The 103351-nt window shown below is 49.6% G+C and overlaps 3 protein-coding genes and 1 long non-coding RNA gene across 11 annotated transcripts; 3 read left to right on the forward strand and 1 right to left on the reverse strand.

Annotated features, from left to right (window-relative positions):
• Positions 1-1758: 1758 nt before the first annotated feature.
• LOC118972124 (SLAM family member 9-like) lies at positions 1759-13588 on the reverse strand. The gene is made up of 4 exons (XM_037016814.2): positions 13490-13588; positions 4950-5300; positions 3133-3429; positions 1759-1894 (listed from the first exon to the last, which is right to left on the reverse strand). The coding sequence occupies exons 1-4, from the start codon at positions 13560-13562 to the stop codon at positions 1779-1781; spliced, it is 837 nt and encodes a 278-aa protein (XP_036872709.2). The 5' UTR covers positions 13563-13588; the 3' UTR covers positions 1759-1778.
• An 11183-nt stretch (positions 13589-24771) lies between these two features.
• Positions 24772-34998, forward strand: LOC140846292 (uncharacterized). The gene is made up of 2 exons (XR_012125310.1): positions 24772-24923; positions 32110-34998. It is a non-coding gene; the product is annotated as an uncharacterized lncRNA (long non-coding RNA).
• Positions 34999-42123: 7125 nt separating this feature from the next.
• Positions 42124-55922, forward strand: ETV3 (ETS variant transcription factor 3). 8 transcript variants are annotated; one of them, XM_073222117.1, is made up of 6 exons: positions 42124-42349; positions 43456-43613; positions 44281-44336; positions 44928-45165; positions 46435-46550; positions 46715-49798. In XM_073222117.1, coding segments are annotated over exons 2-6 (522 nt in total). In that variant the 5' UTR covers positions 42124-42349; positions 43456-43611; the 3' UTR covers positions 46825-49798. The 8 variants fall into 8 exon arrangements, with proteins under 8 accessions (XP_073078218.1, XP_073078219.1, XP_036872628.2 ...); XM_073222118.1 differs by lacking the exon at positions 46715-49798 and adding an exon at positions 49805-51190 and having other exon boundaries at positions 42132-42349; XM_037016735.2 differs by lacking the exon at positions 46715-49798 and adding an exon at positions 51627-51781 and having other exon boundaries at positions 42135-42349.
• Positions 55923-74513: 18591 nt separating this feature from the next.
• On the forward strand, positions 74514-80067 carry ETV3L (ETS variant transcription factor 3 like). Its single transcript, XM_037016631.2, has 5 exons — positions 74514-74574; positions 74667-74904; positions 75146-75335; positions 75740-75860; positions 78879-80067. The coding sequence occupies exons 1-5, from the start codon at positions 74514-74516 to the stop codon at positions 79355-79357; spliced, it is 1089 nt and encodes a 362-aa protein (XP_036872526.1). The 3' UTR covers positions 79358-80067.
• Positions 80068-103351: the final 23284 nt, after the last annotated feature.

Genomic DNA, 103351 nt, shown 5'->3' on the forward strand with positions numbered 1-103351 from the left:
TCCAGGCCAGACTGTGGCCTCAGTTATGTCCCAGATGCTTGACCCACTCCAATGTGGGAGAGACCAGTTCCAAACCCTTGGGAACTAGACAGCATCCCTGGAATGCAGCGCTTGGAAGAGGATTTGGGCAGGATGGTAGGATTCCAACAGAAAAGGGTGGGAGCAGAGTATACGGAGAGGGAACCTTCACTCCAGGCGGAGGGATGCGAGCGAGCAAAGAGGAGGCTGACTGAGGGTCTGAAGCCAGCAGGGCTATGGGGGCCAAGGGTCAGCAGAAGGGCTGGTGAGGGCTGGCTCAACCCCTCCCCAGGCTCACCCTCACCCCCACAGCAGAGGCAGGAGGAAACCCCACATCCATCCCCACCACCAGTGTCCATCCCAACAGGGAACATCTGAGGCTCTTTTCCTACAGCTACTACGGACTCTGAGCTCCTGGGCTCATTCTCTGAGAAGGCTCAGCAGACCCTGAGAGCAGACACATCCCCCGCGCACTCCGCAGGAAGGCGGGCTGCGGCTGAGGCCCAGAAGGAAGGCCGTGGCCTGTGTACAGTGTGCACTGGACACTCCTCCCAATGCACACACTGCCCCCCACCCCGGGAGCTGTGCACAAGGGGCAGAGCGACCCCAGGCCAGTCCCTCTGGGGGCCCCACCCTCCCCCACCCTCCCATGCTGCCTCCACGGACCCCCAACTCTGCATCCTGAAGCCAGGTCCCACCTCCCTCCTCTGTGGACAGTCAACATCTCTACAGTGCCCGTGCCTGGGCTCATGTTCTCAGAAAGACACGCAGCAGAGGCCGTGGGGGCCATGTGCAGTCAGGAGGGTCCGCATAGGGAGCTGCAGGAAGACAGGGGCCAGGAGCCGAGTCCACAACAGGAAGAGCCCTCATCCTGCAGGGCTGAGGACGCTGAGGGGAGGGCAGCTTGGGGAGGGTCAGAGGAAATGGCCAGGCCACATGCACGTAGGGATCTGAGGGCTCCAGGGTCACAGCACACAGACCAGGGGCAGCTGGAGCTGGACCAGAGCTGGGAGAGGCCGCGTCTGCAGGGATCAGCTCAGGGTGGAGGTGTCCCGGGAGGACTGGATTCTCCTGCATCCTCCCCTTAACTCATCTTCATGGCCTGGCCTGGCTTATGGACCACACTGTAGATAGGAGTGAGAGGACCATTTTCTTCCAGTTGTTGTTCACCAATAGCCTGGGAGTGCGAGTGTTCCCAGAACAGCTGCATGGTGCAGGGGCTGCACAGGGGCCCACCTGGAGCCTGGGCTGCTGACCGCACTGCATTCATTCCCCCGGAGCACCCAGCACTCCACCAGCCCCAGATGTGAATTGTCATGGTTCTACTGTGTTGTCCAGAAACAGTTCAGTGCAGTGGGGACAGAAACAGCAGGTGGCTGGCTTTGACAAGCCCAGGCCCACTCAGTGAGAGGCGGGGAAGCCCCAGCGGGGCACCACTCCAGCTCTCACCTTCTCCCTGCCCTCTTGAGACTGCTGCTGGCTCAGCGCTGCCCAATGGATGCCACCACCATGGTCCATGTGGTCCTCCTGCAGTCCTGCACCTGCATCACACACGGAGTGGAAGGTAACCTGGGCCTTGGAGATCTGTGATCTCCCCCATGGCACTGAACCCCAAGACCATGGCCAAGCCTGCCCTCCCCACTGCAGGGACAGTCCCTGAGCAGCAAAATGCAGGAGAAGGGGAGGTGGGAGCCTAGTGGGGTGGAGGAGGCATCTGGCTGCACCGAAAAATCCCACTTGCCTGTTGCAGGCTCCATCTTCTACTTCTTAACCCACATGCGGCAAAGGTACAGTCCAACTCCGAGGACCAGCAGGACAATCACGGCGGCCCCCAGGAGGCCTCGCAGCGGGGTGTCAATGGTCTTTCCACTTGAATCTGCTTCCCTCACAAAGAGAGAAGAAAGCTCACACAGGAGAATTCACATACCCGCTGCCAAGGGGAGAGAGAGAGCAGAGAGGTCTAAAGGGTCCTCCTGTGTCTTCACCAGCCCTGGGAGCAGCTGCACGCACAGTGGCCAGCAGGAGAGGACAGGCAGGCAGGAGCTGGGTGACAAAGGTCAGAGGGGGTCAGAGTCTGTTTCCAGAGGGGCTTGTGGGTCAGGCTCAGTTTTAAATGTTATGTGAGACTCGGGATGCGGCTGAGGGGAGGGGGACAGCGGCTTCATGGGATGCTCACATCAGATCCCCCAGCAGCTGGAGGACCGTGGGTCAGAGGAGGGGAGCTGCACGCAGGAACCAGGTCATTCATTCATTCAGTGAACATGGTGAGCAAACACTGCCAGCAGCTGTGCTTGGACACGGACTCAAAGGAGAACAAGACATGGCCATTGTGTTCTAGGTGATGTAGGGGACACATCCGTAAACAGAGCATTGCTACTCAGCGAGCCAGGACCCCGGGCAGCTCCTGAACGGAGCTGATACCTGAGGGAAAGGTGGTGAGAGCACCTGCAGGGCTCTGTGCCAAGTGAGGATGCGAAGACCCCTGTTCAAAAAGTAGTGAACTTCACGATGACAATTATAGGGCCTCCTAAGCACAGGGCCCCAGGTGTCAGTGTGGGCCACACGGCCATGAGGTCAACACTTCCTGATGAGGACCTTACAGGAGGAATAAGGTGGGAAGTGGAGGCCAAGGGCAGAAAGGGCAAGAAAGGAAGGTAGAGGAAACAGCGTGTCCTGAGGCTCAACACTTTCAGGGGCAGGTCACCTCCAGGAGCTCCAAGCAAGCAGCCCGGTGCGCAGTGTGGAGGTGAGGCCAGAGACACGGGCAGAGCACCTGAGCCCTGAATGCACCAGGGAGTCCCTGGAGGCCAAATCCAGCAGACAGCACAGGACAATGACACGATCCGACTTACTCTCTGAAAGTCCAGTGATGATGGATGGGGGTACAGAGAGAGACGGAAGGTCCTATCAAGGCCAGGGTCAGGGAGGGGAGGTAGACATGGGTGTGACAGGCATTTAGAAGCAGCAGCCATGTGGATGTGCCCCCCAGACCCTGTGTGGGGTGACCAGGTGGAAGGGGAGGCTATCACGCATGGCAGGGAGAAGAGCCCAGAGCCTCACCCCAGGGCTACCTGTGCTCCGAGAGTGCCCTCCCTGCTGGCAGGCGGCACTCACCAGGGACACAGATGGCCCCAAGGTCTCTGGTGGCAGTTTTCTGGTCAAGCGGGTTGCTGAGCACACAGGTGAGCCTGGGGTTGGGCTGGCTCAGTGGCAGGCTCAGATCCAGGGTCCACGAGTTGGGGGCTGGTCCCGGGATCCCTCTCTGCTCCAGCTCCTCGGGGAGGCCTTTGCTCTCCCAGGTCACCTTCAGGTCCTCCATGGCCCCCTGGGCCCTGCACTCCAAGGTGACGTTGCACCAGCCTGGTGTGATGGATGAGGAAGTGACCCAGATCTGGGGAAGGGGCACGGGTGCTGGGCGGGAAGGACAAAGGAACGGAGGCTCACGTGAGTGGCAGACATGACAGTTCACACTTTCCTGTCCAGGATCTCCCTGGGCTCTGACCCCTACCCTCTAAGGATGGCGAGTACATTTTAGATAAAACCCAGTTTGCCCCAGAGCCAAATATACAACAGGGACAAGGAAGGTGCCCACTGAGTTAAGGCCTATGATTTCCCTAGTTTGAGCAAGACTTTAAAAATCTCCCACAAGAAAATAAATGCTGGGCCTCACCTTCCAGGACTAATTGTTACAAAGAAACTGGGTCTTTCCTGCAAGGGAGACGTCTGGCTCTGAAGGCCCTGTGCTGGGGCAGGGCCCTGCCTGTCCTCCTGGGATGATGCCCGTGGCTGCACAGCCCCCAGGCAGGGGGCATCAGCAGCTCTGAGAACCCAGAAGGGCCCTGGTGCCCAGCTGCTGTGGGAGGCATGGTGGCAGCGACCAGGAAGGACAGCCCCAAGTGCATGAGCACATGCCGCTGGGTGAGCCTCACACACAAGTGACAGACGGGCAAGTCGCTCTTAGACATCACTCGGGGACCTACAGCTGCAGCTGCCACTCCTCCAAACAGGAGGCCGCCCTGCGCAGAGAGGAACCTGAGGGACAAGGAGCCGCTCTCTGAGGCTGGGCAGGGCTGCAGGGTAACCTTTCCTGCGACTGAGGGGCTCAGAGCTGGGCTGGTGGGGTCCCAGGGAGTGAGGGGCTCAGAGCTGGGCTGGCGGGGTCCCCATGAGTGAGGCCGCCTCGGGCTGGTGCGGAGTCAGGGACAGGGAACGGAGGACCAGCTGCACGCAGGTCCCAGCTGGGGTGGGTGAACAGTGGCCCAGAGATGCCCACATCCTTGTCCTCAGAACCAATATCTTAGGTGACACACAAAGGGGAATTGAGGGCGCAGGCGGCGCTAAGGCTGCTGATCAGCCGACCTTAAAACAGAGACTCTCTGGATTATGAGGCTGGCACCCAGGGAACCACAAGGGTCCCTAACAGTGGGGACAGAGGGGAGGGGGGGAGGCTTGAAGACAGGGAGACAGCCCCCAGGTAAGGAGCACAGGCAGCCCCGAGAAGGTGGGCAGGACAGAAGCCGGTCCCTCCCCTGGAGCCTTAGCCCAGGGAGCCTGTCTGACCTCTGACCTACAGGAAGGAAGGATAAGAAGTGCTGTTTTATACCCCTAAGAACATGGTAATTTCTTATAAAAGCACTAAAAAATCATTAATCAAATTGAGTAAACTTAGTCCTATACACAAAATTAAATGTTATGGCAATAATTCCATTGCCCCCATTTTCCATTCTGCTCTCCCAAAGGACTGTGGTTTTCTCCCGTGTTGAATCTCATCTCTGCTCCCCATTGTGGTGACCCCACTCACCTTAACCTCAGGGGAGGGATAGAGTCTGAAGGCCTGTTCTGGAGGGAATCCCACAAAATGCGGCCTGAGTGACACTCCTGGGGACTAAAGCAGGACATCGCCCTGGGTGGGTTCAGGGGCTGTCACATACCACCGACAGTGAGGTGGAAATTCAGGTTAAATTCTCTTCCTCCAGTGAGGCTGCCCCGAGCCCGGTACTGTCCGCTGTCCTCGCACGTAAGGTTGTCGATCCTCAGGGACGTCATGTTGGGCACGTGGACCCTCTGCTCATACTTGTCCTGCAGGCTGACCCAGGTGGGGGGTTCTGTGCTAGAGCAGACTGTCAGGATGACTCTGTAGTCAGACTCAGGGCCGAAGCCCCATGAGATCTCCTTCAGCTCAGCTCCTGCCTCCCTGGCCGCGTGAAACAACACACAGCTTCCCTGGGTCCTGTTCAGAAACACGTGGGCTCCAGAGCTGTTGGCCACATTGCTGCAGGCACCTAGGGCATGAACAGGGGAAATGGGAGCTTTTTTTTTTTCAGAAAAAATTTGTTTTAAAAACCAGAGAACCCATCTTCTTCTGGTGAAATCCACCCAGCACATTTTCTTTCCATACCAAGTGCTTATCTTCAGGAGGCAGCTGCTAATGTGGCCCCAGAACCCCTCCCTCCCCAGGGCCACACCCTCCCCTGGGGAGTGGGCAGCACCTGGAGACTTGGCTCTAAGGAGCAGAACACAGCAAAGGCGAGGGGACGTCCCAGCCATACAGGTCATACAGGCCCGGGACTTCCGTCTTGTTCCCTTGCCCTCTCCTTTACTCTCTCTTGCTCACCCTGATGAAGCCAGCTGCCCGGGTGTCCGCTGCCCTAAGGAGAGGCCCAAGTGTCAGGCACTGTGGTCAGCCGCCTGCCCACAGCCAGGCGGGACCTGGGGCCCTCAGCCCAACAGCCACGGGCACCCCACCCCATAAGCCGTCCCACCAGGGGCTTGGAAGCAGACCCTTCCCACTGCCCCGGGAGCTGCCTGCTGCCCCAGACGAGACCCTGATTCAGGCTGAGAGACCCTGAGCCTGAGGCCCGGCTGAACTGCCCCGGAGTCCCGACCCACCGAGGCCGTGAGACTATGTGTGGTGTGGTTTGAAGGCACTAAGAACTAAGGCACCAGCAGCGTCCCCAGCAATAGGTAACTAACGCAGTGGTAAAGGGGGCCCTCCTTGCCTGGTGCCCGCAGGCTGGGCCGCTGTAATAACACTGCAGGGACTTAGAACAAGGGGGTGACCTCCCCTCCACATGGCCTATGATGGAGGGCAGGAGAGGTCCTGTCACCCATGGGGTTCCACCAACTTGGGGCCACACCACGTGGGCCCTCAGCCTCTTCACAGGCTCTCAGCCCCCACAGCAGGGAGGGAAGCAGGGGAATCCCACACGGGGGTCACCTCATCTATCCAGAGGTAGCTGATCTCTGCTCATGGCCAGAACTAGTCACAAGTCCCCAGCTCAACGCCAGAAACAGAGAATGCTGGGGAGCAACCGACCCTTTGTGAGCTCCACTGGGACCTCCACCCAGACAGCACTGTCCCCCTCCCAGGCCCTGAGAGGCCAGAAATGTCCTTCCTGGTCACTCTGCAGAACTGAGGCCATTGGGCTCTGCCCCTCAGGGACACCCCTCCAGAGCCCATCTCCTGATTCTGGTACAACATTGGAACTTGATACCCTTTGTCTCTCTAGGGACATGGTAGGACAGGACAGGACCAGGGATAGGGCCACAAAACAACTTTATCCTGAAAGAATAACAGCCTCTTTCCAGAAGGTCAGGGTCGGGTGGGCTTCCGTGGCTGCCAGGGCCGCAGGCCCCTCTCCACACCAGGAAGTCCTGCCCAGGCAGCCTGCCCCCCTCCTGCTGTGCGTATCCTGTTCCTGCCTTTCACCAAACACAGAGAACCAGCCACCCAGTGTGAGTGAGCAGAAGCGGGTTGCAATTTAAGCCACCCAGTCTGTGCCTTGTTTTTAGCAGCCTGAGCTAACTCACCACCACAGGTTTTAGAGGGATCAGAACATGATCTTGGCGACACCTATATTTTGGACCTACAACCTATAGAAATAGGAGACAATAGATTTCTGTTGTTTAACGCCACCCAGTTTTGAAGCCTGTTATGACAGCCTTAGGGGCCCAGGATGAGTGGCTCCCACAGCCACATGTTGACCCACGGGAGCTCCCTGATGTTCAGGGCTGGGCTTGCGGCCAACAGATCAATGAGATGTAAGCTCTGCAGTGGAGCAGACCTGGGTTCAAGTTCCACATCCACCCTTTACTGGCTGAGTGATCTTGGCAGGTCCCTAAACTGTCTGAGCCTCAGCTACCACGTATGAACAACTGGGATGGACTGTGTGTGTTCATGACTCCTGGGAGGATTAAGTGAGATGGTATAGACAAAGCCCCAACACTGAGCATTTAGCTGTTATTATCAGGGCTAGGGACTCTTATGAGGGCCCACCTGCTATGGAATTGCCAGTCCGCTGGCTTTCACCTGGTGTTTGCACTGCCAGGGGGAGAGGTGTGCCCAGCCCCCGTGAACGCACACCCAGTCCCTACATTTCAGCTGCTCGGGCAGGTACCCAGAGTGCGATGATCCTCAGGGCAGCCCATCGATGCTGGCAGCTTACAGAGTATTATCCCCATTCAAAGGACGAAGAGATTTCATTTCAGCTATATTCACTGGCTTTTAATTTTTTCAATTTTTAAACAGATTATAAATTCATATGGTTTAAATTGAGAGATGGAAGTAGAGCGGTCGCTCCCCTACTGCCTCCCACTTTCCCGGCCCTTTCCCACAGGCAGCATCATTACTAGGCTCATATATCCAACCAGAGATAATCTGGGCACAGAACAAGCCCGCACATGCGTCTCCACGTACGGGCACACACCCCGCACGCACGGCCTGCTCCTTGCCTTTTCTCATAACCACACATGCAGAGCCCACTCTGGGTCTGCCCACCCAGAAGGGTCTCACTTAAATACGATTTCATGTGGGGCTCTAATTCTGGCCCGCTTCTCACAGAGAGTTAATTTGCTTCCTGCCACTACAAACAGCGCTGCTATGAACAGCCTTGGATCTGAGTGTTTGCAGACAGGGAGGGGTGTGTGTATATTAGAATGAACCACGGGGTACATCTACTGGATCAAAGGCATGTACGTCTGAGATTTGATGTTATTGCTGAATTGTCCTCCTGAGAGCATTCCTAGTTATTCTTCTACCACAAATATTTAGATTTCCCACCGAAAGGCAATGTATAATGATCAAACATTTTGCCCCTCACCAAATTGTTAGGGGAAAATTATATTATTTTTTAATGAGCATTTCTTGTATCGATGAAGTTCATCCTCATTGCATACTATTGTTGTTGTGATGTCTTTTCTGTTAAGTGTGACCTACCTACTTATGTCCATAGCCCACACAGGGGTTTTTGCTATTTGTTTATAGGAGTTAGACATATTTTAAGAAAATTCGCTTGTTTCTTGTACAGTCTTCCAACACCAACCAAGGAAGAAACAGCAAATCTGAATAGACTAAATGCTAGTAACGAAATTGAATTGGTAATCAAAAAACTCCCCATGACCAAAACTACAGCACTACATGACTTCACAGGTGAATCCTACCAAACATTTAAAGAAGAGCTAATACCAATCCTTCTTGAAGTGTTACCAAAAATAGAAGAGGAAACAATACTTCCAAACTCATTCTATGAGGCCAGTGTCAGTCTAAAACCAAAAGAAACAAAGAACACACAAAAAAGGAAAATTACAGATCAATACCCCTGGTGAACATAGGTACAAAACTCCTCAATAGAATATTAGCAAGTCAAATTCAAAAATACATCAAAAGGATCATCCATCATGACCAAGCGGGATTTATTCCAGTGATGCAAGGCTGTTACAATATTTATAAGTCAATTTGATACATCACATTAACAAAAGGAAGGATAAAAACCATATGATCATCTCAATAGGTGCTGAAAAAGCATTTGACAAAATTTAGCATCTATTCATGACTTTAAAAAAAAAAGCTCTTAACAAAATGGGTGTAGAGGGAACATACCTAAACATAATAAAGGCCACATATGACAAACCCACAACTAACATCATATGCAACCAGGAAAGGCTGAAGGCTTTTCCTCTAAGACCAGGAACAGGACAAAGGTGTCCACTCTCATCACTTTTATTCAACATACTACTGGAAGTTCTAGCCATGGCAATAAGATAAGGAAAAGAAAGAAAAGGCATCCAAATTGGTAAAGAAGAAGTAAAACTGTAACTACTTGCAGATGACATTTTACCCTATATTGAAAACCCTAAAGAAACCACCAAAAAACTTTAAGAACTAATAAAAGAATTCAGTAAAGTCACAGAACACAAAATCAATATACGGAAATTCTGTTGCATTCCTGTATACTAACAATGAACTAGTAGAAACAGAGGTCAAGGAAACAATTCCATTTACAACTGCATCAAAAAAGAATTAAATACCTAGGAATAAGCCTAACCAAGTAGGTGAAAGACCTCTACTCTGAAAACTATAAGGCACTAATGAAAGAAATTGAAGAAGACGCAAATACATGGAAATCTATCCCATGCTCATGAAGAGGGTTCTCTTCCCAGGAACAGGATAGCTCCAGGGAGTCACAGCCCCGCGGGGGACGTCCCCCAAGAGGTGCAGGGAGTCGGGTGCCCTCCTGTTTCCCAGAGCCCTGACTGAGAGGAAGCTCAGTGCTGTGTCCACAGCTGCAGGTTTCCCCGGCCACTGTCCCCTCTCCTGTCACCAAGTCCCTGAGGCCATCTGTGCCACTGGGGAGAGTGGAAGGGATGGAGGGAAGGACAGGCTACAGGCTGTCCCAAGCTTGGGCTGGAAAAAAATATTATGGACTCTATTTGGTATGGGCATTTTCCCATTTCTTTAGTGGGTTGCTTTGTAATAATCAAAGTCTCCTGTGTTCATAAAAACTATTCTATGGTCATGGAGTTGATTCAAGTCAAAGGTCTAAGTGTGTCTCCTCCCAAAGGTAAACACTGTTAACCATGTGAATCCTTCCACACCTATTTCTGTGATTCCACAAACACCCTACACCCACATCAGCGCAGACTCCATTTGTAAATGCATTTCAGCATTCCTGATGAGCCATGAATGTGTGGACTTGGTTCTTTTGAAGTACTTGTAACATCTTACTGGTCCCCTCATTAATTTATGGGCAAAATAAAAGTATCCTTTAAGACCCAAACTCATCCTCAGAATCAACAGTCAGTGATAATCTAATGTTGAAATATGCAATTTTTGTACAACAAAGGACACTAACCGTTAAATAAAAGAAACAGCCCTTTGTCCCAACAGGCGGAAATGTGAGTCAACACCGACTGAGGGACAGACAGCATTCAGCCTGCAGCGCGGGGCCTCCCTAAGGGCTTTTCACCACTAATTCTGACCACTGTCTTATTTCTGCCCGGCGCTGGTCAGAGTGGCTCAGCACCAGGAAACAAGGAGAAGAAAACTGATATTTTCTGCTAAACAGACATGACCAGCAAAGCTCCGGCCAAGGCTGTTGGTTAGCACTTTTCAACAGCACAGCCAGGGCAGCTTTCTGAGCGCTCTGAAGACCCAGGTGCACACTGTGGGGAGGAGAGGACGGCCTTCAGCGGGTGGGCTGAGCGCTCCTCTCAGGAGCAGGGACAGAGGAAGCAGAGGGCCAGGTGGGGGAGGCTGGTGGGGCAGGAGTCCCCCCCCATGGAGGGCTGAGGAAGTGCCCGGGGGCTGCAGGGTTCTTCCCCTTCCAGGGGTCCCCAAGGCTCAGCAGCCAGCAGTCCCACCAGGACCCAGGAGTGGGACAGGACAGGGCGAAGACACAGAGAGCAGGCCTTGAAGTAGCCACAGGGAGTCCTGTCTGGGGAATCCCAGGATGTCACCCCAGGGAGGGTCTTAGAGGGGATCCCCCAGATCCCCTTTCACAGGGGAGGAGGCTCCCAAGGGAGAGCTTCTCCTGGGTCCCAGGCCAAAGTGTCCCCTGCAGGGAGCCCCCCACCAGCCTCCCCCATTCCCTGCCCCTCCCCCAGGAGCTGCCCCCTCCAGCGCTGCTGTCTGTCACCAGGACCTGAGAGGTTTCTGGACTCTCCACCTGCAGCTTACCTGCTGGGAAAGGGGACCAAGTTCTCAGAGGGCTCAGCAGGGCGGGGGCTCCCAGCTCACTGAGGGCCCCACCGCAGCCCAGCCAGACCCCCACCCACTGGGCAGGAGGGAAGCAGGCAAACAGGGGCTCAGCCCTCAGGCTGCAGGGAGGGTCCCCCAGGGGCTGGATGGGGAGCAGCAGCTGCGAGGAAGAGAAGAGCCAGAAAGAGGAGGAAGGCAGCAGGGGCTTCAGATCTGCACAGATACAAGCCCAGAGGAGAGAACAAAGCCAAGAGATGGTGTAGCTGTAAGCAAGGTGAGTTAAAAATACGTTTAAATAATATACAGTCTGACACTCAAACAAAATTTTGTGGATTTTTCTGACCTCTCTCACTTTCTTATATAATCTTCCACTCCTTGGGCATATGAAGAAAACTTTACATCATTTAGCATATTTCCCCAGTTACATAAAACTGAAGAGAAGAGGAGGCCCACACACCACTGTGACCCAGTCCCCAGGGCAAGGGGCCTCGTGCCTTGCAAAGCTCCTGGTCATTCAGGCCATCCTGTGCCCCAAGCCCTCGGCCCCATTCCATTTCATAATGATGGAGGGCAGAGACAGGACACAAGCATCATGGTTAATTTCTAAAAAAGCTGAGATATAAATAGTATAGTAAGAACAGGAAGGACTCCATCTTAAAGCTAAGATTCCATTTTAAAACCAGGAAGTTAGGAAGTAAGATTCCTAACATATTCTTTAGCCAACAGACAATAACTAGACCCACTCTGGGCGCAGGGCAGGCTGTCTTGATTGGTATGTTCCCAGACGGAAGCTGCTATCTTGGGAAGGAACCAGATCAGTAAATTTCTTGTGTTAATTTTGCAGAATTACCTGAAGGACTGATAATAGAAGAGAAGAGATTTACAGTCTCTCACTGGAGATAAGCATTTTAAGAGCGCTCTACAAGTTTATACCCCCTGGCCCTTTGGAAAATCCTTAAAAGAGGGAACCCCCAACCTTTTAGGGCCTCCTCTCTGAGGGCACCCACACTTTTTCTCTCTTTAAGTGCATAACTTTAAATAAAGCTTTCTCACTGCTCAACTTTAACTGCATTTTGTCTCTCTCAGCTTTTCCACTGGTAATATCTTTGCATCTTTGCTATTTCATTCTATTTCTAAGCCTTCACTTAGTCTCCGCTTTACTCCTGTTAAGTAAGGAGAGGCTGTTGAGAGCTCAGTTGTGGGCCTGCATGTTCCCCTCACCTGGGTGACCAGGACAGAACGGTAGCTGCAGGAGCCTGCCTGAACACCTCCCTTCTTTGGGAAGTTCTCAGAATATAATCTCACTCCTCTCCATGCTCCGCAGCTCCCCAAATCCTGGGGTGGTAGGGGCTAGCCCCCATGCAGTGCAGATCCAAGCAGACACGGGGTGCCAAGTGACCCTGGCTTTAAGAGATGGCAAGGGAATCTGCCCTATACCAAGAAAATGTTCAGCGAACTTTCTCTCTTTCCCTCTGCACTTTCCTGTTATCAGCTGCCTACAAGGCCGCTGCCACTCATTTCTACTCTGGCTCTAATGAATTCTTTCCTTACCCACAAGCATCAGACCTGCTCGACAATTCTTTCTCATTCTGAGTCAAGAACCCTCCCCTGTCCAAGTTAGGGTGTCACCTGGTGCACAGGGAGAGACATCCCAGACGCAGCTGCCCACAGGGGCGGGTGCACGAACACCACCATCCCCCAGTGAGGCTGTCCAGCTTCCCCAGAACCCATGATTTATGGGCCTTATTATTTTGTTATACATGAGCATCATCTCAGATGAAGTCATGGATTGAAATTCGCCTTCCTTAGCACAGCCTCTCTTTCCCTTGGTGCTCAACCCCCATCCCCTCCCCTCCCCTCCGCTCACCTCCCCAGGTCACCCTCTCCTGGGCCCCAGGAGGCAGTCCACCCCTTCCTTCCACTTTTCCCCATCTCTTACAACATGTGGGTGTAGGGACACCCTTACCTTTTGGAGCTGCTGTTCCTTTTACACATTTAGAATGTCATTTTACTAGGATCCTGCATCTTGCCAAAAAACAGGGACTAGAGTTGCTACTCCAGCTGGGACACAGGTGCTCGGTGGGATCCTCCACACCACAGCTGCAGGGCTGTCAGGACCCTCCAAGCTCAGGCCAGGGGTTTCCGTTCCCACCCTCTGTCCTCGGACCCGGCTTCTTTGTCCCTCTCCATCCCTCCCCCCAGGAGGCTCCAGGCTCTCTGGCTTCCCTGGTATTGCTACAGAAACTGCCTCACCCGCCCCCCAGCAATGGTCCCCTTAATGCAGCCAACGATGCCCACATCAAGGGTTCCATGTGTCCACAGCCAAAGACCATTTTGTTCTTCTGGCCATCCTGGGGCTCTAAACCAAATACACTACATTTGCTAAATAATAAGAGTTGTCTTCTCTTTGTATTCACCAAAGACATCAGAGGGGCAAGGAGACCCTGCCTCCCAGCTCCCCCAACAGCCCTCCTCCCGGCATCCCGGGCCACTCACTGAGGAGGAGGCTGGTGCATCGCAGGAGCCAGGTGACCCAGCAGAGGCAGGGTTCTCCTGAGCAGGACCCCATGGCAGGCTGCCTGCACGTGAGCTCGGCTGCAGAGGATAAGGAGAAGATTCACCCGAATGAGCTCAGGCTCTCCCCACCCCAAGGCGGGGTGAAGCTCTGCAGTGACAGCAGCTGGCCAGTCTAGATAAGCCATTCGGTCCCTCATATTATTCCAGCGCCTGCAGGAGGACCTCAAGGAGCAGATTCAAAGTAAACATACAAACAACCTCCCTCTGTGATAGGCCTAGCACTGTGCCAGGGAGACCCCGCCTCTCTGGACACAACCAGCCTGGGGGAGTCTCCCTCCCATCCCTCCACCCTCAGCCGGCTCCCTGGGTTTACAGCGCTGCCCCAGAAGCCCTCCTCACCAAGGCCAGTGGGTAACACCCAGGCGTGTGTGCCAGTCACACTATTACAGCCTGAGCAGGCGAGGTGCCCGCTTTGGGTGCTGTCCTCTCTCTTTACACCACTTAATGAATGAGTCAAATTTCCATTTTGATTTTCCATAAACATCAACTGTCATGTTCCTAACTAAGAAGCTATGAGCAAATAAACAAAGCTCTTTGCAGGAAGTGTCCACTCCCCACATGCCCAGTGCAAGTATGGGCACTGGCCTCTTGCTGGCCCTGCCATGGCTTTCTCAGCAGCCACTAGTGCTATTCATGCCCCCTGCACACAGGGCAAAGCCAGGCCCCACGGAAGCTGCATCACACCCAGCCTTCCCGTGGCGCCTCCACCAGCCACGCTCCTGCCACCACTGAGCAGCAGGGCTGGGCATGTGCCCACGCCTCCCACCCCAGCCTCAGCTGCCTCACACTCACCACCAGCTACTGAGGGTCAGGTCTGGCCTCTTCTCCCCCGACTGGGTATCCCACAGTATCTGAGAACTCTCACCTCCCAGCCCCTAGGGCAGCAGCACCATCTTGCTAACTCCCGGGTGGGCCCCCTTCCCCTGCCCACCAGGGCAGCCCCTCAGCTGCTCAGACCCCAAGGCGGGCTACCCAGGCTCACCCCAGGACCGAGCACGTAAGGCGGACAGGGCCCTGCGTATTAGATCCGTGTTACGGATGTGAACCCGATGTCCTAAAGGGCTGGATGACCTGCAGAAGGTCACACAGCAAACACAGAGTCAGGGTCTGGACACAAGAACAGCTCTGCAAAGCCGCCCAAAACCACAGCTGCCGTCCCATCCACTGTGTGGCCCCAGGAAGTCACCTAAGTCCAGTCTGTGTGCCCCGCCACAGCTCTGCGGCGTCCCGGGCAGGAGAACACTCAACACTGGCCTATTCTCTGGACCCAGTCTGGGCAGGGAAATCACCTCCAAAGGCCGTCCTGAGGCCTGGGGTCGGAACTTTGTGTATGGAGTCAAAATCTGGGAAGGTCCCCTGCTGCTCACGCTCAGGGGCACATCAGCTCTGCCCTCCCACGTCCCCCCACCCCTGGTGAGCACCTGTGTGGGACAGGGGTTTGCTTATGAAAACCATTGCCTAAGGGGGTGGGAGGAGGGGTCTGGAGAGGGAATGAGCACCACGGTGCCGGCAGGGACACAGGACAGAGCCAGCCCACGCGTGTCCCTGCTGGAAAACACCGGGGACTTCTTCAAATCCAGGACTCTACCTCATTTTCATCAGCCCACCATCCTCTGCAGGTACAGAGCTAAGTCATCTTCAGTCCCAAACTTGTCTCCATTTCAGTTTGCAAAGCATTCTTATTATAACTATCTTCCCATTTCTTAGATGGGGAAACTGAGGATTCTAAGCGGTTAATCAATGAGCCCCAGGTGGGGAAGCCAGCACGGGTCAGAGCGGGCTGAGGAGCAGCTCCCAGGCCCCTGACCATGGCCTCAGGCTCCCAGGCCCTCTCAGGCCAGTGACTCTCCCCCACTAAGTTGGCCTCAGACCCTGAGAAGCCACACTGAGGGGGGGTCCGACCTGTCAGGGCAGATGCTCGCCTCCCTCACACACCCCACGCAGAGGCCTGGGGCTGCTTCTCAGCACCTCTGAGCCCCAAGGTGGCCCTTGTCCAACCACAGCCGCCTCCCCTGCCCTCAGGGCCTCACACACGGGCCTGCGCCCCCAGCCAGGCCCAGACCTGCAGAGGCTGCTGCCTGAGAGCCTCAGCTGGGCTCCCAGTGGGGCCCGGGGACACTGCCATCTGTGAGGGAGGCTGGGGAGCCTGCCCCACTCCCTGGGCGGTGAGCGCTGACACCCCAGCAGTGTGTCCTGGTCCAGCTGTCCCAGGGCCGCTTCATCCTAGTCACCCACCGTCCGTCACTCATTCCAGCCACACTCCCTCTAACCCTGAGCAGCCCCACTGGTGGGGAGAGGGCTCCCCACGCCTGTGCCCAGCACCCGGCAGAGCTCCTGCCCCCTCAGCTCGGGGTGATGCTCACCCCCACAGCACCGCCCTTTCCCTGGGCTTCCGTCAGCACCAGGGTCCCTGTGGCTACTGGCTGGACAGGTGCTCAGCCTCTCCCTTCCGCCCCGTGGTGGGGACAGACCACAACACACAGCACGACTGTCTGCCCACCCCTGGGCCTCAGGACACACACTGCACCCCACAGTGGGGACGGTGGGCTCTGCAGCTCCCCCTGCAGCCCCTGGGAATAGCCCACAGGCCTTTAGGACCCTCCCCAGGGGGGCACCGAGGGCAGGGCGGGCCCCAGCAGGAGCAGGTACCTGGAAATAACTCCCCACTTACAGGCGTCAGTCCCCTCCCCTCACACACCCAAGGGCCCCCAGCCCCCAACCTGCACACCTGCTCCCAGCCCCGGAGTGAGACCCGCCCTCCCAGCCCCTGTCCCATGTCTGCTGAGCCCACACACACAGCCCCAGTGGCCCCAGAAACTCCCCCTGTCCTGCCCCAGACAGAATGAAGTGCTGTCTGTGCTGGCTCTACAGCCCCTCAGCAAGCTATGGGTCACTGAGGATGTCCCCAGGGTCACTGTTCTCATCCTGCCCCTTCTGGTGGGGCCCAGGCCCTGGGTGCAGGGGAAGGAGGAGCCCCCTGGCAGGCTGGTGCCAATGCAGGGCGGGCACCTGAGTTGGGGGCCTCCTATTGTCTCAGCCTGTCCCCAACAAGCCTGTGAGGACACTGGACTGTGTCATGTGCTCCAGAGCAAGACAGCAGCTGTCAGCTGCCCTGCACACGGCTGCCATTATGGGTCTCCATTTACTGAGCAGAAACTTACTGAGCAAGCCTGTACCCCGGCCCCACCAGGACCTTCCTACCTGGCCTGGGCACCATCTGCTGTGGTCACTGTGCCCCCAGGTGGCTTCACAGAGAGCAGGGCCTCACCAGCACCACATAGATTGAGGGGAAAGAATCCTGGAGGGGGTGGAGTGTGAATAAAATGAGAGTTCCTCTGGCCAGGATTCTCACCTGGCCCTGGTTGACTAGCTCACTGCACACCTGTGGGCAATACATGGCTGTTGACTCTATATAAAGAGCTCTGCCCAGTGCTCCGGGCACAGCACGGTGGCAGGACTGCAAGGCTGCAGGAGAGCAGAGCAGAGGCTGGAGTAGTGGCAGTGCCGAGGACAGAGGCCCAGAGAGTGGCTGTGCGGGACGACTGTGCGGACAGAGAGTCCCAGAGGATGGCTGTGCAGACAGAGGGGCCCAGAGGCAGAGACCGACTTGCTGCGTGCAGACTCGCTCTGAGTGAAGGGGATTTTAGTGACTGACCTGACACCTGGTATAAACCTTTCACCCCAAGAACGTTTTGCTGTCATTTTCTTTGGTCACACTGAATCCATAGCGAACTTGCCCGGGGCTGAAACCCATTGGCAAGACAGTGTCACGTCCACTTGCCTCCAGTCCTGGGCTGGGGCCCTTCAGTTTCTGGAAGGCAAATCTTCTAGGTGATCTTCAGGAAATGTGAGGAGTTGTTGCTAAGGAGGTTTCAATGATGCTTTTCAATATTCTGACCGCCTCGTCCAGGTCACTGTCTTCCAGCATCACGCCTAAGGAAAGGACCCAGGTCTCATGGCTCGGAAAATATCACCAGCTTGCAGAAATCGGTGTTTAAAATGAAATCTGGACAACTCTGGAGGCCTCCACCTGGCAGACCTCGGGCTCCCCTAATTCTAAATCCAGACCAGTCGGCTGGGCATGTCCCAGAAGGTCGCATGTGTTCCATGGCTGTGTTTGGCGTATATAGTTCTTCCTTCCAGGATATTTGCTTCAAGTATAATTTCCCAAGGTCATAGAGATGCTGCTGACCAGTATCCTCATCTATCCACACTTACAATAGTCCAACATTCCAGAAGAACAGGATTTAGAAACTTTGACATGATAACAGTCTATGAAGGCCATCTTTAGAGGCCACTTCAAAAGTATCACCCTTTCCTGTGAATGGAACCACTTATCGCCTGAAAAGACCCTGCCCTCCATGTATCTCTGCTGTCTTTGGTCTACTGGGGCTTCCCTGGATCTGGGCCAGCATATATTTTCACAATCGGAATCTTCAGTGAACATATTAAAGGGCCCCAGCGTACAGCTAACAGGTTGGTAGGAGGATGCTGGTGGCACGTGGGGCTGGCGTGGGGAAGAAGAGAGGGAAGGGCATGGGAAGACAGGACCTAAAGAAGCTTACTATGCCTCCACACAGATCTCCCCTGGTTTGCTGCAAACCACATCCAGGATGAACTCCCTTCGGACACTGAGTGGGTCCACTCCACAAGCCCATCCCTGGCCAGGCCAAGCCAAAGGGCATGAAATCTTTGCTGCCCAGTGTCCCAACCACAGACCACCTTTCTAGTGACTTTTTCTTTTTACAGAAGCATTTTTCAAGTTTGCCTTTTCAAACTTTCATTAATTTTTTTGAATAGATTTTCTTTTCTAGAACAGTTTTAGATGTGCAGGAAAACTGATAACACAGTCCCCATACACCCTACACCCAGTTCTCCCTATTTAAGCATCTTACATCAGTATGGTACATTTCCTAAGCTAATGAACCAAAATCAGTACATGGCTATTAACTAAAGTTCATTCTTCATTCAAATGTCCTTGGTTTCTACTAATGTCCTCTTTCCGCTACAGGATCCCATTCAGGATGCCACATTGCATTTGCCTTAGCTGTGACGGTTTCTCAGTGGTTCTTTGTTTTTAATGACACTGACAGTTGGAGGAGTATAGGGTAGGTGGTTTTTTACTGAAGTATGATTGACAGATAAAAATATGGGTATTTAAAGTGTACAAGGTGATGATTTGATAAATGTATACAATGTAAAATGATTATCACAAATTAATGAACATGTCCATAGTTTTTTGTTTATGTTAAATTATTTTTGTCACCTCCCCTGCCCGGGCAACCTGCCTTCATTCTCAGGGTCTGTCTCAAGGTGTGAAGGGCCCCTGTGAGGCGTTTCACGTCAGCTGTCTCTGATCTGGATCAAGAGCTGGGGTCTGAGACACAGGACCCCCTAACGCCCCCATTCCCAACGGTAACCGGCCCCACTCCCAGTTCAGTGCTGCCTCTCACCTCCAAATCCAGCCCAAAGGAATTCTCACCACCATGTCCGCCCCGCAACATGGAGCCCCACCCTGGCTTCTCATCCAGGATCATGCTGCCCAGGGACTTGGCCCCTAATCGCTGAATCACCGGTCTTGTGTTTACATCTGACACTCCACCAGGCAGCATGCAAACCCCTCCCAGTGTCTCTTGTTCTAACCACACCTATATGCTCGGGGCCAGTGTTAAGGGATAAATGTTGGTGTCCCCACAAAATTCATGTCGTAGCAGTATTAGGAGCTGGGACTTTGGGAGGGCATGAGGCAGGGCCCCATAGTGGGATTGGTGCCCCTGAAGGAGGGAAGAGATACCAGAGCAGCTCCTCTCCACCCAGGAAGGATACCGGAGACGACACTGTCTGCATGCCAGGAGGAGCGCCCTGGCTGGGAGGGAATCTTGATCTTACACTTCACAGCTTTTAAAACTATGGGAAAATTAATTTCTGTTGTTTTAGTTACCAGTGTAGGGTGTTTGGCAACAGCAGCCCAAGCAAAAGAAGACGGTTGGGCTGGAAGAGGAAGGATGTGAGTCCAAGACCCAGCGGCACCACCCGCGGCCCAGGCACATCCTCAGAGGCGCCGCGCGCCCCGCGTTGGCAGATCCTGGGCACTGGTGCCATCTGGCGGCTGAGGGACGAACTGCCGCTAGGGATTCCTGAAAGGACGTCATCCTACCGCAGGTCACCATTCAACAGACAGGTAATGAGCGTCTACAGTGTGTGGTTCTGCTGGAATATAATTCCCCATAGCAACCCACCCCTCTCCCAGATAATTCTCCCCCACGCAGTTGGAGACATGGATCTCGACATCCCCCGCCATAATCCCGAGCCTGCTCCTCTCTTGCATCAGGACCTCGTTCCGGATTCCTCACCGGCGCCCCACTCACTTGCCTGGAATTTGGCTCCTAATCGGTTATTCCCGGCTGCATGTTTACGCTGTACTGACGACCCGGCTATCGACCTGCCAACCCCTCCCAGTTTCTCTGGCTCTAACCACTTCGATCTGCCCCTGCGGTCAGTCTAGGGGTGAAAGGAAAATACGCGGCGACCCCCTAGCACAACCTGCCACCAGCGCATAGGCCTCTCCCAGAGCCACCGCCTGCCCCGCGCTGGCAGGGCCTGGGCACTAGTGCCACCTGGCGGCTGAAGACCGACCTGCCGCTAGTGATTCTTGAAAAGAGGCTTCCAACATCAGGCATGTAAGGAGCGCCTACTGTGTGCAGCACAATGGGAGCAAAGACAGGGACCAAGTCACTGTCCCAGAGAAGGCCGCAGTCCAGTGGGAAGCAGAAGCAGAAATTATTTCAGTGCCGGTTGTAAGTGCCCCAGTACAGAGGCTCTTAAGAAGCATCTTCTTTCATCAGGGAGACAAGAGCAGCACCTGTGGAAACTGAAATGAAGCAGGAAGGCTTCCTGGGGGAGGTGAGCAGGGTGACCTGCAGAGGGCAGGCGGAGCACACACAGCCACCAGGAGGGGAAGGGGCTGCAGGGTGGAAGACATGTAACTCAGGGCCCTGGGGCCTGGGGCTCTGTTCCTGATGGAGGCCAGGGCAGTTGTAAACTGGGTGGAGGGGGTGCATGCCCCCCCAGTCCACCTGAGAGTGCTAGGAGCTGCCCACGGCCATGGCCTTACAGTGAGGTTAACAAGGACACGTGAGCTCCTCGTGCAAGAGAACTTACCAGTACCTGCCAGTCTGCGGGGAAGGACCAACAGGCGGGAGGGGCCTGTTGCCTGCCTGGGTTGTCCCCACATCCTCTCACAGATCTCCCGGGACTCAGGTAAGGTTGGGGGTCTCAGCACAGGGGATGGAAGCAAACAAGACTCAGGAGGGAAGAATGCACTCCTCCCCGGCCCCCTTCCAGCCAGACCAGCCAGTGTCCAGGGGGTCGGCGTGAGTTGGGGGTTGCGTGGCCAGGCCTGAGAGGGGGGACTTGGACACCAGGAGCCTGAAGGTCCCTGACGGGCTGATTTCAGCAGCAGGGGCTCCTGATAAACCACCTGCTGAGCACAGGTCCCAGCCAGCCAAGAGGAGGGGTGCGGAGGGAGGAAAGCCCGCAGGCAGGGGGGCCGAGCCAGGCCAGCGGAATGGGGTGCAGGCGGGAGAGCAAGGCCAGCCGGCACCCAGGAGGAGGGCAGCGCCGGGTCCCAGGCCACGTCAGCGTGATGACATTACAGAGGAGCAGCAAGACCGATGCCTGCCCCGCACCCCACCCCGACTTCGGTCCTGTCCTGCCCTGGGCACGGGCGGGCTCCTGGCTCCACAGGAAGTGGAGGCCCCTGAGGCCAAGGACAGTCTTTTCCACCGTGTGTCCTCAGGCTTCGCACAGGCCCTGCAGCTAGTGTGTGTGAATAAACACTGCCTGGATGTGAGAAGGATTCAGCTCCAGAAGCTCTCAGGGTGGAGCTGAAATCCTCCTCCTCTGGAGGCCAAACTCAGATGCAGGTAACACTCCGCACCTAAAACGACCAGAGAATCCCCCAGACGGGTGTCTCGGAAGGTAAGGGGCCCGAGGCTCAGGGCTGACACCCCCTAGAAGGCTCCTGTCCTGGCAGCTCTGAGGCGCCAGCCTGCTTTGCACTCTGCTCCTTGGCCTTCCAACCACCCACTTTTCAGAGGTCCTCCTGGAGAAGGCGGCCTCCTCCCAGCACCCCTGGCCTGACCAGTGAGCCCCCTCATTCCCTGAGGTCATTAGCTTTCTTCCCTGGGGCAGGTCATGTATACATGTCCCACATCTCCCAAAGCCCCGGTGCTGGGCAGCCTGCACTCCCAGGAAAGCCCTACAAACTGCTGGCACCTAACCCGGACTCTGGGGTCAGAGGTCGGCCTGTCCCCCTGCCATCCAGGCTAGTCCCACCCCTTGGCCTGTAAGAGGAGGAAACCTGGGAGCAGGGTCCCGCTCTGGACGTAGCCCCACGCTGTGCGTCCAGCAGGGGATGAGGAGAGGACCAGGGTCCTGTTCCTCTCCTCTTCCTGCCAACTCCTTGGTAAGTCTCCCCAGGGAGGCCTGCTCCTTGACCCATATGAGCTCCCAGGAATTCTTCCCGAGATCCGGGATGAGATGGGCGCAATCACAAAAACACCCACCTTGCAAAATGGTACCAGATGCTGGAAGTTGAGCAGTGGGGCCCCAAAGGTGATGTTTTAAGGACAGAGCGTCCAAGGGAGGGGCGTTAAGGCACCAAAGCTGTTTCTCACCCCCCTACCCATCCCCAGGCAGCCTTCCCCACCCCCATGCCTCCCACCCTGCCCATCCCTCCGGCTCCACTTTCCAGATTTCATTCTATTTTGCCTCAACTTTGAAAAAATGTCCAAAAGGCCTGAGTATCCTTCTTCCTCTGACACCCAGAAGGGCTCTTCCATCTGCACATGAAGCGCCACCTGCGGAGATGTGAGGCCTCGTGGTCCTGTCCGCCAAGGGTCGGGTGACTGGGGAGGGCCGCGGTGACTGGGGAGGGCCGGAGATGGAGTCTGCGCTCGCCTGGGTGCCTGGAAGGAGATCCGAGGGCACCCTGCCAGGAGCAGGAGCCTCTTGGAGAGCAGGGGAGAGGAAATGCTGGGACGGCCCTGTCTGCGCAGCTGGCTGGGGAGGGGGTCCGTGGTCAGGGTGGCAGTGGGCAGGGGTGGAAGCAGGCCAGGGAGCAGTCAGCACTGGGGTGGGAACAGGGCCGGGCACTTGTCAGGGAGGGTGGGAGGTGAGCCTGTGTGCAGTGCCCACTGCGGGCAGGGCCCCCTGCCGGGGACTGGCACACCTCCTCCCGCGCCATCCCTCTGACTGCACGATGCTGCCCTTGACTACCTGGTCTGCAGAAATGCCCGCACCTGCACTCCCGGAGACCCATGGCGAAGGCTCCTGCACTGTTGGGTCCCTCTATGACTTCCTGGGGTGAGCCCCTGGGCAGGCAAACCAAACCCATCGTGCTCATGGGCACTGCCAAGGTGGCCAAGCTATGGAGGAAAGAGTACATGCTTATCTCTGGGAAGGGGGCCTTGTAGTTTGCAGGGGACATGCAGAGACTCTTGGGGGTTGGGGTGCCACCTCTTCTCCCCTGGGCTTATGCTGGGTGTTTCTTTATAAAAATGCATTTAGATATATGTTCATTGTTATGTTCTGCTGTGTACGTTTTTCACAATTAACAAGGTCTCTAACAAAAGAATATTGTGGACAACTTTTGAGCATAATGTGTTCCCATGATTTTGGAGGTTCATCATTTATTTGCAGAAATGAGTGGTGAGGCACGTGGTATGAACATTTGACAGTTCTTGATGCACATCACACTTGCACTTCTATGACTACTAGTAACTTCAAACTCATCCCAAATACCAGTGGAGAGGCAGAGATGAAGGACACCATGGGGCCTGCAGAAACGGGAGGCAGCCGCCAGGACCCTCCTCTTCTGGAACCTGTGACCAGCCGGCGTCCCTTCCCCAGGTGCAGATGCAGAGCTGGGTGAGGTCTTTCCATTCGGCTCATTCACCCTACGTCCCCTGAAGCAGCCCGAGGGCCTGGCCCTGGGGGTCAGAGTGAGCCGACTTCATATGTGCCCCAGAGGCACAGGTGCAGAGGGACAGCAGACCGAAAGCAGGGCGGAGTGAGCACAGTAATGGGTGTAGACAGCACATAGGCAGGTGTGGGAAAGGGGCCCGAGAGCTGGGCCAGGAAGGGACTTTGGAGAGGGGGCAGCGGCGGTGGGGGTGTGAAAGAGCCACGAGCAAACAGACCTGCAGGAATGGGTGACACGTTAGGCGTGTTTGAGACTTGCCTGCAGAGACAGGAAGAGACCACAGAGGCCTTGGACACTGTGCTCAGAGCTAAGCTTCGTCCTGTAAGTCGGCATTTCCCCAAGTATGGGATGATTCAGAACACGAACTTAGCAGGAACTCAGTAGGGCTTTTGTTTACAGAAGGAAGAGGGCGGTGAATCCCAAGGTCCAGTATGTTGTGAAACACCAAAGTGAAGAATTACTGAGGTCCCACTGGAGAGGGGATGTGAGGATGGAGAAGGGAGCAGGGCTGTAGCATTTCCCAAACTGCTCTGCCCTTGAGCCACACCCCCTTGTTTAAAGGCATCTCTCACGGATCACACCAAGAGTTTCTGCTGCAGGTAAACTGGGTGCCAGGCTGCGGACACGGTGAGTGCAGGGGCCAGGCCTCGCGGTGTCCCCCCACAGCCCTCAGCTTCTCGCTCTCCGCACCTGGGACAGATCCTCCACCGCGTGGTCCCTCAGTGAAACCCCATTTTGGTCTCAGGAGCACAACCACATCTCTGCGCTGAGCATGAGCTATTTAGGGCGGACCTGTCTGCCCAGCCCTGAGCCCTTTCAAGGATTTCCTCATTCCTTCCATAAAGAGCCGATGAGCACCTCCTGAGCGCCAGCCGCTGCGCCAGGAGCGTAGGACACGTCCATGAATCAATCCAAGCGTCTGCCCCCCGTCGTGCCATTAGAGGAAGGAAAGCACTACGCAGTGTAACAATACATAAGGCGTTTTGTAGTATATTAGAAGGTGCTAAGGGCTCTGCAAATAGCAGGGTAGGAGGGTCAGGACCTGGGGAGCGGTTTCAGTTTTACATCAAGAGGTCAGACAGGCTTCATGGAGGAGGTGAGTTTTGAGGAAAGGCTGGAAGGTGAGGAGGGAGTGACCAGGTGCACATGGGGGAACAGCTTGCCCTGCAGAGGTGACCAAGTGCTGCGGTGTTCCAGGTGCTGGAGGTCAGTGTGGCTGGAGCAGAGGTGAGTGCAGCTGAGAGAGAAGGAGACGCCGAGATCAGAGGGGTCATGGGGAGCCCGATCGTGTCCATCTTGACCAGGATCTCGGGATGCCAGACAAATGGGGCCTCGGAGCCTGTGTGATAACCAGGACTTGCTGGACAGGTGAGGAAACGAGGGGGCAGGGAAGGGAGGCGCTCCCCAAAGAGCACTGGAATGGAACTGGGCTCCTGAGGAGTCTTTCCCAAACCCAGCTCTGGCTGCAGCGGACCTTGCCTGGGCGCTGTGCAGGGCTGCGCTCTCCCCTCTTCCCCAGGACCCAGGAACGACTGCCCACGTGGCCACAGCAGCAGGCCCAGGGCTCAGGGCGGCGGCCGCGCAGCACTGCCCGCCAGGGGGCGCTGTCCCAGCGCAGCCTCTCTGCCCGGGAAGCCGCCTGTCCTGGCTCCCGGAGCGGCCCTCTCCCCACCTGCTCCTGCCTCCAGCCGGTCCAGGCTCCTGCCCACCCGCACCTGCCACTTGGTCTCAGCGTCCCTCTCTTGCCTCTGCCCCAGGCCATGGGGTGGAGGAGCCCAGCCGCAAGAAGAGCTGAAAAGCGGACCCCCATCCTGGTCTTCGGGGGCAGAGTGGGGGAGCCGAGGAAGGACGGCCTGAGGGCGGGTGTCGGTGCGTGGAATGTGCATAGTCACCAGTGTTGTCTCCTGACGCCCTGGGGCGGGTCTTGCTCTTTCCCTGTTGTTTGCTGCTGGAGGGTCCCCAGGGGCTCATTTGGAACTGGGGAGCAGGGCAACCGGGAAAGGAACAGAGGCCAACTCAGAAAGCAGAGAGGAGTCCCTCGTGACTGGAAGGCCTTTACCCCCGTGGCCACTGGACAAGGAGGCCAACCCCAGGCCCCACTCACGGAGTTCATCCCTTTCCAACAGCAACCACCCGGAGAGGGGAAACTGAGGCACCAGACATAAAAACCAGCTTTCAGGTGGGCTCCTGCCCAGCCCCTAAGTCCTGGCTGTCTCGGGATGGGGCCTGCGGGGACAAGGCCCACACCCTGCGGATCCCATGAGGGCAGGGGAGGGCAGGGCTGTCTCAGGCCCCTTATCAGCACCGTGCCCAGGCCACACCCACCTGGCACAGTCCCCCAGCTGGGAGAGGAGAGACAGTCCAGAGAGCCCCCACCGCACTGCCCTGCAGGCCGAGCTCGGGGAAGCCGGGACTGGGGTCAGCATGCAGTCTCCCTCGCCCACTGCCTCCAGTGCCTCCTGCTCCGTCTCGTCCCCAGCCCTGACCCTGCTCTCCGGGCCTCTGGGACCTAAACCCCCAAACCCGAGGAGCAGAGGTCAGCGGGAGTCCCCAGCTGACCAGGGAAACAGGCTCCTCCCCTGAACTTTGGTCTGGCTCCCGTACCTGGACTGAGGCCAAGAATAAGGTTTCCCTCTCCAAGCAGACTTCCTGCTGGCCGAAGCTGGGGAAATCCCAGCAGCTGCCCTGTCCCTGCCCCCCAGAGCCTCACAGCCAGGGCAGGGAGCCGCCTCTCCTGAGGGCAGAGGGGGCTCGCATGGGGTGGGCGAGGCTGGGCCACACCTAGGAGGAGGATGGGCTGGGAGAGGGGTCCAGGATATAGCAGGGGCTGGGGCCAGCCCCCAAGAGGGACAGAGATGAGCTCGTCCACCCCCTCACCCCTCACTTCTTGGGTGTCAGTTTAGCACCAACATCCAGCTCTGGGGACAGGGTGTGGGCAGGGGAGATGGGGGGGAGGGCGGGAGACCTGGAGGGATGCCGGATTTGCCAGCCCAGGAGGGAGGGAGTGGGGGGCTGAGAGGGGAGGAGACAGCTGGCAGGGCGCGCTCTCCCCACACGCTGGGACGGAGGGGGAGCCCCTCCTCCCCACAGTCTGCTGGGGTGGAAAGTTGGGAAGTGGAGGAATGAGTGGAGCGAGGGGTGTCCACATGGCAGAAAGCAAAGCCCCCGCAAGGAGAGAAGAAGACGCCTGAGCAGGCATGGTGCTGGGCCCTAGAATGGTTATTCTTATCCTGTTTCCCTAGAGATCTCACTCGGCGCCCCTCACAACAGCTGAGACATGTTCTCCCTCCAGCTCTCACACTGAGGGATTGGGGGCCACGCCCAGAACCCCAGCCCTGGGCAGGAGCCTCATCTTCCCTCAGTGAGTGCCTCCCCTGTTCTCTCCCTCCTTTGCAGCTAACTGCCCCCTTCTGGTCAAAGCTGAGCTTCCTCCTTTTCCTCCTCCTCCAAGAAGCCCTCCTAGACTAACCCCTCCCCACCCCACTCACTCCAGGGCTCCTCATCCTCCCCAGAATGACCAGACTCCTTTTTCTTGTCTGGACACTGATAGATGGCTGTGTAATGTTCTAAGCACTGTGGCTTCCTGGGTGTGTCTCGGGTCTCTCCCATTGGGAGCAACTCCTGGGCAGGACCTTGACATCGGGTCACAAGCCAGATGGCAGGGAGGGGGTGCGGGAGCTGGCAGTGGATTTTCACAGCACAGAATGCTAGTTAAACAGCCCCATCTCTCCATCACCACCTGTCTCAATCTGACCTTCACACCTCCACTCCCCCCGCCTTCTTCAAACCCAAGCCATCAGCTTCTCTCAGCTTCCTGCTCTGGCCAGCAGCTCCACCTTCTCCCATCTGCAACCACAAAGCCATCTTTGACTCTTGCCTCTGACCCCCTGGGTACAGGCTCACATGGATCCCTGCCTTCTCCAGGCTCCAACCCCAGTCACCTCAAGTCAACGAGTGTCAGGGGCTTTGCCCAAAGGATGAGTAAGGCGTGGCCTTGCCTCAAGGGAGTCAGCACGGGGCCCTGGCTTTCCTCAGCCTGCACTAAGCCTTCTCCCAGAAGCCCGGAGAGCTTTGGAAACAGAGGTGGATTTCCTCTCCGGCACGGGCTCAGCTGGAGGAAGGTGATCTGGGCCGTTCTGTTTTACCTTCATAGAAGGGACGAGGTTGTGGCTCACCAGTGACTGGCTGCCTGGCCTGGGGCAAGTTTCTCAACTTCTGAGTCTTTGTTTCCTCAACAATGTGGGGATGATAAAAACCGTTCCAGGATTGGGGTAGGATGAGCCATACTGTAGCTAGCATGTATTAGCTCCCGCTGTGCACCAAGCAGCTGTCCCAAGTGTTTTATGCGCATTGTGTTATTTTATCCTTGTGCCCCCTGTGAGGCAGGTGACATTACCATCTCTTTTTTCAGAAGAAGAAACTGAGGCTCAGGGAGATTGAATAAATGGTCCAAGTCAACCTAATTAAAAAGCACTGGAGTCAGGATTTCATGCAAGGCAGTGTTTCAGAATCCAATGCTACTCACCTGTGCACTCTATCTTTAAAATGATTGTAATAATATCCCAGGTTTTTTTTTTCAGTTCTACTCTTTGCCAGGCTCCATGTTGATTGCTTTATTTTCATCCTTAGAACAACCTTGAACGGCAGACATTATCATTTTATGAGAAAATCGAGGCTCAAAAAGGTTAAGTAATGCCCAAGGTCCCTGGGCTAGTTCCCTGTACATCCAGACTTAAACCCAAGTCTGTCCTACTCCAGTTTTCTCTTCTGCTCAGCACTGGGCTGTGGCTTAGCCTGTCTGCTCACCTCCCAGGCTCCCTCCGTCACGATGCTGCTTCTCCCATCTCTCATCGCTAACCTTTCCACCCACTCTCCACACCAGCTCTGTCTTGCTTCCTCCCCTTCTCAGATTCCTACCCACCCTCAAGGTCCACCCTTCAAGGCCCAACTCTCAGGAAGCCCTCCCTGCTGATTCATTCAAGCCTGACTTCTCCAAAGAGCGCATAACGGGTAACATTTGTGGCATATATTTTGGCACTTGCTCCTATTTGGTTGACAGTGTAATTATGTATGATCTGGTAGTTTTCTAATTATTAAATGTTTAAAAATCTTATACCCCCATTCAGAGAGCAAAAATTTCTTGAGGGCAAGAACTCTGATTTCCCCTTCTCTTATGCCATCTCCTGCTCTCATCTCATCACGTGGCAGCGGCTAGGCACAAGGCAAGAGCACCTTCAGTAAACAGGGACTAAAAGGGTATTGAAGCGGCAGAAAGTCCCAGAGAGCTAACCACCTTCAGATCTTATTATCTAGATAGGTATCTGCACAATGTGGTACTCTGGCTGTGTGCAGCATGAACCTCACCTGAAGGCGGCCTCCCCCGGGCTTCCGGGAGCAAGGGTTCCTTTCAGGACAGATCACCCAAAGGACAGCTTTCCCCTCCCTGCTCCAGCACCAATTTCTTGTCCTTCCCTCCCTCTGTGTCCTGCCTGAATGAGAGTGCTGAGAGATTCACCTCACCGCAGGTGGGAGACAGTAATGGTGGGGGTGGGAGGGCACACAGGGCTGGCTGACAGTTCTTAAGCCCAGTATGTCTGAACTGCCCGTGTCACTGCAATGACCCACACAATCAGGCTGTTTCACGAACGTACAGGGCCAGTGGCACAGGGTCCTACACTCAGCAGGACCCCACGCTTAATCATTTTTGAACGAGGGACCCTACATTTTCACTTTGCACTGGGCCCCCAAGTTATGCAGCCAGTCCTTTATGTCCCTTCCACGACACGCGATCCCTTCCACAGCGCCAGAACCCATGCAGATGGAAGGGAAAACACAGCCTGGGGTCCAGCAGCCTGGGACTTCCTGGCCCAGCCACTTATGAGCAACAAGGGACTCATGGGGCAAGTTGTCACACCTTAACCTGCTCCCAGCTCTGTCTCACAGTTCCACGGTCTCCTCATCTGCCCAGTGCAGATTTCCCTAGGTTTTCCAGGAGGGTCCCAGGAGAAAATGCCTGACACACAGTAAACACTCAACAAGCAGCAGCTCTTAGGAGCTCTGTTGTGATTATTGCTGAGGCAGGGACACAGAAGGGAGTTGGGAATGTAGATGGAACTGGAAAGAGCTGGAGGTTTGGCCTTGGGGTCAGATGCCTCATGCTTCAGGTCCGGAGATCAGAGGAAGGCCTCCTCAGAGGCCAGGCCACCCTCCATGATTAGTAACCCTTCCCCCGCTCCACTTTTCTAATCCTCTCTCCCCAGCCTCCTCCACTTGCATCTGGGCTCTATCTCCAGCAATTTTCTTATCATGTCTTGAACATGAACACTTCTTGTCTCTGCTTCCAAAACTTTGTGCAATGCCCCTAAATATTCTCTCTCTCTTCTGCTTCTCAACTCATGCCTATCACCTCCTCCAGGAGGCCTTCTCTGACTAGTAGCTCTCTCCCCTCCTCTCCTTGATTCCAGGAGTAGCATTACATTGCAGCTGCTCAGACTTCGCTTAGTCATGGCTTCCTGCCTTCCCCACCAACTTGGAGGAAGCAGATACCATATCCCCATCTAGAATGTAACGCCTGAGGACAGACACCTGGCCCCTTTGAAATTCTCCCCACCACAGCAGAATGCCCCTTACTGAGCGAGGAGTTCTGTGCAAGCCAACTTCCCTGGGTCCATTTTTCCACGTTTGGCAGACATGGTGGGCCATTCCTGCCCCTTCTCAGAGTGACGGTAGGAACCACTCAGTAAAGGAGACTGAGCCTCTGGGAATCTGGGCACATGAGTACTGCATGAACATCACTATTTCAGGGTGCCCCTGTCCTCAGCAACAAGAGCGAAGGAGACGCCACGGTGAGCAGGAAAACCCCTTGGGAGAAGTTAGCCCCGGAGAGCCCGGATCTGATGTCCAGCTCTACCACCGCCCTGTTGGGTGACCTGAGCAAGGAATTTCCTGAGTTTTTGAGTGTCAGGGACAAATTTCAGGCTGGGTATATGACTGGCTACTCCAAGAGACCATGGGCGGAACTTTTATTTGTTCACTTACGATTGCTGGGTGAGGAAAGCAGAGCTGGCCCTAAACAAAACTGTTGAGTTCTAGAAATTTGTTTTGTGGTCCTCCTTCCTGTTCTTTCAGCCCAGATCCCTTCCACCATCTTCCAAGACTCAATGGGAGGAGAGGAGAGAGCCTCCTCTCCCAGATAGTTCCCTAAATGGTTCCACCTACAGAGGAACCCTCACACCTGTAGGAGTGAGGTCCCAGTCAACTGCCTTTCCCAGGTCAATTGAACTTGAGGTTCTCCATCGGTAACAATGGCATGATTGACTGTGTTGCATATTCCAATAACAATCTCTAAGAATATTTTGATGGCGAGATCATGGGGGGAGGGAGCTTCTTATCCCTGAAATCCCTCGCACCCACTGAGAATATTGCAAACAAACCTATTTTGCTCTTATTTGGTTCTGTTACCTATATATGCTATATAATAAGCCTGTTTCCTTCTTATTCAGTTCTGTTATGCTTTATAATAAACTATCCCAAAATTTAGCTGCCCACCATGGGAGCCATTTTATCTCACGATTTTGTGGGTCAGGAATTTGGACAGGACTCATTGGGGGATTCTTCCACTGAATTCGGCACTGACTGGAGTCACCCAAGGGTGTTCAGCTGGTGGCTCAGCAAGGCTGGATGGTGCGGGGTGACTCTCCTCCTGTGGGTGGCACGTTGCCTGAGGTGGTGGGAAGGCTGGGCTCTGCTGGGTGCCTCTCCCCCTCCCTGTAGTCCCAGGGTGTTTGTGCATGCATCCTCTAGTTGGGCTGGCTCAGGGTTATAGGAGGAAAAAGGTAGAAGCTGCAAATCCTCTCAAAGGCGAGGCCCAGTGTCACTTCCGCTGTCCTCTGTTGGTCAGAGTAGTCAAAGGCCAGCCAAGATTCAGGAGAAGGGTTTAGGTCCCACCTCTCCAGGGAGGAGTATCATAGAATTTGTGGCCATCTTACGATTGCTGGGTGAGGAAAGCAGAGCTGGCCCTCAACAAAACTGTTGAGTTCTGGAAACTTGTTTTGTGGTCCTCCTTCCTGTTCTTTCAGCCCAGAATCCTTCCACCATCTTCCAGGACTCAGTGGGAGGAGAGGGGAGAGCCTCCTCTCCCAGATAGTTCCCTAAATGGTTCCATCTACGGAGGAACTAATTTAAGTAGAGTCCATGCCTGTAGGAATGAAGTGAGTCTCAGTCAACTGCCTTTCTCCTGGTCCAGAAAAGATACGTGGACCAGGAGACCTGGGAGGGAAAAAGCTAGTAGAGTTTCTTGATAAGAAAATTAAAGTTTCAGACATGGCTGAAGTTCCAGCGTAAGGTAAGAAACAGCTCAGCCTCCTGGATATCTCCCCTCTTCATGCCCCACACCTAGCCTCACCTGGTCAGATCCCAGGAGTCACCCTCCCTGGATGACTCAAAATGCAGCCTGTGGTCTAGAACCCACTCTACCCAAACACCTAACCCTCTTCTGGGATCCTCTGCTCCATCTCCTAACAGCTCTATTTTTTCCCCTTTTATCCTTCTTCAGACCCTGGGCCCCTCAGCCTTACCTGCTGCCAGGACTGGTTTCTCTAGCCAGCATCGCCACCTTCTGTCTCATGGGCACTGATGCGTACCAGGGTCTGTGCAAACACCTCATCGGCATTATTACAATGACTCCTGGCAACAAGGCATTACTCGCATTTTATAGATGAAGAATTGGAGACTCAGAGACATTAGGCACCACACCTAAGTTCAAGCGCTCCAACTCAAAAGTCCAGGCTTTAAGCACTGTGCTATCTACCTACTCATCTAATTACCTACTGTTCAAATGAACTCCCATATCCAAATGCCTGGGCCTTATATCCCAGGCTCCCACAGTCATTGTGAAAGGCTGGCAGTCTCTCAACGTGCTAATCAAAGACCCATTTAGATGACAAGAGAAGGGAGGAACTCAGGGACCCTGAATCCTTAAAGGAAGGAATGCAAGAAATATCTCTGTTGAAGGTACAGTCAAGGTTTTTGTCTTATTTTAAGTCACAGTGTGTGGGTCAGTGGTGAAGATAAATCTCTACATGATATCGTAGAAATCTAGTTACAGGGAGATAAAAGAGAACTAACTAAGCAGGAAGAAAAAAAACTGAACAGTTCATTTGGCAGTATGAGCACTGTAGTCACACCTCGTTTAACTGGAAGTCAGACTCCCACAATCCCAGTTCTGTGGAACGCAGCACCAAATCCGGAAGTGAAAGAGGCCTTTGAGCACCCAACTTAGCTAACATTGATCTCTTGAATCCAAGCCAGATCCTTAGGCCTCCACGCAGAGCTTTACTGAGTGACAGTGAACAAAGGACTTAAGAGGCTGACCTCTGGCTTCCCAGCCCATGGCCCTTGGGGGACAAGGCTGGGTGTGGGCAAGTCCTGCCACACAGGGAAGGTTCTGAGAGCAGAGGCAGCAGACCACCTACCCGAACAGGACAATAGGGCTCAAAGGTGGACACAGCATTGTGCTGCAGGGTGCTTCGCTTTAGAAAAAGATTTATAATGCCTCACTACAGGGTGCCTGCTGGCTTAACAAGCCCTTTCACTAAGATTATCTCATGTCATCTCCACAGCAAGCCTAAGAAGCAGGCAGCCAAGGAGAAAACAAATACTCAGAGAGGCTGAGTGACTTTTCCATGATCACACAGATCAGAGAGTGGTGGCCCTGGGCCTAAGCCCAAACCTCACCTGGCTGGCACAGGCCCTTTCTTCTGCATATGACTTGGCCCTGGCCTCTACACCATGACGCCTCCTTTTTCATAGTGATGACCATGAGTCATCAAGAAAAGGTTAGTGTACAACTAGTCAACTCTGTTAGAGAAGATAGGGAAGTAGCTAATACATTTTTTTAATTTTTCATAAAAAATGATACAAAGGATAAAGTTCAGCTTTCTGTTCTGAGCTACATTAACAATTATAACCATTCACCTTCTACGCCTAATCGCCACACGGCACCCTGACACTGATGTGCCTCCTCGTCCAGCTCCTGTCTCCCGACTCCAATCTGGCATGAGTCCTGCCCTCCACCTCTATGCCACCACTTGATCCTCTCCCCTCTCTCCTGAGTGCTTCTAAAATTCCTCAGTGGGATCCCGGCCTCCAGTTCTGACCCCTCAGATTTATCCTCCATTCACATCATTCTGACCACATTCCTGGTGGATTCTGCTCTTGTTCTGATCCTCTTTCTGAAATGCCCTTTGTCCACCCACTTACTTGATTGATTTCCGCGTATCTTTAAAGAACCCAGCTGAGCTGTCACCCCCACACACCTCTTCTTGGTGTCCCCACAATACCCTATCTGCATACCACAATGCCTCTTTCCTTGCGTCTATCAGTCAGGATGCTTGTGGTTTGGGGTAACAGAACTCCCACACCTCAAGCAGCTTAAGTGAAAGGGGCTTGATGTCTCTTTACAAGAGGTCCAGAGGTAGGTGGTTCCAGAGTGGGGTCAGTAATGTCAGGGTTCTAAATTAGCATCTCTGCAATTCTCTCGGCCCCTCTGTGAGATGGCTTCAGCACCTCCAAACTGTAGGACAGCATCCAAAGTCAGAGAAAATAGGTAAGTTCACTAGGACTGCAGCAATAAAATACCATAGACAGTGTGGCTTAAACAACAGGGCTTCATGGCTTCATTTTCTCACAATTCTAGAGGCTAGAAGGGCAAGATCAAAGCACGGGCAGGTTTGGTTTCTCCGAGGCCTCTCCTCTTGGGTAAGGTGGTCATCTTCTCCCTGTGTCCTCACATCATCTTTCCTCTATGTGTGTCTGTGTCCAAATTTCTTCTTCTTTACAAGAGTGCCAATTGTATTGGATTAAGGTCCACCTTAATGGTCTCATTTTAATCACCTCATTAAAGATCCTATCTCCAAATACAGTCACATTCTGAGGTCCTGGGAGTGAGGACTTTAACATACAAATTTGAGGAAGGGGCCACAATTCAGTCATAACAGAAGGAGATGCAGGTATAGGAGTTTCCCTTTGAGAATCTCTCTTTTCGGGTGAGAAATCTTTCCCAGAGTCCTTCCAGTAAGCTCACAGAGCAGTTGGTAATGTGCCCTTTTCCTGGGTACAAGGGAGGCTAGGAAAGTATTTTTTGCCTTTATAATGATTAGAAGGCTCTGCCAGCCAGAAAGGGCTGGACATCATTCACGGGTAGGTTAGCAAACTGTTGCACTGCGCTCCCACACTGTGTCACAGTTGTCTGCTTATTACAGTTTCAGCTCTTTGGAGCAGAGACCAGTGATTCAGTCATCTGTGTACCCTTAGTGACCGGAACAGTGCCTGGCTCATAGTAGGTGCTCAGCCAAAATCTACTGACGGAATGAACAAATAGAATTTAACGAACAAGATGAACTCATTTATGTTTTGCGTGATCACATTAAACTCTGCCCATATGTTTGGCTTGTATAGTCTGTGGCTCACATCACACCTTTAAATAATCGTAGAGAGCATTGCTAATGGAACTGTTATTGTAACAAAGGAGACCAAGCTCAAAGTCTGGCATAGTGCGTGGTACATAGTATCTGCTGCATGGATTGTTCTGGAATGAATAATGGATGAATACTTCAAATATTTAAAATGCTGTGAAAAAATACTGTATATCACCTATTTCCATTCTACTCTAATAAAATATGATCCTGATGAACTTTGCCAATAGGCTAATAATGCTCAGAGCAATTGCCTCTGAGAAGTAAAGATACACTAATAACTGTAAGATGAGCTGCTAAAAAGTGTTTGATTTGGATTCTGTGGAGTTGCAGGAAGCTTATCACAAATCCACACAAAGCACAGCTGGGCTCTAGAATTATCACTTTTGCTCCACAAACCCCCACATATCTGGCCTTTTCATGTTCTACATAATAGGGAAGAGCCAAGTGCCTAACTAATGAACGGCATTAGTTGTGGGAGTGACAGATTTGGTAGGAGTTCCCCAAATTCTGGCCTCCCTCAATGTTAGAGATTCCCATGATTTCCACCTAATTCCTGCTTTCCCCTCTGCATCAAGGTGAAAGGACTCAGGCGGTTAAGGTGTGAATCACACAGAGTAAATGAGAAGCAGTAGAGGTAAAAAAAAAAAATCAAAGTTGCCACGAGTAACTGGATTCCCAGAGGCAGCGTATTTCGGCAGCATGAGGCAAACGGTGTAACCGGGAGCTCAGTCTCCTCTCGCCCTATTTCAGACCCAAGGGACCCACATCTCCCTTACACAGTTCAAGTAATGAGGTTCAATTAAAACGTTCAGGTTCAATTACTGTTTCAGGGCTTCAGGGGCAGTCTCAGGACAAAAATATTTTCCACAAGGAACTGAAGAGAAACTGGCTCTGTTCTGGACCAGTCAGCATGTAGGGGCAGGAGAGGACTTGGCCTGCAACCCACACCTGCATAATGCAGAGGCTGGACAAGATGGCACTTGTATGGGTATTTGTGCTTCTGCAGTGTCTGTGCCCTAGGTACTTTCCTAGCAGCAGGGAGGAGGTGCATGCTAGGGTATTTTACTTCCATGTTGTGAATTTTTCTTCTTTCCTTAAAGTCTTAGCAGTCCAGATTTTTGCTGCAGAATCAAGACCTGTTATTATAATGATGGTGATTTTTTTAAATCGTGCCAATGAACCTGGTCTTAACACATTATTGCAACCACGTTACCCAAGCCCATTACAACAATCTATTGTTAGAGAAAAATATCCTGGCAGTACTTGTATCTAGAAGTTCCGCCTTCTGATTTGATGCCAAAATATGACAGATTCACAGTTCCTTATGATGTCCAACTACTGTACATGAACTCCCACTCCCCTCTCCCTGCTGCCAACATAATGACTAGCTTTACTTTGATGTTCTCTGCTTTCCACAGTGGTTTTAACTCTTTGCCAGAGTCTTATGTGCTAAGCACTCTGATGTTTGGAATCCCATTACCTGCAACTCTACTAACTGGCATCCCACAGATCAAAAGTACAATAAGTAAAGAGATACTGTGAGATCCTACAGTGACTTCTGAACCATTTAGAAAATATTTTATTGTGTTTATCATAGTTTAACATTGGTGTTTCCATGTATTCAGAAATTTTTTTTCATGCCTGCTCCAAATAGAGTCTATCAATAAATTACACAATAAAGCATTCTAATAAACCAAGATGATATAGACAGACTGGAATGAGTAACAGGCCAAAATTAACCAAGTGAAATTGACAAGACTTAATGTAATTAACATGAAGTCTAGCATGTAGATTTCAAAACTACCTAATAGAAGAGACCTGGTTAACAGTCCTCATAAAAAAGTCATGGGGATTTTGCCTATCTATTCAGTAGTGTAGTATGGCCTTGAAACAGTCAATCCTATCCAAGGCCATCTTAAAAAAGAGTGTGTATGTCCAAATCAAGGAGAGAAAGTTTCATTCCATACTTGGCTGGTCAAGATCAGGTCTTTGGAGGACTGTAAAGTTTGAAGCCATATTTGAAGACAAAGGAAGAATGTTTCTTCCAGCAACTTCTTACAGAAAGCATAATGCCTGTCTTCAAAGTGCTGACAGACTGTCACATGAAACATTAAATTTAATCTACTAACTCAGGTGCCCAGAGGTCATGGGTGGTCATGTCAGTGGAACACGTTTCAGCTCCATATAAGGAAGAGCTTCCTACTAGGGTGACCTAAACATTGAACTTGGATGAAGTGTGGAGGGGCAAAGAAGATGATTTTCTTTTTCAGTAACTTCTATTCTTTGCCTGGGTGGTAGGTACTTAAGTACTTTATTGTTGTTCTTCAACCAATACATGTATTTTTTCAAGTACTTTTCTGTAGGTATGATGTATTTGAGAATGAAAAAACTAGGTTGACTAGGTGTTGGTCATAGTAAACTCCACATCATTGTGAGGATTCAAGGGGAGGCTGGCAGCACTTAGTGAGAGGATGGGATTATGACTTCCCACATTCATTCCATCTCTAAGATTCTGCACATCCAAAAATACATGTGCAATTATTAAAGAAAATCTTTTCTAAAATATTCTTAAGGTGATTGCCTCTTAATTACTTTGGTTTGAGGCTTCGTGCCATTGTTCACTACCACCATTACTGGTATTTGTTAGACTCTGATCCCCAAGTCTCTATTACAGTGATAATCATTTTTATTGGCCATTATATAATGAGAATTAGACACAATCTCTGCCCTCCCAGGATGACAAATGATGTGGACAGTCACAAGGAAAATACAGTGAGAGCCGGATATGAACAGTGAATAAATACAAAAGACAGCAAAAAGGTTTATGTGGTAAACAAACAGGTCAACGTTTCAGGTCTTGCAAGAGTGGGAAACAAATACACAAGGGCCTTGGAAAACACATCCTAAATAGGTTAAGACCAGGAGAAGCTAGCCTTCTGCTCCAAATAATTACAGCAGGATTCCTGGAAAAGAGCCTTCAGAAATACACAAATTCTGGCAATCTAACATTTGATTAGGGGAACCTTTCTCTTAGTCTATCAGGAAAGAAAAAAAAAGCCAAAATAGCTTAAATGGCCATTTCCTCATGTTAATCCTGCTCTCCCATTCTGTTCCTTTGTGATCTCTCACTACCCTCTCGGCTATGCTGATTTGAGATGGGGGAACCAAGACCTAAAAAAGGGAAATGAGAGGAAAGGGTATTTGTGGACTGTGATGGACGTGGAATCAGGGAGAGTCCTTGCATCCCCAAGTCACTACTAAATAAACAGCCAGGCTCTTTGCTCCTTCTGGCTGAGCCGTGACTTTGGGCAAAGTTACTTCTGCTTTGGACTCATTTAACCTTTAATCTGGGGATCCCCTCTCATATTACTGACATAAACTCCTCTATCCTCACAACAACTTGGGTTGATGGGAAAAATAAACCAAAACACAAAATCTTACGAGCTGCTTGAGTCAGTGTGGCAAAATGCAAATAATACTTACCAAATTTATCTTATTATCTTATACACACACACATATATTACATATAATAATATATCTTACAATCTATAATTTATCTTCACTTTGCTCAAGGGGAAATTGAGTCCCAAAGAGTGGAAATAAGTCAATTGGGGATACACCCTTCAGTCTTTGACTTCATCAATATGAATAGTGTTTTAATGTTAAACATTTTTCTTTCTGAAAGTTCTTATCATAGCCATTTTAGGGTTGGGGAAACTGAGGCACAGAGTAATTGAAATATATTGCGTCAGAGTAGGCCTCAGAAAATAGCGCTGAGATGAGAATCTCAAGAACCCGAATCCTCAAGACAAAATTGTTTTTCCATTAGACTCCTACCCAAGTTTGAAACAGTACATCCACTCAAAAGTTTGAGAAATAGGTGATAACTGGTATAAAATTTGAGTTCTTGATACCAAGAGAACAGTGTAGGGTCCAGGGTAGTAGCAACAGGAATCATGATTCTTGACCTTTGTAAAGGATGTCAGAGCTTACAAGCTCTCCACAGACGTTATTACACTCTGTCCTTATCAAGGGCATCAACAGAGCCCCCCTTTCACAGCTAAGCCAGAACTCAGAGACATTTAGCAGCCTGTCAGAGAACTCAGTTAGCAAAGGGCAGAACTGGGGCTGAACTTGAGGTCTTCTGACTCCCAACTTCAGTGGGAACACACTGGACAAAAGAGGCTACCCGAATTTCACTGGGAGACTAAGAGGAGACAGAGGGAGGTAGGAAGCAGCCAGTTTCGGCAGCAGCACAGAGCTTGCGTGTTAGCGGAAAAGGAAATTATCATCATTAGGCATTTGAAATGATGACACAGAACCGCTCTGGGCACTGTGGGGATCTACTACACCTCTAACCTCTGAGGGCCTGCAATATAAGACAAACACGCTAGGAACAAATGATATCCAGAGGTTATCTTCTGTAGTAGATCTACTACAAGAGCAGAGAGGAAAGCATTTATATCCTATACCTGGCCAGGGAAGTGGGGGATGTGGAGAATATAAGTGTAGAGATGAAAATGGGAGCAATAAAGAAGAGTGAGCCAGGAAAGGAAGAAACACACACACACCAATTCAGAAAGGGTTTGGAGGGAAGAAAAATAAACTTCAGCATAGTTTTTTCTTTTATCTTTTTTTAAGTTAAGAAATAATGGAGTAGCTGTGTTGTGACAAGAGCGGAGTTGAAAGGATAAGATTCAGAACAGAAACTTATCCTAGGCATATGGAACAATTATAAAGATGAGTGGGAAGAGGGACAAAGACAAGCATCAGTATGGACAAAGAAGGCTTTGAGCAAGATGGAAATTCAGGAGCAATTACAACCTGTCTTGACACCTAGACTGTTCCCAAGTGTTCCCACCCCCGTGCTTTCAGAAAGCTCATACTCTCCGTATTTCAGAACAAGAAGAATCTCCATAATGTGAAAGCCGGCCTGCAGCAGATAAAAGGCAGCAGCACATGGTGAAGGAGACAGTGGACAGGGACCTTGGGTATGCTGGGCAAGAAGTCCCTAGCCATCCCAATCTCCCCAGATTCTACCACCACAGGAGAGGCACCCAGTGCGAAACTCATTCATCCAGTAATTGTTAGCGAGTTCCCGGTCTGCTTTATCAAACCCAAATTCACCTGTTGAGTTTCAGGCCGGTGATCAGACTCTTAATGTGAAAATTCTGTTGAGCTCTTCTGGGCATAGGCATTTCTCCATGTATCTGTTTAGACTCAGGCCAGGAAGAGAGACCTGTTTTCTCTGTTAATTGTGTTTACTCAAGTCATCCTTTGTGACCCTAATTAGTCAAGAGAAGCAGCAGTAGACAACCACTAGGAGACTGGGGTGAATAAGAAAATACAGAAAGAATCCCTATACTCTGGTCGCTGGCCCTTTGTAGAACACAGGGTCCTTGGAGGTGAAGTACTGGGCCTGATTTTTACAACTTGAGCCATGAGCCAAAGGCCAGCAATACCAGACTTGGAAGAAGCTGTTCATTCCTGATCACGAGTTGGTTTCTGAGTTAACACAATTACTAAGATTTGCATGGGTGGGTGAGAGTTTAAGGATTTTTATCATAATGATTCTTATGATTATTTTTGCCAACATTTGTTCATTTGCCACATTTACATTGTGCCATTCTGTTCTAACCACTCTACGTATATTAACACATTTAATACAACCACATGAGTAGATACTATAGGTATTATGTTCATACAGATGAAGAACTGACAAGAGACTTAAGTAACTTACCCAAGGTCACACAGCCAGTAACTTAAGGCACTGGGACCTGACTATAATTTACATCTCCTAACTAAACCCCAATGTTTTAAAAAGAATGTTCAAGCAAACATCTGACGTTTATATATAAGACATTGTTCTTGGTACTATGCCAAAGATACAAAGGATATATGGACAGTTCCCACAAAGAGCTCACGCTATACTTGCAGATTAGTCCCTTTTATGACACTAAACGTTTGCTCATTTATCTACATAGTAGGATTTTTCTAATCTACCTTTTATCACAAGTGCTGTTATCCTTTCTTTTCAAACAGTAAAGATAACTTTGGGCCCAGAGGGGACTAACTGACTAGTTAATTTATCAACAGCTAAATAGCTAGTAGCAAATCCAAATCTGGAAGCCCAACTTTTCTGACAACTAATGAGTTATGTTTCCATGGTCTTTGAAGCATTTAAGACACGTAAAGGTGTTATCAGAACAACGGTACAAAGGATGTTTACTCCTTTATCCCAAATTGTTCTTCACTTCTCCTTCAGTTCTCTAACTTCCTTTCTGCCACACCCTTATTGTTTATTATTCTAACTTAATCTGTACTGATCGTCACTCTTCCCTTTTTTCTGCCTCTGGAGTGAAATTAGGCCTGGACACCACTGAGCCATATGCGGCTAGGGATAGAGGTTAAATTGAACTGCTTGAGATTCTATACCATTTCCAAACCTTAAAGGAAAAAGAAAAATACTTTGGACAAGATACTTGTAATTGCTTGAGAAGGGACCAAAGATAGAAGAAAAAGAAAAGAGAGATTTAAATGATTTAGGAAGAGGACTTGCAAGCTTAGATCTGGACAGGCTTAAGACTAAATGCAGAATGATGGGCACAAGCTGGGAAACGGAATACTCCCCTTAGGGGGAAGTGGGGGTGGAAGGGGTAAATACCTAAGCAAAGAGCTTCAGAGGAAGCTTCGCGGCTTCTTTACTAGTGTATGAAAGGGCCGTTTCTTAGAGCGGAGAGAACTCCTCTGAAGTCTGGGGGTTCCTCTCTCCCACTGTGCGGGCTCTGCTCTCCGGAAGGTCGCAGGGCCCTTCTCCGCGGTCTGGGGGCTGGCTTGGCCCCGGCCCCTTTCGGTGGGATCCCCTCCCAACAGGCAGGGTTCCAGGGCAGCGCGTCGCCCGCACCGCGGGCTGTGACGACGCGCGCGGCGGCCTAGCACCCCCGCCTCTGGCGTCACCCCGGCCGACCCCCGGCAGCACCCTACCGGCCGCCACCCCGACCGTGCGTTACGTGTCCCCGCAGCGTGACGCACGCGCCGCGCCGGGGCGGAGGCGCGGCGGGAGGAGCGCGCACTGTGGGTGGAGTGCGGGCGGAAGTCGGCGTCTGCGGAAAGGAGAAAGGGAAGGCGGACGCGGCTGGGTGCGGCGCGGCGGGGCTGGGGGGCCTGCGGCCGGGCACCGCCTCCTTCCCCGCCCTCCCCGCTGAGGATGGAAGTGACGAAGGCAGCCGAGGAGGTCACTTCCTGCTGGGGTGGATGAGGAGGAGCCCGAGACGCCGCGGAGGAGACCGGACCGAGGACTGGCCGTGCCGGGGAGCGGTGAGTCCCGGCCTCGCCGCCGGGCCCCTCCGGGCCAGCCCCCAGAACCTCGGCGGAACGGCGTCCCTGGGTCGGGGTCGCTCAGCGGGCCACGTGACCACCCAGCCGGGCCTCACCCAGCGCTGAGGGCGGGGGAGGGAGGGGGCCCCGTGTATGAGGGGCGACGGGAACCTAGGGCAGCGTTCGTGCGGTGGTTCCGTGGCGCCGCGAGGCCACGGGGCGAGCGAGCTCCGGCCGGGAGGCAGGTGTAAAAGAGGCTCCCGGGGCTGCGAGAGCCGGGACCGCGACCGGGAGCTGCAGCCGGGCTCCGCGGCGCCAGACGCGGCATGCCTTGTTCTTCAGGGAAGGGTCGCGATCCGCAGAGCAGAGAGGGGCCCCGTGGGGTTTACAGAGTTGAGATGAGTGGCCCTGCTTGGACACAGTGACCTCGGAGTGAATCTGTGAAAGGCTTAGAGAGGCACCTCCGGGCCTCTGGGAGGAGAGCCTTTATGGAGGGAAATTGGGGAGCTGGGGTGTCAGGAGAGAGCTTCCTGAGCAAGTCACTGTTGCAGCGGGGTTCGGACCCCAGAGTCGTGGTAGTTGAAGGGCATTCCTGGGTAAAGGCCCTGAGATCCTACGGAGCAGCCTAGGAGTTGCAGTCTAAGGCAGCTAGCTTCCTGGAGCGGTGGGGAAATTAGTGTTTTTCCTCCCTTATTGTCACGGAGATGGGAGCAGCCGGGAGAGGAAACTCCTGCCTCACCTCTGAGGCCTTGTTATTGTGTTTGTTGTGTATGTGGCTGTGTGGCTGTTTTCTCCTTCCTTTGGGTAATTTATCTCATCCTCCTTACCTGGTAGTTTTATAGACTTGCTGATCTTGTTAATGTGTATGGTGAGAAAAAAATTTAAAGGATCTGAAGGAATCCTAGCTTAGATGAAATTTCCAAGATGAGGAATTTGTCCCCACCCCACCCTGAGGCCACTGAGGCACTTACATTCCGTCCAGACTCTTCCTAATGTGGGTTCTGAGGACCTGTCATCATCCACCCTGGGGATCAGTGAGGGCAGATCTGCCCTCCTGCCTGCTTCTCCCTCCGGCAGTTTCACCCTTCCCTCCTTTTTTGCTAAAGGGTTGACTGACACAAAGCTGCTTGCTGCTCGGAACAGGATGAGGATATGTGAATCCGAACGGAATGGATTCAGAATGCAGCAAGACTCCCTCCACTTAATGAATAGAAGGTTCTCTGAAATGCCTGCTTTAATTCCTTCTTGTTAAAAGAGAGAAAATGTAAGAAAAAAGAGATTTCTCAGAAATACTTCGGGAATGTGTGTTTCTTGTACAGAGTAATTGTACATATGGTGTCTGTGCTTCCTGAATCCCGTAGTATTTTTCAAGGAGGGGGCTGTTTCTGACTGGGAGGAGTTTTCTTTCTCCCATCTCACGTAATTCAGGAAAACAAATCAATATCAGATGTTCTTTCTTCAGTGGCAATCAGATGGATTTGGAACTCTTTCCACTCTTCTTCAAACTGGTACATCTGGGTGAATTCAGGCGTGTGTATCTTGGCATCTGGGCCTGTCTAGTAATAGAAGACAAACTGTTTGGCTTGTTTTGGCTGCCTTTTTGGACCCGTTTCACTGTACCTTTCCTTTTTTTACATTTGAAGGGCTGGTCAGAAGGAAGAAAGTAAATATTAAAGACACTGTTTACACTTTGTGTTCTAAAGTCAGGTGAGAGATAATTATGGCCTTTGAACTGATGACCTGAGAACCATCATTTGATGACTTGAGGATTAGCAGTTTGGAGGAGGCGACATGTTTGAAAGAAAGAAGGTTACATAAGGAGGGAAAAACAGGGAAAAGGAAGTTTGGGAAAGGCTGTTCCAGAAAACTTTGGGAGAATAATAAGTAAATAGCACCTTAAAGTAATTGGTGTGGCTTATATCTCTCAGCAGGAGGGTGAAAATGAAAGCAGGCTGTAGCATCGTGGAAAAGCCAGAAGGAGGTGGAGGTGAGCAGAAATTAATCATCTCTGATTACCTAGTATGTCCCCCAGTTGTTCCTTTTCTCTCCATCTGGGCTCTATTCACAAACGCCAGGCCATGACTGACAGCCTCTTGTCTGGGTGGATACTGGTAGGACAGTTTCTTTCTGGTGGGTGTATATTTAATGTGTCTAGTCACCACGCCTTTGTCCCAAGCATTAGTCTCTTTACTGTTAGAAACACAATGCAACTTTAGAGGTGAGAGATTTTCAGCTGCACTTTCCTAAAACATCAGAATTTCTTTTCAGTTTGTTCCCTTTGGAACTCCCATGCCTTCATAGAAAATAGACGCGAGATTCAGTAATGTATGAAAGGGTAAGAGATTAGGACACCAGGGTGCTGGTCCTCAACTCTATCATATTTAATGATTGCCGCAAGAAAAGTAACCTCTGTGCTTTCCTCTCCCCTGTTGTGGTCAGCCCCAGCTGACTGAAAGGGTGTTTATGGCATGTTTGCACAGCACTCTAGAGATTCTGAGCATTGGAATGTGAAGTCAGGGATAATGGTGTGTACTATTTAGCTCCTAACTGCCTTGATCTTGCCCTTTTCACATTGAAGGGTATCAGTTTCCTGATTGGGCTTATAAAACAGAGTCGTCCCCCGGCTCCCGGCAGATCCAGCTGTGGCACTTCATCCTGGAGCTGCTGCAGAAGGAGGAGTTCCGCCATGTCATCGCCTGGCAGCAGGGAGAGTACGGGGAATTTGTCATCAAGGATCCAGATGAGGTGGCCCGCCTCTGGGGCCGCAGGAAGTGCAAACCACAGATGAATTATGACAAGCTCAGCCGGGCCCTCAGGTGAGGGAAAGGATTCCCAAATCCATGGTGTTAACAGATTAGAAAGAGACTAAGCAGTTTGGTGCATGTTAGATAAAAAGGGTATCAGGTGATAAGAGACTACACTATCTGAGTGAATAATGTGTAGCTTTAAAGTGGGAGTAGAAGAGCTGTTGAATCTGAGTAGTACAGGCATGGGAGGAGGAAAGGCATATCTTTGGTTATATGTAGGAGGGAATTCCAGCTTGGTTGGCACTGGGTCCTGACAGCCGATTCTGCTCTGTAGTGGGCGAGAGTATATGGTGAAACATGGATCGGAGCCCATTTAAAAATGCGAAAGATTAGTTTAAACCTCCCCGTTGGAAATCTATTATCATTTCTCTTCTCTAGCCACTCCTGGAAACTAGATAAAGGGAAGCAGGCACACAGGCAGAGGGCCCCCTGAATGGTACTGTCCTAGCCTTTCAGGAGCTGCATCTCTGAGCTCAGTTGTCAGTCCATAGGTTGCTTCAACATATCTAAAGATTGATCAGTGTAAGTTTTCTCAGGTTCTCTTTTCCCCTTGTCAGTCTTTACATTTCATAATCCTTCAGCCCTCAGGGCCAGAAGGCAGTTTGTAACCTACTACTGAACAGATGTGAAGGGTCTAAAGGTCCCAGGTACGCTGAAGTTCCCTTGCTTTTCTTCATTCTTAGTGACCCTGAAAGTAAATCTGTGCAACAGCTTTGCTGGTCTCTCACATCCTTTTGAAAGCAAAGCAGGCCAAGCTGGCTGCTGTTTTTTCAGATCAGGGTATACCATTGTTTGACCTGCCATCCTTAAACAATTGTACATTCCTTTGTCAATGCCTAGAGCTTAGGCCTCCAGACTAACCACATCAGATCTCCCAAGAGACTTGTCTGCCCCAACCTGGGCAAGGCAGAAAAGAGAAACTAGACGATGACATATAGTGGAACAGGAAGGAAATGGACTGTAGAATTGAAACTGTAGAGAGATGGAGAAGAAAGGTGGTTGGGCTAAGATAGGCATTCAGGATCTTGAAGTGAGATTGTCTTGGTAAAGCTCTAGCTAAGGACTGGAACTAGTTGAAAATTGAATTTCAACTAGAACTACTTGAAAATAAGCTCTTAGGCTTCTCATCCCTAATCTGAGGGTATGGCAGCGAAAGAATGGTAGTAGAGTTTACACATAATACTCAGAGCAAGAATTGTTGGACTTCATGGCTACCTAAGTGTATCAAAACTTTTCAGTAGCTGGAAGGTAAATCGACATGCATTCCTGCTTTTACAGATACTATTACAACAAGAGGATCCTTCATAAAACAAAAGGAAAAAGGTTTACTTATAAATTTAACTTCAGCAAGCTGGTGATGCCCAACTACCCGTTCATCAACATTCGGTCAAGTGGTAAGATGCAAACTTTCTTGGTGGGGGATGAATTTTGAGTTGAAAAATAATTTTTAAAAACTGAAGTCTAAGACCTGGCATGTTTAAGGGATCACACTAAAGCAACGTGGTCCTTCGGCTTGCCTCTGTATTCTTGCTCAAGTTCTCCCATTTGTCTCATACAGGGAGTGACAGGCTCTGCAGCATCAAGATTGATGTCTTTGGTCTGTTTATATGGTTCCGTTTTCTGCGTATAATTTGTAACCTCTTTATATTATTACACTGTCCTCTTTAGGAGTGATATTCCGTAGATTTATGTTGGTCTTTAAATTCAGGACTCAGAGTTTTAGCACCCTGCCCAGTAGCGTTTTCATAGAAGAGAACCTATTTCTACAAACACTTCCGATTTTCTGTGAAACTACCAGGCTCTCCCTTATCATGTGAATATCATCAAAAACCACAGCATCCTTGATCACAGAAGGGGAAGAAGGGGAGGTCGAGTGTTGGCAATGAAAGCAGTGTCTTTGATCTGTACCAGCCCCTCCTCAGAGAAGGGGTTACTTGACCTTCTCTCCTTTCAAGTGCAGCAAGGCTTCCCCTCCAGCCCTCCTTGGGACAGCTTTCCCTCACGGCTCTGGAGGCAGAAGGCAGTTTCTTTATAAGGGTGTTTGGGTGTTTCTGTTGTTTTTTAAGAGCCAAATCACACCTTTGCCCAATAAAATATATTGTATTTTTAACTACTCTGTCCACCAATACTCTGTCTTTGTGGCATTGTATGTTAAGGCAAAGAAATCTGATGGTGATTCTGCAGTATTACAGCTTCTCAGAGAAAAGTTGGAAGAAACCTGAAAAATTAGAGCGGGGGTGTGGCTGGGAGAATGTGGTGCTGAGATCCATTGTAGATATATAATTACTACACACAACAAGTTAGGGCAGTTTTAGCTTGATGCTGCTATCATTACAGTTCCATCTCTCCTTCTGTAGCCACTCCCTCCTGTCCCTGGGGCATACATTTAAAAAAAAAAGTGGTATTGGAATGCAGCTCTCTAATTACAACCTGTTTTCTTTCCTTGTGCCTGAGGGAGAGGTGTAAGGAAATCAAACCTGTTCTAGCCACTGGAATCTCATTTCCTCTACTTTTCACTCCTGCCCCCTCCCTGGGTACCTAGAGGAATTGGGACTCTAGATGGGCACACCAGCAGGTTCAAAGAATGTATTAGTGTTCCATACTCTTCCATACTACTGCCCACAAAAGAGGCCTCGTTGGTCTCATTCTCCTGTCTTTGACCCATTTTTGTCTAATGAAAACATACAAGTCCAGCCACTCGGACAGCCTGGAATGGGGCACCCATCAACCCTTGGGAGTAGTATTTTTTTCCAGGGCAAGGAAATCTGGACCCTCTGTGAAAACTGGTCTGGAAACCTAACTGTAGTTATCTAACACAACCTACTCTGCCCGAAGGCAATTGATTCATAACTAAGCTCAAGACCCTGATCAGAAAGTCACTGGGAGCAAAGCAGCGTTTCTTTCAGGCCTGCTGCTTGGTCCCAGATGCAGACAGCACCAGAGAGCTGACATCAGTTCATAAAGGACTTTTACCCAGATGGGCCAAGTGTTGTTTCAGGTTACCTGTCGTGATGACAAAGGTAATGTGACATCTTCTGAACATCTGCTTAGTGGAGGTGCTTTTGCTTAGTGCTTTCTACGAGTCACCTCCTGCAATTCTCCCAGCGCAGTGACGAATAGGTCTCTATATGCGCATTGTACAAATGGTGAAGTCAAGGATGGCAGCAAAGGCAAAGATTGATAAGGTGAGTTGAATACAGTTAGCCTGTTGAACAGTTTCTCAGGAAACAATTCCTGAGAAGTTGAGCTGCTAAAATCCACCTTTTACGGAATCCATCATACATTCCTCCCCTGGATTAGGATTCATTCATTCATTTATTCAACAGGCATTGTGTTAGGCCCTAAAAACCCCCACCAAAAAAAAATGGGAGAGTTCTTCCCTTCAAGGAACATACAGTTTAGCAGAAGAGATAAGATATATGAGGTTTAATACAAAAAAAAAAAAAATGATGGGAGAGTTCTTCCTTCAAGGAACTTAAAATTTAGCAGAAGAGGTAAAATACATGAGGTTTAATACATTTCAGAATATATTATAGTGCTACAATAAGCACCATAAGAAGCAGAGCTGTGTGGGTTTAGGTCCTGGAGTCCAGAGACTTCATGTCTCGGTGGTGCAGGCTGATACAGTTGGGCTATTCTGATCTGTGTTTTTTTAAAAACAGAAGCAATACATGTTGATTGTAGCATATCCAAATAATACAGAAGTTCACAAAATAAAAAATTAAAGTAAATGTTCTTTTTTCCCTTCCCCACCACCCTACTCACTGTTAACAGTTTAGAGCAGAGTACCTAGCGTTTGGGTAATGAAAGTAGTTCTACATACAGTATCTCATTTTTATCATTAAAATCGTTTATAAAATATGTTCTTAAATATACTTTTAAATATTTACTGTACTTGCACACAAAACATTGGAAAGTTACAGTAGACATTAGTAAAAATGGTTGCCTGTCAGGGTAGGAGCAGTACAGACCAGTTAAGGATGAACTTGAAACCTGTCACTGTATGCCTCCCCACCCATTTTTTACACTTTTATTTTGGACAACTTCCAACCTACAGAAAATGAAAAAATAGAACAGTGAACATCCGTATATTTCTTTCTGAAGTCACTGGTCATGAACATTGTTGCCACATTTGCTTTACATCTGTATATGCTTTTTAAGTCTTCTGAGATTAAGTTACAGATAGGACACTCCACCCCTCTATACTCCAGCATGTATCTCCCAGGGACATTCTCCTCCGTAACCACAGTGGCATTGCCACATTCAAGAAATGAAACAAAGCTCTAAAATCATTGTCTAATATATGGTCAATATGCAAATGATTTGTGTCTTTTAAAGATTTGGTCTTTAAGCCATGATTATTATCTAATAAAAAAGTTATTTATTTCAGCAAATACGTGCAGTTTGCTCTGTGCTAATGCTGTCCTAAGGACTTTATAAATAGTGACTTCTAGTACGTAACATGAGGATTTCAAACAAAATCCTAGTTTTGCTATCTCAGCATATAACACGATAAAAGCAGTGCTCCTGTGGTTGATTAGAGGTGAGGGGTCCAGAATGCTCCTTCCAACATTGCTCTTAGGTTTTGCCTTCTTTTGCTCTCTTCTAGATACTTGAGGAAAATGCTGTGTATTCTGTTTCCTTGCAGATGGACAGCATACCCAAGCCTGTGAAAAAGACTGAGATATTCCCTAGTTCAAGTAAATGAATAAGTAAATAAACCAAATTGTTAAGGAGACACGACCTTCTCTTCCCGGTCCCCCCACTCCACTGCCACTGTATTATACTTAATTCGGCCCTTCCAAACAAGTTAGAAGTGGTTTTTTTGCTTTTAAATAGATGTGCTCTTAATACAAAATCAAGATACAAAAGAATCAAAAGGAGTAGAAATTTAGTCCCTGTAATAGCAGAGAGAACAGGTACTTCTGGCCTGGGACCCTTTTGACTCTGCTTAAATTATGTACAAGGTCATCCATCTGTTTCCCCAACTGTAAGATTAAATCAGTGACTTTAGGGTGAAGAAGGTCCTGCAGAAGGGTGTTCTATGGAACATAGGTTGGGAAATGCTACTCTGGCACAGGATTAGTCAGTCTGTGTGCCTAGAAAGCCAGTCTTGCACAGACAAGCCAACTCCAGCATCCTATTTGAGGATGCCCCCATTATACCAAGAATAGAGGAAGGCAGTTGACTGGGGCGATTCCTAACCACATCGTATCTTTGTACCTTTTCTGTTTATTCTCCTAGATCACCATACTTTGACATACTTGAGTGTTAGTTATTTTTCTCCTTCTTTTCCTGCTCCCCTATCTCTGCCTCAGTCATCAGTGATAGAAGCCACTGAATCGTCCCAGGAACCCGAAGGGTCCCTGAGGCCTCAGGTGGCATACTTCTTTATGCCCCATTACATCAGAAGAACCTTTGGGGGAGTGAGAACTTGAAAGCCTCTGAAGTTGACTTGATCTGCACTGTGTTGGTTTCCACTTGGAGCTTCAATTTTAGCAAGAAGCGTGGGAGAGGGAGCAGTGGGTCCTGGGTTTTCTCCAGTCTCCTCAGTGCTTGAAAAGCACTGAAAGGATGTTCCAGAACGGAGATCATTATACATATTTTGTTAAGAGTAAAACAGATTTGGAGAGATTGAAAAATGACTGAATTTCTGTAAAGTAATGATTTTCTATCAGAAATGAGAAAAGATGCACCATAAAAAAGAACTTCCCTTAAATATATGATCTTTTTTTTTTTATCTATTTTTGTTTTACAGTGTGGTCTTGCAGGTGTCCGTATGTTAGGCACAGGGTCTGATCATTTAGATAATAAAGAGTACTGTGAAGATAAAGTGAGTGAGAGGCTAGAGAAAGATGACATCTAAATGGGGTGGATAAGCTGAGCAGTAGTTACTGGGAAGACAGAGCTGAGGGGTTCAGTCCAGCTGGAATGTTTCTTTCTTGTTGTTACTAAACATCTTGAACTTCAGCGTTGAGTGGAAGTACTGCTCCTGAGCTAGCAGACTCTAAAGTGGCCTCTGTCTCTTCTGCCATCGCAGGTGTGGTTCCCCAGAGCGCGCCGCCGGTACCGACAGCCTCCTCCCGGTTCCACTTCCCACCTCTGGACACCCGTTCCCCGACTAGTGACGTGCAGCCAGGGCGGTTCTCTGCTGTCTCCCTACCCGCTTCTGGCCAGGACTCAACTGATGGCTCTGACAGAAAGGCGGAGCTGTCGGAGCTGGAGGATGGCTCAGCTGCCGACTGGCGCCGGGGTGTGGATCTCATGTCCTCCCGGAATGCCGTCAGTGGAGGAGGGATTGGCCATCAGAAACGCAAGCCTGACATAATGCTTCCTCTGTTCACTAGGCCAGGGATGTACCCTGACCCCCACAGTCCCTTCGCTGTTTCTCCAGTCCCTGGCCGAGGGGGTGTCCTTAACGTCCCCATTTCACCAGCCCTCTCCCTGACTCCCACCATCTTCTCCTACAGCCCATCGCCAGGCCTGAGCCCCTTCACCAGCAGCAGTTGCTTCTCCTTCAACCCTGAGGAAATGAAACACTACCTTCATTCTCAAGCCTGTTCTGTGTTCAACTACCATCTGAGCCCGCGGACATTTCCCCGTTACCCAGGGCTCTTGGTTCCCCCACTGCAGTGCCAAATGCATCCTGAGGAGTCAACCCAGTTTTCTATCAAGCTGCAGCCCCCGCCAGTCGGGCGCAAGAACCGAGAGAGGGCAGAGAGCAATGAGGAGCCAGCCCCTGTCGCTGCCCCCACCGTGGCTCCTGTCCCCACAAGAATCAAGCTGGAGCCAGCCTCTGAGAAGGGTCCTGACAGTCTGAGGCTGTCGGCTCAGGAGAAGGAAGAGCGCTCGAAAGAAGAGGGCGCCATGCCCAGCAGGACCGTCACAGAGGAAAAAGGCACCGTCTTTGCCCGCCCAGCTGCCCCACCTGCCTGGGCCACTGTGCCCGTTAGCGCCCCAAGTGAAGAGCCCCTGGAGGTAACTGAAGACAGTGAGGACAGGCCTGGGAAAGAGCCCAGTGCGCCTGAGAAGAAGGAGGACGCCCTGATGCCACCCAAGCTTCGGTTGAAGCGGCGCTGGAATGATGACCCTGAAGCCCGGGAGCTGAGCAAGAACAGCAAGTCCCTCTGGGACGGGCCGGGACCCCGGGGCTTCGCAACGGCAGCTGCCGACGCATAGAACTGCAAGTGGCTGGGGAGCTGTTCGTACTATAATCAATGCATACGTGTATTTATGTAGCAAGATTTCAGGGTGGCGGGGTGGGAGGGAGGGGGGAAGGGAACTAGACTCTTTGATCATCTGGGACATAGACGTCTGTTTTTATGTTTTTGGGATGGGATGGGGTACCTTCTGTTGTAAATTAAGTGGGATGTGAACACACTCTCCTGATGAGTAGGACACAGGAAGGGTGTTGAACTGAAGGGAGAAAGAGCCTCTGTTTCCCATGGAGGCTTACGCTTTGTGACAAGCTCCCGAAGGGCCAAGATCCTGTTTGGTCCCATGATAGTTCAGGTTCCAGACTTCTTTCTTTTCTATTGTATTTATGTATGGAAAGCCATTAGCGAATTTATTTTGCTCTGAGAGAGATGCAAGTAAAAGGGAAAGAGCGTGGTGGGGAGGTTGAGCAGTGAGAGACCATTAATAGTACATATTTTGCCTGAAATGCTTCTTTATAATTATTTCAGGGGAGGAATAAAATAATCTCAGTCTTACTGGGGTGGGGAGATGGTCAGATGTTGCTCTTTTTCTTTTTTCCTTTGTTGTTGTTTGGCATTTTTTCTTTGCCTTTTTAAAAAAATATTTTCAGGAAACATGAAGAGTACTGCCAGTTAGAGTTGGCCAGGGAGGCAGGCCCGGGCACCGCGGTTGGGACCGGAAGCCCTGCTGTGAATTTCTTGGACTTTTTACCTACTTCACCTATTAAGAAGCCATGAGGAGTTGTAAACTCTTGTTCAGGGAAGGAAGAAGAGGGCGGGAGGATGTAACCCAATGCCTTTAAAAACAGAACAAACACAAAATGATCTTCATTTTTCCTTTTCCATTGAGGGTTTGGAGAGCCAAACCAAAGTGTGACTGTGAACAAGTTCACTAAGAGGCGTGACAGCGTCGGAGATGTCTTTCTGTTGTGTCTGGTTCCCTTATCATTTTCTGAAGTCAAGCCTTAACAATGAACATACTTTAACATGATACGGGTCTGTCAACATAAACCTGTAAAAGGGCATGGACAACTTTTCAGATAACCCAGATATGTCGAAACATTGTTAAATTTTGAGCTGGTATTTAGTTGTCCCCTCTTGATACTATCGGGATGGGTAGCAAAAAGGCAGGATTGTGGGAAATGAGGGCAAATGATACCTGGAGACACTGAAGGTAGCTGGGGAAGTACATGTGGACATCCACTGAGACTGAAGGAACCAGGTGGACAGGAGATGCAGAAGGCATCCAGGGGCCAGAGGGCCTCGTGTGAATGAAGGGGTGGGGGGTCTGTCCTGCCGGGGCCTTGCGTCCTTGCCATGCCCAGTTGCCTGGGTTGTGACAGTTCTCACCATCGATTGGCTGTCTTACCTGAGACTCCAGTTTACAGACAGGAGTTGTTTCTTCGTGGGAAGTTTCTTTCCATCAACGTAAAGGAATGGGAAAGTACTGATCTTATTTGAAGCAGAAGGGGCCTGGACTAGCGACAGAATCCACAGCCAGCTGTCTGCTTGTCACATGTAACTGTAGCATATGGAACTAATTGACCATGGCTCAGATCTGCTGGGCAGCAGGGAGGGGAGAAGCAACTCCCTCTCTGAGAGGGGCAAGGAGTGGGCACAGGGATGCTGCTAGGAGTTAGACTCCTCACTCCACTGTAGCCTGCGTGAGTCCCGTTGGAGGGCTGTCCTTTAATGGGAGCGGGGGAGTCTTTAAGCTGGAGTGCATGCATGAGAGAGGGGCTCAGGAAGGCCTAGAGCAGGTGAGTGAGCCACTAGGTGGCTGAGGAGGACTGGAGCCCATCATGCTGTTTTTTGGCAAGCGTCGTCCCCTTTGTTTGATTCATATTCCGTGAGTGACTTGTCTTTCCCTGGGAAAGGGGTTGGGAGAATGGTCCCTAGCAACTCAGGCTTTGATCGGGCTGCAAAGGACTCCCTGTTCAAGCTGCCTTTAGTTGGGTTGTGTTTTTGTCAGATTCTCTGCACCTCAATTTACCTTGAATTAGAAAGCAAGCCCGGGCAAGTGGAGGCGAGGTCTCTGCTTGGCATTGTCCTATCTAACCAGGGAGGCTGGCTGGCCACCCTCTCTGTCCAGTAGAGGGGAGGGCCAGTGGGTGTCGGTATGAACTCAGGAATAGAAACTCGAGGCCTTTAAAATAAGGAGAAAAATTCATGATGCATACCTGTAATCCCCTAGAACCCAAGTGCCAGAATTCATTCCTAGATGCTGCTTCTGTTGGAACAAAATGTCACTGCTTTTACACTTGAAAAAAAATACTAAAAAATGTTCAACTCCACGAAAATGTTTTTTGGCTTTAAGAAATTGTTGGTGTTTAACTGTTTCCTCTGCCTGCTCTTCCACCGGTGAGTTGTTGATTCATTTGCACTGCCCCCTGGGGTTGGGTTGGGGGAGGGTCCTCAAACAGAGCCGAACTTGGGCTTGCTCAGGAAGTGGACCCGACTGGGGAGCCTGGAAGTCGTTGATATTTCTTGGGCAAAAAGGATGGAGTATAGCTTTCCCCCCCACCCCCAGTCCACTCCTGGCAGCACCCGTCACCAGCCTGGCCCAAAGCCAGGCCTTTCTTTTCTCTTCCGTAAGCATCCCATCACTGTCCGACAGCTGACGGAAAAGGGGGGACACAACCAGACCTATTATTTCTCCCCCATTTTTTTTCCCCAAATTTTGCTGTGCCAAATATTTAAAACTTTGCAAATACAAATCTTGGAATCAAAAACTTGTTCACACAAACAGTTTGCTTTTTTGACTATAGAAAAAAAATAGTCAAGATCTCTTAAGGGCATCTAGCCTTGATTAGCTTTTTTTTGTTTTAAAAATGATTAAGAATGAAACATAAAAATTCACCAAGTCCCTTTACTCCCAGTTTTCAAGCTGCGCTGTTGAACCCAACCTGATAAGTAATGCAGGGAATTACTGCACCCTAGTCCTCTACGGGCCAAGAAACTTTCAGAAGCATTAAAAAATAATAATAATTAAGTATATCACTTCTCACCAAGCGGGTCAAGTCAGTTGGCTGTTGTCCCTTGTTTTTTTATTTATTCCATAATTATGTTTGTGCTTTTTGTTTTGTAAATGGTAGTGGAACATTTTAATTTTGTTTAAAGGAAAAAACACGATCCAGTCTTTCAAGAACTGTTCCACTGGGGCGGGGAGGGGGCCGCCAAGGGGAAGTTACCAGTCAATCTGTTTTGAATTATGTAGGCATTCTTTGAGTTACAGTTGTGATGCAGGGATTTGTGAGACACTCAAATGGGAAAGATGACTTCCCTAGTTACCCACTTATGCAGAATCAATTGTGTGTATGTACATAAAGTGTAAATAATCTGAACTCCATTGTGCAGTGCCTTTTAGATGTTCCACTTTCTATAAAGTCTTCAAATTTTTGCATATATATTATATATATATATATGATGTAATGTTATAGAAATATATGTATAATATACATATTTTTTCCAGGGGTATCTGATAGCTCTGTATTTTGTTATGGAAGTTGAAAGAAAAGTATTTTACCTCAGAAATTAAAGTTAAATAAAAAATAATAATTTTAAGTCATGGTCGCAGAGTGTTGGTGTGGTATGGATACAGCGAGCCGGGGGGTCATGCCTGGGAACTAGCGGAGCCCACGCTGGCGGGCCCCAGCCACAGGCCTGTTGCTCCTTTTAGGAGGTGCCCGCACGGTGAGGAGCAGGCTTGAGGCAGGCTTCCTCCAGTCAGGGGCTGCCGCTTGGTAAAGGACACCTGAAGCCAGGAACAGGTTAGTTGGGGGAAGTGCCACCGCTGGATTGTTCAGAAGATTCGTTAAGATGGCATGACAAAGCCAGACTCCATAGGCCACACTTCGTATGATTCTTTTTACATGAAATGTCCAGAACAGGTAAATCCACAGAGGCAGAGCTCAGATCGGTGGTTGCCCAGGTGAGCGGATGATGACTGCTAATTTGTCGCGTTTTCTTGGCAGACTGATGAAAATGTTCTGGGATTAATGGTGATCGATGTACAAGTTGAATATAAGAACCACTGAATTGCAGTCACTAAATGGGTGAATTTTACAGTATGTGAATCACATCTCTAAGGTGGCTTTCTGGGTGGTGACTCTCTAAGTACCTGGCAGATCAGTACTAGGGAAATAGTATTTCCCAGGAGAGGATAAGAACCCAAAGGGGTTTGGAGGGGATCTTGGTGGGGTATTGAATACACTATAACTCACCCTAAGAGAAACAGTGCCAGACTAAATAATCCCATTTTACCACTGGCAGATACACAAGGTGATCATCTAAAGGTCCCACATTTGTAGAATCACAGCCGGGTATTAAATCTGACCTCTCTTAAAGGGTCCTGTGAGTTGAGCAGAGTGGAATTGAGGAGTGAGGCTGGAGGCTAACCGAGATGGATTATGAAGGGTCTTCCCCGATGCCTGAGGGGGTACATTTTACTCTTCTAGCAATGGCCATCCGCATTATTTTGCAAAGGAGTTTGGGCTGTGCCAATGAGGATCAAAGACCATAGCCCTGAGAAACTGTAAGCAATCTATCAAATTGAACTCTGTTCAAGACTATTAGGTCATGTATGCAGGAAAAAGTGGTTGACTTTTGAAAAGTGACTGACCTCTCTGCAGCAATCCAAGTCAAGCTGGACATGGACTTGGATGTAGACCTTCCTACTTCTCTCCCTCATGCTGCTGAAAGTAAATGAGACAGGTTAGGAATGAAACTGAATATAGTTTTGAGATTAGGATCCCAAATATCTGGTCCTGTCACCCTACCTTGCATAGACCAATGCATAGAACTGTGTGGTGGTTCAAATTCTGAGCAAAGAAGAGTGAGTGTTGCTTGAGCAGCTGAAAAGAAGTGAGGAAAGAGATGGGGCAGGGAGAGGAAAGGGTACGTTGCAGAGCCCTTCGAGGTGAGGAGGAGGGAATAACCCTTCAGTGGCTCCCCATTTTCTTCCTGTTACAGTCCTCAGTTTAGCTGAGAAGGGCCCTCAGGATCAGGCCTGCTTAGCTTTCAGGCCTCATTCTTAACCACACATGCATGTGTGCACACACTCCCACCCTCACAAGCCTGTGCTGCCACTGACAGCTGGGGCAGAAAGAGCAGGGACTATGTGCTGGGCGCGTTGAAGGGCTGACTTGCAGTAACTTGCTTCATCCTCATGACAACCCTCTGAGGTGCGGGCTGTGCTTAATTCCCATTTTATTGAGGGGAACACTGAGTCAGAGACATTAACTGGTATGACCAGGGTTCAAACTTCAGTACCTGTGCTCACTGTGAAAGGCCTGGTGGCCCTGCTGAACTTCAGAACTGGTCTGTCTGACTGCCTGGAACACCCGTCTTCCTTCCACTTGGCCCAATTGCATCTTACTCAGAATGCAACCCAGATGTCCTTGCCTCCGGCGGCTTCTCCTGTGCACTCCCCTGTGCTTTACTACAGCCTGTTAACCTCTGTGCCAACTCCCTTCCACACTTGTCAGTGCTCCCTCCCAGGATGGGCAAGAAGCGGGGGGCTGGTGCGGGGTTCAGTTCATCTCCAGGGCCCAGCTCATCGCCTGAAGCCTAAAGATGCTTGGTGAGTGTTTGATAAAGCAAATAACAAGAACTATCTAGAAGCAGGTTTGTTGGAACAGAGGATGCTGGTTTGGACTATGAGGACAGGCAAAGGGACTAGGTGAGAGTGGCTCGCCAGTGTCACCGATGTGTGGGGTCAAACATCCAGGCTCCCTGCGGAAGGCGCTGAGCCTTGCGGCCCTGTTCGAGTGTCAGCAGCCTCCCACCCCCAGGCCACCACTCCTGCAGTCACCCTGTCCTCTCCTACGTACAGGCTCTCTCCCCCTCTTCTGCACCTGTACTCACTCCCTTCCTCCAAGCCTGCCTCCCCTCAGGGAACTCACAGACTATCTGCTTGGTAGTTACTCGCACAGAATGTGAGCAAGAAAAAATGAACTGAGACCCATCTCACTAAGATGCTCCACCTTGGGCCCCTTCCTGCCCCAGTTCTAGGATTCATTAGTTCCAGCTTCATTCACCTATCCCCAAACCTGCAAAAAAAAAAAAAAAAAAAAAGGGCAGGCAAGACAGCTGAAAAGCCCAAAAGGCCTGCTGCCTCAGACAGCCCCGGCCCCCCACCCTATGCCTCCTGTCTCTGCTCCTGCTCACCGCCTCGCTCAGAAGCTGGGTGTATTGACTCACTGAGGAAAGGGAGATAAATTGGAACTGACTTTAATCCCATAGTCCCATCCCAGCTATTTGACTGGTTATGAGAATTCAGGCAGATTACGGAAACTCTCTGTTCCTCAATTTCCCTATTTTACAGGATTGTTGTGGGAATTCAGTGATGCACATAAAGCACTTGGTATTCAAGGTCATTTTAGTGAAAAAGATGCCAGGATGTCTCTGCAAGGTCCCGCTATATTACCATCAGGGCTCCCGTACTCCCAGGCTCTGTGTCTCTGCAGCACACGCCCTGGCCCGTCTCAGGAGGAGGGGGATGCTATGCAGCCTGTATTACACTGAGAGAAAGGGGGCCCAGATGACCACCTGTCCTAAGGCCGCCTGTGATTCGGACAGATCTCCTGACCAAACCCCTTGCCATCCCAATTCATTGTCTGGGATCCCTGAGGCAAAGGTGAACACACTTCCTCCTCCCAGATATACAGAGCTAGGGCAGCGGGGTTCCCCAGCCTCAGTGTTTCCCCAGGTGTCAGGCCTCACGTCCTAATCTGGAGCACAGGAGGGGAAGCCAGCATCTGCAGCAGGCCCAGGGGAGGGGGCACTTAACTCTGGTCAAACAGGCTCCAGGGGTTGGCCAAGGAGGGAAAAGGATCAAGGATCAAAGCCTCCCCAGAAGCAGATGAGCTGCGCCTGACTGACAAGGCTCAAGTTGAAGGGAGGGAGAGCTTCCTCCCGTCTCTGACCCCTGGCTCCCGGATCCAGGCCCACAACGCGGAGGGTGCAGGCCAAACAGTGGGCTGAGGCTGGGGAGTGAAGTCTAGAGCAGAGAGGCAGCAGGCCTCTGCCCCAGGGTCCCTTCCCCTGCCTCTGCTGTCAGGCGCCGGCTCTGCCCCATCTTCAGCCCAAAGGCGAAGTCTTGGTGATCTAGGAGAAGTCTTGGAGTCTTACACACTGGGCCCCAGAGCTAAGGGCCAGTGAGGGAGGCAGGCTCTGGTCCAGCTGGAGTCCTGCAGGGACCTCACCAGGGAGGGGAGGGAAGGAGAGAAGGAGGGCAGAAGGACCCCTCTCTCCAGGAGGCAGAGGACAGACTCGATTGTATCTGCGGGGCAGGACTCTTTGTTCCAGGGTGTCAGTAATACTTCCTTCTGCTCTTTTCCCCAGATTCCTCAAAGAGTAACATAAATGGGTGGGGAACCAGCCATAATCTGGTGTTTTGAGGTTTGTCTTCTTTGTATAATTTTTGCTCTCCTGGCAATTAACCAGAAGGAAAGGGGAGGGGAAACTGAGGTTTGTCTGTCTTCAGAATATCACGGGTGAGAGAATTCATTTGCATTCTCCCACTCCTGGCCCAGTGGGAAAAACCTTTTCAGCACATGTAGGTGTGTAAATTTAGGTCTTCTGCTGATCAACTCCTCCTACCCCCATGTTGAAAATAACAAACATTTGTTCATTCTTGTCACTTACTTGAACTTGATGAACTGAACTTGATGCACGAGTTGATCTGCAAAACTGCCCTCTGCAGAAGGTGCTGTTGTGATCCTGACTTTGCAGAAAACAAAGGTCAACAAAGTGAATTACCAAAGGTCAACACAACTAGTGACTAATGACCCAGGACTCAACCAGAGTTTCCGGCTCCAAAATCCATATTTTTTCTCAAACACCTCCCTGCCTCTCAGTGGTGACACATAGAGCCTGGAAGGAGAGGGATGGGGGTTAAGTTGGTTGAAGGGCCCCTAATTTCTCTAAGGGAACCTCACAGAATCGTTACCAGTGTGGGCTCCCCTGGGCAACCCCTGGGCCAGAGAGGGAGGGGCGCACGTACATTCTCATTCATATGGGAAACACATGTGCCGGGAGACACAGGAGGTCCCTGCTCCCTGGGCACTTGGGTTCAGTGGGGGAAACAAGGCAATGTAATGAACTGAAATATAATGCAGACTGTGGCAAGGTGACAATAGTTGTTCATTTATTCAGCTATCATTTCCCGAGTGCTGCTGGATGCCAGACTCTGTCCTGGGATTTCAGAGTCAAAATAGAGACACTCCTTACTCACCAGGAGGTGCCAGTCCAGCAATTAGGAGCTCTGACTCCTGCTCCAGTGCTCTTCCCACAGTGCACCGCCTTTCTCTTCATCCCCTGGGGAGCTGTAACTTTCCCAGCTGCTGGAGAAGTTTCAATACTGCCTTGGGCAGGCAGGGACTCAGGGGCTCCCACAATGCTGGGGGAGTTCTCACTCTCGCCCAAGCCCCTGCGGGAACAAACCGGAGCCGGAGGCCTCCTCCTGAACACAGGCAGCCCCAGGCGGACTAGCGCCCTTCCCTCCGAGTACCCACACCCCCACACTGCCACCTTTGGAGCAGCAGGAGCTGGGTCCTCCTTCCAGCCCCGCCCCCAGAGCCCAGCTCAGCCAACGCTTAGCATATAAGGAGCGCTCAGTAAAAGGAGTAGTTGGGTTGTATCACTGAAGACAGGGAAACGAGGGGCACAGCTCATCTCCAGTGAGGTCTGGCTGCTGGGGAAGGTCCCTGCACACCTTCTTCTTGTCTTTAGAGAGCTCCTATCTGCTGGGGGTGAAGTGGGACCACCTCCCCACACCTGCCCCCAGGACTCAGATGTGGGCACCTGGCTACCCAGCTGGAGGATGGGGGCAGAGGGCTTGGAGGGACGGAGACAGAGAAAGGGCTCCATCAACAGCTTACCTACAAGGGCTGCTGGGAATGGGATCAGTTTGGGAAGGAAGAGCAGGGGAGTAGGTGAGGTGGGAGGGGGTGAGGTGGGAGGAGGTGAGGTGGGAGGAGGTGAGGTGGAAGGAGGTTCTGGAACGAGTGGCAGCCTGAGCACAGGTCGGGGACTGGGAGGCGCAGGGGGCAATACTTTGGGAGACCAGAGTGCAGCAGCTGAAATGGAAGGCAGACTTAGAGATGCATTCCCAAGGCGGTGGGGGACTGAAGTGGGGGTGGGGGTGGCGCTGTGGCGGGGGTGGGCAGGGCAGTGCAGGCTGAGAGCAGGGGGCTCCCCCCAGCCTCCTGCCCATGGTATTGATCTGCTAGATTACTCAATTTCACCCGTATTGATCAAGTAATTGCTTTATCTCGGGTCTCATTTGAGCTCTGCATTCTCCCGGCTTCCCCTTCTCTCTCCCTCTTGTTTTCTCCTATCTGCCTGACACAGGGCTCCTTAACACAGAATACATGGAGAGAAAAGTTTGGTTAGCCTGCCCTGGGAGGAGTGGAGAGAGAGGAGACGACCCCCCTCTCAGAGGCCCTGAGGCCTTCTCTTTCCAGAAACCCTTCCTGGCTCCAGTGAGTAGAAATGTCTGCTCATCGCAGGTTCCAAGGCTCAGGAAAGAGCTAGAAGAGATGGAGCCCCAGGGCCTTGGCCTCAGCCTGCCTCTTCTCACCACCCACCATCCTGCTTGCCTAACTGCAAAACCTGGAATCCCCCAATTCCACAGCCAGGCTTTCGGGGATCCCCCCACTGAGTCTTCAGAGTCTTGCCTCTGTCCCTTTCGCTGCTGTTTCAGACCTTCTTAAACTATGAACAATGCCCAGTGGGCCACTGCCCTGCACCCTCACACTCTCCCCTACCTGGCCCCTGCCCCTCCCTGGCCCCCAGCTCCTGCCCACCTGGCCTGCAGCCTGAAGGGGGAACTAGAGAAGGGGACTCGGCCCTCCCCACAGTCCAGAGACTGAGGGAGAAGATACCATCTCCCCAGAGAGACCCTTGCCTGAGGAGCTACAGCTCCTGACCTCCTGAGGCCCCGAGACTGAGGGAAGTGACCAGGCCCATCTGCAGACAAAAAGACCCACACAAAGACGAAGAGACCAGGCCCAGCGAGTAGGCAAACACTGTGGTAGGATCCTGGGCGAGATTCCATTCTCTCACAATCTTCCAGAGCTCAGCCCAGGACCAGCTCACAGACCAGCAGGGCAGGGAGGCAGTGGAGACAGAAACTGTAATTTGCAAATGGTACTGCCCGATCCCAGCGTGAAGTCTGTGGGGGCCCAGGGGACTCCCCCACCAGACCACCCAACGCAGCCATGCCACTCCTTCCAGCCCTCACTCTGGGCTCCTGGCCTCCCAGAATTCCCTGCCCAAAAGAGCGGCATCTGAGTGCACATGGGCCTCTGCCCCGGGCACACCCTCCTGAGCAGGAGGGGGGGAACAGTTGTCCATTGTACTCTTGTACAGGCACCCACAAATCAGGACTGGGCCAGGGCACAAAGATTCTTAGCACTGGAGCCCTATTTCCAAACCTACTGAGAACACGGTTTATAAACCAGATAGAGCCTGGGTGAAGGTGCCAAAGGGCCAATGTCAGGGCGTTTGCAATTCATTGCACTGAGACAGAACAATAGGGACAGCTTTGGGCAGTGACTGGAGGCCCCTCCCTGGGAACCCGCTCCTGACCGGCCAGAGGCTTCCACAGGAATGAAATTCGCCGGGCAGTGCCCACCTGTGCGGCCAGTGAGGGGACCCCCGGAGAAGGCAGGGGTGGGAGGGGTGGGAGGCTGGGGCCCAGAGGAGGAACAGTGGAAAACTTAAGGGCCCCTTGCTCGTCCACCCCGAGCAGGGGGCTCCCTCTCGGGAGCAGGGGCAAAGCAAGGGGTTTAGCACTGAGGTAGGGATCAGGACTTCCCTGGGGAATGTGATGGCTCAGACCCCCTGTGGAAGAGAGAGACTCTAGGACACGACAAACCCGCTCTCTCTCCGGAAGTCTCCTGACCACCCCCGACCCCTACACATCACCCAGGGCCTTCCAGCCTACTCTGTCCTCTTTGAGAAAAGGAGCCCACCAGGCAGGGCATCTGCACACTTGCCCTATGGGAGTCCCATCTCCAAGTCACGCACACTCATCCGCACCCTGTGCAGGAGGGTGGGAGTCCCCACAGGGTCCCATCTGGGTGCATCCTACCTGCCACGTGCAGGCACATCACCACTTTCTGCCAACGTCCCCCGCAAAGCCCAACACACCTCTTCTCTATCAAGTGTGCAGGGCAGAGGACAGCCCACCCTCTTCCCCTCCTACCTTAGTTTCCAGCGTGCCACTGTGCCCTGGGGAAGTTCCACCTGGAGTCTAACCAGCATTCCTCTCCCTGCTCCTTGTTTCTCCTTGCTCCTCTTCCATTCAAGCTCCTCGACCTCTCCAGCTCTTCCTTCAGCTCTCCACTCCCACTTGTCTCCCACCCTTCCTGCCCTGATACCTGCACAACCAATTCACTTTGTCCTCTTGTGCCCAGGCCTGGGAGGAGTGTGAACAACTGTCCTGGCTTGTCTGGGATTGTCCCAGCTTTGGTACTTGGAAGTCCCTGGCAGGGTGGGATGGTTGGGCCCCCTACCTGGAAGGGGCAGGGTTTGGGTACAAATACTAAGAGGCCAACAGGAGTTTCCCACATGCACAGGGAGGCAGACAGGCGCACACACACACACAGATACATATATACAGAGACACCTGTACAGTCTCCACAATAGAGCACAGCCCACACACCAGGAAGCAGACACCCACAGACACTCAGATTCACACACAGACAAGCCCTGGCTCACACACCCACGTTCCCAGAGACCAGTGTGCCTAGACACAGATAGACATACAAATACACTAAAACATACACCAGACCCCCAAAACCTCACACACACACCTACACCCAAAAACACGCAGTCTCAGACACAGACATCCACTCACTGCATGAATCCCCGTAGACACACTGACGCGCACTGACTAGCAGACAGACAGACACATATTCAGACGCCCACACAGAGGCACAAATGAGACCCTGGAGCACAAAGCCACCTTCACCTGCACCCACAGGGTGAGCAGATCAACACATTCCAGAACCATCCTCTGTTCTGCCTTGGAAATACCTACAGTGTTTGGGAGACAGGCCCAGCTCCTCCTTCCCGCGAGAGGAAGGCGGGCCCAGACGAGGGTGGGGGCTGCTCGACCCCCAGGCAGCAGCACCTGGGCCTGAGCCCCACAGGACGCAAGGGCACCACCCCCCACACACCCTGCTGATGACTCCTCCTAGGCTTGGGGCCCCTAAACCTGTGCTGGTGCCAGGGCTGGGGGCAGTTCTGAGAGCGGCCTCTCTGGAGAGGGGCTCAGGCATGAGAGGCCCTCGTCCCCTCTCATGGGGTTGGGCCAGTGGGGGTGGAGAAGTGTGAGTGAAATGGGTTTATTACTGGGAGTCTGTAGCCTCGATTGGTATCGATCTCTGCATGTCACCTTCCATTGCCGCTAATGGGACATGAAGAGTCCCCACCGACACCACAGCCACGGGCTCCGGGCCCTGGCCCCCGCCTCCCCTCCCCCAACCTGGTGGCTGCTGCAGCCCAGGGCTGCCTCAGCCTCGCCCTGGCACCTCCGTCCCCTCTGCTTTGTCTCCTTCAGCCCCATCTCTTCTTCCTTCCAAAAGCTTACCAGGCCCTCCTTTCCTTTTCCCCTTTCTGGCCACCTGGGGATCCTATCCCTCCATTCAAGGGTGTCCCCTCTCCCTGCGCCCTTCTCCTCTCTTTCCCCACACTCCTGTCCATCGTCAGTCTCCCCAACTCCCCCTCAATCCTCCAATGGGGGCGCACTGGACCTTGCCCCATCTTGAGGAGCAGACGGGAGATTCCAGGGAGTAAGCCAGTGAGAATGACCCTTTTTTCCCCAACAGTTGGCAAGGAGAGCTCATCAAGGTGTACTCCTCTCTGCCACCATGGGACTGGCCGGACACACCCTCCAGGAACCAGCCAAGTGCCCCCATACGGCGGCCGTGACCCCAGGCCAGGTCCCCACAGAGGGGCCAGGAGAGTGAGGACCCTCCGCCTTTCCTCCTTCCTGCCCCTCAGAGCAGAGGGTGACACCGCCAACTCGTCCCCGCTCACGATGCCGCATCCTGCACAGCCCCTTGGGCAGCCCCAGGGGTCCGATCCCATCCCTGTCCTTGGGGCTGCCCGTCTTAATGTCAGATGGTTACAGAGGCATGAGTGAGGCCTGAGAGGACCCATTCAGGGCGGTGCAGCCTTGACACAGTGTGTCAGACGGTCTCGATAGGCTCGGAATTCAGCCTATCGTGCTGGTTACTCGAATATGAAAAGGAGTCACTAACTAGAACAGGAAAATTCTACTAGAAGTTCAAGTAGACCATCTTTGGTTTGCCAGCAAGGAAGCTGAGGAGAGGGGTATGTTTGGGTTCATGCACTCAGTCGTCTTGGTAGAGCAGCCCCTGTGTCCAGGCACTAGGATGCACACAGAGATGCTCAGAAGAGCAAAGGAAAAGGCTGGGTTTGTTCAAGGCCCCTCCTCCCCAAAGGGCACTAAGCCACTTGACTGTCTCTGGAAAGAGACAGGAGCCCCAGTGTACCACCCCAGAAACCGATGTCTGGTAAGTGCCGGCTTCCTAATCCCTCACTGAGCCTTGTCCACATATGCGAATGGAATTGGGCAGAGAGCAGGATAGGGGGTGGGGGAAGACTGCCCTGGTCAGGTTTACGGGAATAGGAGAGGAAGTGGGTAGGGGCCCTGTGTGGAGCAGCAGAAGAGAGCAGGTGAAGCCCTAGCCATCTCAGAAGCAGCTGCTCTAGTTCTCAAAAGGCCTTGAACTCAGCAGCAGGAGGGACTTTCCTGGGAGCCGGGACAGCGGCTGGAGTGGGAAAGCAGAAGAACCCCGTTCACCCCCCTGGAGGCCTTGTGGATGCTGCCTGCCCCAGGCCAGCCTGTGGAGGCAGGAGCCAGGCTGGGCAGCCCCTGGGGTACGGGCGGGGCATCTAGGTAGGTCCCACTTCAGGAATGGGAAGGGCTTTCATGGAGACGAGGGGAGCAGCTCTTCCTCCCCCGAGTCCTCCTTGGCCTTGACATCTAATGGCTCATAACTCAGATGGTCCTGAATCTCTCAATGAAGCGTGTGGGTTATGGTAAAGGTGAGCAAGGGGCAGGACCAACTCTCTAGGTGAGGAAACCCCAGGGACACCTATCAGAAATGCCCAGGGCTCCACACCTTGGCACTAACCTTGGGCTTCCTGGCTGTAGCTCTCTGTCTCCCAAGGAGCTCAGGTTTGCCCAATCCTTGCCAATATTCCTCCCGTCTCCCTACACCCAGCTCCCTGGAAAGTTCTGGATCATCCCTCCCTTTGTAGCATCTTCCCCCTCCGCCCTTGTTGGGCTCAGAGCCCTGTCCTGCCTCCCCCCGACAAGGACCCTCTCTTTGTGACCCCCAGCTCCTGTCCCTTCCATCAATCAGCCTCTCTCTCACCTTTCCATCATGTTAGCTTCGGTTGATTTAACCAGAAAACAACCCCAGAATTTAATTCCATGGCCCTCCATTCCCATCTCGATCAGCTCGGGGCTGGGAGGGGCTGTGTAATGACGGGTGAGTACAGGGGGAAACTTGGCCTCTCCGAGTCAAGGGGAAAAAAAAGAAAATCATATTGATTCCCCAATGACAGCCATCAGTCTTTTCCTCCCCATCAGGGATTGGGGAGATTGGACACAGGCCCCACAGGCTCCAGGGTCACTTGGTCCCCAGGACTTTAAAGATAGAGGTTCTGGTCTTTGACATCCACCTTGAGAAGCCTCTCCTGAGGTCAGTTACCTAAATCCTCCATCCCCGTGCCCAGTGGATTCTGGAATCCTACCCATTATTCTGTTCCTATTATGTCCTTAGCAGGGTATCTGGTGTCCCTGAAGTTGTTTTCTCCTGCCCAGTTTATGGCTCAGTTGGAAGTTCTTCTTGCTGTCTAACTTTGAGTTGCATAAATAAAGAAAAGGAAAAATCATTTTCTAGAACTCCAAGAGGAAAGAGACATAGTGCTTCAAAATCCTTGGAGAAAAGGTGATTGGTTAAACTATTAGTATCATCCTGATACTTGAGACTAAGAGGAAAAGTTACAAATTGTAAAGATTTAGCACCAGTATGTGAGCAGAGGTGGGGCCTGGGACTCAGAAGGAAAATAGGGAATGAAGTGGTGTTAAGAGTCAGAAGTTGTGAAGGAGGGCTCTTGTCCAGGCCTGGACTCTATCTCCACGGAAAGTTCCATGAGAGAAGGGCTGACTCGTAGTGGGAAGGGTAGGAGGCTGGAAGGACCTCCCGGGAGTTGAGTGTCCCTTTTCCTAGAACTGAGGAAGGGGTGGCTTTCTCCCCAGTCTCTCTGCCCCAGATGCAAAGGACCCAGTGAGAGACACTCCCTCCCACCCCACCCTCCGCAGACGGGGAGGGGGTGCAGGGCCGTGGTGCCACTGGCCCCCAAAGGGTTAATGTTATTGTCTGAAAACCACATCAGCTCCCCTGGGAGCTTAGAGATCCCGCTCTCATTTTAAGTAACCCTAACTCAGCGTGTGATGAGCAAGGGCCGCTGGGCAAGGCGAGCGCCAGACAGAGCCGCTGGACAGAGCACGGAGGGCTGCTGCGTCCAGGTATGGCCGGGGCTGACCAGCAGGAGGGACAAGCCGGCCTCCATGCAGCTGTGGAGCCAGCTGTGGGGCAGTGGGGAGGGGAGCAGTGAGAAGACACAGGCACTGGGCGGAGATGAGGGCCCAGGGGCCACACCGAGGCCGCCTGACAGGTGGCAGCCTCAGAGCCAGGCGGGGCGCAGTCAGGGCAGAGGGGGGCACCTCATCAGTCAGCAGGTGTAGCGTGGCAGTAGGCTCTCTCCCCTGATGGGGCACAGCTGGGGGCAGATGGGGCTGGGATGAATGGGGTCCAGGTGGGCTCTGGGGCTGAACAGTCTCAGCCTATCCATGCCCTGAAGTCTGTACAGACAGGGAGTTCTGCGCCTCTGCGGGCTCGCTGCTGCCAGCCCTGTGGCCGGGGTTGAAGGGCAGTGAGTGAGGACTGACACAGAGGGTGTGGGCATCACAGTGCAGGGATGGGGAGGAGCCGGGGTGGGCAGAGGGGCCCAGGGGGTGGAGAGTGAAGCTTGTGCTGCCATCGTGCCAGGCTGGGTGAACTGAATTGGAACATCTGACAGGGTGGGGGATTCTGCTCCATCTGCCTGCTTCTCTCCCTTTCTCAGACTCCTAGCATCCTTCCCAAAGAACCGGGTCCAAGAAGCCTGAAGTCCGAGAGCTTGGACAGCCCCTGTAATGGGGGCCCAGCTGCAGGCTGTAGCCTGGCAAGGACAGGGGTGGTGCTCCCTGGGCAGAGAAGTCCCTGTCCTCTCCCAGCCCCTTCCCAATGGACAAGAAGAGACAGTGGGGGAAGGGTGTGCTGCCCCAGCCACTCCACCCCCAAACCCCTTCCTGGACCTGCTCATGGGCAGTGGGGCGCAGTGGGGAGTAGGGCCAGGGCACGTGGATGGGGCTTCAGGTTGGGCTTGGGGCTTAGTAGAAGTCAAAGTTGAGACTCACGTCAAGATTGGGATGAAGGCAAGGCTTGAGATGGAGGCAGGAAGCAGACTCAGGATTGAGGGCTGGGGACGAAGTCAGAAGGAGTAAGAAGCCCTCAGCTGCCTGCGGACCCTGCATTTCTGCTCCTGTCACTCAGCCCCTGGCCAGCCTGCCAGGTCACCCCAGCTCAGCATCTGGCTGGGAGCTTTCACTTCCCCTGGCCAGCCTGGCTCCCCAGCCACCTCAGCTCTTCTGGAGGGGATTTCTCGTCCCAGAGTCAGGATGAAGAGAAAGATGGGGGTGTCCAGGCAGGGGGATCCCCTGGGGCACAACTGATGGGAATGAGATGAAAGGAAACAGCAGTGAGGGTGCCCCGGTGGGAGGGGGGCAGAGGGTGCTGGAAGGCTTTGGGAAGAAAGCAGGGGGAGCAGCGAGGGGGCCATCAGAGTCAGGGTCAGGAGGCCTGGGGTCAGCTTCCAGCTCTGGAGCGTGGGTGAGAGACAGGGGACAGGAGAAAGAAAGGCAAGAAAACAGCAAGTGACAATGAGGGACAGTGACAGAGACGGCACAACAGAAGGCAGGCTGGCCGAGACTGGGGAGGCAGGGACAGGGTCTCGAGGAGGGAAACGGGGAGACAGAGAGACCATCTGATTTGTAGACACAGAAGTGAAGACAGAAATGGACAGACAGATGGAAACTGAGACCGAGAAGGATGGACAAGAGAGAGAAAAGAAAGTGATAGTGGCGGGGAAATGAGGCGAGAAGGTTGCTGCATGGGAAGTGGAAAGAAGGAAGAAGAATCGGGCTTAGAGGGAAGGGGGAAGACAGCAACGAAGGAGGAAATGAGTTGAAAATTAAAAGGTCAAACAAAGTGAAACAGAGACTTGGCAGGTGCAGAGGTGGAAGTCGGTCTCCTGACACCCCATTTCCCATCCCCCTAACCTTTGCGTCCCTGAGCAGGGCTGTGACTTTCCCCATGACTCTCAACTGCCCTTCAGGACAGGTCTGGGGGTGGGGCATAAGGTCTTTGGGTTCGGATTTCTATTACATGGAGTTAAACAAACCTTTTAAATCCCATGGCCCCCAGGGACGGCAGAGGCTAGAGTCAAAGGCATCTGCAAGGGGCGGGGCCGGGAGGAGAAGCTGGACAGAGATCTGAGACCCTGCGGAGGGGACCTGGCAATGGGAGCAGGTTGACACGCAGCCTGGGGAGGGTGCTCAGGGCTGCAAGGAGGACGGAGCGGCCTCAGGGAAGCAGGCAGCCCCCGGACCCTGCGGGGAGCAGCAGGGAGGGAAGGAGTGGCCTCTCCCAGGTGTGCAGCACGGGCAGGAAGGGCTGGGGCTGCAAGAGGGGGGTGTCTTCAGCCGACCAGACTCCAGAAGGGATAGTTGAGAAGGGCTCCTCTCTGCCCTGGGCATAGGCTTCCTGGGTTTGAGAGCTGTGGCAGGAGGGGACAAGAGGTGAAGAATGACATCTATCCCAGCCCTCCTCTAAATTCCCCAAGGGAAAAGGTGGCTGGCTTTGCCTTTCCCAGGCCCCCAGCCCCCTCTTTGCTCTCCCACCTAAGCAGCTTTAGCTAATAGCATTAAGGGAGGCCTTAGGACTAACCAGCCTCCTAAAGAGGCCAAGATCAAGGCAAGAGACCAGAGGCGTCTAATCAGATTGGGGATTCGGTGAAGTGGTGTGGGATGTACAGCTTGCCCAATGCTGACAAGGATAAAATGTCCCCCTGGAGACCACCATCAGTGTGTTTCCCACTGTCGCCCTTCTGGACTGGTTTCTCCACTCTGATCTTTCAGTCTCCCAGGGCCATATCTGAACCTTACCTGTGTCCACAGCTCCCGATTTCTGCCTGGCTGTTTCTGTTTCATTCTCTTGGATTCACTCTCTTGCTCTTTCTCTTTTGACCACCTCTGTGTATACAAACAGTCTCATTTTCCCCAGTGAATCAATCAAGCAGTCACTGAGAAGACTTGGTTGTGTCCAGTCAATCAGATCATACAGTCAATCCACTCCAGCCTCTTAGAAGGCCCATCAACCAAGTGACTGAATGCAAGCTTCGACTTTGCAGAGATGCACATGGGTCTTGAACTCCCAAACTTATTTTTTTTTTAATTCTGGGTGTGTGTTCCTGTCTTTCTCATCCTCTCTGTATTCCACTCTGCCCTTCTGACTGTCTGTCCTCTGGCTTCCTGGGACCTCCACTGACCATTTTTCTGGCAAGGAGCCCACCACCCCTTAGGTTTAGAATGGAGTGCCTCCTTCAGGGCACAGGGCCTCCTGCCAGCCCATCTTCTCCTGGAATTTTACCCTCAACCTTTCTGCCCGATTGACTGATTATAGCTCAAAGCATCAAGTCAGGCAGACCTGTTCCCATCTGACTCCACCATTTGCCCTGGGGAGCTTATGCAAGTCCTCAATTTCCTAGCTTGCAAAATGGAGATAATAATATTCACCTCAAAGGGTTATTGTGAACATCCAGTGAAGTAACATGAAAAAAAAATGTCAGGCCCAGTACTGGGACATGACAGGGACTCAACTGGTATTAGCTATTCATGTAAGTTCTTCTATGAATTTATAAGAAGTCTTAAAAAGGCAAAATCTGCTTTGGACATTTCCTTTGACTCCAAGCTTAAGGCTTCTTCGTTACTGTTATCACCATTATCCATTATTAAATAATGACCTCAAACCTCTGTGTGTTGTTATGAGCACTAGTAGTGGCCAAGGGGGATTAATCATATTATTAGTAATCAGAATGACAGTAATGATGACAATAATAATGGCTTGCTGCTATAACCCTTCAAGAAACACAAAATGCTTAAGAGCAGCCACTCCTGTCATTCCAGATTGGGTTATGATCCTTTTTGATTTATGGTTCTCAATACTTCCTCTTAGGTCGCAGCACTGATCTCACTGTAGGGGCACCAGGGGCTGGGCAGAGCCTGTTGGCGCCACCCCAAGCTTTGTGTGTGTGTCTCACAGCACAGAAGGGAGGGAACTGAGGGCCTGGGGTGAGGGGTTGGGGAGACAGACGGAGCCACCTCCCTCAGCCGTGGGAGTATCACCACCAGAGTGGGGGTTAAGATGAAGCACAAAGCATTGAGGTTAAACACCAACAGTTCTTGGCCGTAAAGGGAGAACTCATATCTGCTCATTTCTTTGGGTCCCCACGGGCAGCTCAGGGCTCCAGCAGAGCAAGGACTGCGGGGGAGGCGTTTGGCAGGACTTGCCAGCTGTGAGGATTCCCACATCTGGAACCAGCAAGCTCCTCAAAGACGTGAGGGTCCAGGAGGGACTCTCACAAACACTGGAGAGGCCAGGAAATGCACAGGGGACTGGGTGGGTTAGGGAAGCTTAACCTCCCTGACTGGTTTCTGTATTTTGGGGAGAAGGAGAGAGGGTGTTGATAGAATATTATAAATCTTGAATTGAGGTCTTACTTTCCACTCTTACTTCAGAGTTGTATGACCTTAGAGAGGTCATTCAGCACTCTGAGCTCCATCTCATCTGAGACTTCTGGGAGGTTCAGGGTATGGCAATTGCTTGGCACAGGGCGGGCTCGCTGAATGTCGGCTCCATGGTGGATTTAGCATTCTCTGCTGGCCAGATCTTAAATGTCCGTTCATCTGGTCTCAGATCTCCAGGAAACACCATCAGAACTCCTACCAGCTTCCTGGGCACCACAGTCTCCCTGCCATCTCGTGTGTCTGCACTCCACACCCCCATCTTCCAATCCGATTCCCTGAGGTGAGGTAGGAGAGACCCCATTCTGCTTGAGGCTAGACAAAAGAAGAAATTCCCAATGGACAGGGCAGGAAAGGTGGGTGGGAGAGGAGCGGGGGGCACCTACATCAGGGGAAGAAAAAGAGAAGATTCCAGAATGTCAGCTGCCAGTTTGGAGACAGAGGGATGAGTGGGAAAACCTACTCACCCAGACTCAGCGTAGGCATGGACCTGCCACTGCCCTGTCTACCTTAATTTCCAGAGGTGCTCTCCCCTCAGGCCAGACCGGGTACCCCAGGGAGCATCACCCTGGCCAGGATCTCTGTCAGTTGACCCCCCTGGAGCTGAATGTCCCTGGGAAAGGGAGGGCAAGAGACCCAGTGACCTCTTGGGGAGAGGGCGGCAAGGGCAGGGAGGGTTAGCCCGGGAGGGGTGCGGCATTGACACCCCGTTTTGCTGTATCCCATGCGTTCTTGCTCCTCCAAGCACGGTCCCTGGACCAGCACTGACATCACCTGGGAGCTTGTTAGAAATGCAGGATCTCAGTTTCCACCAAGTCCCCCTGAATCGAAACCTGCATTTTAAAGAGATCTTCAGGCAATTGTTCTGCACGTTAGAGTTTAAGAAGTGCTGCTATAGATCATCTTTTTTTAAGTCATAAAACAACACAGTGCATGAAAAGGGGCTTTGGACTAGGAGTCGGCATCTGACGGCCAGACACCATGTGTCAAGTCACTTTCCCTCTCTGAGCCTCTTCTGGAAAGAGTGACGAGGCTCCTCCAGACAAACCCTCATATGCCCTCCAGACCTGATGGCCTTAAGGTTCTGGTTGAGCAAAGTGCTCACCTTCACACCAGCTTCATCAGAGATGCAGCCCAGAGCCCGGTTTCTGCAAGCCAGTCCCTGTTTTCACGTAGTCCTAAACACGCAGGTCATTGCCCTGTATGCCAGCCCACCTGGGAGCAGGACCCACACCCCACATCCCCATCTGTCCCCCATCTCCTTGGCTCCTCTTGCCTGGCGTCCCAGCTCCCCAGTGACAGTGGAAGCAGCCTTTGCACCATCCTCAGTTCCATCCGGAAGGCTCTGGGTTCTTAAGCATTTTCTCTCCTCCTTTTACCTGCAGGCCAGATGACTCCACTGGGGCCCATTCCCCTGTCTTCTCTGCATCTCCACTCCCAGCACCCACACCCAATTGAGAATGGGCAAGATTCCATCTTCCTGGCCCCTGGTTCATTAATTCCACAAGTATTTACAGAGCACCTGTGGGCACAAGGCTGTGCCAGGATGGCATCCGGGGGGCCAACAGTGCACAAGACAGCCGGGGTTCCTGACCTCATACAGCTGCCACTCTGAGGGGAAAGACAGATATGAAACATTTACTGATGCCATTGATAAATCCATTACCACTCACTCAGTCTTTCAACGATCGTTTCGCAGGCACCTACAACTCTGCTAGGCACTCAGGAGGCATCAGTGAAAAAGCACACAAAACCCCGGCTCTTCTCAAACGTAAAATTGCTCCAGCTCTATAAACGCCTGGTTTGTGTATCTGCCACCCCATCCCACTCGAGGGTTAGAAAAAGCCAGCAATTAATTACATTTTCTCTTGTCTTCTCTTGGGAAAAACTCCAATCCTGCTAAGCCCTGAGAAATCTCATTCTCAGTCTAAATCCCCCAGCTGGGCCAGAGCACAGGCCCCTGTGCCTTCCTCAGGAGAGGCTGGCCTGCCCTTAGTATGGGGGTGCTTCCTGCCTCGGATGCCACTCCCTGGCCTCAGTCTCCCTTTTCTCTCTTCTCCCTCCTCTCTCCCTCCTTCCCGCTTGGCCTCCCTTCTTGCTTCTTTCACCGCCCTCCCTCTCCCCACACCCCACACCCCTGTCCACCATCTTTCCTTCCTCAGTGGTAACCGTTTCCCCTCCAGACGCAGCCCTCGCTCAGGGTGACTATGCACTGCAGCTGCCTGGCCAGTGGCGTCCCTGCCACCCCTGGCAACTCCTGGATCTCAGGTGAGCCCCTGCCGGCCTCCACCCAGCTCCAGAGGGGTGGCCTGGGGGTCTCCAGGGTGGCCAGGTGGCACTCACTCTCCCCTGCCCGCCAGGCGTGGCCTTCCCCGACTGGGCCTACAAAGCCGAGTCCTCCCCCGGCTCCCGGCAGATCCAGCTGTGGCACTTCATCCTGGAGCTGCTGCAGAAGGAGGAGTTCCGCCATGTCATCGCCTGGCAGCAGGGAGAGTACGGGGAATTTGTCATCAAGGATCCAGATGAGGTGGCCCGCCTCTGGGGCCGCAGAAAGTGCAAACCACAGATGAACTATGACAAGCTCAGCCGGGCCCTCAGGTGAGCAGAGGCCACCAAGGTGGCCAGAGAGGGCAGAGTTTAAAGACAAGGGCTCTGGTTTCTGGCTCCTCTGCCCCCCCAAAGCTGGGGGAATGCCTTTGAGCATGGCAGGGTGCCAAGTGGTTCTCCAGAAGCAGCTCAGGTTAGCCTTGCTGGCATGGGGAGGGGCTCGTGGCTGGGTCTCTGCCTCCATTCCCGGCCCACTGGGCCAACTCTCTATTCTCAACCTCGGAATCTCCAGATATTACTACAATAAGAGGATCCTGCACAAGACCAAAGGCAAAAGATTCACTTACAAGTTCAACTTCAGCAAGCTCATCGTAGTCAACTATCCTCTGTGGGAGGTGTGGACACCGCCATCTCCCCACTTGCTGCTGGGCACCCCTGCCCTGTTTTGGCCAGCGCTGGTGCCCATGGGCATGCGCAGTGAGGTAAGCCTGAAGGCAGCCCTACCAGCCTCTGCCCCTCGGCCCAGGAGGCCTCCACCCTCCTCTCTGTCTCAGGGGCCATCAGTCTGATGTTCTCCTCCCCTTGCATCCTGTCCCTGAGTGCCCCAGAGCCAGGGGCGACACTCCAAATCACCCCTGCAGATTTAACCATCTATGTGATACAGCACCCCCGGAGGGAAGGGCAACTCCTTCAGCACCAGACATCACTCCTTCAGTGGGGGGGTCTTGGCAGGGGTGGGGGTCTCAGGGGAGAGCAGGGGGCATTTAGCAACCATTATGGGAGGACCTCATTGTTTTAACAACTGGTTGTTAAAACAGTGTGTACTGGGGAACGTATGCCAGGGAGAGCCCGTCCCACCTGCACGCTGCTTCTCCTCACTCCCCAGCTCCTGCACAGCATGGTGTTCACCCATCCAGCCATAGCGGAGCAGCTGGCCGGGCAGCGGAGCCCCCGAGGGCACCCAGAGGCCTCTGCAGATAAGAAGAGGAGCAGCAGCAGGGTCCACCGTGAGTGCCTGGGACTGGGGAGGGCCCAGGGAACCTTAGGCAGAGGAGGAGAGGACTGTCCTCTCTGAGCACATGTGTAAGGAGGCATGAGACAAGGGATAATGCAAGTCATTCATTCACCAAACACTTACTGAGTGCCAGCTATTTACTAGGCATGGAAGTTCAGAGATGAAAGTTGACCCCCAAGACACTCAGAAACTAGTGGGGAAGAGAAATGGAAGACAGTCCATGACCCATGCTGGGATTTGGGGGAGCACAAAGGAATGCAGAGAAAGAGCTGGGGCTTTGCAGACAAAGCCACACCTGAGCAGGTAAAGCCGGTGGAGAACGGAGAAAAACCAAGCAAGTGTAGCATATCTGAAGAGCTGCTGGTAGCCTACCAAGGTCAGAGAGTACGTTGGGGGATGGGAGTGGAAACAGGAGGAAGGGTGGGAGATGAGGTTGGCACAGCAGACAGGTGTCCAGTCATGGAAGGCCCCAGAAGCCATCCAAAGAGGATGGGTCTTTACCCCGTGGGCTGGAGGGACCCAGGAGGGAGATGCATGTTGAAATTTTCATTTTACAAAGATGACTGGAGTTGTATGTAGAGTTTGGGTAGGGAGACATACAAGTGGTGTTGGGAAGTTTGGGAGTTGGTTTAGGCAGGTGATGGGGACAGAGCTAAGGCAAGGGCTGCGGGTAGAGAAGGAGGTCCAGCTGCAGGGACAGCGGGAAGACAAAGTTCATGCATTCACACCCTGTTTCAGCAGGTGGTTGATAAGCTGCCATTTAATGTGCCAGCACTGTCTAAGGGGCAAGACTGCCTTTATAGAGCTTGTAGACAAGAGGGGATTTGCAAACATGTCAGATAACCATCTGACAAGTAGATACATAATTGTAACTGTGGTAACTGCTACAAAGAAGTTCAGGGTGCGGAGAGCATCTAGGGAGACTTCCTTGACAAAGTGCCATTTGAGCCGAGACCCAGAATGTACAAAGGCGTGAGTTTAGCTCCGAGGAAGGAAGGAGAGCGGACAGTGAGAACAGTGTGCTAAGGCCCCCGGAGGACCTAGGAAAGGTCCGCGTGGCAGCATATGGTCCGAGGGGGAAGAAATGGAAATGCAGGCAGAGGCCAGCTCTTCCAGGGCTGTAAGTGTCAAAATCAGATTTCCTGTGAAAAAAGATTACAGAGGCGCTAGAGCAATCCAAGCAAGGCTTTAAGCAGATGTCTAAGGCCTGCCCCTCCACTCCAGACAGTTTCTTGGAGTAAGGACCTTGACAGTAGCCCTCCCCCCGTGCGCTGGGGGCCCACAGGTCCCACCTCCCAGAGAATGCAGGGTGCCTGGCTCCACCGAGAGTGGAGCTGAGGCTGTGGGGGTGGGGCGGCGCGAGGCCTGCTGGGACTCGCTTGGCCAAGGTCTGGCCGCCTGGAGCTAAACAGCACCTGAACAGCCCTCCCTGTTCCTCCGCCTCCACCTGCCCCCTCCCAGCTCTGGGAATGCCGTAGGCACAGAGCTTCTCCCTTTGGGAAACTACAAGGAAACACAGTGTTCCCGGCACGCTGTAGCTCAGAAAGAGCTCTTTTCACCTCCCTGGCCTCTGCGGTGTGCACACATGCTCTGCCTGCGCATGGGCCCGGAGCGCTTAGGTCACTGGAAGGCTGGTAGCAGCCCCAGGCTCCTTCTGGATTGGAATTCCAGAGGCTGTGCAGGCCCCTCACCTCCACTTCCACTCAGAGCATCTGGTGCCAAGAAAAGGAAGCTGCTTCTGGGCAGACAAGTGCCCGGGATTATTGAGCCAAAGGCAGGAGGCCGCAGGGCTGGTGCTGGGAAGGGCAAGAGAGAGAGGCGGGACTCTTGGAACTGTCTCGTCCACATGCTACTCAGTCAGGTCTCCCAGGGGAGACGTGGCCCTGATCTCAGAAGCTTCCTAGGACACAAACTTCTAGGGCGCAGAAAGTCTCCACTTCATGTAAGGACCCGAGGGAAAGGCCAGTGACCAGGAGAGGGCACCCCCTGGCAGGGGTCTCCATGCTTTTTCTGATGGAGGATTATTTTTACTCTTTTTCCACTTTGTAGATCCAACATCAGGAATATTGTTCCTTCCAAATAAATCAGATGTATTAAGTAAGAACTAATCTGTTGTACCAGTTTTTATTAACTCCATCCCCACTGACGTGACCACGTTGGTACTTGCTCTCCAGCTAAACGATGCGGCCTTGCTAAGAAAAATGTGGAAATGGAATTAGGCTTTTTGAAATACAAGAAGTGGTGGGAAGTTCTGTATAATCATCCCCAGAGACCCCAGGCTGGGGGCCCCTGCTCTAGGATCCTGGCAGGGTGGAAGCGGGAAAGAGGGTGGTTTGGAAGGAATGGAAGGACGGAAGGCTTCTTGGAGGAGGAGAGCTATGGGCCAGAGCGAGCTGGAGGAGGAAAGACTGGGGCTCATTCCACATGCCCTGGGCCTCCCAGCCTCACAGGCCCCTTCGTACTGATGGCGTCACTTGATCTTAACTAGGAGAGGGGATTTTATGGATGAAGAAACTGAGGCCTGAGAATTTAAGTGACAAGCCCAGGTCCACACAACCAGTTCTCTGCCCAGCAAGAACTGGAGTCCTTTGCTGAGGGACAGAAGCAGTGGAGAATGGATTTGTTGAATGATGGCAGAAAAATATCTTCATTTATTCATTCAACACATTTTTATTGAGCAATTAATATGCACTAGGCTGGGTTGGATCCAGGGGAGAAAAAAACAGTTCCTGCCCGCGCGGAGCGTTAAACAAATAATAATACAAATAACTACCTGATTCTTACCAAGCAACCCCGGAGGGATTAATGGGAAGTGATGATACAGTAGATAGCTCGGGCGTCTCACCCGGGCTGGGGGTCTCCAGAGGTTTCAGGAAATGACATTTATGATCAGAGCAGGGGAGAGAAAGTTTCGAGCAGGAGGAAAAAGAAATGAGAAATGGGAGGAGAAAGGGGACGTCTCCGAGTGGTGGGGCTCGCTCTTGACCCTCTTTCTCTCTCTTTTCCCTAGGACTTGGCTCTTTCCCAGCCCCATGCTGGTTTGGCCCTTGCTGCCATTTGGGGAACCTCCAAGATGAGACGCCCGGTTTTGCCCCCTTCATCCCCCCCCTCCCACCGCCTCACCCCTCTGACTGGACCCGCTTCTCAAGGCCCTTCCTGCCCTCTCTCCCCATAGAGCAGCAATTCCCAGGGTCCTCCAAGCCGGACACCTGGCTGTTAGGGCCAGGATGCCCCCCAGGAGCCCAGCATCTTCCAGGACTCCCCCTGATGGCTGAGCTGGGACAGGGGGCTGGTGAGAGGCTCAGGCTCTTGTCCCTTAGGCCCGAGGGGCTGGAGCTAAAGCCTGATCCCATGACAGGGGCAAAGGGACACCTGGTTCGCAGGGAGGGCTTCCCCTCAGAAACACATGGACCCAAAACTGGGGAGGAAAGTCCTGCGTCCCCCAGTCTGGAGAACTTCAAAGGAGTGTGGCCCTTGGACCCTCCCTAATCAAGAAGGAAGAGGTAAAGTGGGGGGGGCTCCCCCAAACTCCATCTCTCCTCTTGTCTATCTCCCTTCTGGCTTTGCACCTTCCCCTGGCTGGAAACAGATTTAAAATGCAGGAGGATTTGAAGGGATGGAGTTGGACCCAAGGAGGTGAGAAGGGGTGGTGGACCCTTCCCCTCCTGCCAAATTGCTAATCAGATTAAGAAGACATTCTTAACCTCACCTTTTTTTGTGGAAGACAAGAAGAAGGTCTCCATCCTTTGAAGCAGTCCATCCCTGCCCTCATGAAGGGAAAATTAAGAGTCTGGTCTGGGGAGGGGTCAGGAGTTCATTTGTTCTGAGTGCCAGAGCAAGTCCTTTGTTCTCTGGGGCCCATGTCCCTCATCCCAGGGAAGGTCTCCGGTCTCTCTCCTGCCCCTCCATGCGTTTCTCTCCCATCCTCCCATCCCTCTGGTTTCTGTGACCCTGGGTGCGCCTATCCCATGCACGCACTTCCTTCTATCTGCATTTCCCCAGGTCCAAGCAAATGGGGTGGGGGGGACTGGCCCCCCAGCCCCATAACACTCCACTGCTGTCCATGAATAAAATGCCCTTGGCAAACTGCTCTCCTGGCTACACATGGCCTGCCTGGTTTGCCTGCTGCCCTCTGATCTGCTGTGATGCTAGCCACCACGGAGGCTTCACAGGGTAGCGGCGAGGGGCTTGGCTGGAGGGCCTGAGGCCTGGAGCAGAAGGGGGAATGGAGCCAGCCAGTGTCCTCCATCCCGCTGCCATCATCTCCCAGAGAGAAAGGCAGAAAAACGCCGTGGTGGAGCTGCTGCCCGGGGCGTGAACAAAGAACTTTAGAGCAGAGCAGGGGTCTTTATAGAAGGGTGCTCAGACCCCTGTGGGCCCCTGAGAAGATCTAAGGGGCAGGGGATGGAGGAGGGCCTTGGCAGGGGTCTCTCCTCCTCTCTCCCCAGGCCCTAAGAATGACAGGAGGCACCCATGGAGCATCTGGTGGCTGCAGGAGGGGTGACACGTGAGAGATGGGGTCTTTACTCAGCCAAGGAACTGCAGCCTAGAGACCAAGGTGACTGGACCATATCACTCTCCTATCTCTAGGCTAATTACAGGCTTAAGATTCGTCTCCACTCCCTTTCTGTGATGTGGAGTGGGGACGAAGGAGGCACAGAGGATCCTTTCGCCCATCATTTACCCCTGTCCCTCATCCAAGAAATAGGTGTGCACCCCTCTCAGGGCTCCCCGTGCATTTGGCTTTCTGCCACCTCTCAGTCCTTCTTGTGGCAGACGTGTCGTTGTCATGAATGGGATGGAGGAGAAGAGTCTCAGACTGGGGCAGGGTTAGGCTCTCACCGCACAGAAAGGGTGAGATGAGCCAGGAACCCAGCCCTGGGGTCTCCAAGCTGGGTACCGGCCAGGAGAAAGGATCTCTGAGTGTTCCTTATCCCTATCTCCCTCCCTCACCCCAGATGCCCAAGAAAGGGGGGCCTAGAGTCTCTCTCCCGGGAGATCCCAGGGGCTGTAGTGAAAACTGCTTCTCTCTGCTTCCAAAACCGCAGGCCCTTCCCCAGCCCTGCAGGAAGGACAGACCCCCAGGCCGGGGCTTTCCTGCCACTGTGCCCAGTTTGGGAAGACAAAGGGCCAGTGTTGTCTGCTCCGGCACAAGGAATTGAATCGCACTGTCCTGGGGCTGGGGCCCTGTTCTGAGAGGCCAACCAGGGACAGAATCCCACAGTGGGGACCCCAATGTGGCCTCCACCTGAGCCCTCCTCCTCTGCAGTGATTTGCAGTTGCTGTGACCCCCATGTTTCGGGCAATGAACAATGATTTGTGGCTGCTATCCTAAAACTTCCCTTTGGGGACAGAAGAATCCAGGGGAGTGAAAGCCCAGCTCCAGAGGAAAACTAGCAGGAAGTGCGCTCTGCATTTCAGACAAGATTCAAGGAGAGCAGATTTCTCAACCTTGCCACTATGGGAACATTTGGGGCTGCATAATATTTTACTGTGCAGAGCTGTTCTACACCTTCCACGATGTTTAGTACATGCTGGCCTCTATTTACCAGTAGTACCCTCCCCTGCCCAACATTGTGAAGTGTCCTCTGGAGGAAGAAATGGTTCCTGGTGGAGAATCACTTAAGTAGAGAACGGGCTTCAGAAGTTCAGACCTTCTGGCAAAGGGGACCCAGGCTCCGTCCGCACAGTGGCCGCTTTCCACATTGCAAGAGCGGCCTCTGGTGGCCAGAGTCGATACCAGCGATCAGAAGGGCTCAGAGCTCTGGGCTAGGCTGGGTGGGAAGATCTTGGAGCTTGAAGGGGTGATGTGTGCTTGGGAGCTTTCTAAAGGGAGGCAAGGAGTTTCAGGATGAAAACGTTCTGTAAGACCCTTCCCATTTCAACCTCCCTTTGCAAATCACAGACTTCCCGCCAAAGGATCCATAAGTCTAATATAATTCCCCTGAAACAATGGGTGCAGCCCTCAAGCCTAGACATCCCACCCTCGGGCGGTCTGTGGCCGCCAGCCTCACCTGGGAGGAGCATAGCGTGGACACTCGGCCTTCCTCTAGGAGCAGTGGGAGCCACGACAAGCCGGCCAAGCCAGCTCACCAGCCCCCACTACCCCGGGGCCCTCCGTTCTGTCATGCCCAAGACAGGGGGACAGACCACCCTTGGGTTCAAGCAGCATTTTAGGGGGTCAGACTCCCAGGCTTCATGACTCTTTCACTGTTAGGAGGCAGAAGAGACCTTTGATATTGTCAAGTTCAACAACCTTGTTTTACAGGCTGAGAGAGAGGAAGGGACTTGTTCAAAAATCATGCACATACAAGAGCCCGATTGAGAATATAAATTTCCTATTAATGTTAATGTCATCGCTTGGGTTGAGAGTGTCAGAGTCCCTTAACATTCCTCAGCAATAACAGTATGTTTATATATACAAGAGGGAACTTTTAAGTTATTCCTGTGTTATTTTTAATAGGACCATAGTAGCAAACATTTCCCTTTTTGTGTACATTTTGATCCTTGCCTACATATCTGCTGCTATCTCTGTCTGATGTGCATTGGCATTGTGTCCCCATACAGCCGGTGTTCTCGGTAGGACAGCACACCCTTGCTCCGTGGGAGGTGTTTTGTCCCTAGAACCCTTAGCTTAGCATATGGAAGAGGCTTTGGAGATTTAAAAACAAAAACACAGCAAATCATTTGCTGCCCTGAATGTTTGATGGCAGTGAGGATAATCCCTGCCCTCTGCCCTTTTTTCCTAATTAGGACCCTGAACAGGAGGGGAGAAAAACTCAAGTATCATATACGTTTTATGCACACACACATACCTGCACGACTCAGCACACATTTCTAAAGGGCCTGCTATGTACTAAACGCTGTGCTGCCAGGCACTGAGGTTCAAAGCTCCTGCCCTCAGGATGCTTTCACAGACAGCGTGGCAGAAGTCAGGCAGCGCCGAGGAAGTAGGCACATGAGCCGGAGGGAGACGCAGGGTCTGGGCAGTCACGGCAGGGGACTGGGTTAGGAGCTGAGGTTTCTTCATAAAATGTTCAACACCTAGTTTAAACATAAATTTTGTTGAGTAGGCACCCTGCTTTAAAATAGCGAAAAGTAAATCTTAAGAAGCCATTTCTAATCCCTAAGGACAGAAAGCCAGGCAGTATGTCCCTATTATGATCGCTATCAAAATACATACACAATTCTGTGTCTGAGGATTACTTCATAAACACTTCCCCACGCATTTATATGTTGATCCTCCTAACGGCAGCAGCGTCCTGTCACGTTGATAACAGCATATTTTTAACCACTACAGTTATGGTGGTGGTCTTTAAGGTTGTTTCTTGTTATTTGCTTTGTAAATAAAATAGTTTCAAAACCTTTGTCCTTCATTATAATCTTTTTTTTTCTTTCCTTAATTGCTTGAGATACATTCTCAGGAGTGAAATAAGTGGCTCAAAAATTATGACATTTTAATGGCTCTAGATACCTATTGCCCAACTGTTCCTCCAAAAGGATTATGGTGTTTTTAAAAGCCACATTCATGCACCACTTACTGTGAGCCAGCTGTGTCACAGCTGCTTTAGGGACATCAGCTCGTCTAATGCCACAATAACTTTAGGAAGGAGGCATCATTATCACCCCATTTTACAGACTGAGACACTGAGTCACAGAGAAGTAAAACCTGCTCAAGGCCATGTTCTTGGCAGAGGGCAGGGCCGAGGCTCAGGTAAGCAACCGGCTCCATAGCCTGGGCCTCATGCCCCGGCTCCAGTACCAAGTGCCAAGCACAAGTTCTCCTGGAATCTCAGCAGCCAGGGCCTTTCCCTGCCTCTTCCCACTTTTATTTGTGAGAGTAAACTGTTACATCATTGCGGCATCTTTTGTATGCCTTTAGTAAAGGGCGAGGGAGACTGATCATCTCTATGCTGGTTGCAATTTACAGAGGCTCGAGCCAGTCAGGACAACCGGCAGGGGCACACCCATGGGCACGGCAGTAACCACCTGGAGGGTTCAGCCTGAGGAAAGCAAGCAATGGGTGACATCTGTCTTCGGGCCAGTGGCTTTGCCTCCGAATGGGGCGGGACCCAAACAGCACAGTTGCCGAGGACCATTGCCAGGAACTTAGAAATGCCCGTCATTCCTAATCAGTTCAGCCCATCTATATTCAGTTGAGGGGTCAAAGGTCCCCAAGAATCAGTTGTCTTGAGTCACTAGGAAGAGCAAAACCTGAGTATTGGTCCCTGTGTAATCAATCCCACTGCCCTCCCCTCCCCCTCCCCTGCTCCAGCCCTGTTTTCCAGTCCTGGCAATGGGTTGTCTCCCCAGTGATGTAACCCCTCCCACCTGCACCAAAGAAAGAAAGTCGGGCAGGGGTCAACTCTTTGTGCCAATGGCGTTAATTGACTACGTCTGCAACTAGGGAACACATAGTTGAGAAGGATTCCATGGTTCCTTTAAGGGCTTAGGAAGGGGAGTAGTGCCATGTTTTTCTCCGTGACTTCCGTATTATACAACCTGTGACCACATTTTGGTCTTTATCTCATTCAGCCTCTCCTCTGCATGCGATATTGTTGACAACCCTCTGTTCCAGTAGTTGCCAAGATCTCTCCCTTCCCAGCTCTCCCATTCCTAAGACTGATCCTTTTCAAACTCCTTTCTGGGCTCCCTCTGTACCCCTACCTCCAATGTTCTCCAGAACGCTGGTCACAGCTCTGCTAATCCTACACATGCTCCCTAGATGGTCTCGGTTTTGTTTTCTCTCCTTGCCTCTATGAGCCATATTTCACTACACTGACGCCAACTCTATTCTGGTTCCAGACCAATCCATGTGTGTGCCTGCGTGCGCCTTCCCACGTCTAATACCAAGCAATTCTTGAACACCAGCAGGGTGTCAGAGAACGCAACTCAATTCTGACACTATCTGCCCAGAGATAGCCCCAGATTCCCCAACTTAGAGGGCTTCATTCTACAAGACTGCCCTCCAACCCCAACTCCAGCCACCTGTAACAAGCCCCAGACAGGTACCTGTGCTTCTGACCACCAGCTACAGATTGGAGGTTCCAAGACCCTCTGCCTTTAGGGTCAATTAAATTTGTTAGCATAGCTCACAGAACTCAGGAAAACACATTTATCAGTTTAATAAAAGATACCATAAAGGATACAAGTTAACAGCCAGATGAAGAAAGACACAGGGCAAGGTAGGTCCCAAATAAAGGAGTTTGGGGCCTGTCTGGATGGCACATGGAAGGTTCTAGCTCCCCAAGTATGAAAGCTCTCTCCCCAGAGAAACAGTATACAAAATAGACCAAAATGTTCTTTTCCTGGTTTTTTGTGAGGGCGTCATTGCACAGTCATGATTGACTAAGTGGCCATTGGCTTATTCAACCGTCAGCCCCTCTGCTCTCTCCCCTCCCAGGAGCTGGGGGCCAGAGAGTCTCTGCCCTCTGATCACATGCTTGGTCCCCCTGGCAACCAGCCCCTGCCCTTGGGTGAGGTCCCAGTCTCTCCATTAATATAAGACACTTTTATGGCTCTGAAGCATCTCAGGAATTGTGGATGAAGACCAAATATAATTAAGAAATATATATTTGGTCACCTGATTGTATTTCTTATACCTCATTATATCACAGGCTACCCCCTGAACACAGGTTTCTCACAGCAAAACAATCATGCCTATCACAGCACTAACATCTGGTATAGCATTTTTTTTTTACTGAAGTTTCATTGATATACAATCTCATATTGGTTTCAAATATACAACACAGAGGTTAAAAGTTACCCATATTATTAAATCCTCACCCTCACTAGTGCAGTTACTGTCTGTCAACATAGGGAGATGTTACAGAATCATTGACTGTATTCTGCAAGTTGTACTATCTCCGTGACCAACTTATACTGTGATTGAGAACTTTTGTGCCCCTTTATCACCCCCACCTCCCCATCTACCCACTCCAACCCCTCCCTTCTCAGTGTCTATGAGTCTACTGCTATTTTGTTCATTTTGTCTTCTTTTGTTTTTAGATTCCACAAATAAGTGAAATCTTTCTCCACCTGGCTTATTTCCCTTAATGTAATACCCTCTACATCCATCCGTGTTGTTGCAAATGGCAGGATTTCCTTTTTTATGGCCGAATAATATTTCATCATGTATATATACCACTTCTTCTATATTCATTCATCTACTGATGGACACTAGGACATCTGGTATGGCATTTATACAACAGATAGTACCAACACAAATGGGCCTGGCATTTGGAGAAGCCAGTGTAGGGTGGGGACGAATTTAAAAAGACAACTCATTTGTCCTACAAAGCCATTACAAACATTTTTATATTGGTTTTTTATGACCAGACTGTCTCCCAGAGTGATGTCCCTCAGGTTCACAGGCTGCCATTCAACCTTCTCAGGTTCTAAATGCAGAGGGGATCTTGGCAGTGATATAGCTTCACCCTTCTGGGCATCTGGTATGCTTTTGCTAAAAGATATTATTCTCTTATTCTGAGCCTCTCTTGAGGTATTTATAAAATGTCACATTTCCCTCATTGCATAACCCATTTATCCCTTTACCCTCAACTATCATTTCTTCTTTGTTCCATTTGTCATTTATCTTTACCCCGACTTTCCCGCTATGGAAAGGACATTAGGTTTGGCCACTGTGCTGGTGCCAATGGCTCGCAGCAATACCAGTCTAGCAAGGACCTGCCCTCATTGCCTTAACCACCACCTAAATGCTGACTATTCCCGTACCCACGCAGCCAGACCTGACTGACTCCAGCTTCTGTCTCGCCAGCCCAACTGCCCACGGAGCAGCTCAGCCTAGATGTCCCAGGGGAAGCTCAAGCACATCATATCCTTTGTCTCAACGTCCAGTGCCGCCCCTTGCTCCCTTTTCTTTCAGTTTCTTTGTTCAGTTAGTGACACCACAATATGTCCACTTACATCCAAACAGAAACCAGAATGTCAGCCAATGTTTTCTTCGTCCATACCTCCCATACCCAGTCATCAAATCCTACCAGCTTCACCTCCAAACGTTTCTCAAATCTATCCTTTTCTGGACAACTCTACATTGACCTAGTTTAGGGCCTCACCAGCTTGTCCCTTTCCAACCTATATTCCATACGGCCAGGACGCTCTATTTAAAATGCCGGTCTGACCACGTGACTTAAAGCCCTTCGGTGGCTCCCCTGAGAGAAAAAACAGTTCTCATCCCCCCAATGACAGTAATTTTTTTGTACTATAATGTCATTTAAATAACTATAGACATCAAACTAGGTCTTAATATATATTTATGGCACACAGAACTATAAAAGCAATGGCATTTTACCAATTAAGTAGAAACAAAACTATAAAGGCAATACATTTTTAAATAATAACGTTAATCCCTTGTGACAGATGACATGTGCTCAAACTAATTGCTGCCCAGGATGTGATCGTGGGACTGATGGTCCAGCGCAGGGTCTCTGGAGTTTGGCAGGCGTGTGATGACTCACCTCTCCCACCACCTTTCTCTGTTAGAATCTCTGCTAAGCCTTTGTTCACTCAGCCTGCTGGGAGGACAGCGGGCCTCCTCCAGGCACAAATGCATCGTTTGCATACTAAGTCCTCCTCTGTTCTCTTCTCATTAGCTGAGACAATTAAAGCCACACCACTTGCTGCCAACTCCTCACAAACGCAAAGGCAAATGCAGACAGTGAATCATTAGGCAATAGAGGTTATAAATTGCCACCCAGATGGTCCAAAACATGACTCTCTCATTTTGTTCTTTCATGTTATCATTAAAAGTAAGACACAAAAGTTACCTTTCTGCAGAAGTTTTGTGGATTTCGCATTGAGACCTAGAGAACCGAGTCCAGGTTCCATATACAGGGGATCCAGGAGCCCCCCGACCCTCACCCCACTGCACCCTGTGCAAACGCCCAGAGACACTTCTGCAGCCACTTCCCACCATCCACTTGCATCTTCATGATACCAAATTGCTGTGCCTCTGGGCTTTGGGTGTCTACTCAGCTCCCTGACTAAAAGGCCTTATCTTGCCCCTTCTTAAACTAAGTCCACCTCATCCCAGGATTTTACTCCGAAGTTCATCTTGACCTCATGGCGGGGTCACATAGGGCCCTACTGACCCCTTACAGAGCTGGCCCCTCGGCAGGGGCTGACTATGGCAGCATGAAACAGCTGCTGCCCTAAAAGCCAGGCTCCATGCTGTAGTGGAGGGAAACCCTCCCTGGGGCTGGGTTGTAGAATTTGCTTTCAAGGTTATTTGTGACCTCAGACTCGTCAGTTCATTACCTTGAGCCTCATCTGCCCCATCTATGAAACAGGGGCAGCACAGATTATCTGGCATAGGTGCAAAATCACAAGAAAATGTGATGCAGCAGGTTTTCAAAAGGAAAATACTGGAAGCAACCAAAATGTCCACCTGCAGCGCACTGGTTAAGTAAATCATGGTATATCCACACAATGGAACACTGTGCACAAAGGAAAAAAGAAGATGCTTTCTGTGCACTGATGTACAAACACCTCTCAGAGTTTTGTTTTAAGAGAAAAAGGGAGGGATATGGCGGTACATGCATGGGATGTTACCATTTGTCTAAAAAGGGAGGAAATATATGTATTCATATTTACTTACTGAAGCATTAAAATGTCTGGAAAGATAAATAACAACTAATAACAGGGATTACCTACTGGAGAGTGGAAATGGGTAGGTAGAGGACAAATATGAAGAGATTTTTTCACTGCATATATTTTATACTTATGATTTTTAAACTAGAAAACAGTATTACTTATATAAAAATGAAACAAATTTAAAAGTAAAGGAGAATATTACTTGCCTACATCACAGGATCAAGTAGGAAGGTCAGATAAAGATTATAAAAGCACATGGTTTTGATGTAAGGTATAAAGCAATAATAGCATTCATTGGTGAAGCTACTATCTTATTAATATTTATACTACTAATAATTTATAATGACAAATAAATCATATACCTCCCCCCCAGCCCCACATCCCTCCAATAATATATACTCAGTGGGGGAGGGCCAAGCTTTACTAGCATGTCACAGAAGGCAGGGGACTGAAAGGAGGGCATGACAACTAGACAGACATATGGTCTCACATGTGCCCAGATGTGGAGGGTTCCACATTTGAACTATCCCTGCAAAAGTGTTTTAAAAACAACCCCTTCAACAAGAGCCTGCCTCCTTCCTACCCTCCCTCTCCATGCCCCAGTCCCACCCCATACCTCCTCATGGATGCTCACGTGACCAGGGGCTCCTCTGCAGATGGTCGTCAACATCTACTGTTAGTGCCACTCATCATTGTCTCGTCAGCCTAGTTCCCACAGTGAATCTCACAACCTTCCTTCAGTCACTCTCACAGAAACCTCAAGGCTGCAAACCCAAATAGCAGCCGATAGCAGGCTCCACACACAAATACTGCACACCGCTGCCTGAGGCCCCGAGACCAGCCCAGCTCATCAGATGAATCACTTCTGATGGCCTTCTTGCTCCTTGGCTTTCTTTCCTTTTGTCCAATGTTTTGAAGAAGCCAGAACTGGGAAGGAAGACTGCCAAGGTTTGCTTTTGGAGAGCATCCCGGTGCCATGCAAATAATGCCCAGGATTGCCCACAGTAAGGGTCTCTTATAATAAGAAATGTCTCACTGAGCCCTATTCAGTTCACAGTATGGCTGGAAAGACCTTAATAAAATGATTCAACACATGGATTTTGGGCATACGTACATTCATTCAACAAATATTTAGTGAGTGCCTACTTAACACCAGGCACTGGGCTAGATAATGGCATGCGGGTAAAGCAGTTCTCCAAAAACAAAAGCATTTGCCAATTACTCTGGTGTAAATACTCCCACTATAGTCAATATCAAGCTATGTGACATTACCGAATGTGGAATTGGGAAGAGAAAGGTACAACTGGTTCTCATGAGCCAGCACAGGCTGGCCTCAGGACATCACTGGACAATGAACCAAACACACATAGACCCTACATTCATGAGCTTACGGTATAATAATAACTAACATGTGTTGAGTGCTGGCTAGATGCCAGATGATATTCTAATAACTTCATAGTTATAAACCATCAAGTTACCACCAAACACCCTGTAAAGTAAGTTTTGTCATCTGACAACAAGAAACTAAACACATAATCTCAGAGTGTGACAAGTGGTGTGATACAAACTACTGTAATAGATAATAAACAATGGGACAGAGTCGGGAGAAATGACAGTATACTTGTAAATGTTTAGCAACCAGTCCTGGTGTGGATGAGGAGCACAGATGTGTAGTGTTTGCCAGTTTTCATGGTGTAAATACTCCCACTATGCAACGTAGGTTCATGCTCCCAGAGCAGATCTCCAGGGCTAGGTGTTCTTCAGTCCCAGGCCTCCACTTGGTATGTTACCCTGTTCCGTGAGGTCTACTCTTTTCTCCAGGTGTATGCAGTCTGGTGCAGCCTTCTTTCCTGTTGCTCTTTCAGGATTAGTTGTATTAAATTATATTTTTGTATTATATGTGGTTTTAGGAGGAGGTCTCTGTCTCACCTCTCACGCTGCCATCTTTAATCCTGTCGTATGTTTTTTAAAGTTTTAGCAATTTGTTAGATTCAGTATCTGTAAAGCAATCATAAATCCATATTATGATTGCATGATATGCTTTTTAAGTCTCTTTTAATCTATCAGTTCCCCATAGACTTTTTCTTTTTCTCTCTCTCTAGATATTTCTATATCATAAAGATTTTTATATATGTAATATATAAAGATATATTAAATATATAATATATATATGCACTTTAATATCTTTCATCAGAGTTCTGTAGTTTTCCTCATATAGATTTTATATGTATTTTGTTAGATTTATACCTATATCTCATTTTTGGGGGTGTTTTATAAATGGTAATGTGTTTGTAATTTCAAATTTTAGTTGTTGATTGCTGGCATATAGAAAAACAATTGACTTTTGTGTATTAACCTTATATTCTGCAACTTTGCTATACTCTCTTACTAGTTACAGGAATTTTTTTGTTTAGTCTTTCAAATTTTCTGCATAGATAATTATGTCATCTGTGAACAAAGACAGTTTTATTTCCTCCTTTCCAGTCTCTATACCCCTTATTTCCTTTTCTTATTGTATTGCATTAGCTAGGATTTCCACTATAATGTTGAAAAGTTATAGTGAGAAAGGACATCCTTGTGTTGTTCCTGATCTTAGTGGGGAAACTGAATTTCTCACCATAAGTATGATGTTAGCTGTAGGGTTTTTGTAGATGTTCTTTATCAAGTTAAGGAATTCTCCTCTATTCCTAGTTTGCTAAGAATTTTTATCATGAATAGGCATTGGACTTTGTCAAATGCTTTTTCTGCATCTATTGACATGATCATATGATTTTTCTTCATTAGCCTGTCAATGTAATGGATTGCATTAATTGACTTTCAAATGTTGAAGCAGACTTACATATCCAGTATAAATCCCATTTGATTGTAGTGTATTATTCCTTTTATACATCACTGGATTTATTTACTAACATTTTGCTGAGAATTTTTGCATCTGTGCACATGAAAGTCAATGGTCTATAGTTTTCTCATAAGGTGTTTGTCTGATTTTGGTATTAGGATAATGTTGGCCTCATAGAATAAGTTAGGAAGTAGTTCTTCTTCTTTGAGCTTCTATAAGAGATTGAAGGGAGCTGATATGTTTTCCTTGAATGTTTGATAGAATTTACCAATGAACAATCTGTGCCTAGCATTTTCTGTTCTGGAAAATCATTAACTATCAGTTTAATGTTTTTAAAAATAGACCTACTTCATTGTCTATTTCTTCTTCTTTAATTGTCTATTTCTGTCTTGTTCTCCTTGTTCAAAGTTTATGCCTTTCAAGGAATTTGTCCATTTCATCTAGATTATCAAATGTGTGGCATAGAGCTGCTCATAATATTTCTTTATTATCCTTTTAATATAATAATCTCACAGCTCTAAAAGTCTATAAGCTAGAAGATGACAGCCTGGAGGTTGCCCCCAACCTTCCAGTATGATATTCCCTTATTTGCCACTCACACTCTGCTAAGGTTTTTGCATACCAATGCTCATCTTTCCTGCCCTCTTCTGTCATGTCCCTGTGTTTCCCTGGCTCATGTGCTATACACTGTTCCCTAAACTCCATGGACTCCTTGCTAGCTGTGCTAGCCTGGCCTATCTAGCTTGATCCTTCTATTTAGCACATAAGAGTCTTTATTAACAGTCCATCTTTGTACCCAGAGCCTCAATATCCCCTTCACTCAGCTCTGCTTAGACACCCAGTTCTTGGCCAATCCCTTTCTGTTTCTTACTGCCCCCACCACATGAAGACTTGCAACTAACACTCATGAGGAAAACAGCGCTGCCAAGAGCCTCTCCCTCTCTTCCCTAAGACCCCCAAGACTGCCTCTGGATTGACTGAAAATGCCCTTTCATTCAATGTCCAGTTTACTCTAGCCCACTCCATTTAATTTTTGCTCCTCCATCTTCATTTTGCTCCTCATTTTCATTTTAGGATCCCAATTTCAGACTCACCCTTCAGCCAGCCTCACAACACACCCCACCAGCCATTCACTTCTTTCCTTACTGCTAACCCACTTTTCAGAAAAGGTGAGGTCTCTTCCCCTCTTGGAGTCATTGTAATCTTGGTGGAGAATCTCTCCAGTCTGACTGCCATGTGCTTGCCAGCAGTGAAGATTTGTGAGGTACAAGAACAGGCTGGCAGCTTTGCTGGGCTCTCCCTGCAGTTGCCACATTTCTCAGAAACCACCAACAGGGAGGCCAGCCTGCCAGCAGAGTGCGGCAGGCCACAGCAACTCCTTGTGACTTTGCTCTCAAAATGCAGGTGGGAGACATCAATATGGGTACAAGTCCTAGCGCCAAACTCCCCAAAATCCTCCGGTGAAACTCACTCAAGTATATGAAGGCATGTCATCAGAATACCTAGGCCCTTGTCCATCCCACTTTTCTTATTGTTGCTAGAATTAAATACAGTGTTTACTCTTTCCCTTCTCCCACTGATAATCTTGCTGGCTCCCTGCTGTCTTATCTGAAAATGTAAAAAAATACATAGATGAAAGATAGATGATAGATAGAAAGATAGATAGATAGATAGAGGATAGACAGATAGATGTTTTATTATTAAGTTAATACAGGTTATTGCAGAAAATCTGGGGGGAAAACAGTGAAGTATAAGGAAAATATAAATCATCTTTGGGATATTGTGATTTAAAATAACAAACATATATTCAGTATCCCTGTTTCTGGCACAGAGCTAAAACCCTTGAAATTTTTTAAGTGATAGGAGTGATTAAGATCTCTTTTGTTATATTAATGAGGTGACTTTGGGACCAACCTTCAGGATAGAAGCTGGTTGCCAGTGGAGCCAACCATGTGATTAGAGGGTTGGAATGTCCAGTCCCACCAGCACGGCCCCTGCTGGCCAGTGACTTAATCAGTCATGCCTATGAACGAAGTCACCATAAAAATCCAGAAGGACAGGGTTCCAAGAGCTTTCAGGTTGGCGAGCAATGGAGATTTGGGGAGAATGGTCCCCAGAAAACACGGAAGGTCCCAGCCCTTCTCCACACCTTGCCTGATGTATCTCTTCTGTCTGGCTGTTATCTAGGAAGTAAACTGTTTTCCTGAGTTCTGTGAGCCACTCCAGCAAATTAGACAAAACCAAGGGAGTCGGGTGACCCTCTGATTAACAATCGGTCCATCAGAAACACAGGTGACAACCTGGACTTGCAATTGGCATCTGAACTGGAGACACCTGAACCCTTAATCTGTGGGACCTGATGGTGTCTCTGGGTAGATATTGCCAGCACTGAGATGAATTGTAGGATTCCCAGGTGGTGTTGGAGAATTGCTTGGTGTGGGAAACACTCTACCCCATCAGAATTGGGTGACAGAAAGATAACTTGTCATTCCATCATCCAGAACTAATATTATTAACATTTTGGAGTACTGCCTAACAGTCATGTGTGTGTGTGTGTGTGTGTATAGAATTTTTTGTTTTCTTGTTTTGTTTTACAAAATTTGGATAGTTAATAATATTCCAGGAAACAGTTGGGCTGTAATTCAATTAATTGTTCTGTATTATCAACTATATTGCAATAAAAAATTTTTCATACTGTCAGGCATTTTTCCAATTTTTCATTAATATAAATAATGCTGTTGCAATGAACACCCTTGAGGAGTTACTGGTTCAAAGGATATGGCCAAATCAATGGAATATTATTCAGTCATAAGGAAAGAGAGAAGTCCTGACATTTGCAACAACATGGATAGATCTTGAGGGCATTACACTAAGAGAAATAAGTCAAAGACAGAGAAATACTGAATCACTTACATACGGAATCTAAAAACATTGAACTCACAGAAACAAAAAGTAGAATGGTGGTTACCAGGCGCTGGGGAGTGGGGGAAATGAGAAGATGTTGGTCAAAGGGTGCAAATGTAGTTATAAGATAAATCGGTTCCATTGATGTAATGTACAGCATTGTGACTATAGTTAACAATATTGTATTCTTGAAACTTGCTGTGAGAATAGAGATTTAATGTTCTCACCAAAACAACAAAATGGTAATTATGTAAAGTGAAAGATGTTAACTAACTTTATTGTGGTAAGCATTTCACAATATATACACGTATCAAATCATGACATTGCACACCTTAAATTTATACAATGTTATATGTAAATTATATCTCAGTAAAGCTGGGGGGGGAGATATGAGCACTTTCATGTTATGTACTTCTTCTTCATACTGCCAACTTATCCCCCGAAAAGTAAATATCAGTTTCATTTCATTCACTCAATGAGTTTCTATTTCATGGAAACCATTTTGCCCACACTAGATAACTTCATTTTTCTAATGCCTTGCTAATTTGATTTTTATAGGAAAATAGCGTCTTATTTTACTTTGTACCCCTTATTAGAGAGGTTGTACATCTTTCTCATTGGCCTGTCCTATCTCAACTAAACTCATTAACCCAGTCTTACGACTTATTCCCTGCACCCATCCACCTCACTACCATCATTTCTCATGACTTCCTACCAATCTCTAGCCCACAGCAGCCAAGATCATGTGATTGCCCAAAGCTTCCTCTCTTCATACAGATGAGTAACTAACATTTAATAATCACTTTCTGTATGTTAAGCAATGCATACGTGATTTACAAGCACTAACTCATTTAATCCTCACAACAACCATTTAAAGAAGGTATTATTATTATTAATTATACGTGTTTTTTAAATGTAGATACAGACATAGATAAATTAACTTTCCCAAGGTCATATGGCTTGAATCTTGAATCCTGGAGGATCCACAATTCAAACCCAGATTATTGGTTCAAGAGTCCAAAAAGGCTGAAAATGCTCCCTCCTAAAATAGTAACATGACAAGCCTTCTTTTAAAACTTAATTCCAGCAACGGGAAAATTTTTCTGATGTTAAGTATAGGGTTGGGGTTTAAGTTCGAAAATAAAAGGCAAGCCAGAAATTCCGCTTCTGGCTAAGATGGAATAACAGGAACTAAATTCAGTCGTTTCAACTGAAACAACAAAAAATAAAAACAAATAAAATGTATGAAACAACAGTTCTCAAGACATTAGTGTTCAGGCAATGAAAGACAACAGTGATTCCTGGAAAATGAGGAACTAATGAGATGATCTACACTTGCTCCACCTTCCATCCTGGGCCAAGATTCCAGGCCAAGGCACAGGGAGGGGGAACCCAGGTGGTACCCCAGAGTTCAGGAGACAAAGCTGGGAGTCCTGAGGCCAGGGTGGCTAGAGTCCATCGTATCAGAATGGAGAAAGTCGCACAGAGAGAGGACTCCAAAGATCAGCACAGGGTCTCTCTTGAGAATTCAGCTGGGCTTAGATCGGCACAAGTGTGAGGAACCTGTCTCAGACTGAGGAACAAACTACCTGAAAGGATAGAAAGACGAATCCCTGAACTCGCCCTCACGACCTGATGATGTCACAAAGGCCCCAGAGCAAAATCCCACCAACACTGGGGATTACATTTTAACATACACATTTTGGGAGACACAGATGTTCAGTCCGTAACAGAAACCAAAAATTGATTCTTTGAAAATATTAACCAAATTGACAATCCTTTAGCTAGATAGGTTAAGAAAAAGAGAAAGGAGTCTCAAATAGCTAAAATCAGAAATGAAGGTGAGGATACTACTATCAATTTTACAGAAATAAAAGGATTATAGTAGAATATTGTGAACAGTAGTATGTCAATAAATTGGATAACCTAGATGAAAAGTACAAATTCTTAGAAACACACACAAACTACCAAAACCGACTCAGAAAGAAATAGAAAATCTGAATCGATGTGTAACTAGCATGGAGATTGAATCAGTAATCAAAAACCTCTGCTATGGATTGAATTGTATCCCCAAAATTCATATTTTGAGGCTCTAACCCCAATGTGATTGGAGATGGCATTTGGAGATGGAGCCTTTGGAAGGTGATTAGGATTGGATGAGGTCAGGAGAGTGGGGCCCTCGTGATGGGATTAGTGCCCTTGTGAGAAGATATACTGGACAGTTCCCTCTTGCTCTCTCTCTGCCATGTGAGACCACAAAGACAAGGTGGCCATCTGAAAGTTAGAGTGAGAGCTCTCACCAGAACCTGACCATGTACCCTGATCTGGGACTTACTGAGAAACAAATTTCTGTTGTTTAAGTCATCCAGTCTATGATGTTTTGTTATGGCCGCCTAAGCAGACTAATTCGCCTCCCAACAAAGAAAAGCTAAGGACCAGATGGCTTCAGCAGTGAAGCCTTAAAAAAAAAAAATAAAACAACCAATGTTTCTCAAACTTTTCCCAAAAATCGAAGAAGAGGAAATATTTCCAACTCAGTCTATGAGGCAAATATTACCCTAATACCAAAGCCAGAAAAGGAAAACACAAGAAGTTATAGACCAATATCTCTTATGAATATAGATGTAAAAATCCTCAGTGAAATGCTAGTAAACCAAATTCAACAGCATAGTAAAGGATTATACACAGTGACCAAATGGGATGTATTGCCAGAATGCAAGAATGATTCAACATATAAAACTCAATCAATGCAATACAACATATTAATAGAATTAAGAAAACAAACCACATGATCATCTCAACTGATGCAGAAAAAAAGCATTTGACAGAACCCCACATCTTTTCATGATAAAAACAGTCAATGCACTAGGAATACCAGAGAGCTTCCTCAACATGATAAAGGCTATATATGAAAAACTCACAACTAACATCTTACTCAATGGTGGAAGACTGAAAGCTCTCCCGTAAGATCAGGACCAAGACAAGGATGTGTGCATTCACCACTTCTGCTCAACATGGTACTGGAAGTTCTAGCCACAGCAATGAGATAAGAAAAATAATAAAATGCATCTAAATTGGAAAGGAAGAAGTAAAATTATCTCTATTAGTAGATGACAGGACCTTATATGTAGAAACCCTAAAGAAACAACACATAAAAATTATTAGAGATAATAAATGAATTCAGAAAAGTTGTAGAATATAAAATCAGTTGTATTTCTATACAGTAGTAATGAACAATCTGAAAAATAACTTAAGAAAATGATTCCATTTATAATAGCATCAAAAAGAATAAAATACAACAGTAAATTTACTTAGGAGTAAATTTAACCAAGGAGGTAAGAGATTTGTACACTGAGAACTATAAAACACTGCTAAAAGAAATTAAATAAGACCTATACAAATAGAAAGACATTCCATGTTTATGGTTTGGAAGACTTAATATTGTTAAGATGACAATACTACCCAAAGCAATCTACAAATTCAATGCAATCCTTGTCAAAATCCCAATGGCTATTTTTTAGCAGAAATAGAAAAACTCATCCTAAAATTTATATGGAACTTCAAAAGACTTCAGATAGCCAAAACAATCTTGAAAAATAACTAATGTGGAGAGCTCACACTTCCAAATTTCAAAACTTACTTCAAAGCAATAGTAATCAAAACACTATGATATTGGCAAAAGGAGAGACATGTAGACCAATAGAATAGAAATAGAGAGCCCAGAATAGAATAAACCCTCATACACACACACACACACACACACACATAACCACCACCCCCCTCCACAACTTATTATCAACAAGAATGCCAAGACAATTCAATGAGGAAAGGACAATCTTTTCAACAAATAGTGCTGGGAAAACTGGATATCTGCATGCAAAAGAATGAAGTTGAACCTTTGTCTTATACCATACATAAAAATTAACTGAAAATAGATCAAAGAACTAAATTTAAGAGGTAAAATCTAAAACTCTGAGAAGAAAACATAGATGGAAATCTTATGACATTGGACTTGGCAATAGCTTCTTAAGCATGACACTAAAAGCACAGGTCACAAAAGAAAAAAATAGGTATGTTGGACTTTATCCAAATTAAACACATTAAATTAAAGCATAAATTAACATAAATTAAAATTAAAGCATCAAAGGACACTGTTATGAAAGTGAAAAAGCAACACACATAATGAGAGAGATTATTTGCAAATCACGTATCTGACACAGGACTTGTATCCAGAATACATAAAGAACTCCTACAACTCAACAACAACAACAACTAAAAAAAAAAAAACACCCAATGCAAAAATGGGCAAAGGCCTTGAATAGTTATCTCTCCAAAGAAGTATACAAGTGACCAGTACATGAAAAATGCTCAACATCTTTAGTCACTAGAGAAATGGAAATCATAACCATAATTAGATACCATTTCATACCCACTAAGGGGGCTATTATGAAAACAGTATAAAACAAGTGTTGGTAAAGATGTGAAGAAATTGGAGCCCTTGTGAATTGGTGGGGGGGTAAAATGGTGTAGCCACTATGGAAAACAGTTTGGCAGTTCTTCAAAAAGTTAAACAGAACTACCATGTGATCCAGCAATTTCTTTCTTAGATGAATTTCAATCCCCAAATTAAAAACAGAGACTCAAACGTATACTTGTATTCCAAAGTTAATAGCTGCATCATTCATAGTAACCAAAATGGAAATAACCCAAATGTCCATCAACAGACAAATGCATTAAAAAATGGAATATTTTTCATCCATAAAGGAGTAAAATTCTGATACATGCTCTAACATGGATGAAAAGTTGAAAATATTATGGCAGGTGAAATAACTAACACAGAAAGGCAGATATTGTATGATTCTACTTTTTAAAGCATCTAGCATGGGCAGATTCATAGAGAGAAAGTAGGTTAGAGGTAACAGGACTAGGGAGAAGGGGAGATGGGGAGATATTGCTCATGGAGCACAGACTTTCTATTTGGGATGAAATGTTCTGGAACTAGACAGTGATGATGGTCATACAACATTGTGAATACCACTGAACTTAATGCCACAGAATTGTACCTATAAAAGTGATTAAAATTGTTAAGTTTGTATTATGTATATTTTACCACAAAAAAATCTTAATTAGTCCAAAAGAAGGCAGAAAAGGAGGAAAAAGGGAAGAAAGAATAGATAGAAGAGCAAAATGATAGGATTAAACCCAAAACATATCAATAGTCATATTAATTGTAAATGTGCTAAACAACCCAACTGAAAGGCAGACATAGTCATACTGGGGATGGGGGGTAGAAAGCAGGATACAACTATATGCTGCCTTCTAGAAACCCACTTTAAATATAAGGATATAAAATTTGTTAAGATCAGTTAAAAGTAAACGGGTGGCACAAGAATGGACTAACAGTTACCAAAGGGAAAGGGACTGGGGAGGATGGGTGGGAAGGGAGGGATAGGGGGTGGGGGTGAAGGGGGCATTATGATTAGCATGTGTAATGTGGGGGGGCATGGGGAGGGCTGTGCAACACAGAGAAGACAAGTAGTGATTCTACACCATCTTACTACGCTGATGGACAGTGACTGTAATGGGGTTTGTGGGGGGAACTTGATGATGGGGGGAGTCTAGTAAACATAATGTTTCTCATGTAATTGTAGATTAATGATACCAAAAGAAAAAAAACGGAAAAAGTAAAAGTGTGGTAAAGGTATATGCTAATGCTAATTTAAAGAAAACTGGAGTGGCTGTTATTAACATCAGATAAAGTTTATTTCACAGAAAATAATATTATCAGAGCTAGGAAGGGTCATTTCATGACGATACAGAGGTCAGTTCATCAAAAGGACATAATAATCCTAACCACTGAGGCATCTAATAATAGCTCAAAATTACGTGAAGCTAAAACAGAACTGAAAGGTGAAAGAGACAAATCCATTATAGTTAGAGAGTTCAACAGCTCGCTGTTTCTCTCTCAATAACTGATAGAACAAATAGAGAGCAAAATCAATAAGGCTATAGAAGGCTTGAAAAACATTATCTGCCAACTGACCTAGCTGACATTTAGACAGCAAAATAATTCATAAGACATTTACCAAGATAGGCCATATTTAGTGCCATAAAGTAAGGCTCAACAAATTTAAAAGGATTCAAGTTATAAAAGTGTTCTCTGACCACAAGGTAATTAATTTAGAAACAACAGAAAGATATCAAAAAAATCTTCAAATATTTGGAAACTAAATAACTCACTTCAAAATAAACCATGGGCTTGAACTGAATGAAAATAATATCTGACAAGGGACTTATATCCAGATATATATAAAGAAATCCTACCACTTGACAACAATAAAAAACCCAGTTCAAAAACTGAAATCCAAATTTGTGGCTTATAGGTAATACAGTACCTAGAAAGACATTTATAATATACAAATGTCTATATTAGAAAAGAAGGTCTCAAATTAAGACCTCAGCTTCAACCTTAAACTAGAGAAAGAAGAGCAAATGAAATCCAAAGAAAGCAGAAGAAAGGAAACAATAAAGTTCAGAGCAGAAATTAATGAAACAGAAAAGCAATCCAAAAAAAAAATCAGTTAAGCCAAAAAGCTGGTTATTTGAGAAGACTAATAAAGTGTATATACCTGCAGTCAGACTGGGCAAAAAATTACAAGTGTCAGGAATGATAGACTATCATTTGGTTTTTATACATATTAAAAAGATAATAAGGGAATGTTGTAAACAACTTCATGCACATATATTCAATAACTTAGATGAAACAAATTCTTTGCAAGACTGGATCTTTCAAAGACAATCCAGACAGCCTTACGTCTATGAAAAAGATTGAATATGTAGTTAAACACTTTCTCACAAAGAAAATTTCAGGTCCAAATGGCTCCTGGGGTAGTCTATAGAACATTTAAAGAAGAGATCATGGTAATTCCACACAAACTCTTCCAGAAACTTGAAGAGGAAGGAATTCTTCCCAACTTATTCTATGAAGCCAGCATTACTCAAAACCAGACAATGACATTACAAGAAATGAAAGCAACAGACTATCTTTCATGAACATAGATGTAACAGTTCTGAACAAAATTTTAGCAAATCAAATCAAACAGTATATAAAAAGGTTAATATGTACAACCAGATGAGACTTATCCCAGAAATTCAAGGCTGGTTTAACATTGAAAATCTACAATATCAACAGACTAAAGAAGAAAAACCACTTGATCTTCTCAATCAATCCAGAAAAACAATTTGATATAAATACTAGTATCTATTTTCGATTTTAAAAAAAACTCTAAGCACACTAGGAATAAAAGGGAATTTTCACAGTCTGATAGGCTAGCATCTAAGAAAAACCTACAGATAACATCTTACATATTGGTAAAAAAACAAAACAAATGCTTTCCTCCTAAAATCAGAAACAAGACAGGGATGTCTGCTCTTACTAGTTCTATCAACATTGCACTGGAGATTTTAGCCAGCACAATAAGACAAGAAAAAGAAATAAAAGAAATGTATATTAGAAAGGAAAGAGTAAGATTGTCTTCATAATCAGACAACATGATCCTTTGCATAGAAAATCTGATAGAATCTACAAAATACCTACTAGAATTAATACGTAGGTTTAGCAATGCTAGGAGTAAGCAATTATAAATTGAAATTTTAAAAATACCATTCAGTGATAGATTGATATATTCACCAACATAGATGAATCTGAAAATTAGTATGCTAAGTAAAAGAAGTCATACAAAAAGAATACATATTTTATGATTTCATTTATATAGAATTCTAAAAAATGCAAACTCATCTCAGAAACAAAAAGCAGATTAGTGACTGCCCAGGGACTCAGGGGAGGGTCCAGTAGGAAGAGTGGGAGGAAAGAATTAGCAAGAACAAAAGTAAACTTTGAGGTAATAAATACATTCATTATCTTGATTGTGATGGTGATGGTTTCATGTCCACATAAGTGTCAAAACTTACGGAGCATACACTTCAAATATGTGTAATCGATTATATGTCAATTTTTTTCTAATTTAAAGGACATTTTCAGTTTTTAAAACAGGCTTCAGGCAGTTTTTTATTATCTTCCCCTTGGCATCTCACCTTTTTTGTGTCTCACATTTGATCCTGGGAACTTTTTCTTATTCAGAGGGGAAAAAAATAAAACACATACACACCCAACTTCCCAAAATATTAGCCTTCAATCTAAAACTGGTTTCCTTTCACACATTTTCCTTTACAATTTATCTTGGCACCTTCCCTGTTATTCAGTTTGGCTCAGCTACTAGGGTGTCGATGGGAGAGAGCTGGTTTCTAAGGTAACCACAGAAAGGAAGGTACTAACCTTGGGAGGCAGGAGTGCACATGTGGACAGTGACCCCATAGGCAACAGCCCTCCCCTCAGTGGGAGTTAAGGTGAGAAGGCCCTTCTCCACGAAGTGCATTCAGGTCCTCAAAAGTGATGAGGGGGCAAATTTCTGGGGGTATTGTCCCAAGGGATACTGAGAGGGAAGATAAAGAACGAGAACACTAAGGTTAAACCTGCTGGTCACTATGCCATGGGAAAAATAACTCTCCGGAGGGCTGTGGAGTTAAACTGCGGGCCTCTATTTCCAGCTCCACCCTCCCCAGTTGCTCCTCAGAAAGCCCTGAACCTCTTCTGTCTTTCTGGGAAGGTTCTGCCTAGGCATTGTTCTTTGTTTTATCTTGTCCCCCAGTGCCTCACATAGTGTCTATAACATAGAGCCAGTACAGTTGACAGTTAAGCACAGACCCTGGAGCCAGGTGCCTGGGTTTCCAGCTGTGTGACCCCAAGCAAGTTATTTTACCTCTCTGGGCCTCTGCTTCCCATCTGAAAATGGGGATAATAATAACTATCTCAAAAGGCTGCTGAGAGGATCTAATGGTTAGCACATGCAGTTTGTTTAGAACAGGATGTACATAATAAAAACACTATACATGTTTTGGGCACAGTTCTTTTTTTAAATTAAAGTATCACTGATATACAATCTTCTGTTGGTTTCAAATATACAACACAGTGGTTCAACAGTTACCCATATTATTAAATCCTCACCCCCTCTAGTGCGGTTACTATCTATCAGTGTAGTAAGATGTTAAAGAATCATTGACTATATTCT

The sequence above is a fragment of the Manis javanica genome, chromosome 14 (genome assembly GCF_040802235.1).
Source record: "Manis javanica isolate MJ-LG chromosome 14, MJ_LKY, whole genome shotgun sequence".
NCBI classification, from domain to species: Eukaryota; Metazoa; Chordata; class Mammalia; order Pholidota; family Manidae; genus Manis; species Manis javanica.

Bases quoted from the DNA above. Each gene is read 5' to 3' on its own strand.
- ETV3 (XM_037016729.2), top strand. The intron at 44,337-44,927 runs GTGAGCAGAAAT...TTCACATTGAAG, and splicing joins AAAGCCAGAAGGAGGTGGAG to GGTATCAGTTTCCTGATTGG. The intron at 46,551-51,196 runs GTAAGATGCAAA...CTGCCATCGCAG, and splicing joins CATCAACATTCGGTCAAGTG to GTGTGGTTCCCCAGAGCGCG.
- ETV3L (XM_037016631.2), top strand. From the start codon at position 74,514: ATGCACTGCAGCTGCCTGGCCAGTGGCGTCCCTGCCACCCCTGGCAAC. The intron at 74,575-74,666 runs GTGAGCCCCTGC...CCTGCCCGCCAG, and splicing joins TGGCAACTCCTGGATCTCAG to GCGTGGCCTTCCCCGACTGG. The intron at 74,905-75,145 runs GTGAGCAGAGGC...CGGAATCTCCAG, and splicing joins AAGCTCAGCCGGGCCCTCAG to ATATTACTACAATAAGAGGA.
- LOC118972124 (XM_037016814.2), bottom strand. From the start codon at position 13,562: ATGGGGTCCTGCTCAGGAGAACCCTGCCTCTGCTGGGTCACCTGGCTC. The intron at 3,430-4,949 runs GTATGTGACAGC...CTTCCCGCCCAG, and splicing joins TTTCCACCTCACTGTCGGTG to CACCCGTGCCCCTTCCCCAG. The intron at 1,895-3,132 runs GTGAGTGCCGCC...TGAGGGAAGCAG, and splicing joins TGGGGCCATCTGTGTCCCTG to ATTCAAGTGGAAAGACCATT.